This window comes from Nerophis lumbriciformis, linkage group LG04 (genome assembly GCF_033978685.3).
Source record: "Nerophis lumbriciformis linkage group LG04, RoL_Nlum_v2.1, whole genome shotgun sequence".
Taxonomy (NCBI): Eukaryota; Metazoa; Chordata; class Actinopteri; order Syngnathiformes; family Syngnathidae; genus Nerophis; species Nerophis lumbriciformis.
In genome coordinates this window covers 22,736,743-22,880,921 of record NC_084551.2, presented here as the reverse complement: position 1 = coordinate 22,880,921, position 144,179 = coordinate 22,736,743, and the positions used below count along the sequence as shown (strand labels likewise).

Genomic DNA, 144,179 nt, shown 5'->3' with positions numbered 1-144,179 from the left:
TCTTGTCACGGCCAGGGTGCATTGGAATGCGCCCTCATCATTGCGCTCTGCGCTTCACACCGCGGGACACGCCCACGACTGTGGCACACATCCAGGGACGCGCCGCGCGCGTTTCCGCCCTGCAGCTGCCGCCAGCTGCAATCACTTGCCGGCAATCATCACACCTGCCTGGAATGAAGGAGCTGCCTTCATAAACCTGGACATCTTGGCATGCCGGCGCCGGAATATAATCATCTGTTGGCGTATAGTAAGCTATCATCCTGCTTGATGCAATACTGTTCTCTCTGTCTGTTTTCCCTTCCGTGTTTCATTGTTATATCATCCTACTGCAGACCTCCGTTCCTGTGTTTTGATGTTGCTGTGTGTCTCGTCATTTCTCGTCGTCGTTCCCCTGCTTCTCGGACTGCTCCTTGGATCTCGACCTCCCGCTTGGACACGGATTCCCCTCTTCCCCTGGACTTCCTCATCTCTCGTTCAACACTTGGTAACGCACACCTCAGTTAAATACTACACATAGTCGTACACCATACACACTCTTGGATTTTGCCACACTCCATTTCCTTAGTTCATATATTTAGTGTTGTTTATTATATATATTACTATATATAATAAATCATTGAACATTACTGCCATCTAGTGTCTGTTGCCGTCACCTCCCGTGCAAACCTTAACAGTATATTCCGGCCAATTGATTAGGGACCTGACGGCACAGTTGCTTAGCCCCGCCCCCAGTGACTTTAGCCGTGCCCCCAGTGGAAATTTTTTTTTCACTTCCTTTTTTTTTTTTTTTTTTCTTTTTGCCCCTCTCAGGATGTCTTTTTCTTTTACCTCAACCCTGGACAAATTTTCTAGCCCTCAACAATCCTTCAAGGGACTGTTTAACTCCAATATGGGGATGAAGGAATTTACCCGTCGCCTGGATACCCTCCTCCCACCCTTAGTGACAGTCCCTCAGTCAGCTGGTAGCGTCTGGCATCCGCGTTCGGAGGGGGGGGATAGTGCTAGTCTCTTCCATTTTAGCACTGGTGGCTGTTCTGATGTGGTAGCACAGCTGAACCCAGACAGGCTACCACCTGCCAGTACTAGTCTCTTCCATTTTAGCACTGGTGGCTGTTCTGATGTGGTAGCACAGCTGAACCCAGACAGGCTACCACCTGCCAGACAAATACCCCCTGTCTTCTGTTTTTCCCAGCCGCAGCCACCAGTCCCCCGGCTAGCCTCCGAGCTAGCACCAGTCCCCCGGCTAGCCTCCGAGCCAGCACCAGTCCCCCGGCTAGCCTCCGAGCTAGCACCAGTCCCCCGGCTAGCCTCCGAGCTAGCACCAGTCCCCCGGCTAGCCTCCGAGCTAGCACCAGACCCCCGGCTAGCCTCCGAGCTAGCACCAGACCCCCGGCTAGCCTCCGAGCTAGCACCAGTCACCAAGCTAGCCTCCGAGCTAGCACCAGTCACCAAGCTAGCCTCCGAGCTAGCACCAGTCACCAAGCTAGCCTCCGAGCTAGCACCAGTCACCAAGCTAGCCTCCGAGCTAGCACCAGCCATCAAGCTGGCCTCCGAGCTAGCACCAGTCACCAAGCTGGCCCCCGCGTCTCCACCAGCTCCCAGGCTGGCCCCCGCATCTCCACCAGCTCCCAGGCTGGCCTCGACCTCTGCGCCTCGGCCAGCAGCGCCGACCTCTGCTCCGCCAACCTCTGCGCCTCGGCCAGCAGCATTGGCTTCAGCACCTCGGCCAGCTCCTCAGCTGCCCTCCTCGTCTCCGGCTCCGATGACGTCTGCTGCTTCCACGCCTCCGACGACATTGTCCTCCTTGACTCTGGCTCCGACGACATCGTCCTCCTCGACTCTGGCTCCAAGGTCTTCATCCTACTCGTCTTTGGCGGGCCTTTCCACGGCGCCGCCTGATCCCTTGTCTCCTGCATCGTCGCTACCGCGACCTCCGGCTGGCCGGCCGCAAAGGCAGCCAACAGGCGCCCGCACACGGCGCCCTCTGTGGCCAGGGCAGGGACACTTTCTGCGCCAACAGCAACGCCCAAAACATGGTTATGTTTCCCGTAGGCTGCTGTGGTTCTGGCTCCACTCGCGTCCGCCCTCCGGACGTCCAAGAAGGTGGCCGTTCCTTGGTCGTCCACCTCGCAGGCTGCTGCGGCGTTCTACTCTCCGCCGCCACCAGACTCGTCCCCGCTGGATTCGGGGACACTTGGGACGGCGACCCACCTCCAGTTCACCCCTCCACCCTCCCTTGACTTTTGACCTCTGTGTTCTCGTGATTCCTGCTAGAGGACATCTGGGAGCTGTCCATAAGGAGGGGGATACTGTCACGGCCAGGGTGCATTGGAATGCGCCCTCATCATTGCGCTCTGCGCTTCACACCGCGGGACACGCCCATGACTGTGGCACACATCCAGGGACGCGCCGCGCGCGTTTCCGCCCTGCAGCTGCCGCCAGCTGCAATCACTTGCCGGCAATCATCACACCTGCCTGGAATGAAGGAGCTGCCTTCATAAACCTGGACATCTTGGCATGCCGGCGCCGGAATATAATCATCTGTTGGCGTATAGTAAGCTATCATCCTGCTTGATGCAATACTGTTCTCTCTGTCTGTTTTCCCTTCTGTGTTTCATTGTTATATCATCCTACTGCAGACCTCCGTTCCTGTGTTTTGACGTTGCTGTGTGTCTCGTCATTTCTCGTCGTCGTTCCCCTGCTTCTCGGACTGCTCCTTGGATCTCGACCTCCCGCTTGGACACGGATTCCCCTCTTCCCCTGGACTTCCTCATCTCTAGTTCAACACTTGGTAACGCACACCTCAGTTAAATACTACACATAGTCGTACACCATACACACTCTTGGATTTTGCCACACTCCATTTCCTTAGTTCATATATTTAGTGTTGTTTATTATATATATTACTATATATAATAAATCATTGAACATTACTGCCATCTAGTGTCTGTTGCCGTCACCTCCCGTGCAAACCTTAACACTTCTCCCTCGATCTGCCAGTGTAGATGGCTGGCTAGCTCTCGGCAGAGTCCTGGCGGTTCCAAACATCTTCCATTTATGGACGATGAAGGCCACTGTGTTCATTGGGACCTCCAAGGCAGCAGATATTTTTCTGTACCCTTCCTCAGATTTGTGACTCGAGACAATTCTCTCTTGGAGGTCTAAAGAACATTACTTCGACTTCATTATTGGTTTGTGCTCTGCCATGCACTGTCAAGTGTGGGACCTTATATATGGACAAGGGAGTGCCTTTCCAAATTATGTCCAACCACCTGAATTTACCACAGGTGGACACCAATTCAGCTGTAGGAACATATCAAGGATGATCAGTTGAAACAGGATGCACTTAAGCTCACTTTTGAACTTTATGACAAAGGCTGTGAATACTTATGTACATGTGATTTCTTAGTTTGATGTATTTAATAAATTAGCAAAAATTTCAAAAAATACTTTTTCAAATTGTCAATATAGGGCAGATCTGGGCAAATTAAGGCCCGGGGGCCGCATGCGGCCCGTTAAGCTTTTCAATCTGGCCCGCCGGACATTCCCAAATTATTTTTTTAGATCTTTAAGATCGAAACTATAACTGCCATTATGAAGTGCAGTGATGTTTTTAAATGACCGTAAGTCTTGAATTATACAAAGTATTTCAATGGTTGGAGTCTGCGCTTTCGGAAGGAGATTTTTACAACAAAGTTCTAAAGTTTATTGATGTATCAGATATACCAGATTGTAAGTGGGGCTGTTTTTACCCTCCGCGTTTGTATTTCGCTGTGTTTGTTGCATTTTTGTTGAGTTTTGCTTGATTGTAAAATATGTCGATCGAGAGGGGGTGTGACGTTCATATGTTGTCAATATTCAGTGTTTTATTGTTCATAGTTAATATTGTAAATCCCACATTCTTTGTTTTCATGTACATTCTGGGTGTCTCATTCAATCAAAAATATTTAAATTCCATTCCGTTTATATATATATATATATATATATATATATATATATATATATATATATATATATATATGAATATACATAGATAGATTTACCGGCTCCCAGACACATTTTTTTTTCTAAATTTGGCCCCCCGAGTCAAAATAACTGCCCAGGCCTGATATAGGGTATTGTGTAAAGAATTTTGAGGCCAAAAATGATTTAATTCCATTTTGGAGGGAGGCTGTAACGTAACAAAATCTGGAAAAAGTGAAGCGCTGTGAATATTTTCCGGATACACTGGAGATGTTTATCATTTTGGTTGTAGTTTGCAGTGTATAACGGCATACTGAGAGTCTTTTACCGTCCTTTATGGATAAAAAGTGAGTATCCCTGTGGCTAAATTGGGGCTATGAGCAGATTTAACTTTTTTTTTTCTTTAAAGTTTAATTTATATTATGCTTTTTTATACTTTTTAATCAAACTCGAATTTAATTTGATGCATATTTTGAACTAAAATTAATTAATGTGAAAATATTTATTGTAAAAAATAATAAATTTAACATAATTAATACATTAAGCTGCACATGTTCCTGGTACATCTTCGGCCGGGATTGGATTCCAGTTTGTCTGTTCAACAGATTAGCACTAACACGTTGCGCAATAACATGAATGTCTGGGTACATTTGCCATTATATTCTTATTAAGGACTAAGCAGGACGGAGCAAGGAATTTGTTCAAAGCTTGATCCCCAAAACATTATAATTTTAAAATGTAACATGCCTTTTAAAAAGACAACGTTTTATATATGAAATATTGTATAAAAACAATACACATGATGCAGTACTAACAACTACAGTAGCTTTATGAAGTAATGTAATAATAATGTATAGAATTTACCTTAGCGAGTGGACTTTTATGGTATCAACTTCCAACTGCTTTTACATCAAAGACACCATCTGCAGCTCTTCCTTATTTTCATGGATAAATGTCCGCTGTTTAGATAATATTTTAACATTCTCTGGCTGTTGTTAGACTCATTCTGGTGCAGACTCGTATTGCTTCGCCAAGTTGGCTACACTCTCGGTCATGTTTTTGATGATTTATTTTTTTAATTTGATGAGTATTATCCTTTTCTCAGAACTGCCCTTCACACTTGATTTCTTCCTTCTTATGGTTGGCAAACAAAGTTGAGTCAATTTCAAGCTATAAACTAATGCTAGCGAGTAAGACCAGATGTTTTTGGGCGGATCTTACGGGGTTCACTGTGACATTTGCTATGCCAACTAATGGCAGGGATGCTTGTAACTCGAAACATTCCTAGTTGGGGAACTCTTAAGTTGAGGTACCAATGCAATCTTATTGTTGTGCATGCACAAATGGACAGTTGATGAGGTAGAGCAGTCGACCGACTGTAGTATTACGCTCGCACTGTGGGAAGGCTTTTTTTTCACCAAAACACTTACCAAATTTTTGGTTAACGTAAAATGGATAACAAAGGTGTTTAGGTGTGTAGGTATACTTTCATTATTTAATCTCTTTGCTCAATCAAAGTGAAAAATGAATAATTTATATTACAAATGAAATATATTTAATCGCGATAAAATCAGAATTAATTCACAGCAACCCTGTGAATAACCTGATTAAAAACATGTGATTTTTTTGACAGCACTAATAAATATCCAGAGCAGCATATACAACTTTTTTTTTAAAGAAGAGCTTTCTTATCTTATTTTTTGAGATGCTGTTAACAAGTTAAATACAAAACACCTAAAATATGTATTGTGACAATAAGGTATTCTACTTCAGTAATACTTTAAAGCACTTATTCATTCAGATGGGCAAAACCAAACTTCTAAACAAAGCAGATTAATTAACTCCAAGGCTTATACAGTACCTCTGAACCATAAACAGCTTACAAATTACCTCTGGGGAAGTGATTACAACCATGAAAAACAATAAATCTATCAATGCATCTAATGAAGCCTGCACGCCATCACTGGCGTTTCGCTCTTATTTCATCTGTGGAATAACAATGCAAAAGAAGAGGGATCATTGTTAAATTGTTAATCATAATGCGATACCACAGTCAGCAGATTTCCCTTTAAGGGGTCGGGGGAAAGGGGGAGAAAGGTCCTGTAATATTGTTTCTGGAGAAAATAACTATAAGCAAAACAAATCATGTAGCCTGCTTTGTATTGGCTGATTTTGGTGATGATAGGATAACCATTTCTTACCTGAATTACATTATCAGATCGATATTCATTTGGAAGCGTTACCATCATGTTTATTATGAAAAATGTTTGCAAAAGTGTAGAAATTTGTAAATGTCTGACGTGACCTTTGTGAACGGATCAAGTATTTTAAACGGCTCTTTTAAGTGAAAGAGTTAGGACGGAGTCAGTCGTTAATTTGCGAGTAATTTTTATTAATATGCTGCCGGCACTTTTACTGCTGTACCAGGAAGGAGGAGATAGTAGCTAAGGTAGCACAGTTTTTAATTCACATTTTTATCATGCGCACATTTGCACATTATTGTAAATATATTTATATACATATACATTATCATTTACATACAGTATATAGTTTTTATTGGGCAACATTGCTTTAGGTAAGGGAAAATACTAAATAGTGATCTCATTGTCAAAGCACCACCTAATTAAATGTATACAATATCAACCAAATTAAATGAGAGAGTCATTCCTCATTTATGGCTTTTAAGGTACCAGTAGAGTGGAAAAACAAATTCACTTTATATGTTTATTTGTGTTTCATTGTATTCATTAAACCATACTCAGTGGCCTAGTGGTTAGAGTGTCCGCCCTGAGATCGGTAGGTTGTGAGTTCAAACCCCGGCCGAGTCATACCAAAGACTATAAAAATGGGACCCATTACCTCCCTGCTTGGCACTCAGCATCAAGGGTTGGAATTGGGGGTTAAATCACCAAAATGATTCCCGGGCGCGGCCACCGCTGCTGCCCACTGCTTCCCTCACCTCCCAGGGGGTGATCAAGGGTGATGGGTCAAATGCAGAGAATAATCTCGCCACACCTAGTGTGTGTGTGACAATCATTGGTACTTTAACTTTAACTTTAACTTTATATCCAATTGTACAAACCCCAAAACCCATGAAGTTGCTACGTTGTGTAAATGGTAAATAAAAACAGAATACAATGATTTGCAAATCCTTTTCAACTTATATTCAATTGAATAGACTGCAAAGACAAGATACTTAACGTTTGAACCGGAAAACTTTGTTATTTTTTGCAAATATTAGCTAATTTGGAATTTGATGCCTGTAACATGTTTCAAAAAAGCAAGCACAAGTGGCAAAAAAGACTGAGAAAGTTGAGGAATGCTCATCAAACACTTATTTGGAAAATCCCACAGGTGAACAGACCTAATTGGGAACAGGTGGGTGCCATGATTGGGTATAAAAGCATCTTCCATGAAATTCTCAGTCATTCACAAACAAGGATGGGGCGAGGGCCACCACTTTGTGAACAAATGCGTGAGCAAATTGTTGAACAGTTTAAGAACAACATTTCTCAACCAGCTATTGCAAGGAATTTAGGGATTTCACCATCTACGGTCTGCAATATCATCAAAAAGTTCAGAGAAACTGGAGAAATCACTGCACGTAAGCGATGATATTACGGACCTTCGATCCCTCAGGCAGTACTGCATCAAAAAGCGACATCAGTGTGTAAAGGATATCACCACAGGGACTCAGGAACACTTCAGAAAACCACTGTCAGTAACTACAGTTTGTCGCTACTTCTGTAAGTGCAAGTTAAAACTCTGCTATGCAAAGCGAAAGCCATTTATCAACAACACCCAGGAACGCTGCCGGCTTCGCTTGGCCCAAGCTCATCTAAGATGGACTGATGCAAAGTGGAAAAGTGTTCTGTGGTCTGATGAGTCCACATTTCAAATTGTTTTTGGAAACTGTGGACGTTGTGTCCTCAAGACCAAAGAGGAAAAGAACCATTCGGACTGTTAAAGGCGCAAAGCTTAAAAGCCAGCATCTGTGATGGTATGGGGGTGTATTAGTGCCCAAGGTATGGTAACTTACTTCTGTGAAGGCGCCATTAATGCTGAAAAGTGCATACAGGTTTTGGAGCAACGGTATCATGGATGCCCCTGCTTATTTGATCCAGGCAATGCCATCATAGTAAAAGGGTGTGGGTACTAGACTGGCCTGTCTGTAGTCCAGACCTGTCTCCCATTGAAAATGTGTGGCGCAATGTGAAGCCTAAAATACGGCAACGGAGACCCCGGACTGTTGAAAAACTTAAGCTGTACATCAAGCAAGAATGGGAAAGAATTCCACCTGAAAAGCTTAAAAAATTGGACTCCTCAGTTCCCCAACTTTTACTGAGTGTTGTTAAAAGGAAAGGCCATGTAACACAGTGGTAAAAATGTCCCTGTGCCAACTTTTTTGCTGCCGATAAATTCTAAGTTAATGATAATTTGCCCAAAGAAATTTTGTTTCTCTGTTTGTGTGGTAATCTGAAATTTCCCTGTTCATTTCTGTTGTTGTTTGCACACAATGTTCACTCTCTCTCTCATCCTCAGTATGGAGTGCAGCTGGTGCGAGGCAGCAGCACACACCTGACATTGATTAGGGGCAGCCTATTTAACCTGGCTGCTGACGGCCTGTGAGCGCCGGAACTTTGTCGACTGCTTCCTTCAGGCACATTTGTATTTTGACTCGCCAGCGGACTCACTAGTTCGTCTTGTGAAACATCTCAGGTTTGCTTGTATTTTTCCTAGCCTTGTCTAGCGCTTTTATTTTGTACTTTGTTTTTTCAGTATTACTTCTTTCATGAAGTATATCTCCTAGCCTTGTCTAGCGCTTTTATTTTGTACTTTGTTTTTTTCAGTATTACTTCTTTCATGAAGTATATCTCCTAGCCTTGTCTAGCGCTTTTGGTTTTTTTGTAGGTAATTTATATTGGTAGTTTTTACATGGTGTGTTTTTGTGTGTTTGCCACCATCGCCTTTGTTTTTGCTATTGTGTGCTACCTCTTGAATAAAGAGAAAGACTATTGACAGCACACTAAAACGTCTCTGCATCCTTGGGATCCACCACACCAGATCGTTACAGTTTGAACATTAAATATCTTGTCTTTGCAGTTTATTCAATTGAATATAAGTTGAAAAGGATTTGCAAATCATTGTATTCTATTTTTATTTATGAATTACACAACGTGCCAACTTCACTGGTTTTGGGTTTTGTATTTTCAATCCACAAAGTATATGAAAACACAGTTTAAACATCACAAAATGCCACAAATTCAGTCAGCCATTTTGAATATTGCGCTCTGAATACCTTCGGCTATTTTCAGAGATTGACATCACGGTACTAACGCTTCTGCACTCTGACCATGTTATCAGATCAGTCATACTGGAAATACGCAAACATTGGAAAGAGATGTGATGTTTATCATTCACTATCCTTATGTAAGACAAGAACACATGCTTGGCTTTTTTTATGCATTTGAAATAGTAAATAAATAGAAAACAATTGATTCAACAATCGAGGACGCTCATACTCTCACTAAAAACATCCAGAAACTGCCAACATTATTCCAACATCTGCGGTCTCCTCTGAGGTCCCCTCCAAGGTTTCTCATTGGCATCCCATTGGGTTGAGTTTTTTCTTGCCCTGATGTGGGCTCTGAGCCAAGGATGTCGCTGTGGCTTGTGCAGCCCTTTGAGACACTCATGATTTAGGGCTGTATAAGTAAATTTGTGAGATATTTACATTATAGATCCATCAATTTTCTATTGTTTGTCTCTTTACAATAGTTAAAATGTGAGTTAACTGATATAAAAAAATGTTGGAGGACACTGCTTCTCAGAAAATAAAAGCTGAGAGACGCAGTGAATGTTCCCGTCCAATTTTGTGCACCTTAAAATACTAGTTCCGTAGTACTAAATAGGATTAGAACATTTTAGCATTATGTTTGTGTGTACATTCCTGACACTTCAGTTTACACACTATGGCCTTTGCCCTGCGATGAGGTGGCGAATTGTCCAGGGTGTACCCCGCCTTCCGCCCGATTGTAGCTGAGATAGGCTCCAGCGCCCCCCGCGACCCCAAAGGGAATAAGCAGTGTGGATGGATGGATGGATGGCATTTTAAAGTACTTTTTTTTGGGACATATACCACAATAATATTGTACCATGGCCTTAATAATGTAGTAATATCGTACAATGATATATATATATATATATATATATATATATATATATATATATATATATATATATAAATGATAAATGATAAATGGGTTGTACTTGTATAGCGCTTTTCTACCTTCAAGGTACTCAAAGCGCTTTGACACTACTTCCACATTTACCCATTCACACACACATTCACACACTGATGGAGGGAGCTGCCATGCAAGGCGCTAACCAGCACCCATCAGGAGCAAGGGTGAAGTGTCTTGCTCAGGACACAACGGACATGACGAGGTTGGTACTAGGTGGGGATTGAACCAGTGACCCTCGGGTTGCGCACGGCCACTCTCCCACTGCGCCACGCCGTCCCCATATATATATATAGTATATAGTATAAGTTATTATATTTATGTATATATATATATATATATATATATATATATATATATATATATATATATATATATATATTTTATATCATATTTGATAACGCAATAATTTATTTTTATTAATCACATGCGTTGACACATTAAGGTTGACATCCCTAATTTATAATCTTTTATTACCACTGTGGTAATAAAAGATGCAACCTATGCTTGAAAGAGAAACTGTTTATTATTTACCGTCCAGACCTGTCATCCCTCAACAAGCGCAACGAAATTGTAACAGCATGCCGCCACAGACGGAAACACCTCCTAGGTAACACATGAGCCAATCACCACGCCCCTACGCCAGCCTGTACCCACCCACTCTGTGCCCTATATAAACCATGGTATGTGAATGCTCCCATTAAAATCTCCTGATGATTGAGGGAAACCCCCCCTCATGAAACAGGCCTGTAGAGATGAAATAGTCTTGTGATTTTTTTCCCCACACATACATATATATATATATATATATATATATATATATTAGGACACATTAAGGTTGACAGCCCTAATATATATATGTATATATATTAGGGCTATATATATATATATATATTAGGGCTAACGCATTAATACAAATAAATTATCGCGTTATCGAATATGATAACATCCGGGTTATGACTTAAGCTGGAAGACGCTCGTGTCTGTGATCACGATGAGAGTCACCAATTTTGCTTCAAAACAGAACTTTGGATAAAATTAATTTAACTTGTTGATAACCGATAGTGTCCACCTTGAGATCGGTAGATCGTGAGTTCAAACCCCGGCCGTAGTCATACCAAAGACTATAAAATTACCTCCCTGCTTGGCACTTAGTATCAAGGGTTGGAATTGGGGGTTAAATCACCAAAATGATTCCTGTGTTCATTCATAGTTTTGATGCCTAGTCATCAAAATAAAGAAAATGCATTGAATGAGGAGAAGGTGTGTCCAAACTTTTGACCTGTACTATATATATATATATATATATATATATATATATATATATATATATATATATATATATATATATATATATATATATATATATATATACATATATCTACCGATCTCAAGGTGGACACTATCGGTTATATATATATATATATATATATATATGTATATATATATATATATATATATATATATATATACACACACATATATATGTGTGAGTATATAAGTTTCTTTAACATTTGAGTTACCTAAAAATATAACAACGAGCCAGTCTTCTGAACGGTTACTCTGTGGCCCTGTCTATATTAATCCTTGAACGAATAACTATTTAGCCTAAACCCCGTGTCAGCCACACTAACCCATCGTTTAAGGTTCCCTTCCTTGGATATTTATTTTCTTGAATCTCCAGCTCTTAGCTCTGTATGTACTCATTGACCGTTTATAAACGGAGTTCGGAGAGGAAGTGACGTCAGAAAGGACGCGCCACAGCCAGCTTCATAACAAGCGGTTTCCACTCTGAGGTAAACACTAGAAAGATGGAAACGAATCATCCAGACATGCCTGTGTTTCTCCTTCTTTTATATGTACAGGCGCTTGTAGAAATCCCACATGTATACCTTAAGAGAAGGAAACGGACGATTGCAGATATTTCGGATACAGCACATCTCAGAAGGCCACATAGCAGTGTTGAACGACGGTTTTGGATAAGGCCTGGAAGATTGTCAGCCTGGTGGAATATGTTTGTCAGCGAGTGTGTTGTGCCACAGGAACGGCAAGAGAACTTTCGAATGTCCAGGTCAGCTGTGATTCTACTCAGTCAAAAACTTTGTTCATTTGTCGAAGGGGAGACAACGAGAATGCGGGCTCCCGTGGATGTGATAAAAAAGGTAGCGTACACTTTGTATTACTTGGCCGACGTGGGAAGACGACGGAAAATAGCGAATGCATTTGGACTGGCAAAGCAGACTGTATCAGTTATTGCCCACCATCTCTGCATACTTGCCAACGCTCCCGGATTTTCCGGGAGACTCCCGAAATTCAGCGCCTCTCCCGAAAACCTCCGGGGACAAATTTTTTCCCAAAAATCTCCCGAAATTCAGGCGGAGCTGGAGGCCACGCCCCCTCCAGCTCCATGCGGACCTGAGTCCGCTTTCCCACAATATAAAGAACGTCTACAGTAAAGCAGTCCGTCTGCCGTAAACAGCAATGTTGTGACACTCTTAAACAGGACAATACTGCCATCTAGTGCATTTAATGAAAGCACTTTTGTGCGTGCCACACATCAATGCATAATCAGAGAGGGTGTTCAGCATGGTTAGAAAGATAGTGACAGAGAATAGAACAAGGATGGACAATTCAACCCTTAACTCAACAATGAGTAGATGAGTGTTATGTGTGTGTATATGTGTAAATAAATGAACACTGAAATTCAAGTATTTCTTTTATTTATTTATATATATATATATATATATATATATATATATATATATATATATATATATAGCTAGAATTCACTGAAGGTCAATTATTTCTTATATATATAGCTAGAATTCACTGAAAGTCAATTATTTCCTATATATATATATATATATATATATATATATATATATATATATATATATATATCCATCCATCCATCCATCCATCCATCCATTTTCTACCGCTTATTCCCTTCGGGGTCGCGGGGATATATATATATATATATATATGAAATACTTGACTTGGTGAATTCTAGCTGTAAATATACTCCTCCCCTCTTAACCACGCCCCCCGCACCCACCCCCTACCCCCCCACCTCCCGAAATTGGAGGTCTCAAGGTTGGCAAGTATGCATCTCTGTCGAGCGATTACTCAAAGTCTAGTTTTGTACTCCATAACTACTGTGAAGCCATGAAGGAGTCGCTAAACGAACGGTCAGTGGTTGCGGCCGTCGAGAACGACCGCCAATTTCAGCCTCCAATTACAGGCAGAATTGCAAGAATGGACAATGAAGGTGAAGGCGAAAGAGTGAGGAGTGTCCTGACCAGATATCAAGATCCCGAGATTGATTGTTGTAAAATGCTCTTCATCACATTGTTTACTTTCACAAGGTCCATTAAAGATTTGATTAATTTTTGATGGCTCAGGTGTTATTCACTACAATAGGGCGAGTCTAACAGCTGCTGATGGTGAGGCAAGCAAGGTTTACTGTTAAAAGAATTGTGGCAATAGGCTGCATTGAAATACTTAACATACCAGGCTGCTGGATAAGGATACACTTCCAGGTCAGAGGTGACTAAGACGTAATATATGCGCGTCCGCCATTTTTCGCGCATGCGTACTAGGTCGTGTTGCGCTTTGAGGAACGCCTCAGTTCTGTAAATCACAAGTTTGAGGGGGTAGGGGGTCTTAAACCAAAGCTTAAACGATGGCATTGTGTGTGTGTGTGGACAGGGATAAAGTTAGGTAGGTTATACCCTGTATAACCATAGCTGTCTTAGTGTAGAGGCACCCTGACAGGAATGGCTCCTCAAGATCCGGCTCCCTTGAAAGAGCCATGAATCTCATCTCCTGCTGTTGTCATGATTGCCAAACTAATGTGCTATGTCCTCTTTCGCAAGCAGTTTGTGGACAGAAAAAAGCAGCTCCTTGACATGTTTCCTATACAAATACAAATGCTCTTATGTATTTCACAATCACTCAGCAAACACACACAAAAAAGTATGACTGCCTCTGGGGTTCACTTCCATTGGGACCATGTTAACTGTCACCTAAGACCAGTTTGTCGGTGACTGTTCAAACAGATTGGCGGGCAGGAGGTCTTAGCAGTACAGACTGGGTGATAATGAGGAAGTGTGCTAACTAGACCTCATTTGGCATGTAGTGGAGTCCTCCACAACTTGGTGTCAGATTAGTAGCTATGGGAGTCATGGGTCTTGGCTCAGGAAAGAGGAGCGGATGAATGTGAAGAAGTCATCAGGGTGGAAGGATAAGGGGATTGGTAATAGGGTTTGAAAGTGTTATGGAGTAAACGCAATGCATTGTGTTTCGTGCAGGCCGCTAAATAGCCTACTTACACGACTGAATACGTTTTGTTCTTTTCTTCAAAACAAGGCACAACCACGCGGCATCATTAACTGTCACAATGGTTGTCATAATAGCTTTAAGAAAAAAACCGATTTGTTAAGATTTTTCTCATTACCAGCATAAAAGAAAAGCCAAGGATGTCGGGTTAGTGAGCTAACAAAGAGACGGCGATTTAATAATGATAATAATAACTGGGATTTATATAGCGCTTTTCTAAGTACCCAAAGTCGCTTTACATGTAGAACCCATCAATCATTCACACCTGGTGGTGGTAAGCTACATTTGTAGCCACAGCTGCCCTGGGGTAGACTGACGGAAGTGTGGCTGCAATTTGCGCTAACGGCCCCTCCGACCACCACCTATCATTCAATTCACCGGTGTGAGTGGGCAAAGGGTGAAGTGCCCCGCCCAAGGACACAACGGCAGCAATTTTTGGATGGTAAGAGGCGGGAAGCGAACCTGCAACCCTCAGGTTTCTGGCACGGTTGCTCTACACGCTACGCCATGCCGCCCCACAAATTGCAATTGATTTGTCTAGATCCCATCCGTGGGTGATCAAACATCACTTTTTAGTCCAACGCCTGGTACATGTTGGTGTGTCACTGCATTTCATACTGTTACGTTTGAATCAAAGCATGTTTTATTCTGTTACACACATAGCATTTAGTAGGCTGTTAGCATTAGCCAAGCTAACTGCGGGCTACAAACAACATACGGTATTTTGTAAAAAAAAGCATGTTGTTTGTTTACTTTTAGTCATAGGTAAACAAAAAAATGTATGAGTATTTTTTTTCAGAGAAGTTGTCAAATTATTTAAAAGTAATAAGGGGCTTGTTTTTTTTTTCAGGGAAACCTGCTTACGAAATTAAGGTCTGCACCCTCACTCCCATCTCGACTCAGACTCATAAGAGATAAAAGCTGCAGTTAAAGCGCAATTTGAATAAAAGGACAATGAGTCTTAACAGACTTTGCATTTTGAAATTCTTCACTAATATATAAACTGACTCTGTTGACGATATATAGACAAGTTTGGCTTTGACAATGTTGGCAGCTTACTTAAATTTATTGTCCGTTGGACATGCTCATATAAATCAATTCCACAAATTGTACTTGTTTTTTCGAGGTCGCAAGCCTTTAAATAGTGTAAAGTTTGTCTCGGTATGGTCCCTTGATGTTTTATTTTGTTCGATCCAATGTAATCCAGTTTGTTTCTCTCTCACACATTACCGCGAGTAAAGTAAACCCATGTAAACAAAAGCTTTGGCCAGCAAAAATGGCTACCGCGGCCCCACAATGCATTGCAAATCATATCATACAAACTGTAGATCAGGGATTTTCAATAAATTGTTTTGAGGAGTCATATTTCCAGGGGGGGGCGACTTCTACCTTCCCTATAAGTCTTATTTAGTATATTCCTGAGCACCAGCATCCGCCACAGTAGACATTTGATTTTGCATAGCACTATAGTGTTTTTAAGAATCATCTTCAATAATGTGGGTCTCTCACAAGTACTTTGAACTAAACTCGCGGGCAAATAGTTTAATAGCCCAAATAATGAAAAAGAGAGGTACCTAAAGTGGAACCTTGATGAACACTACTAGTATAACTAAATAAGTTGAACAAATGACTACTGACTACATCTCAAGTAAACAAGCTACAGTAAGATCTTGGTTGCATAAATCACATTACAGAAAAAAATTGTGACTGCCAAAAAGGAGAGGACCAAACAGGGTGCTATGAGGAACGCCTCAGTTATGTAAATCACAAGTTTGCTAGCAAGATTAAAATGTCAATGCAAGGATCTGCCAATGTGTTTACAGTGATCCAAGTTCCTCTATATAACAGTGGTACTCTAGTGTTTGTAGGAATTTGCTTCCAAGATTTTAATGGAATTCTGGGGCCGGTATTGTGTCATTCCTGGGCTGGATTTGGACCCCAGGCCACCAGTCAGATAGCCCTGCTGTTAGGGCTAGGAAGTGTAAATGACTGCTTACTTTTGTCTGACAAATATGTCTGTATATTTTGCGTCTAGATTACATTTACGTGACAACAGCCAAGTAACATCAACAATCCGAATGATTCTTGGACATCCACCTCTAAAAATTTTGAAATCTACAGGCAGTAGTGTACATGTTCCTACATGGCTATTGACTCACAGTATTTGATCAATGCAGGACACTCTTGTGCATGTCCTCATGATCATTTTGGAAAAACTCCACTAAAAAACTCTACTTAAACATGCAGTTTTGTTCCATAACCAAAAAAAAATTCTGATTTTTCAGCAGGATTTCATATATCTGTTACCTTTATCTGAAACAACATCCTGAAACCTATCAGTACTAATTAATTAATCAAGGTTAACCAGATAACACTTAATTTGTCTGCTGTATTTGTATAGGGATAGTCTGAGAAATAATCTTCCAGTATAAAGTCATGCAAACAGGATCTCATTAGCGAATGCAAATGAGAAAACACCAAGTCTTTGCGGAGAGGCAGAAGTGTATCTCCATGGGATAGCTGGAACATGTCAACTCACCAAGTGCCCCCACGCTGAGCACCAAATGTGACGGTCCCGCTCCTGCTGTTGCCCTTAACAGGATGTGGGACCCAACAATAAATGGAAGACATCAGAATCAAAAATATTTTTATTGCCATCGTCTGTGAAACAAGGATTTTTGTTTGGTGCAAATGTGCAACATGAAACATAAAGTAGCAACGTTCTTTAAATGGAACAACATAGAATACAAATATTATAGAAATCTGGAAAGGTTTTTGATGGTAGGCCTTTGCCATTTGACATACAAGCTATCCCTCAGATTTAACCTACATAGAACAGCCTCTGACAGTTTCTTGTAAAAAGATCTGACGATATTTAACGATTTACAATAGGAACTTTATTAATTTGGGCTACAATAGAGATTTTAATTATACTGCCCTACGCAATATAATATATATTTATATATATTTATTTATTTTATATATATATTTATATATTATTTATATATATTTATTTATTTATATATGCACCGTATTGCTTTTTTATCCTGCACTGCCATGAGCTTATGTAACAAAATTCCATTCTTATCTGTGCTGTAAAGTTCAAATTTGAATGACAATAAAAAGGAAGTCTAAGTCTAATAGTACCTCAACTTACAAGCACAATGTGTTCCACGACCAAGCTCATAACTCAGAACACTCGTACATCAAAGCCCTCCCAAAACAGCACTATTTTGACATACAACATGCCTTTTAAAACTAAAACAAACTTTTAGACAACAAATATTGTTTAAAAAACATTTCAATAGCATGTACTACAAACAACTACAGTATTTGTATGTAATAATGTCATGGTTGTAAGTTGAGGTACTATTGCGTAGGGCAGTATAATTAAAATCTCTATTGTAGCCCAAATTAATAAAGTTCGTATTGTAAATCGTTAAATATCGTCAGATCTTTCCACAAGAAACCAGCATTTACTTTGAGAATCAGACTACTGTGGTGTCTCTGCTTATTATACGCAACGTGTTTTCAAAGAGCTGGTTGCTTGTTTTTCTCGTGACATCTGGCAACAATGTCTCTGTCGTGTAACAATGGGAACTAGAAAATTGTTGTTTATGTTGCAAACAGAAATATTTGAGTGACGGACCGGAGAGGTCAGAGTTAATAACATGTAATAAGTACATTACGTTTGTGTGTGTATTAAAGGTAATGCTCGGCCGTCCAGTTTATTGAATCAGGACAAACAATTTGAAACATGGCAAATACAGCATCTGCATCTTCTCAATGTTTTTATGGATAAATGTCGGTCATTTGGATGTTTCTGGCTGCATGCCTCGCAGGATGGCTGCAGCTTGTGCGATGCGGACTGACGCTACCACAGGGCTGACTCGTCAGGTAGGCTACTAAGAGGTAGGACATATTTTTTATGTTCTTTTTTTCTCTGAGTTGGTCTTCCGTTTCTTCTCCTTCGCACTAACTTTTTCAGTTGTTGTATGGAGGGCAGGCTTGCGTCGATCTCTGAACTGTCTGATCAAATCAAAATTTGTATATTTTGTGTCACGGGGGGAGTTGTTTTTCCGAAATACATACGGACCACTCCGGACATGGTGTGCAGGTAAAAACATGATTTATTCTTGAAAAGTCAAAACAGCACCAAAAACAGAAAACTACTCGAAGGAAAACACGTGCCGATCGCACTTGAAGCTAACCCTTAGCATAGGCTCAAGACAAGGCGTACTCACGTAACAGGAGCATGAAGCAAACAATGACGCCAGGCCGACTGACTGGCAAAGGCAACTTAAATAATGCCTCTGATTAGTGCTCGGGAAGCAGGTGAGCGGGCGAGCACTAATCAGAGACAGGTGAACACAATGAGTGACCATGGCAACTAAAACAAACTCACAGGTGCACAACCAAGAACTAAAGCAGTCCAAAACTAACAGAAAATAACTAAACAAACATCATCCGGACCACGGATCATGACATTTTGTAAACAAAGCAGGGACAACAACCTGTAACAATATATTAACTCTTTATTGCTCAAATGACACTACTCTGTTACAAATGTTACTTCAACCCGGGGTGAAAATGCTTAGAACTCAAATTATTTTGCCAACCCTCCCGATTTTCCTGGGACACTCCCGAATGTCAGTGCCCCTGCCGAAAATCTCCCGGGGCAACCTTTCTCCCGAATTTCTCCCGATTTCCACCCGGACAACAATATTGGGGGCGTGCCCTAAAGGCACTGCCTTTAGCGTCCTTTCTCACCTGAAAAGGAGACTATTATATACAATATGTCTCCAGTATCCATAGGTTTATCTATAACCCATAAAGTAGGCAGGCACGGAGCTATTTCTCAGCGTGTGTTTATTCCAGCCGGCACGTTAATACACTGACACACAACATCTGGATTCCCATCATGCATTGCTTCAAAACTACGGCAAGTAGTAATGTCCAAAAACATAACAGAGACGATGCAGAAGAACGAAGAAGAGACATGGCGACGACGAGTAAGAAGAAGAAGTACGCTTGCAAGTTCCAAAACGATTCAGTTCATCCAGGAAAGGGGTATGCTGCCTGCAAATTTTGTAGATCAGACTTCTCCATTGAACACGGTGGCCGAACGGATATACTCATTCATGAACGGATTATTTATATATATATATATATATATATATATATATATATATATATATATATATATATATATATATATATATATATATAAGAAATACTTGAAAATATATACACCCTCCATCTCCCGAATTCGGAGGTCTCAAGGTTGGCAAGTATGCAAAATATGCTTGAAATTTAAAGCATAACAAAAAGCTGAGCGACAGATTGTATCTCAAATTGCTCGTTCTGTAAGTAGGTACCACGTTGATGACACATTCTAGCCATGTCCCCCAACGATAAACTAGAGCAGGCTCTAACAAACGTATCATTACAGCAGGGTAGCATTCTGAGAGAGGTGGCACGGCTAAAGAATGTTCATTTTCAGTGCCAAGTCACTACTCTAAACTACTAATCCTCACTTCCATGGCGGTGAATAAACTACATTTCTTACAAGTTTATTTATCACTGGGAGATGAGGAATAGCTTAGCAGGCAACACATCGAGCAAGAGAGGACGTGGGAGTGATGCTAACCGCTAATATAGCTTGAATATAAAGTAGCGAAACAACACAAGTGCTAAGTAAACTATGTTAGAAGTCTATCTGGAACCATGTTACATCGGACAGTAACTAGCTATGAACAGAAAATTAGCAAGTAGATTAATAATTTCAAAATGATACAACAACTACACAGAGCGTACACGTCGGAAAACCAGTAATGACGTTAGCGTTTACAACAGCAACCAAAGGAGAAGACTTTTTAACCCGTAACCTCCGTCAGCTTTTCTGCTGTACAATATTTTCACATTTGAATCGTAGTAAGGGACGGACTGACCTTTGTTGGCTCGGTGAGTCGATAACTATGTCTTAGCGGGTTCAGTGATTTGTCTGTGGAAAATAAGAGCGCTTTTCCCTTGACAGCACGCAAACTTTGTTTTGGTTTAGAGCAGGGGTGTCAAACTAATTTTAGATCGGGGGCCACACGGAGAAAAATCTACTCCCTAGTGGGCCAAACTGGTAAAATCACGGCACAATAACTTAAAAATAAAGACAACTTCAGATTGTTTTCTTTGTTTAAAAATAGAACATGCACATTCTGAAAATGTACAAATCATAATGTTGTTGGGGGTTTTTTACACTTACATGTTGCGGTTAATAATTTATTTGTCGTTATTTATATTTTCTGAATAAAGTATGTGATAATGTTCATCAGTCAACTCATTGGTGTTAATTTTCAATGAAAATAACAAAATGAATTCAAAATCAAATTACTCGATATATTTATGTAGTTTGATTATTTTCCTCGACTGATGTACTAACATCATGCGGTTTATTTTGTCCATATGTAGCATCATCTACAAAGATACAAATCATTTCTATTACGACATCTAGTGGACACATTAGGAACAGCTGTTTCTTTCATTAAAAATGTTCAGGTTAATTTTTATACTTAGCAAACTCATCCCGCGGGCCGGATAAAACCTGTTTGTGGGCCTGATCTGGCCCTCAGGCCGTACGTTTGACACCTCTGGTTTAGAGAAACATGGTGGTTTCAGGCACAGAAACTTTTAAAGCAACAATCGTTTTGCAGCTTAGTACACACTTCTCTAATGCCTCCCTTTCTCCCACCCTGAGTCAGTTCAGAGTTCACACAGGACCCACAAAAATAGCTGTCCCAGGTTATACCTATAACACCAGTTTTGAAATGGTTGCTAAAGAATATATATTTCAGGCTATATGTTTTTTTTATTTTGAATACACAATAATACAATACACACACAATAATGCAGGGCATATTTACAGTGTCACATAAAGTTCAACATGTCCAAAAAGGAGTAGGAAGAAGCAGATCTTATATAATCCTAGCCCTTTTCCATTTCACAGCTATTACTAATACTTTTTTTGTCAATCTGGAACATAAATATCAATCAATAAAACATTATTGGTGTAAGACTTTATATGTGCAGACAATAACTATTGACAATAACAAGCCATGGCATGGCATTGAGGATTTAGGAAAGTTAAAGTTAAAGTGCCACTGGTAGTCACACACACACTAGGTGTGGTGTAATTACTCTCTGCATTTGACCCATCCCCTTGTTCCACCCCCTGGGATGTGAGGGGAGCAGTGAGCAGCGACGGTGGCCGCGCTCGGGAATCATTTTGGTGATTTAACCCCCGATTCCAACCCTTGATGCTGAGTGCAAAGCAGGGAGGTAATGGGTCCCATTTTTATAGTCTTTGGTATGACTTAGCCGGGGGAAATCTGCGTCTTTGCGTTGTCCTTACTGGAGAACAACAAAAAATGTTGGTTATCTATAAAAACTTTATATAAAATATATCTTTAAATATATATATAAAAATCGTATGTAAATAATAAATTGATTGATAAATAAAAACATTTAATAGTGAGAATAATAGTAGTGATTACAGCAATAAATAAAATGTAAAATAACATAATAAAAATTAAAAACCTAAGAATACAAAAGTCATACATACATAGTAAATAAATAAATACATTCACATAAATAGAGGGACAAGCGGTGGAAAATGGATGGATGGAAAAGTTATCAATTAGTAATTGTCCACATAAACACATAGTTGATGGTTAGTTATCAAGGAGTTATTGTCCACATATGCCTGATTTATTATTAAGGTTCAAGATGCTCCCTTGTATTTTGTAAACACTATACATTTAAACTGTTTCTTAAACTGGATTAGGTTATTTTCCTAAACCATTCCATGATTTAATCCCAGATATTTTTATACTGAAAGTTATATGTTTTGTACGTACCGACAAATATTTTATCGGCCATTCCTAATTTGTATCTTTTTTCTTTTTTTTTTAAAGGAAGGAAACAGTCATTTATGTCTTAGGCTAAAAGAAAAAACATGTGTAAATCATGTGTAAATATTATTAAAATAGAAGACAACTTGGTTTTGTCAGCAGTTTAACATGTGAAATACTACTACTTTCATATGTCAAAATTACATAAAAATGCACTATTATGTTTGGTTTCCTGAATGTTCTGGCAGTCGACGAGGCAGGATGGACATTAAATGAAATCACATGCATATGAAGGGATAATCAATTACGTTTTTTATGTTTCTTACATTGTGGTACGGGCATTTCCCTCAAAACATCAGAACCAATAAGATCTCCTCTCTGAGGGCCACACTGCTGACATCACAAGCTGAGTTCCTACTATGGCTTTAGCCCAACAGACCTTCTGCTGCCAGCAGGGTGGCGGTGGCCCATGGCAGCGTGCTGATAGCCAGGTCACCCTCCTCTTCACCCTGCCTGGCAAGAACACGGCGGGTGGGGGAGGCCGGCAGGATGGCTCAGTGTCAGAAAGAAGCCTTTAAACGTGTCAAAAAGCAAGCACGGCGAGGGCAAGATGCTTGGAGAGTGTGACGAAGAGAGCCCACTGAAACCTTTCAACACGCACAACTTAGTTTCATTTATCAAAAATCATGACATGATTCATGATTGTATTGGGTGTGTGCGACCAATGCAAAGAAGCTATGCTCATCTTTTGCTGCAGAGCATTTTTGAATAGGATTAAACACATCAGTTAAATGTTCTCCTTTCGGGAAATCTAAATCGTGTATTCATACAGGACACATGCAATGGTGTTATGTTTTCAATGTTTTTAGTGGTAATTTACTTATAATAAAAAGGACTTTAAATTGACTTTTTGGAAACATGGCAAAATAATTCACACTCATAGTAGAAATAGTGGTCATAATGTTTTTAATGCTTATTTAAATTTTTTATATGAAGAATTCATTTGCAAAAACAGATAATTAATACAGGCATCTGATTACAGTCTGATTATCTTGAATGTACAACTAAAAAAGGTCTTATAAAACAGGGGTGTGAAACTCATTTTTATCGAGGGCCACATCACAATTACGGCTGCGAGGGCCACTTGTAACTGAAAACATATGTGAAAACAATTTGTATAATAGCCTCGTTATACAGTTTGCATAAACAATTGTGTTAGCTTATATATTTGTATGAACATTTAAATCGTAAGTCAACGTATTAAGGAAATATCTAAACAACGCTTGGAATAGCTTGTTGATTGATCCGATTATATTCAAGTTTACATACAGTACATTTTTATATCAAAATGACTGAAATAAAAAAATACATGTATTTTGAATAGTGTTATTGTTAATAATGTTTATTTACATTTTATTGACATACATTATTTTCCAGGCCTTTAGCAGGACCACTTAAATTATGTGGCGGACCGGACTTTATCCCAACAATATTTTTAGTGTACTACTAAGTTTTTTAACGGAATCAATTTAGTTAAAATTCACACTATAGTTGTGTCCTTGGATTTACTCATTCCTGTTACCTTAATATACCCCGTCTGAAAAATGTGAAACGCAATTCACATAGTACACAGGAAGTTGCATCATTCCCCTGCAGCCCATGGAAAGGCGGTAAATAAGTACACTCGTTTATTTTTCTGCGTATTAAAATGTATTTCAACTTTGACTGGGAGGAGTTTAACTCTCAGCAATCATGTTGCCTATTTATTTATTTATTTATTTATTTATTTTGTAAAATATATGTTGAATCACAGTAGTGTGCTTTGTGTCATGCTGCTATTAGTATAAATGCCATGTGGATATATTTAATTGTATTCTATGCTAAATATTTGCTCCTGTAACTTGCAGTCCTGTTACTCAAATGACACATCTTCACCTTAGAGACCGACAAAAGAAATTGCCTGGGATACCATACCACTGGGCCAATAAATATTATGCGTAGTTGACTTAATACAAAAAGTACATTTTTGAGAGCGTGACAACTATAGTAGAGGTTGGTACCGAATTTTGTATTTTAAATTGATTGATTGAATTATTTATTTCAAACCTGCACAGTACAACACACACTTTTTTTTTAAAACATTTTGGCAGGGACATTTATGCAAGGCTTGAAAAGGGGTTGGATGAAGCAAATGCTTATAATATCCCAACCCCTCTCACTCATTCCACATTTAACATAAACAATATAATACAAGAACAACACTATACAAACAAAAACAAGAAAAGCTCCTGTACACTAACAATACAATAGTACCACTGTTACTATAAAACAAGACAAGACGAGACAAAACACACACACACACACACACACACACACACACACACACACACACACACACACACACACACACACACGCACACACACACACACACACACACACACACACAGGCCCAAACACTCTCTGACCATACACCTCTCTCCCATCGCTCTGTGCTTAGGGCATCACTCTCTTTCCTCCTCGTACTTCTTCAGTACTTCTTTTTTAAACAGTCTTTTAAATGTAATCATGTTAGAACAGGTTTTTAACTCGTCCCCTAAGTTGTTCCACAGACTGACTCCACGCACTGAAATGCACATTGATTTTAAAGTTGTTCTAAATTTAGGCAAATATAATTTGTTGTTTCCTCTTAGACTGTAACCATGATGAGCATCTCTATCCTGGAATAGGTTTTGTATATTGGATGGTAGAGAGTTTTGGGATGCCCTAAACATAATTTGAGCAGTTTTAAAATTGATCACATCGTGCAGTTTAAGTTGCTTTAACTCCATGAATAGTGGATTTGAATGATGTAAGTAGTGAACATTGGACACAATCCTAATGGCCTTTTTCTGCAGAGTGACTAAAGGCTGTAGATGGGATTTATAACAATTTCCCCAGACTTCAACACAATAGTTTAAATATGACATAATAAATGAATGATACAATAAAAGCAGAGCATTATCCCTCGGGTCACGTAAAATCAAACGGTACCATATGTTGGTACTTTTTCACATGCCCTGTTGCAGACTCTACACCAAAGCATTTAAGCATCTAGAGAGTGTACTAAGTCGGACTGCCTCGAGGTAATATTGCAATTGTATTATTACTTCTTTTTTTTATCAGCATATATATATATATATATATACATATATATATATATATATATATTATATATATATATATATATATATATATATATATATATATATATATATATATATATATATATATATATATATATATATATATATATATATATATATATATATATATATATATATAGATACTGTAGTTATTTTTATAAACACAAAAAATGCAGCAGAAGTATTCCATACTTATTTTGTTAAAAAAATATTTAAAAAAAACAGATACTGGCATCTAGATCCACATAACAATTTGCCCATGTGGCTGGACAGGACAAGTTTTAAAAAAAATGTTTTAATTTTTTATAAATATGAAAAATGTAATTAAAATGTATTATTGAATTAAAAAGTTGCAATTTTAAAGCGCTGAAACAGACAGTAAGGTCTTACTTTTTAAAATGCGGTAGCTTGATGGTAATTTACCTTACATTGGATATGCCATTGTGATTTGGCGATTTTACACAGCCAAATGTGGTTATCAAACAGCTGGTGTGTGATAAATACAATATTTACAATATAAAAGGGCTCCACAAAAGACAAGACTGGCATATTCAGCTTTATGGCAAAGACTACTCCTTGACTAGGCAACACAGTGTAGTTAATGTAATGTTACATTTTTTAATTTTTTATTATTTAACAAATAACATTTAATAACTAATGAACAGACAAAAAAGTACAAAAAAATTGTCACTGTTGAGTACCATTTTTGGCGGTGTGGCTCAGATGGTTCGAACCCAGCTTCCACCCTGTTGGTCACTGCTGTTGTGTCCTTAATATCATGTATCAGTTGCTATAATCACTAATTTGGTGGAAAGACCTATATCAAGTTAATGCAGTGATGTTGATGTTGACATTGATGAAAACTGGTCATAGTTTGCATGCAATATTTTACAAAATGTTGAACATAAATGTCATGTGACCGTGGGGCACATAGACTGGTCAAAACAAAATTTAATAACAATCAACTGATGCTTGTTGTGATATACGTCCTCATATACAGTATATATATATATATATATGTATATATATATATATATATATATATATATATATATATGCAAATAATTTGAAGTTATAGTGCAAACTAATTAGTGATATATCGTATACATGTGATGGTAAATGTGTTTTTTAATCAGTGAAACTGCATGTTGACACCAAGGTCTGTAACTTTTAAACCCCACATTCATGACTTCCTGCAATAATCAACAACCACCGTCATGTATCAATGCAATCAGTCCATCGCTTGTTTGTTGTTCTAATAGTTTACCCAAATAGTTGTTTTGCCGTGTTTGATGTGCAGTGTGTTTATTTCAGAGGTGGCCACCTACTTCTTCTAATCCTCTCACTGCCTTTCTCATGCAAACGCCTTTAAACAAGCGACATCAGCCGAGCATCGTCTAGCCCTCCAGTCGTGAGTTGAGTGCACGACTCAAAGGTGTCCCATTATCACACTAATGCAGTATGATTTGAAGTCTCAATCTGGTTGCCTTTGAACTGGGGGAAGTGGAGGAACTAGAGACTTGAGGAGGTGCCAGTGGAAGAACACTTGCAAGATGATCCTTGAATTCTTTTGTACTTTGCTACAAACAACACTTCTACTGTGTAATGTTAGGACAAAAAAGACTTCACTTCCTGTGATATTTGATTGCTTTTTTGGAATGCACACAACAAGTTAGGATGCTAAAGAGTTTAAAAGTGAGCTTCAACGTCATTCACAATATTTACAGCTCTTGGACTCGGCAACTGGGCCATTAATGCCTTAACAGCAGCAATGACACCAAACGTCACTGGCTAATAACTGCATTACTTTCACAGTAACATTTACAGTAATTTACTAGGAAATATCTTTACAGCAATTTACTGTGAAGGCAGAGCTGTGATTTTTAAAGTGAATTACAACAAAGATACAACTGAATGCTATAACTTCAGTGTCGTAATTGTATTGTTAATTGCAACAAGATTACAACTACCGTATTTTTCGGACTATAAGTCGCAGTTTTTTTCATAGTTTGGCCGGGGGTGCGACTTATACTCGGGAGCGACTTATGTGTGAAATTATTAACACATTACCGTAAAATATCAAATAATATTATTTCGCTCATTCACGTAAGAGACTAGACGTATAAGATTTCATGGGATTTAGCGATTAGGAGTGACAGATTGTTTGGTAAACGTATAGCATGTTCTATATGTTATAGTTATTTGAATGACTCTTACCATAATATGTTACGTTAACATACCAGGCACGTTCTCAGTTGGTTATTTGTGCCTTTCAAATGTCTATTCTTGGTGTTGGATTTTATCAAATACATTTCCCCAAAAAATGCGACTTATATGTTTTTTTCCTTCTTTATTATGCATTTTCGGCAGGTGCGACTTATACTCCGATGCGACTTATACTTCGAAAAATACGGTATATGCTGTGACTTTGCAATTGTAAGTCACAGCTGCACAACTGCATACCGCCACCCACTGTATAAGAACCCCTTAAGGGACAAATCCATTGGAATTTACAGTAATTTGTTGTGAGGACTGTGATTACAGTATATTACTGTAATATAACAGTAAATTGTTGTGAAATACAAGGCTATCGTAATTTTTTACAGTCATTTGTTGTAATGTTACAGTCAATTTTAATTACAGTATTTTACTGTGGAAAACATTCTGTTAAACGCTTCAAAGGTTGTTTTTTATTTTTACAGTGCAGGTGTACCATGTCAACAATTACAAACAATATTGCACATATCCTATAACATTGCACGCCACAAATCCGTACACCACTGGAAAGACATATATTAAAAGAAGTGCTGTCAAATTATTACAATTTTTTTTTAAATCAGATTAATCACACTTTTAAGTTTGGAATAATCATGTTAGGTTACTGTGTGGTGGCGTAACTTAAATTCACTTTACAGCAATTTACTGTAAAGGAGGAGCTGTGATTTTACAGTGAATTACAATAAAGATACAACAGAATGCTATAACTTCAGTGTCATAATTTTATTGTTAATTGCAAGAAGATTACAACTACATGCTGTGACTTTACAATTCTAAGTTTATTATTAATTACGCACTTGTTTTAACTGCATACCGCCAACCACTGCACAAGAGTGTGCAACATAGTCTACAGAACCCCTTAAGGGACAAATCCAATTGAATTTACAGTAATTTGTTGTGAGGACTGTACCTACAGTATATTAAAGTAATATAACAGTACATTGCTGTGACATACAAGGATATTCTAATTTTTTACAGTCATTTGTTGTAATGTTACAGTCAATTTTAATTACAGTTGGGAAGACTATGTCTCCCGGCTGGCCTGGGAACACCTCGGGATCCCCCGGGAGGACGAAGTGGCTGGGGACAGGGAAGTCTTGGCTTCTCTGCTTAGGCTGCTGCCCCCGCGGCCCGACCTCGGATGAGCGGAAGAAAATGGATGGATATTTTACTGTGGAAAATATACTGGTAAACGCTTTAAAGGTTTTTTTTTTTTGGTTTTTTTTACAGTGCAGGTGTACCATGTCAACAATTACAAACTATATTCCACATATCCTATAACATGGCACGCCACATATTCATACACCACTGGAAAGACATATATTAAGAGAAGTGCTGCTAATCAGATTAATCACACTTTTAAGTTTGGATTAATCATGATTAATCAGGTTACTATGTGGTGGCGTAACTTAAATTCTCTTTACAAAAAGACCCCAATATTACATTCAGTCATACAAGAACATATTTTACATGTTTTACTTTAATGTACGTTATTTATTTGCTCAAAAAGTTTTATCTGAACTCCAATCAGGGTTTATTTGGAAATGACTCATCTTTGCACTGACGTATGCATTGACCTGATCACTGGTCGTATAACAACGCACACCTTTCAGGTAATCATCTACAGTTAAGGTAAAGGAGAATCTGCAGTCAAAATAAATTGTCTGATTAATCTGCATCTATAGATGATTAATGCAATTTTTTTTTGTGATTAACCACATGAGTAATAGCGTTGTTTTTGACAGCCTTAATTAGAAAACTAAAAGATCACCATTGTACAAAAACCCAAACTAAAATATCACCATTGTACAAAAACCCAAACTAAAATATCACCATTGTACAAAAACCCTATACAAAATAGTGTTCAATATACAGCCCTCAAGCAGCATTGTTTAGTATGGAGGTTGTTACATATGAATTCTTAAAACGGTCGAGGATTCTATAGTCTGCCCGACTTGATAGCTTTCTTATGACCTGTTTTGTCTTTCAATGGAAAGCCTTTCCACTTAGGAGTCATCTTGAGCACCCACTACTTTGAAACAGAAACTCAGTCGGGGATAGCTGACTTTTTTCTCTGTACACTGTAAATATTTACCAGGACTTCACAGCATTTAACGGTATTTCTTCACCGTAAAACACTGTAGTCAAAATGTACTTTAACATCACAACAAATTACTGTAAAATATGGTACCTTTTATATTTCACAGCAAGTAACTGTATTTCACAGTAAAATACTGTAATAATAGCCCTCTGTATCATCACAACATTTTATTGTAAATTCCAACTGATTTGTCTTTTGTACAGAAGGTGAAAGTATACTGTTAAACCGAGAAAGTAATTAACATAAAAATGCAATTGCGAAGTTATGGCATATAGTTGTCGTTTTATTGTACTTAACTGTAAAATTACAACTGTAAAGTTATATCAGTTAGTTGTAACTTTATTGTGATTAACCTTAAAATCACAGCTAGTTACAGAGATAATTTTATTGTACTTAACTGTAAAATTACAACTGTAAAGTTATATCATTTAGTTGTAACTTTATTGTGATTAACCTTAAAATCACAGCTACAGTTACAGAGAAAAAGAATAAACATAAAATTGCAATTGCGAAGTTACAGCATATAGTTATAATGTTATTGTACTTAACTGTAAAATTACAACTGTAAAGTTATATCATTTAGTTGTAACTTTGTTGTGAATAATCTTAAAATCACAGCTAGTTACAGAGATAATTTTATTGTACTTAACTGTAAAATTACAACTGTAAAGTTATATCATTTAGTTGTAACTTTGTTGTGATTAATCTTAAAATCACAGCTACAGTTACAGAGAAAAAAATAAACATAAAATTGCAATTGCGAAGTTACAGCATATAGTTATAATGTTATTGTACTTAACTGTACAATTACAACTGTAAAGTTATATCATTTAGTTGTAACTTTGTTGTGAATAATCTTAAAATCATAGCTACAGTTACAGAGATAATTTTATTGTACTTAACTATAAAATTGCAACTGTAAAGTTATACCACTAAGTTGTAACTTTGTTGTGAATAACCTTAAAATCACAGTACAGTTACAGAGATAATTGTATTGTACTTAACTGTAAAATTACAACTGTAAAGTTATATCATTTAGTTGTAACTTTGTTGTGATTAATCTTAAAATCACAGTTACAGTTACAGAGAAAAAAATAAACATAAAATTGCAATTGCGAAGTTACAGCATATAGTTATAATGTTATTGTACTTAACTGTACAATTACAACTGTAAAGTTATATCATTTAGTTGTAACATTGTTGTGAATAATCTTAAAATCATAGCTACAGTTACAGAGATAATTTTATTGTACTTAACTATAAAATTGCAACTGTAAAGTTATATCACTAAGTTGTAACTTTGTTGTGAATAACCTTAAAATCACAGTACAGTTACAGAGATAATTGTATTGTACTTAACTGTAAAATTACAACTGTAAAGTTATATCATTTAGTTATAACTTTATTGTGATTAACCTTAAAATCACAGGTACAGTTACAGAGAAAAAAATAAACATAAAATTGCAATTGCAAAGTTACAGCATATAGTTACAATTTTATTATTCTTAACTGTAAAATTACAACTGTAAAGTTATATCATTTAGTCGTAACTTTGTTGTGAATAATCTTAAAATCACACTACAGTAACAGAGATAATTTTATTGTATTTAACTGTAAAATTACAACTGTAAAGTTATATCATTTAGTTGTAACTTTATTGTGATTAACCTTAAAATCACAGCTACAGTTACAGAGAAAAAAATAAACATAACATTGCAATTGCGAAGTTACAGCATATAGTTATAATGTTATTGTACTTAACTGTACAATTACAACTGTAGAGTTATATCATTTAGTTGTAACTTTGTTGTGAATACTCTTGAAATCACAGCTACAGTTAAAAAGATAATTTTATTGTACTCAACTGTAAAATTACAACTGTAAAGTTATTTCATTTAGTTGTAACTTTATTGTGATTCATCTTTAAATCACAGCTACAGTTACAGAGAACTAAAAATATTTCACAGTAAATTACTGTGAAAATAATGCACTTACTAGCCAGTAATTGGCTGTAAATTTACACTCACAATATTTACAATCTTGCAGCTTTGCTTATTTATATACAATTTTTTTTTTTTTTTAAATGTTTGCCATACGACCAACATTTTATTTGCACAATTTGCACGATGTGGGATTAGTGTTCCACCCACATTGGATCGGGTAACAAAAATAAGATTTTCTTTGCAGCCAGAGCCAACATTGTAGGTCCGATAACTTTCAGATGCATGGAATTTTTTATTTTTTTTGAGTGAGTATGTAATAGCATATGTAAACACACAATGAAAGTCTCTGTGATAAGTGAGTATGGATGAGGGGCAGCTTTGCTCAATGTGATGCTGAGAATCTCCTGCCCCTCCCCACGGAGATAGAAGGAGAATCTGATAACAGGCTGCTTATCTGGGAGTTGTGGCCACAAGGAAAGAGAAGCTGATGGGTCCAACACATCTTCATGTTACGTAGACTGAACTCTATTTAATTTTTATTTTTTTTTTTGGTTTCTTCATCTGCTATATTTGGACCAGAGGCAATATAACTAGGTGAGTAAATGATATTTTATCTTCATATTATATATTATTTTATTTTTTATTTTATTTTTATTTTTAGCTAAGTAGTGTGACTTGTTGAAGGGTGGACTAGCAAAGTAAGATTTTCATTGTACGGCAAACTGTCTGTTTAACTGTGCATATGAAAATAAACACTCTTGAATCTTGAATATTATTGTATAGTCCAACAATAATATAGGCTTAGTTTCCCTAAAGACTTAAAAGGTATGATATTAATTCCCAATTTTAAAGTTAGATTGATTATTTACCCCTTAAACTCCAATACTACTTTTTATATATAACTATATATATATATATATATATTGTTTTTTTTTTCAAAGGACAAATATGCAGTGTTCACATCACATGTAGCCTGTCTGATCCAAGGAACATCACAGGTTTCTTCAAATGGAAAAATAATTGCCTATTTCCCGTTTTCACGTCAGGAATCCCGTGGGGACCCTGCAGAATCGCATCAGAAATGGAACGAATCCAAAATCATTAAGTGAATGAATAATAAAGGATCAACTGCGGCATAAAATTACAGAGAAAATTAAGAATTGGGTTTATTTATTCGCTCACAGAACCATGTAGAGCAAGTAGACATTTTAATTATATGAGCGTTGAACAAAATTGCGCTTATTTGTTCATTCATTCACAAACTTATGTTAGACCAAGTGAACATTTTAATTGTATGAATATTGAAATAAATGTTTGTCACGAACATATGTGGGCGAGCTTTTCAATTCCACGCTAATGGCTGCAAAATTGGTCACGTGACTTACAAGAAGTCAACTTTTCATTTTAAACCGAAACTTCCATGAAAATAACTTTTTTTTGTTTCATTCAGTTTGTATTGTGCATCTATTTATAGCATGTTATGAATATATTTTTCGACTTTCACAATTAACATTTGGAGATGATGAACGGGTTTACGTCGGTATCAGTCGAGGATTGGTATCAGTCAGAGCCACACCCACGCGTGTTGTAGTGTGTGTGAGTGTGTGTTTTTTTTTTTTTACATTGATGTTGTCATTATGTCTTTAGGGTGGGGGAAAAATACCCCCACAAAAGTTCCATCATCGGCCAAAAGATGCTCGGTGCTGAGGGGGAGACAGACTCGGTGGAAGAAAGGCGCAAGTCCCCGCTCGCAGGGGCCGAGGATCCGGCCTTGAGGAGCCGGTACTCGGAGCACGAACTTGGGCCGGAGCGTTACTTCCTCCCGCCGACGACGCCTAAACCCGGCACGGACACAACCACGCCCTGCTCCTTCCTCCCCTACACCCCCAGCGGGGCCGTCTACGCCCCGTCCAGCACGGCCAGGTACTCGGCGTCTCTTCACCTAGGCTCGGTGGGATTCCCTCCTCCCACGGGCCCGCGGAATCACTTCAGCCCAGCCTACCAGATCGGGCAGAGTCCCGGCTGCCTCTACCCGCCTTACAGCGGCTCGGGCCCGGCTCTCGGCAACATCGCCATCCCGGCTAATGGGCCGAGCATGAGGGCCCAGGTCTACCTGTGCAACCGGCCTCTCTGGCTCAAGTTCCACAGGCACCAGACCGAGATGATCATCACCAAGCAGGGCAGGTAAGCTAACATTTTATTCAAAAAAACAAAAAACAATAATGTGTAGTGAATTATATTTATATAGCGCTTTTCTCTAGTGACTCAAAGCACTTTTACATAGTGAAACCCAATATCTAAGTTACATTTAAACCAGTGTGGGTGGCACTGAGAGCAGGTAGGTAAAGTGTCTTGCCCAAGGACTCAACAGCAGTGACTATAGGTGGGAACGGGGATCGAACCTGGAACCCTCATGTTGCTGGCTTGGCCACTCTACCAACCGAGCTATACCGCCCCAATGTATTTAATTTAGAAACACTATTTGCATGTTTAAATATTATTTTTTTATTTTATTTTTTTGCAGGCGAATGTTCCCCTTCCTGAGTTTTAATATAGCAGGTCTCAGCCTGACTGCCCACTACAATGTATTTGTGGAGGTGGCCCTGGCAGACCCGAATCACTGGAGGTTCCAAGGGGGAAAATGGGTCACCTGTGGGAAGGCAGACAACAGCAGTCAAGGTACTTTTTTTTTTTATTGGAGGAGTGAGAAGGGACCTTTGTGTTTTATTATATACACTCTCAAAAAAGAGGTATGAGACAACATTTCTGTCCCGGCATTTTTTAAGAATGTGAAGAGAGGCCAGAAGTATATCTTTATACTAGGAAAAAGGGTACAAACTACAAATTGATACAAACTGTACAAGTTTATAAGGGTACGTGCTGCATTTAAAAAGTTTTTAGCGGATAGATAATATAGTAGTATTTTAAATAGGGTACAGTAGTGTAATTAAAATTAAGGAATTTTCAAACAATTATTATTAGTGACAATATTTTTGTATGTTTATCTATATTCTATTAACTTTTATTCATCATAATTTAATATGATCGTCACTGTAAAAATGTTAATTTTTCAATATATTGGCTAATAATTGCATTATTTTCACAGTAACATTTACGGTATTTTAATTTAGTAATTTATTGTAACTTGCAGAGCGGTGATTTCACAGTTAATTAAAATAACGTTGCAAATATGTGCTGTAACTTTACAGTTGTAATTTTATGGTTTAATTACAATAAAGTTACAATCTGAATGCTTCTGTATATATGTATATAGTATAATATTTATTTCCTGTAAGCAACACATTAACATAAATCGTTCTCAGGACTGGACTGTGCACCTTACCTCCTTGTGCACTATTTTTCTTTTTCTTTTCTTCCTATGTTTTGCATATTTTGTAGACTGTCGCACTGATACCGAACTTGTTTTTAATCTCATTGTACCTGTGTATAGTGACAATAAAAGGCATTCTATTATATTCTACTATATGCTGTGGTTTTACAGGTAATTCCAGTGTTGAAATGCAGAATTGCAGTGCCTTGTTGTATATAAGTCACAATAAATTGCCTGTAGGTTTACATATATGCTGTGAAAGTAATGCGATACTGTCAAATAACAGTTAAATGCGTTGAATAAGTGTTGTTTTTTTGTGAATTGTATCTTTCATCTATTGTTGTCTATTGAGCTTGTATTCTCTTTGTTTGTGGGTTAAATTACATGTTTACATTTATAACATTTTTTTGGATCACTTTTATATATTGAATATTAAAATGGCTGTTCATTTTTATGTCCCACAGGGAACAAAGTATACATCCATCCAGAATCTCCAAACACAGGAGCCCATTGGATGCGACAAGAAATCTCATTCAGCAAACTAAAACTCACCAACAACAAAGGGACTAATCACAATATTTCACAGGTAAAAAAACAATGAAGTAGACCACAATCTAATAGAATAGATGTTGCAATATCAAAATGATCTTTTTCTTTTTTTAACATTTGTGTATTTAATTTTTTGACACACAGTGAACAGAAATACAATACAATACAAATCAAATGTTATTTTTTCCTCGACCCAAAGAAAAAAATCAGTCAAAGGCAAATATTGATATAAAGCCACAGGCAACTGCACTTACGTGGTGCAGCAATGCACAAAAGCAAACTAAAGGCAAAAAAATAATGAATCTTCTTATCAAATATTTTCTAAATGTTATCCACCTTTGCTTTAGACTGGCATTTTAGAAAATAAAAAATACGCAAATAAATGTGTAGACTTTACAATTAACATGTTTACATACTATATGTATTTATAAACTTTTTTCACATCAACTATGAAACAATTTGACCATTTATGAAACAATTAATTGTATCATATTTCTGTACTGAATCATAATTATTTTTACAGTCCTGATGCAGATATGTCCAATATATAGATATTAAGACCTTTTTTTAATGCATACCGTAATCACCAATTCCACATTTCCCCAACACATTCATGTTGCAAAATCAGCTTAAAAACTTTAGTTAGCATATTTATCAAAGTTGTTCTAATGTACTTGCAAAAAGGACATGTGTATTAAAGTTGTTCTAATGTACTTGCAGATGATCGTGCTGCAGTCACTCCACAAGTATCAGCCCAGGCTGCATATTGTGGAGGTGACAGAGGACAGTGTGGAAGACGTCAACACTGATCCAAAAACTCAGAGCTTCACCTTTCCAGAAACCCAGTTTATAGCAGTCACTGCCTACCAGAACACGGATGTAAGATAAATTAATAAAAAGTAAAATATAGCTCACTATTGTTTGCATGTATATGTAAAATTACTTATTTAAGCATATTGCACAAGTATTGGTTCTCTTGTGAATGATGCTCACACATTGTATTTTGATTTTTAGATAACACAGCTGAAAATTGACCACAACCCCTTTGCCAAAGGATTCAGAGATAATTATGATTCGTGAGTATTCCTTTACATGTTTTGCTGCCACGTATGAATATTTTACAATACAAATTAAAGGTGCAGTTTGCAGCAGACAAAATATAAGAACACTGCTTACATTCTTATTTTTTATTTCATTTACTCAATAACAAATAAAAACTTATCGATGGAACATTAAAATTCATCATGAATGAAAAGAAGCAGAAATAACAACCATAAACTTATAATATCCGCCCCCATTCACACAAATACCACTCAGAAGACTATTAAGCTATATTTTGTATTTCATAACATACCACAACTAGTAAATAAAAACATCAGCTTACTTAAAGTCATATATTTTCAACATCTTGATTTGTAAAGTTTTTTTTTTTTAAATACAGAAAGGAATTTCAATTGCTTTGTTCCCTTGTCAAGTTTGTTCCAGAAACTAACAATAGTGGTTTAAGACACTATTGGAAACTTTTTCCATCAAGGGTCGCACACTGAAAAGTCAAACCATGCGGGAGCCATTTTGGCATTTTATTTTGAAAAAAAAAAACAAACAAACAAAACCATACACATTTTATATAATGTATTTAAAAAAAAATGCTGTGTCAGCTTCATGTTATAGCTGACAGTGTGTTATTATCAGTTATTAGTATTACAATTTCAGCTAATTCCTATTACTTAACATCTTTTTGTTCTTTTTTTTCTTAAATTTTTACTGTTGTTTAATTTTAATTCAACGGAGCCAACAAAACTTTAGCTGTGGGCCGCAAATAGACCCGGGCCACACTTTGGACACCAACGACAAGTTTACCAAATACATTAGGGATGTGCCAATTGATCTTCCACCGATTAGAATCGGCCGATTTCTGTGGAAAAGCCTTTGCCGATCAATGCCTTTCGAAGTCGATCATCTCTGACTCAAACCATATTTATTTTTGGTCACTCAACTGACAAAGTTAATTAGTTAATATAATCACCTCCCTTGTGGCGGATAAACTGCATTTATTAGTATCTCAAGTATCATTATTATGTGTCATTATCACTGGGGGGCAAGGTCAAAAATGTTTCACACAGTAAGAGCTTGCTCGGAGCAGACATGCTAATCTCTAAGATAGCTTGAAACAACACAAGAAAGAAGTGCTTCAAGAAGAATATATTTGTATTAATTAAACGTTTACAAATTCAGGGAATGATTCCCTAGAATTAATTGGGTTAATTCACCAAAATGATTTCCGAGCGCGGCCACCGCTGCTGCTCACTGTTCTCCTCACCTCCCAGGGGTTGGAACAAGGGGATGGGTCAAATACAGAGGTTAATTTCATAGAGTCATACCAAAGACTATAAAAATGGGACTCACTACCCATTCATTACCTCCCTGCTTGGCACTCAGCATCAAGGGTTAGAATTGGGGGTTAAATAAATCACCAAAATGATTCCGGGGCGCGGCTACCGCTGCTGCCCACTGCTCCCCTCACCTCCCAGGGGGTGGAATAAGGGGATGGGTCAAATGCAGAGGTTAATTTCACCACACCAAGTGCTTGTGTGACTATCAGGGGTACTTTTAGACACAGGAGAACTTTCAGGGCAAACGGGAAAGTATTTGAATGATTACTTAATAGTAGTTTTTGCTTTTGTTTAGTTAGTGTGTACAATTAACGTTATTGTGATAAAACAATTGTATGTATTTAAAGAGAATAAGGAACTAGTTTGAATATTGGGTTGTTTTTATTAAAAGTTTTACTCGCACTCACCATGAATAAATACAAACAATTACAGTTAGTACATGTGAGTGGTATTGGTATCGGACAATTTCACTCACAAATGATTGGTATCAGACTCGGCAGCATAAAACCCTGATCGCAACATCCCTAAAACACACATCAATATGTGTCACAATTAGAAGTTGAACGTTGTAAAGAAAAAATTAGAGAATTAAAAAATGGGTAAGGGTTGCGCAATACAGACTATATACCATACAAGTGATATCAATTTGGCCAACGATAGAGCTTTTAATAGTATTGTTATATTGTGATAATGCAAGTTGATGGCACTTTCTAGCTGTGTCCCACAAATTTGACAGCAACAACGAACGTGCACTCAATGCAATGTAGCATTCTTGCTATCAGCTAACTTCCCTTCACAGTGCATAGCCATTTCTAAATCCGCAATTTTCACCTCCATGCTGGCAATTAAACTACGTTTGCTACAAGTATCATAATCACTGGAGGACGAAGACTAGCTAAACATGTTACACTCCACAATGTGGGAGGATATGCTGATTGCTAACAGCAAGCTAGAGCTCTTGAATGTAAACAAAACTTGATATTTGAGATGGATATTTTTTACGAGCACATCGTTTGTCTTTTTTTGTGTGTATAAACTTAAGAAATAAGTCTGTGGACACAGGATCTTGAAAATGTTGACCTATCTGTATCATGGTATGAGCAATACTTCCCCTGTAATTACTTTGTATTGGATTGATACCCAAATTTGTAGTATCGCCCCAAACTTATGTAAAGCATCCAAACAACAGAAGAATAATAGCTAATTACATTTCAACAGAAGTGTAGATAGAAACATGTTACCACAGAAAGTAACCAAATATTAACAGTAAATAACAAGTAGATTAATAATTGTTTTGACAAAACTGGAAAAGACGCAATATGTTACTGCATACATTAGCAAGCAAATTAGGAAACTTTGTTACCCATTTTGAAATGGTTCTTTTATCATATACATACCAATTAATATATTGTGATATCTACAAAACCCAAAACCACTGAAGTTGGCACGTTGTGTAATTCGTAAATAAAACAGAATGTAATGATTTGCAAATCCTTTTCAACCTATAGTCAATTGAATATACTGCAAAGACAAGATATCTAATGTTCAAACTGAGAAATCATTAACTTAGAATTTAATGGCAGCAGGATTTTCCAAATAAGTGTTTGATGAGCATTTCTCAAATTTCTCAGTCTTTTTTGCCACTTGTGCCAGCTTTTTAAAAACATGTTGCAGGCATCAAATTCCAAATGAGCTAATATTTGCAAAAAAATAACAAAGTTTTCCAGTTCGAACGTTAAGTATCTTGTCTTTGCAGTCTATTAAATTGAATATAGGTTGAAAAGGATTTGCAAATCATTGTATTCGGTTTTTATTTACAATTTACACAACGTGCCAACTTCACTGGTTTTGGGTTTTGTATATAGTTACTGCAGGAGCCTGCAATATATTTTGCAATATACTGTAGATTTTAGGCCATATCACCCATTCTACCGGTATATGGTTGTTATATTACAGTTGAAGCAGTAAGTGAAGTCATAGGTGTTTTCAAACACTGTTTTTGTAACATTGTTATTCTACAATAGGGGTGTCAAACTCATTTTAGATCGGGGGCCACATGGAGAAAAATCTACTCCCAAGTGGGTCGGACTGGTAAAATCACGGCACGATAACTTCAAAATAAAGACAACTTCAGATTGTTTTCTTTGTTTAAAAATAGATCAAGCACATTCTGAAAATGTACAAATCATAATGTTGTTGGGTGTTTTTTACACTCACATGTTGCGTTTCATAGTATTCTATCTTTATTTGTCATTATTTATACTTTCTGAATAAAGTATGTGATAATGTTCATCAGTCAAATCATTGGTGTTAATTTTCAATATATAAAGATAAAAAAATAATACCAAAATCAAATTATAGGATGTTATTTTTGTAGTTTGCTCATTTTGCTCAACTGGTGCACTAACATCATGTGGTTTATTTTATTTTTTTACATATCTATATCATCTACAAAGATACAAATAATTGCTATTGCGACATCTAGTGGACACATTTAGAACAGCAGTTTCTTTCATTCAAAACATTTCGGCTCATTTTCATACTTAGCAAACTCATCCCGTGGGCCGGATAAAACTTGTTTGAGCCGTACGTTTGACACCCTTGTTCTACACTTAACGTGTGTATTAGTGGGGCGTGGAAGAGGGCGGAATATAATGCTTGCAACTTGTTGAAACGCGAGCCACTTATTGCGAACAGCACCTGTAACTAGAAAATGTATGTTTTCATTAGTTTACAATGCTTTTATGACCGTATGTGTTTTACAGGATGTACACAGCTCCAGACCACGACCGCCTCACCCCTTCTCCCACCGACTCCCCCCGTGCCCACCAGATCGTCCCGGGTGCTCGCTACGCCGTGCAGCCTCTCTTCCAGGACCAGTTTGTCAACAACTTTCCTCAGAACCGTTTCTACAACAGCGAAAGAACAGTGCCTCAGACCAGCGGCCTTCTCTCCCCTCAGTCGGAAGACGGCGCCTCCCAGAGGTGGTTCGTCACCTCCATGCAACAGGGGACCGTCAGCGGCACCGGTCACAAGCTGGACCTGACACCGTACGAGGGGGAGTACTCCAGCTCTCTGCTACCTTACGGTATCAAATCCCTGTCCATGCAAACATCCCATGCTCTCGGCTACTACCCGGATTCGCCTTTCAACAACATGTCAGCCGGGTGGGGTTCCAGGGCGGCGTACCAGAGAAAGGTGACTCCCGGCCTGCCCTGGTCTCCAAGGCCCAGTCCCACAGCTAGTTTCCCAGAAGACTTGGACAAAGTGAAACCGCAGTTAGACGATGACGTGAATGGCGGAGGCCTAATATCTTCCTGGATGGAGGCGCAGCCATCTTCTCTTTCTCTAGACAAGGTTGATTCCTATACATCAGTCTGCAAGCGAAGGCGTGTGTCTCCCAGCACTGAGGACTCAACCGCCGACATTAAATGTGAGGATATGGTCTCGGTTGCCAGTGGCTCCTATAGCAAAGAGGTCCCTTCAACGAAAGCCATGGCTGCTTACTATTCTTTTTACCCAAATCATTGAGCATATTGTCTCACACGTACAGTATACGCTTTTATGTTTTATGCACACACTCAATTTGTCCAGGTTGTGTTACATGGTTTCTATGTTTATAGTGGCAAACAAAATATCAAGAACACATTATTTATTAATGCAGACATAAAAAGTCTGAAAACTGCACAGCTATGACTTTGGACTCATGTATTTAACAATGTTCTGTTAAGTTTCATTCTGTGTGTGTTACATAATCTGCCTTTGCACTGAAGTTTCCTGTTTACAAATTATTTATTGTGAAACTTGTGCACTGTGAAATGTGAGGAAAGTATGAAGCATATGCCTTGGTTGCAATGTTCACATGTTTGATATTAAAAAAAAGCACATGTGCTGTTTGGAATATATGTGTGTTTATTTGAAGATCATATTTTCACACACTTCATAAAACATGATGCCAACTCGTGTAATACATCCATCCATCCATTTCCTACCCCTTATTCCCTTTGGGGTCGCGGGGGGCGCTGGAGCCTATCTCAGCTACAATCGGGCGGAAGGCGGGGTACACCCTGGACAAGTCGCCACCTCATGGCAGGGCTAACACATATAGACAGACAACATACATTGTGTTTTAGATTTATTTTTACCACACTTTGCTAGAAACCAAATTTAATAAGGTTTTGTGGACTCTGGCGCACTCTATTGGTAGATTCTTGTGACTACAACTACACGTCTTTTGCTACTGATGTGTCGCCTAACATACTGTTTCGATATTAGGCAACATTTATTTAAACAAATCAAACACAACCTGTTGATTTTTAAATTAAATGTAATGATTTTTGTTTAAAATAGAGACAACACATATTAATGAACATATGTACATTTGTCAGGTTTTAGCCAAAAGTTATAATTTCCGCCTGTCTTGGGGACAAGTGTTGTAAAATAGTTTTGGCTACAAACACTATAATGCATACATTGGATAACTGTTTCAGATGTCAATGTTTTTGTATCTGTCCCTATTTCAAATAAACCTCTGAGATTATACTCAGGGTGGTCTAACTCGTTTTCATTGAGGGCCACATAGCAGTTATGGCTGCCCTCAGAGGGCAAATAATAAATGCATTTGATTAATAAATACATATTTTACCTACACTGTCAAACAACTGTAGATTTTACAGTTAAAAAACTGGCAACTCAGTCACAATAATTTTAGTTTACAGTGTTTTTTTCTGACATATTACAGTAAACAGAAATAAATTGGCAGCTTAGTCTGCATTTTTCTGTACAATTTACGGTCGTTTTTACATATTACAGTAAATGGAAAAACTGCAAAACTTTTTTTTCTAAATTCTATCGACTGAGCTGCCAAATTTCTACCGTGAAAAAAAACAGTGGTATTTTTTCAATTTACAGTAATATGCAATAAAAAAACACAGCAAATGCTTTCGTAAAATATTTTTTTATTTTTAGCTTTTAAATATGAAAGTCTTTTTTCAAATATTGACAATAAAAATGTTTTGCAAAGTATGATAATATATTTGTTGCAATATTGGATAATAATAAAGTTTAAAATGTATGCAAATTTCATGCAGTACACATATTTTATTATGTCCAAATGAAAAGAACGAATACATTTACAGTAGTAAGAACAGACAAAGTAATTTATTGACACATAGTATTTCCAAGCGTTCACAGGCCACATAAAAGGAAGTAGCGGGCCAGATGTGGCCCTCGGGCCTTGAGTTTGACACCTGTGGTGTAATGTATACATCAGGGGTGTCAAACTCATTTTAGATCGGAGGCCACATGGAGAAAAATCTACTCCCAAATGGGCCGGACTGGTAAAATCACAGCACGATAACTTAAAACTAAAGACAACTTCAGATTGTTTGCCTTGTTGTTTTTTTACACTTACATGTTGCGGTTAATAGTATTCTATCTTTATTTGTGGTTATTTATACTTTCTGAATAAATTATGTGATAATGTTCATCAGTCAACTCATTGGTGTTCATTTTCAATCTATCAAGATTAAAAAAATAATATCAAAATAAAATTACAGGATGTTATTTATGTAAATTGCTAATTTTCCACGACTGGTGCACTAAAATCATGTGGGGTTTTTTTTGTTTTTTTTTTACATATCTACATAGATACAAAGAATTGCTATTGCGACATCTAGTGGACACATTTAGAACAGCAGTTTCTTTCATTCAAACATTTTGGCTCATTTTTATACTTAGCAAACTCATCCCGCTGGCCGGATAAAACCTGTTCGCAGGTCTGATCCGTACGTTTGACATCCCTGGTATACATATACCATCAAATAACAATAAACCCATCCATTCATCCATCCATTTTCTACCATTAACAATAAACACAGAAATAGGTCAGGTTCACCACCACATACTTACTAACATTCTGGTTATTAAGGGGGAGCTCAAATGCCAGACAACTTGCCTTAAAATCAAATGTAATAAAAAGAAAATAAAGAAGAGAAAAATAATTTAGATATAAATTAATATGATTTTTTCTCAGGCATCCCACAGTCTGCCCTGGTTATGGTCCTGATAAGAGATGTAAACGTTCCAGTTGTTCTGTATTTAATGTAGTCATTTTGGGGGCGGAGCTAATCCATTGTAGACAGTTATTTATCAGACAGGCATTTTTACATTTATAAAAGTGATCAAAGCTCAGCACATTGTTTTTTGGAAATATTATTACAGTGATGGTGAGTAAACTTTTGTCTTGTAAGATTTTTTTGGAGAGTGATTCTATTGGTTTCAGGTGTGTTACACCAATTAAGACCAGCTAGTTATACAATAAAGTGGGAAACACATCACGGCAGTTAAATACCTTCTTATTTGATTAAAGGGACAAGCGGTAAAAAATGGATGGATGGATAGTAGCAATATGTTGCGCTATTCCACGTTCGACCTGTAGAGTTGATTTAACAGAACAAGTTAGGTCTTCCACGTTGCCATGTGATAACAGAAATCGGTTTTCCGCGATACTGAAACTAACCCATTCGATAATCGACATTAAAGGGGAATAATATTTTCTACATTGCGTCTGTCGAACTTTTGTCTACACTCAACATCCGCCGTCACGCTGCCTGCTTCTAACGTCGAGTATAAGACGAAAGCAAAGGTAAAAGCGTCCCGGTCTCGTACGGGGGGAATTCCACCGAAACTGGCAACTCGGTGGCAGCCAGCAGAGTTGCCAGGCTCAGAGAACAACATTCACATTACTCATTACACCTACCAGCGCCGTTTTCGTCAACGTTCATTGTCACAGCCGGTGACAGTTGATTTCACGAGACCAGAGCGTGAAGCAGCGGAATGTGCCACGCGTGTAAGTAAAACAATGATAGTTGGCCATTGTTTACAGCGACTTTGTTAACTGTGCACGCTAAGTTGGCTAGCACGGCGGCTAGCTTGCTAGCTATCGTGTTCGCTGACGTCAGCCAACGCAGATGTTAGCGTCATGTTTTTGTTTGTTTAAAAACACACAATAAGCAGTCAACGTTATGTGCAGGGAGTTAATCTAGGACAAACATGTCAACTAACCAAATGGTTGTTTCTTTTTTTTTTTTAGCTAACGTTGTCTGAGGTCAGTTGACCGTTCCACGGCAATGCTGAGCAGAAATGTAATTACGTGTTAACTAAGTGTCACCGTGGACCACACTTTGGACACAACGCCGTGCAGTAGTCGGATTAAGGTAGCGAAAATGTCCATAATCGGAGATCAGGCCTGCGCACAGAAAAGCGAGAAGAAGCAAACCATACAGAGCAATAATTTTATTTATAACTGTTGCTGTTCGGAGCAGCGACTTTTTAAAGCTTGGTTAATCAGTCATTATATGTGGGTAGCAACCGTATTGAGTATTATATAACTGAGCAAAGATCAGATGTTTAAACTCGCTCAATAGAGGAACATCTTGTTTGTTTTGTTAGTGCCAGTCTTTAATGTGGGACAGTTAGGCTTTGTGTTTTGAATCCTGTATACTTTGAAACTTGCTTTTATATGTTAACTAAGGCAAAATATGATTAAAGGTCACTAGGGGGGGAAAACACTTTGTCCGGAGTGATGATCATTTATGTCGCCTGTGGTTGATAAGTCCCTCTATGAACATCCATTTTCTACCGTTTGTACCTTTCGGGGTCGCTGGGGATGCTGGAGCCTATCTCAGCGGCATTCAGGCGGTAGGCTTGGTACAACCTGGACAAGTCGCCACCTCATCGCAGGGCCAACACAGATAGACAGACAACATTCACACTCACATTCACACACTAAGGCCAATTTAGTGTTGCCAATCAACCTATCCCCAGGTGCATGACTTTGGAGGTGGGAGGAAGCCGGAGTACCCGGAGGGAACCCATGCAGTCACGGGGAGAACATGCAAACTCCACACAGAAAGATCCCGACCTTTGTATTGTGAGGCACATGCAGTAACATAAACTGTTGTATTTACCATGTTGTAAGTCGTTTGCAAACATAGTCAGGTCGGGCTCCTGCCGCCACGGGTAAAGAAGTACCCCCGTGCTACCTGTCGCATTCGGGCAGACGGGGCTCGTAAACCTGATAAGGCAGCCCATCGAGGAGAAGGAAATCGCCAATCTCAAAACCCACCGCTGCCTTGCGGTCAACCCACTCGAGGGTAAGGCTAAGGGAGTAAACCCCCGACAGAAAATCATGAGCTGTCATTTCGGCAACTCCTGCGGCGTCGCTGGTGCCAAGCTGTTCCGACACTCGTCGCTCCCTTGGATCCACCAGCCACGCGGAGAGGGGGGGCTTTCTGCCTGGACAACCCTCTATAGTTCCAAGCCCAGGCCATGTAGATCCATCCCCCCCTTCCCCCACCCCTTTTTAGATTTACCCCATCGTCTCCTGAGACGTTTGCAGTGTTAGATCATCTCTTACCAGACAGTTGCGAAATATTAGGCAAACCTGTACATTGTAATGAGATCAATATAAAACCAATCTGACTTTATCAAAGTCAACAGTTTTTAATTACTGCTGAGCGTTATTCTCGCTAAAACAATGTTCAACGTTCGTAGTAGGGATGTTCCGATCAGGGTTTTATGTTGCTGATACCGATACCAATCACATGTACTAACTGTACATTTTTTCCAATTGGAGCGGCGTTACTCAGATGGTAGAGCGACCATGCAGCACCTTTAGGGTTCCTAGTTCGATTCCATCTTCCGCCCTCCTAGTCACCGCCGTTGTGTTCTTTGGCATACACTTCACCCACCCTTCTCCTAGTGCCGCTCACACTGGTGTATGAATCTGAATGACTTTTTGGTGGTGGTCAGAGGCAGCTATTTGTCCATAAATCTATCCCACAAATGTAGCTTACCACCATCCTGTGTGAATGTGGAGTGAATGAATGATGGATTCTCAGTTCTTCAGAGCGCTTTAAATGTCTAGAAAAGTACTATATAAATCTAATCCATTATTATTTATTTATGCTGAGTGCTATTGACAGTTTAACAATAACAACACAGTATTTAAAGTAGTTGCTTATTTTCAATCGTGTTGTGTATCATGTTCAGCCTCGTCCTCAGGAATAAGGAAACTGTAGATACAAAGAAATGCAATTTATTGCTGTAATTAAGGTTATTAATAACTTAGAGGAGCGGCTCCACACTGTGCATGTAGACACATAATTAGCTGCTAGGCAGCCGGGGGACTGCAAAGAAATGAATGATGAATGGGCTGCATATATATATATATATATATATACATACATACAGGTAAAAGCCAGTAAATTAGAATATTTTGAAAAACTTGATTTATTTCAGTAATTGCATTCAAAAGGTGTAACTTGTACATTATATTTATTCATTGCACACAGACTGATGCATTCAAATGTTTATTTCATTTAATTTTGATGATTTGAAGTGGCAACAAATGAAAATCGAACATTTCGTGTGTCACAAAATTAGAATATTACTTAAGGCTAATACAAAAAAGGGATTTTTAGAAATGTTGGCCAACTGAAAAGTATGAAAATGAAAAATATGAGCATGTACAATACTCAATACTTGGTTGGAGCTCCTTTTGCCTCAATTACTGCGTTAATGCGGCGTGGCATGGAGTCGATGAGTTTCTGGCACTGCTCAGGTGTTATGAGAGCCCAGGTTGCTCTGATAGTGGCCTTCAACTCTTCTGCGTTTTTGGGTCTGGCATTCTGCATCTTCCTTTTCACAATACCCCACAGATTTTCTATGGGGCTAAGGTCAGGGGAGTTGGCGGGCCAATTTATAACAGAAATACCATGGTCCGTAAACCAGGCACGGGTAGATTTTGCGCTGTGTGCAGGCGCCAAGTCCTGTTGGAACTTGAAATCTCCATCTCCATAGAGCAGGTCAGCAGCAGGAAGCATGAAGTGCTCTAAAACTTGCTGGTAGACGGCTGCGTTGACCCTGGATCTCAGGAAACAGAGTGGACCGACACCAGCAGATGACATGGCACCCCAAACCATCACTGATGGTGGAAACTTTACACTAGACTTCAGGCAACGTGGATCCTGTGCCTCTCCTGTCTTCCTCCAGACTCTGGGACCTCGATTTCCAAAGGAAATGCAAAATTTGCTTTCGTCAGAAAACATGACTTTGGACCACTCAGCAGCAGTCCAGCTGGTGTCGGTCCACTCTGTTTCCTGAGATCCAGGGTCAACGCAGCCGTCTACCAGCAAGTTTTAGAGCACTTCATGCTTCCTGCTGCTGACCTGCTCTATGGAGATGGAGATTTCAAGTTCCAACAGGACTTGGCGCCTGCACACAGCGCAAAATCTACCCGTGCCTGGTTTACGGACCATGATATTTCTGTTCTAAATTGGCCCGCCAACTCCCCTGACCTTAGCCCCATAGAAAATCTGTGGGGTATTGTGAAAAGGAAGATGCAGAATGCCAGACCCAAAAACGCAGAAGAGTTGAAGGCCACTATCAGAGCAACCTGGGCTCTCATAACACCTGAGCAGTGCCAGAAACTCATCGACTCCATGCCACGCCGCATTAACGCAGTAATTGAGGCAAAAGGAGCTCCAACCAAGTATTGAGTATTGTACATGCTCATATTTTTCATTTTCATACTTTTCAGTTGGCCAACATTTCTAAAAATCCCTTTTTTGTATTAGCCTTAAGTAATATTCTAATTTTGTGACACACGGAATTTTGGATTTTCATTTGTTGCCACTTCAAATCATCAAAATTAAATGAAATAAACATTTGAATGCATCAGTCTGTGTGCAATGAATAAATATAATGTACAAGTTACACCTTTTGAATGTAATTACTGAAATAAATCAAGTTTTTCAAAATATTCTAATTTACTGGCTTTTACCTGTGTATAATATAGCACTTTACTATACCTGGAACAATACTCAATGCCATTTTCATTATACGTGTCTGTCAGAGGAGATCAGCGTTTGTGATCGGCATTAAAAAAGTGAAATAATCGGCAATGGAGATCATATACTTTTTCACAAAAACGTCTGATACTGATCAGTTGGCTGATCAATCGGCACATCCCCATTGTGTAGCCCTTGATCTGAGCAGAATGCTCGTGTGCAAAAGGAAGACGCTGGAATCATAACAGAAAATACAATTTTGCATTTTGGAGATAAGTATTATTTGTCTTGCCATATGGCACTCTGATGGATGTGAAGTGCTGACTGTGCATGTTGTTTGAGGATATCTTGTCACACGCTGATTCACCTCAGTGGGATGGGCAGCTTTGGTGGGGGAAGGCGGAAGCTTCCGATGATGCCAGCGGAAGTGGTGTTCTTCTCTCAGTGTGAGCTTTGTTGGCACAATCATGAGCTATTCAAACAAAACAAAAAATGAAAAGAGAAGCACAGGCAAGCGGTTAGGCAGAGTTTGTGATCCTGACACGGCTTGTGTGCAGAGCAGCCTTGTCGACCTTGGAGATTAAGCGCTTTTCCTTGTGAGTCATAGGGTAGGAAAACTGTTCATTCTTGGAGGACCTTTGAATTAGTGGTCTAAATAGATTTAGCTTCAAAGGCATTTTGGATTGAATTATTTCATGACTGGACAATTAAATTGCATGAAGCTCAGTTAGCAGTTGTTTATTAGTTTTGCTGCTAACAAGAACCTTTGGAATTTGGAATCTGGGAATTTAAAGCCTATTTTGTGTTTTCAGGACTTTCAGTATGTCTGCGCATTGGACTTGAGTAAATCAAAGAGGACCCAAGAGGTTGCAGTGTCAGATCCTGAACCATCCACAGGGAAGGAGATGGGGAACACGGCGACCAAGTTTCGTAAGGCTCTCATCAACGGGGATGAGATGCTGGCCTGCCACTTGTATGAGAGCAACCTGCAGTTCAAGGAAGCGTTGGATCCCAACTCTACTTATGGAGAATCTTACCAGCACAACACTCCGCTCCATTATGCTGCCCGACACGCCATGACACGACTACTCAGGTCAGGATCTCACCAAAACAATATATGTACACAATATAAACATTTCAAAATAGATTTTAACTAGTTTTTAGGGATTAATTAAAAAGGGAGGGCATTTCCGTACTGCCCCCTTTTTTTTTTAGACAGACCACTGCGCTGGTTACAGAATATGAGCGTGTCATTTGAGCCTATTTAATTGTGCCCTCTTCTGGTAGCTTGCAAGTAGTGAAAGCCACTTGCCATCCACTTTTATGGTGCAAAAATGTGATCATTTAACTTCCATCCATCCATTTTCGACTGTTCTTCCCTCTCGGGTTCGGGGGCTAGGGGCCAACGGAGCCTATCTCAGCTGCACTTTGGCGGAAGGCAGGGTCACCTTGGAAAAGTCGCCTCTTCATCGCAGGGCCAACACAGATAGACAAACAATATTTAGCTTCCAACCTAGTTAGAAAATACTGAAAAATATGGTTTGATTGTTTTTCAATTGAGTCATACATTCATCGTTACTGTTTTTTCTTGGGAATGTTTAATGTTAAAGTCCATCGCAGGGCCAACACAGATAGACAAATAATATCAACCTTCCAACCTATTTAGAAAATACAAAAAATGATTGATTATTTTTCAGTTGAATCATCCATTCGTCATTAATGTTTTTTTTTGGGAATATTTAATGTTAAAGTCTGGCATTATATCAAAGTTTTTCATATCCTGCCTCTATACGTGTGTGTCCCATCTGTTTTTCCACGTAGCCATCTGTTATCAACTCGTAGGAATGTTGCATGCTGGGAGGGATTTAGGCGAGCCTGAAAGCGCTTCCTACCTCACAAGCTAATGACTCTATATTAGCTTTTTTTCCGGATATTTCCTCTCAAAGGGGAGTCATATATAATCCATCCATCCATCCATTTTCTACCGCTTATTCCCGGGGGGTGCTGGAGCCTATCTCAGCTACAATCGGGCAGAAGGCGGGGTACACCCTGGACAAGTCGCCACCTCATCACAGGGCCAACACAGATAGACAACATTCACACACTAGGGCCAATTTAGTGTTGCCAATCAACCTATCCCCAGGTGCATGTCTTTGGAAGTGGGAGGAAGACTATAATTTTAATAGAAATATAATTGTATTCAACATAAATACAAGAGGCATTGAATTAGAGGCAGTAAGTACAGTCAAGAAAACGGCCAATATAGTTACTACTCTTTTAACATTAAAATAAATAAAAAAAACATGATTGTTAGCTGCACCTTGATAAAGACACTGACTGGCGCCAGCTCGCAAGCTTAAACATGAAAACAAGAGAAATGAATGTCTTTACCCATTAGGAAATAACATACCACAATCTAAACTTACACACCCCGTTTCCATATGAGTTGGGAAATTGTGTTAGATGTAAATATAAACGGAATTGTCACAAGTTGTTGGTGACGAACCCCAAGATGCAGAGAAGGCGGAAGGCATTGTGCGGGAACACATGATTTAATGTCCATGAAATAAAGGCAAAAAACACAAACCAGGAACTAGGAGGACAAACTGGAAACAGGGAACAGGGATCCAGAAAACAGGGACTAGGAACAAAAAGACAGTAAGCTACAAACCGCTATAGAAAATAGCTTACCGCATACAGCTACACTGACATCGACACAACAGGTAGGAACGACAATAATCCAGCACTGACTGGAGGAGAAGGCAGGTTTAAATAGCAGCTGGCTGATTGACACCAGGTGTGGCCAGGTGCCAATCAGCCACAGCTGAGGGGACACAGCACTCAGGGAGACAAGTAGGAAATAACCAAAATAAGAGCGCCGACAAGAAATAAAGACAAACAGGAAAAACTCAAAACATAACTAAACTGTCAGTGACAAACCTGACAGGAATACAATGATTTGCAAATCCTTTTCAACCCATATTCAATTGAATGCACTACAAAGACAAGACATTTGATGTTCAAACTCATAAACTTTATTTTTTTTTGCATATAATGATTAACTTAGAATTTCAGGCTGCAACACGTGCCAAAGTAGTTGGGAAAGGGCATGTTCACCACTGTGTTACATCACCTTTTCTTTTAACAAACCTCAATAAATGATTGGGAACTGAGGAAACTAATTTTTGAAGCTTTGAAAGTGGAATTCTTTCCCATTCTTGTTTTATGTAGAGCTTCAGTCGTTCAACAGTCCGTGGTCTCCGCTGTAGTATTTTACGCTTCATAATGCGCCACACATTTTCGATGGGAGACAGGTCTGTACTGCAGGCGGGCCAGGAAAGTACTCACACTCTTTATTTTTACGAAGCCACGCTGTTGTAACACGTGCTGAATGTGGCTTGGCATTGTCTTGCTGAAATAAGCAGGTGCGTCCATGAAAAAGAGGGCACTTAGATGGCAGCATATGTTGTTCCAAAACCTGTATGTACCTTTCAGCATTAATGGTGCCTTCACAGATGTGTACCGGTAAGTTACCCATGCCTTGGGCACTAAGGCACCCCCATACCATCACAGATGCTGGCTTTTGAACTTTGCGTCGACAACAGTCTGGATGGTTCGTTTCCCCTTTGGTCCGGATGACACGAGGTCGAATATTTCCAAAAACAATTTGAAATGTGGACTCGTCAGACCACAGAACACTTTTCCACTTTGCATGAGTCCATCTTAGATGATCTCGGGCCCAGAGAAGCCGGCGGCGTTTCTGGATGTTGTTGATAAATGGCTTTTGCTTTGCATAGTAGAGTTTTAACTTGCACTTACAGATGTAGCGACAAACTGTATTTAGTGACAGTGGTTTTCTGAAGTGTTCCTGAGCCCATGTGGTGATATCCTTTAGAGATTGATGTCGGTTTTTGATACAGTGCCGTCTGAGGGATCGAAGGTCACGGTCATTCAATGTTGGTTTCCGGCCATGCCGCTTATGTGGAGTGATTTCTCCAGATTCTCTGAACCTTTTGATGATATTGACTGTAGATGTTGAAATCCCTAAATTCCTGGCAATTGCACTTTGAGAAACGTTGTTCTTAAACTGTTTGACTATTTGCTCACGCAGTTGTGGACAAAGTGGTGTACCTCGCGCCATCCTTTCTTGTGAAAGACTGAGCATTTTTTGGGAAGTTGTTTTTATACCCAATCATGGCACCCGCCTGTTCCCAATAAGCCTGCACACCTGTGGGATGTTCCAAATAAGTGTTTGATGAGCATTCCTCAACTATATCAGTATTTATTGCCACCTTTCCCAACTTCTTTGTCACGTGTTGCTGGAATCAAATTCTAAAGATAATGATTATTTGCAAAAAAAAAAATGTTTATCAGTTTGAACATCAAATATGTTGTCTTTGTAGCATATTCAACTGAATATGGGTTGAAAATGATTTGCAAATCATTGTATTCCGTTTATATTCTAACATCTAACACAATTTCCCAACTCATATGGAAACGGGGTTTCCATATGAGTTGCTGTGTGAGCAACTATAAGCTATTCAATTGTGAATATTAAACCTACAAACTGCTCTTTTATAACAGAGTGATCGTTCCATAGTGAAAGGAATACAAGACGGAAGGAAGTGTTTTTACGTTCAAGCGCCGCTGAACAAAGTAGGACACCACAATGCCCGTTACAAATAGTAACATCTTTTATTTGTTTCATTTAAATAAATCTTAAAAGTGCTATAGTTAAAAACAATATTTTTTTAAAACAATAAAAGCTTATCTATCAAAACTGATAAAATACTAAGTTTTAAACACTATCGAAGAAGCATAAGAAACACAAAACATGCAAAATAGTGGGTTTTCTAACAGCATATCTATTTTAGGTATATCAAAAAAAAACTTGGTCAAAATATTTCAATGTGAAGCTGTGAGCACATTCAACAATACCGCGATAATAATTATAATTTTGGTCACAATAACAGTGATTTGAAATGTAATGTTTAAATTTTATTGTGTGAATGCCACAATTTGTGTTTAATGTTTCTTCCAAGGTGATGTGGTTAATCAATAAACATAGCGAAAAAATGGAGTGATGAGAGATTTCACTCTTTTTAAATGGGATACCTCTGTTTTACTTTTTAGGTCTTTTGTCCTAAGCAAAGATGGAAATCCTAACAAACGCAATGTGCAGAATGAGACCTCTTTGCATCTTCTCTGCATGGGGCCCCTGATCATGACCTCAGCGGGGGCGCTGTTACCCCGCATCTCACGGCCATATGAAGATGAGCAGCGACGTGGAGCGTGTCTGCAAATCATCCTGGCCTGGACCGGAGCAAAGCTGGACCATGGAGAATATGAGAGGGCCGATATCAATGCCACAGACAATAGGAAAAATACATGTCTGCACTATGCTGCTGCCTCGGGAATGAAGACCTGTGTGGAGGTAACACAGCACCGTGTTTTGAATTGTCATTTTGCGTAGTGTAAAATATTCTCAAACATGACCTGTGTATAGATCAAACCACCCGGGGATGGAAAGCAAGAGGCACCCTTGTTTGAAGTAAAGGAAGATAAAAGCAACAGTTTATAGATAATGACTCTAGAATCAAGACAAGTGGCGGATGTTCTTTCGTGTGTCAAGGCCATTTGTGTGTCAAAGAAAAGTAACAATATTTGTCATCCTTATCACAACCATTTATTACAGGCCAGAAATCCTTGCAGTAAGGTTAGGTGCTAAAAGACTGACAACTCAATTTTATTGCAATTTTCTGTAAAGGAAATAACTGAAAGTTGTATGGTTTGGTACAAGAAAATTGAGTAGTCAGTTGGGTTCAACGTTGTATCTGTAAGTATGTAATACACTTGTAATTGTCTCTAAAAAGGAACACTCAGACACACATGCAAAACCAAGCTTAACCTAAATAAAACCATGACCTCAGTACCAGGTTGTTTCATCAAGCGGGAAACACATTTGTGAAAAGAAAGAATTGTGTACAGTATCTCATAAAAGTGAGTAGACACTCCACGTTGCAGCGACGTTTTTTCTGATTTCTTCTTGGCACAATACTAGATAAACGAAACTTGGACAACTTTTAGTGTAGTCAGTGTACAGCTTCTATTGCAGTATAGATTTACTATCCATTGAAAATGACTCAATCCTAGGGTTGTGCGATATATACAATATACAATTGGCCGACGATAGAGCTTTCAATCGTATTGTCATATCGTGGTCATGCAAGTTGATGACAAATTCTAGCTGTGTCTCGCAGATTAGAGAGCGACAAGAGAACAAACGCGTCCTCAACACAATATAGCATTCTCGCTAGCGGCTAACGTCCCTCCACAGTGAAAATCCACTTGTAAGTCAGTAATCCTCGCCTCCATGGCGGCAAATTAACTGCTTTTCTTACACGTGTCATTCTCATTGGAGGAAGAGGAATAGCTGACATTCTACACTGCATAATGTAGGAGGATATGCTAACTTCTAACTGCAAGCTTGAGCTCTTGAATATAAACAGGGGTTGGTGAATCAATACAAATGTTGAGAAACATGATACCACGTATAGTATCAGTATGACGTCGATACTGCAGTGGATGGATTGATAATTTTTTATCATCTAAAATCTTTTGTTGTTTTTTTATTTTTTATAAATTTAAGAAATAAGTCCCTGGACACAGTAGGGCTTGAATGGCAAAAAAAATGTATTTAAATCAGAGCCAATAGTAGACTTAAACTTCCTTTTTATTGTCATTCAAATTTGAACTTTACAGTACAGATAAGAGGACATCATTTAAATATTTAATTGATATTGTCCCACCACTCATGTCTGAATATAATTGTGTTTAAAAATTGAATCATCGGGGGGTGTATATTGTAGCGTCCCGGAAGAGTTAGTGCTGCAAGGGGTTCTGGGTATTTGTTCTGTTGTGTTTATATTGTGTTACGTTGCGGATGTTCTCCCGAAATTTGTTTGTCATTCTTGTTTGGTGTGTGTTCACAGTGTGGCGCATATTTGTAACAGTGTTAAAAGTTAAGTTGTTTATACGGCCACCTTCAGTGTGACCTGTATGGCTATTGACCAAGTATGCTTTGCATTCACTTGTGTGTGTGTGTGAAAAGCCGTAGATATTATGTGACTCGGCCGACACGCAGAGGCAGTGCTTTTAAGGTTTATTAGCGCTCTGTACTTCTCCCTACGTCACAGCGGCGTTTTAAAAAGTCATAAATGTTACTTTTTGAAACCGATACCGATAATTTTGAAACCGATACCGATAATTTCCGATATTACATTTTAAAGCATTTATCGGCTGATAATATCGGCAGTCCGATATTATCGGACATCCCTACTTATTACATTTTAACAGAAGTGTAGAAAGAACCATGTTACAACAGAAAGTAACCACATATTAACAGTAAATTAGCAAGTAGGTTAATAATAGTTTTGACACAATAATACAACTGGAAATGACGCCGTATGTTACCATAGCAGCCAAATCAGGAGCCTTTGTAACCCGTTTTGAAATTGTTTTACAATCATACATACAATAATATATGTTATATATCGTATTCGTCAGAGGCTGCAATATATATCGCCCATCCCTACATGTACACTTGACAGTTAACATGTCTAAATTGTGCCCAAATTGTCAATATTTGGTGAGGAGCATCATTATCTCGCCCTGCCTTAATCCTCTTAAGATCTGCACTGGTTGTCACTGGAGTTTTCTTTTAACCCTGAGTCCTGAGACCTCTGTGACATTGCATCTTGAGAATGGCCCAAATGTCTTATGCTCAGTTGGGTTTAAGTCTGGACAGGTTGGCCACTCTCAATACTTTCAGCTTCTACAGCAGTTGGAGTTGTGTGTTTGGGGACGCCATTGTGTTTCCGAAGGAAGGAGATCGTGTTCCACTTCAGAATGTCACAGTGAATGATGGAATTCATGTTTCCTTGCTGCACCCCAATGCTGACAGCAGTCATGACACTACAGTACCACACAATGTTTGACAGCAGGCACAACACCATTACTGTATCTTGGTACTGACTTGTGTTGCTAGCTATTTAGACAAAACAGGCGGTGTGTAGTCATTTTCATTGGGTTATTAAATCTTTATAAAATTACAAGCTTTATTCCTCTTAGATATATCCATGTTTCATTTGTATAACATTGTCCTTTCAGCAGGTATACAGTAATACAAATGGTTAATGAAGTGTGAAGGGTGTAGTCACTTTTGTGAGATACTATATTTCTGTGAAAGTCATTGACTTTGTTAGGCAAGGTTTATATTAACAAGAAACACTGCAGTCAAACCTAATAAAAGCCTGTGTCACTCTTCCTGGCACAGCTGTGATTAGCATGTTTGCTTACATAAATTTTCCTGCAGCTAATCTAATCAGAAAGTAAATTCTGGACAAGACACACCAACTCCAATAAAGTATGGTGAATTGGAGTTGCCTCTGGGTGGCAGACCTGACTGTAATGTTAGATAACATTAAAGTGCAGGTGTAATTTGTGCAGTAATAATAATAAACAAAATTAAACAGTATTTCTTAATACCAAATCTTCCAAAAATTCTAAAAATATATTGCGCTCGAGTAAGTGCCTGCCTTAACAAATTATGTCCCTCTAAAACATCATAAATGTGCTCTTCTTTTCAGTTTTTAGTGCAGAGATGCGCGGACCTTTTTGCAGAGAATGAAAACCGCGAGACTCCGTGTGACTGTGCTGAGAAGCAGCACCACAAGGAGTTGGCCTTGTGCCTGGAGTCACAGATGGTCTTCTCACTAGCCCCTGAGGCTGAGGGTATTGAAGCCGAGTACGCAGCTCTTGACAGAAGAGAGGTACACAATGTCATATCAAGAGGTGGTAAAATCTACACAGACTTTATCATGGGGGGATTTATCTGGTGTGATTTTTTTCTGTAGTGCTTAATTGTATCGTCAGGTTGCTCTTGAAAAATAGATTTTTATCTCAATGAGTCTTTACCTGGTTAAATAAAGGAAATTTAATTGAATTGAATTGTCTTTCCAAGTTGATAATTTCATAGATCTGGTATTTAATGCAAAATGGTCATCTTCTAACAGTATTTTCTTATTAGTTACACTTAATACTTGTGACTCATATTTCTGTGAATGCACTACAATTGATTTAGATGGTCTCTGTTTATTTCAGTGGTTGTCAAACTTTTTCCACCAAGTACCACCACCTCAGAAAACACACCAATAATGAACAACATTAAAATAAAGTAGCGCAGTAGGCATAACTATTCATTAAAACAAGGCTGAGGTTTTATTTACCAGTATATTTAATATTTTTTTCCACTGTAACATTACACACAGTTTGAACGGTAACACTGTGTTTGAATATTTAAGTGACTCTTGTACCACAGTTTGAGAATCACTGGTTTGTATGCTTACTCTCATTCCTGTAAATCCATGTTTTTTGTTGTTGCTTTCCTTCAATAATATTGCCCCCCCCCATGTAATTTCTACCCTTTCTGCCTGTTTCATCCCATCCAGCTGTATGAGGGCCTGCAACCTCAGGATCTACGGAGGTTAAAAGACATGCTCATAGTGGAGACGGCAGACATGCTGCAAGCTCCGCTCTTCACGGCAGAGGCACTGCTACGCGCCCACGGTACTTTGGACAATCAATTACACTGCAATAATGCTACAATTTTAACTTGTCATCAGTAAAGAAAACTTTCAAAATTTGTATTCCAATAACAGAGGCCTTATAACTTGAGATCATCATGCAATAGACAGTCATTGCGGGATAAGATGGAGCAGTTGTGGAACATTCCACCCCTGCAAAAAAATACTATTCTGTTGCAAGCATTCCTCTGGGTCTTTATTAGCTCCACTAAGAATACTTTGTTTTCACAAGTGTTGACCTTTTTGTCAGTGTATTTAAGCAGAAGGAATGCCATTTGGGGGATTAACATAAAGTTAAAAAAAAGTTGTTGTGCATTGAATGTGGTAGAAATGTGCCTGGCTAGTTGTCCCTCTCGTAGCCCGTTTATACATAAATTAGCCGAGTGAAACTTTTTTCTAAGGCCCAGTAGTAATGCTATCATGGGACTGGGCAGACTAAGGTTATATGAGTGTAGGCCTTTGCGCTGTCAGAGAGTCACAGGTTTGTTTTTCTATCTTAAGTTTCCGGCCCAAGCCCCCATTGACTCGTTAATCAGAGTGACTAAACATTACTTCTACTACAAAACTCTACCTTCTGTTGTGTTGGATCAAGAGTCTGATGCAGTGTGGGGTGTGTGCTACACACGAAACATACTTTCAGGGTGTAGATGGGAAAGTACCCCACAAATGTGCTATATTTATTTGCTATATTTATTTGCCTTGATCACAGGAATAGGACTACCACAGGAATGTGATATGTTGTCCTCTCAACCCAATTAAAAAAAAAAATTAACTTAATTTCCATAATAGTCTAGTTATTGTTGCTTGCTTCCTAGCTGTCTCTTTTTGTCCAATCCTTCTGGCAAGTTTTAATTTACGACCAAATGTGAAAAACTTAATTTCAACCTAATTTGAATGCCTGAAAGCATGAAGATACTGTAGGGTCATCCCGAGTGAAGACTTTTAATTGAATGGAGATTGGAGAAATTGTTGCAATATTCATTATCTAAACGAGGCCATTTAGAGTATGGGGCCTTTGATTGGTGGCGAAACATGTCTGGTGGCTGATAATGACCTAATTGCACAGTTGACCGGGTTGTGCTTATTTTAAACAGACATTTCCATGTGAAATTTTGAAATCAAGTACTGTTCACAATTTCAATATTCATCCCTAGGGGCTCTCAAGTGTGTTTGTGTGCCAGTGTAAAATAGAAAAGCTATTCTGAAAGAGGAAACCAGGTGGCAGTAGTTCTATGCTGTTGGCTGTTTGAGAGGCTTCAGTGGTTGCCACTGAAGTGAGGTGTCTATCAGCTGCAGTAGATTCACTTGGACAATAGAAAGGAATAAGGCCTAATAAGGTCATAGTCATAACCTGTTTAATTTTTTACCATTGACTATAATCAAAGGTTAGGTTATCGTCATTGCTGAATTCTGTTAAAATGTTTTGGCGACAGACTGGGACAGAGAAAAACTCTTAGAGGCTTGGATGACCAATGCAGAGGAATGCTGCCAACGCTCTGGTGTACAGATGCCCAACCCGCCTCCCAGTGGCTGTAACGCCTGGGACACCTTGCCATCGCCTCGAACGCCACGTACCACTCGCTCCTCTGTCACCTCACCAGACCATATCAGTCTCAACACTGCTGATGAAGATTCTTCTTTGGTGAGATAAGCTCACAATCTACTCTAAATTATCATTTTTTTGCTTGCTTAAATGATTATTTCCTGCTTATTTGAATGAAAACTAATCCGTAAGATCACATTAAGGAATATGATTATTTTTTGCTTACTTGAATGAAAATGAATCTGTAAGATCACATAGGGATAAATTGATGCATATATTGTGTATTAAAACTAAGTTACTCAATTGTTTACTTGTGGCCTGCATATATAATATATACCTTATAGTTAGGGATGTTCCGATCAGGATTGTATGCTGCCTGGTCCAATACTGATCATCCGGGGGTGAGATCGGCCCATACCAATACCAATTACATGTATTAACTTAAAAATTTTGAATGTTTTTATGATAAGTGTTATTGACAGTTTAACAATATTAGCACAATATTTAAACTGCTTCCTTAGTCTTTTTTATTTCATACATTTGTTTGAGCAAAACAATGTCAAAAACTATTATCTATTACTTATTTAAATAATTTTTGTCCTCAGTCATTTTGTGTCCTGTGAATTTTTCTATGAATTTATGAAAATTAACAAAAACAATAAAACAACATATTTTGAGAAAATAAAAATAACAATCTAATCATTCTAACAATGATCCGCCGTCCTCTAAGTGACTGTGAAAAATCAGACACACCATCTCTCTATTATTAATCTATGTGTTAATTGCATGCTTATAACTGCTAACTTACTGCTGTATTGTGGTTCCATCTATTCCATTTAGCACTTATTTTTTCGGTTGTTTTTGCTAGCGTAGCAACTAGTTTTAGCTATTAGCAAACCTGCTCGTGCTTGCTCTCAGGGTGTAACATGTTTAGCCTCGTCCTAATACTTGATAATAATACGTGATAATGATATTTAAAATATTAAGAAATGCAGTTTATTTACTGTAATAGAGGGGATTATTGTTAATTTAGGGGAGCTTCTCCACACTACATGGACATAAGCAAAGCTGCTAGCTTGTCAGCCAAGGGGACTGAAAATAAATACAAAATTAGACAGAGGGTACCGGCTTTGAAGGGCATTTAATCGCCAAAGACGATCACATAGTTTTGTAAGAAAATAGTCCCAATACTGATTTGTGCCCGATCGATTGGCACATCCCTAATTATAACATATCACCAAAACTCTAAATTAGCCGTCTTCCATGACGTTAACACCTCACATGTGAGAAAACGTAAGCTCTTGAAAGCATTTAATCAATAAAGCAATTCAGTATGTGAACTAAACCGGCATTGAATCGTCTCTTGAGCTAACAGACCTAATTTCACTAGTTTTTTTTACCAGAAGTTGCAGGTTATGTTTGTGAGACATATCGTTTGCCAACAGTGCCAATCGAACACTGGCTACTCCAACAGCCCATTTAAAGGTTACAGTTGATTAGATCACATTCTGCTCTTTCACAAATCAATGCTGAAATTGTTAAAGTACACTGTCTGTTTTATATGTCTTACATAAGTTATTGCTGTGTCTGTGTGTTTGTGTCTCATTGTATTGGAGGCGTGAGGAAATAACTTTGATAACAAAATAGTTGCCACTCCTCGTTCTGAAATGATATATTCAAGATGGCTTTTTAATTAATGTCTACTTTTCTGATTTAGCCACTCAGTGGTCCTTTGGAGGAATAATGTTATTTATCTTCCCTCACAGTGTGGAATCTGCATGTCTTCCATCTCAGTCTTTGAAGAACCCGTTGACATGTCCTGCGGCCATGATTTCTGCAGAGCGTGCTGGGAAGGGTATGTTGTTTACATATTTTTTTTTGCATTGACCTGATATTACATTTTGTCCATATTTATTGTGTGCAACAGGTTTCTGAATCTAAAGATCCAAGAGGGGGAGGCTCACAACATCCTCTGTCCAGCCTTTGACTGCCTTCAGCTGGTTCCTGTGGAAGTCATCGAGAGTGTGGTGTCCAGAGAAATGGACAAACGCTACCTCCAGTTTGACATCAAGGTGTACAGATGCACCAAAGTTGAAACTTCCTCTAAAGAGCCTCAATTACTAAATAGATAAATCATTTTCACAGAGACAGAACTGTTTTTCTACAGTTTAGCTTCAAACAGAATGTATATTAAGTTCAGTGGGATTTAAAATAAACATTAAAGATAAAAAAAATTTCCGCAATTTATATTGTTTAGTAGAACACCATTTATGTGTTGGCTGTATCACAAGACCTAATGCAATTATTATATTGTATATACGACAATGTTTGGAGTAATGACAGTTTATGACTCAGATCACAATGTAATCACATTCTATTATTCTATTAAGTGTTTACTAGGACTGGTATTTGTTCATGATGCTTATAAAACTGTGTTCAAAGTGTGATAACAGTCGTTTGTCTTAACTACATATATTTTATCAATACATTTATTAATTTCAATAATGTTCTGACTCTTGTTTTTCTATTGCCAGGCGTTTGTGGAAAACAATCCAGCAATACGGTGGTGTCCAGAGGCTGGCTGTGAAAGGGCAGTGCGGCTGAAGACTTACGGCCCCGGAGCATCCACTTCAGACTCTCTCAGCTTTCCATTGCTCCGGGCTCCTGCTGTAGACTGTGGCAAGGGACACCTCTTTTGCTGGTCTGTAATCACTGTGCAACCACATATGATATGATGCGATTTAGTTAATCACAGGATTATAAACTAATTATATAATTACCTCCTGATTAATTGCAAATTAATAGTCCATCTGGGCTGTTAGAGTAAAAAAGCTGGAAATCATTTTATACCGAGTGCAGCAGCATGAAAGACAATTCAGACACACACGTGTAGGTCATTATGTCTACACACTGTCTAGTAGGGTTTCTGTATTTCTTGTCTTGATGGCCTACAAAACCAAACATTTTGAAGCAATTGAATATACATGTGCACAACAGGCAATTACAAATGTGTTTTAAATGTTGCTCTGTCATTGTGGAAAAAACTCTTATTCTAACCTGGCAAACATTTTCAATATTGATTTTTGAGGAAAAAGCATGTGATCGGCCATTGTCGATTAAAGCCTTTTAATGCCGATCACAAACGCCGATACACTCTGTCTGAAGAGCGGCTAGAAACTAATATGTCTCCATACACAATGTAGAAACACTCCCCTAAACTAATAATACGTTCCAATACATCAAATAAAATGCATTTCTTAATATCATAAGTATCATTATCAAGTATAATTGTCACCGGGAACCAGGCTAACTAAACATGTTACACACTGAGAGATAACCAGGAGCAGGCATGCTAATAGCTAAGCTAACGAACCCAGGGAATAATTCCCGAGACATACATTAATGGCTAAAGCTAAAGGATTAAAGAGTACTAGATAGTAGTTTTTGCTTTTCTTTATTGTCTATTATTGACTTTGCTTCACTCAAACAATTGTATGTAACACAATAAAAAGGAACTAGGTTAAATATGATGTTGATATTGTTAAACTGTCAATAGCACTCACCATAAATATATTGAAAAATATACAGGTAATACATGTGATCGGTATTGGCATTGGCCGATCTCATTAATGGATAATTGGTATCAGAATCAAGAGCAGATCGAAACATCCCTAATTTTCCAGAAGACATACTAGAATTGATCCTTAAAAAGATAGTTTCTTTATGTTAAGCATGATACTAGTTTGTATTCCAGGGAGTGTCAAGGTGAAGCCCATGAGCCCTGTGACTGTGACATCTGGAAGTTGTGGCTACAAAAAGTCAGTGAGATGAAACCTGAAGAACGTGAGTATTGCTGGTATTTAAAGGAGCCATATGTAGTAATGTGGCCAGAAAAAGTACTGCAATCACGGTCAAAATTCTGTAGTCCCCTCCCACTCTCCATGACCGAGGTTGCCAGATACGCAGCCGAATCCGAATCCTACCCCAAGGAACTTCAAAGGGCAATCGACGAGTCCTACACTGTAGGTTTCTCTTGTTTATGCTTCTTGCAAGATGGTTTACTAAGTAATTATGCCACATTTTACTGATGTTGATTAGCCAATTGTATTTGTAAAGTTACGCAGCAATATTTTCGTTGGGACAGATTGTTGGTATTACCCTGTTAAAATGTCTAGTTTGACCGCACGGACCACCATCAAAATAATTATATTTAATTATATAGTATATATCGCATAGGCCTACTTTGATGGCAAGCCAAGGCCAACAGTAAAATTACCGCCACATTTTGTTCAGCATAACTCCGTATTGCATCCAACCTAACTCACTGCGTTCTCTTCCATTTACGCACATCACCATCTTTCAGTGCAGAGTGCGATTCTATGAGCCAACCGACGTTACGCAAAAACCACGTTATGCATAAATCATATAGCCTCATACCATGTCAATACACAAAAGTAGAAAATCATTACATGTAATGCATTATATTGTGCCATTCAAATACCACTCCATATGTGCCTGATGCATATGCAGTATCAGAAACCGCAATTAGCCGTGCTTATGTTGGAACCCATTTCCTCTGCGTATCAGCATATTGAGAACAAAATAACACTGATGCTACCTATATCCACGTAGGTTTTATTTGTAGAAAATATATGTTGCCCTGTCAGTTGGATGACACATCGACATACAGGCTAACGGGCATATATTTCCCCCGTTAGCCTATATGTCGATGTGTCATCGACCGGGCTGGCATGCTAAGCATTCATTGCACGAACATACTCTCTTTGTTAGATAAAATCATAGACTTGGACAATATAGTTTACACACAAAATGTAAATTTCCAATTATTACAAGTACCGCATTTTTCGGAGTATAAGTCGCTCCGGAGTATAAGTCGCACTGGCCGAAAATGCATAAAAAGAAGGAAAAAACATATGTAAGTCGCACTGGAGTATAAGTCGCATTTTTTTGGGAAATTTATTCGATAAAACCCAACACCAAGAATAGACATTTGAAAGGCAATTAAAAATAAATAAAGAATAGTGAACAACCGGCTGAATATGTGTACGTTATATGACGCATAAATAACCAACTGAGAACGTGCCTGGTATGTTAACGTAACATATTATGGTAAGAGTCATTCAAATAACTATAACATAGAACATGCTATACGTTTACCAAACAATCTGTCACTCCTAATTGCTAAATCCGATGAAATCTTATACGTCTAGTCTCTTACGTGAATGAGATAAATAATATTATTTTATATTTTATACAGTAATGTGATAATAATTTCACACATAAGTCGCTCCTGAGTATAAGTCGCACCCCCGGCCAAACTATGAAAAAAACTGCGTCTATAGTCCGAAAAATACGGTAATAAGAAAACTCAAAGGCCTTACTTACCTATCAAGGAGGAAACTAGCAAGTTTGGCGTCAGATGAAAAAGTATTTTCCGCCTTGAATCGTCTCCATCTTACAAAAGCATCCCCGATACAAATCCTTGTTTTTTTCCTGGCTTTGTCATGAATAAGTTAAGAATCGTAATGACGCTGTTTAGATTTACTAAGGTCTGACATGTTTAGTAACTTTACCAGTGGCAGTAGCGAGACAAAGACGAAGGTGGCGGTGCGTAACTGGCAACCTAGATGTGACACACTCACGGACTTTCTAATTGGTCAAACGGTGGAGGGCGGGAAATTGAAATGAAAACGATAACAAGATTTCGGGGCTTTAAATCTAGTTTTGAAATTAGCTTTATCCCGGCTGAACTACCGTTATCAGTTATAAAGGTTTTCGAAAAGAACATGATTTATTAATGCCTTTTGACACATCAGGGCCATTTAATGATGACTTGACAGGAAATTATTACATATGACACCTTTAATTTTTTTGTAGAAGATGGTTTCGACATGTGGGGTTTGTGGATATTGTATTGACTCAAAAGTGGTGTATGCCGTTTTAACTAACAGATAAACTACTTAAAGTACCAGTACAATGGAAAAAACATGTTGACCTAATAAGCTGAATTGTGTTTCATTGTATCCATGCTCAATTGTATTTACAATCCGCAAAGTATGTGAACATACCATCTAAACATCCACAAAATGCCCCAATTTCAGACAGCTATTTTGAATATTCCACTTTCAATGTGTTTGGCAATTTCCGTAGATTCGGGGTTGGATGACATCACAAGGGAAAGTCCTCTGCACTTTGACCACATCAGCAGATCAGTGATACTAGAAATATGCAAAAATTGGAAATAGATGTGCTTTTTTTATCATTCACAATCCCTATGTAAGACAAGAACACATGTTTTTCTTTTTTTATTGCATTAAAAATCGTAAATAAATAAGTCCGTTAACAATTGAGTCAACAGGGACTCCTTTATTTCTCCTACAAAGCCCTCTAAATAACCACCCAAAACCCGCCAACAATATTCAATTTATATGTCGTGACTTGAATGTTAACCAAATATGATCTGTATTGTTATTATAAGCGCTAACGCAGACACACTTTTTAGGGGCGCATTGATAAGAGCTATCGAGCCTATACTTCTGTTAAGCCGGCCGGGGTACTGCTGCAGTGCAGATCTTGTCTCAGCTGGTGAAAGTTAATTTTAGATTATAAACATTACCTCTCACCTGGGCAACAGGAAGATTTAGCCATTAACCGAGAATTTGAATTTGCTTATCTGTGACTCTCCACTTTTATCCGGAGATGGAGAGCAAGACTACAAAACAGAAGGCGAGAGTCTGCTGCAACTTTTTTTTTTAACCCTTAGTGTGGATTATAATTAATTCTTCATCTGAACGGGAAGATAAAAACATCCCAGTGAGAGAAAACATGATACAGTAGGTGATCATTTTATTATGTTGATCGCTTGTTTTTTGTGTTTAGCACTTAGCAATACTGCTGCATGATGCTTTTTCTTTCTCTAAAGCTGGATCTGTTTAGCACACAGCTTCTAAAACTTGTAGATCATCCTCTTTATATTAAGGCTAAAAAATATAAGGTTCTGGATTATCATTTGTCCCAAAGTAGTCTTTGTTGTCTCTCATGAAGTCTGCATGATTACCGTAGTAGTGTTGTTGTCGGCGGCGAAGGAAACTGTGGTCCTCCTGGTGACGTTACGGATCACGTGACTGGCCTGCTCATTATTTCTCAAAATGACTTGTGAATCTCAGTGAAATTCATACTATTTTGATCATATACAGTATAGTTACTTGCAAACTTTGTAAGTCTTTTGGTGTTATGAATCAGATATACGTACATGATAATTGCTTAAATATAGAGGCAACTTGTTTTTCCATTATACCAGGGTTGTACGGTATACCAGTACTAAAAGTGCCGCGGTCGGTACTAATGAATTAAAAACAGCAGCGACGTACAGAGCAGAGGAGCATGTTAAGTGTGTCAGCGCGAACACACTTACAGAGCACACAAGGACAAACGGTGTGAAGAAGGAGAAGAAAAATGGCAAATAAAGGCAATTCTACTGGTTAATGAAGAGGGTGCGTAAAGCGCAATATGAAGGTATTTGGGCCTCAAAACTACTGATAAAGATTATGCATTAAACAAGGAATTGCCTCACTGCAAGCGTTGCTTTAAAACATGCCTCGCCAAAGGGGGCATGATTAAAGTATTACAATCTTTGCTAATTAATTAAATAACAAGCAATCAGATAGACAGGTAATATTGTTAACTAGCTCCTCAGTTGTGCAAATACAGTTACGTAGACATGCATACAGCTGCTTGGCCTGATGCCAAATATTAGTTAAAACCGCCCACATAGGGTAAACTAATGTTTGTGAAATGACTGAGTTTTGTAACAAATTGCTACAATTTGTGTATTATCTTTAAAAATGTGTGTTTTACCTGCTACATGTCTTATCTGTAGTTTCAGCCATAGTATTGTCAAGTTTTTACGAATGATTATATTTGTCTTAAAGCACAAACCAAGAGTGGCAACCATTAATCATAAAGCATAATGTCAATAAAGCGTTCTATTCTATTCTAACCTAATCCTAGATTATGGCATTTTTTGTTAAAACGAAGCCAAAAATGATTTTTTTTTGTGATCCTCTTTACTGTGAAAAGTATTACCGTAGTTAATATTTTGATACCTGTACCGGTACCAACATATTTGTATCGGGACAACCCTACATTGTACTGGTATTTTAAATCTATCGTGATTATAGACTACTCCAAGGTAGGAGAGGAAAACTCTGCCATTGTTGTGGGTACAATAAACTGTAAATGAAAAAAAAGGCTTTCTGTGAAAACAAACAAGTGCTTTTGAGAATGATGTCTAAGATTATTTAAAATACTGTCGAAACACAACCTACATTCAGTTTTTGATCCAATTTCCATTTTGTGTCTTGTTTATCTTTTCATTGTGGCTTTCAACGCATCAGAGATGTATCTATTCTAGCTGTGCAATGTGCAATTTATGTGTAATAACTGTTAAGCTATCGTCAAATACTGTAGACTGGATGTCTTGGAATTCATTGCAGCAATTTTCATTGACTCGTGTTTCTATTTGTTCTTCCGTTGTTCAAGTGGCTGGTGTGGGTGAAGCGTATGAGGATGCAGCCAACTGTTTGTGGTTGCTCACAAACTCCAAACCCTGTGCCAATTGCAAATCTCCAATTCAGAAAAATGAGGGTTGCAACCACATGCAGTGTGCAAAGGTAAGTTGAACTGAGACCCCACACACATCTTCAGACACCTTTTTTGTCTTGGTTCCGAGTATTATGCTTATGTTTAGTTATTTATGACATGCTCTACAAACAGCATTGCCACTTTAACCATCTCTTACTACCAGCTGCAAAATGTGTTATTTAGATAAGTGCTCAGCAATACGGCTTAAATCAGATAGGTGTTAATGTTCATATTAATGTGAGGACCTAAAATCATACACAGCAGTGTATTTACTACATTTCTAACATTCTAGCTTTTATTTCACATTTTTAATTTAAATATTAAATAAATGAAAAATGGCAGGCAGAGAACCATGACACAGACCAGCATCTCTACAAGCTTCGTCCAATTAACTATGGTATTTAAGTACATACTGTATACATCTCGTGGAAGATGTTAATGGCATCCACTGGACATCTGTCAGTCTGCCTCATTATTAGTGTAGCCTACTGACCGAGATTCAGAGTCAATTTAAAGCCTCAGGAAACATTTGCAGGTGTTCTGAGTTAATTTGTTTTCTGAGACACTGAATTTTGTAAATTTGAATCTCTCAATCATCAAACTATGAGAAGTAAAGAGTTAAAATTGTTCACTCTGTGTAATAAATCTACTAGTGACGCAGTGAAATTTTGGCCACAGAAAAAAGGTATCGGAAAGACTTTCATCACCGAAACGGCACTGCCAAAAGAATGTTGTGATGACATAAGGAAGAAGTATGTGATTGTCTGGAGCAGAGGAAACGATATATCCGTGATAGACCCCAGACATAGGTCAGCAAAGCAGGCAATGTGGAAATATCAAGAGCGCATTGGCGGTTGCTGGTCTTTCAGTGAGCGAAAGCGCCATCTGGGGCTGCTGCGTGAGGCTAGTTAAGTTAAAGTACCAATGATTGTCACACACACACTACGTGTGGCGAAATGATTCTCTGCGTTTGACCCATCACCTTTGATCACCCCCTGGGAGGTGAGGGGAGCAGTGGGCAGCAGCGGTGGCCGTGCCCGAGAATAATTTTTGGTGATTTAATCCCCAATTCCAACCCTTGATGCTGAGTGCCAACCAGGGAGGTAATGGGTCCCATTTTTATAGTCTTTGGTATGACTCAGCCAGGGTTTGAACTCACAACCTACCGGGTGACCGCCTGTCAGTGCTTTGGGACGGTGGTGGCTCGCAGCACCACTCGGTGCTCATTGCGTACACTAGTCTCCAGACACAAGTACAGTCTCCAAAACACCAGAAAAAGTTGCTAGATTTTGTTGTGAGTCATTTTTAAATGAAAAATAAGTCTCTAAAAAGATTAGAAAAGTGTTCAGATCAACTCGGAACAAGGGATTGAATCTTGAAATTTTTTCCTGCAGTGGTATATGTTTCAAAATTGCTGATTCCCTCATTTAGCTGTCAATCAATAAGGGATTCAGACGGATCAACCAATCATGCGGAAGCCCAGTGTCCAGGCCATCCCACTGTCCATAGACTCCCGGAGACGCTGAGCGTCCAATGGGCGAGCATTTAAATGACTGTCTTGTGTTGCTGCCGTAGATAGAACAACCTATTCTACGCTTTCCTGTTGACTTTTTCATTCAGCATTTGGCCAAAGCATTATTATTTTATTATTATTATAAGATATATTGTGTTGTTTATATTTTATTTTATTTGAATACCATTAGTAAATAAATATTTTCATACTTGTATGATTTTTTTTATTCTTTGAAGGATGAATATTAGTTTGTGCAGTTGCAACGCCTTGATTTTAATGAAGTTAGTACACAGACATAGCCATAAATGCAATGGTAATACAAAATTAGCGCAACAATTTATTTCGGTTTTCATTTTAATTTCAATGCATCCTTAGTCTATATCATATATTTATAGTTTCCTAATTAAGCCTTACCTTGACGCTCCTCCACTTTCTCCTGCTCCCGCTTGCTGCAGCAACAACAAAAGAAAATCTCCAGACGCTCCTCTTCGTTTGCGTATCGTTTACTTGTGAACTTAATCATTCAAAAATGTCAAACTATAACGATGTGGACAAAAAATGTATAGCGAAAATAAAGCGAGTGTGTTATAATAAGAGTAAAGTCAAAAAACTGTGGCTGCATTCCACCATACCTGACTGCCATTACCCATAATACACTGGGTCCAAATCTTCTTACCACATGGACATTACAGCTCAAAATGTGTGAAAAGTGTTGAGCAAGTGAGACAGAGCAGGGTGTCATACAAAGGATACAAGTTGGAGCTTGTTGTCTTAACACAATTAAGGCCTGCTATATCCCACATTTTGGTCCACTAAGAATTTCACTGCTGTTGTTCTATTTTTAATAGTTGTACGATGATATGAATTGTTACTTTAAAGGATCTAACATTGTGTTTTCTTTTGGTGTTAGGCCATTTTTAGTACTCATTGCATAATATTTGTTTACGCAGTTTTTAAAATAAAAAATATACAATTAATTATATGAATGACAAGTTGTGCTTGTAATTATACGTCATAATTGGCAGTTTTCTTTTCCCCATTATTTTTAATTCAGCCCTGTAATTGACAGGTGTGCTTTCAATCCTTGCCTTTCTCTACAGGTCAACTGGAATAGGCTTGCATAACCTTAAATATAATAGGCTGTGTTGATACTTGATGGGTTGCTTTTCATATACTTTACTTTAGATATGTTTTTTATTATAATTGCATTTAAGCCTACCCAATGCCTTTTATTAACAAATGGTCCTTTCATTATCTCGTACTAAAAGTCAAAAAGCAGGGACGCCATTACTTTTATGTTATTCAAAGGCTTTGTGTCTTCCTGAGATGGATATAAGAAGTAATACAGAAGTAACTGAGAGAAAATACACTGTAGTCAGTAGTAGAGGAAATGTGAGACCAGCGAACACCCAGAATCCTATTGGCACAGTGATATATGTTTCTATCTTTGTTGCTGGAAGCCAAGCCATGAATGAACCTCAGTGCAGTCATGCAGCCAGGCCACTTTTGTCTCTTGTCTCTTGTCATTGTCTCCATCCTGGTTCAAGATGACTGACCGAGATTGAGATTAATTCAGTAGAAATAGTGCCGCCGTCCAGAGCTCAGAGGCCAATGGACAGCTCAGTCTCTTCACCTGTTATTACCGAGTAAGAAATAGCTTCTCATGTGTTGCTTGGAAACAAGGAATTGTGTTGCTAAGGAAGATTACTTTCTCTTTCACTGACGTCTCCTCTCCTCAAATGGTGTCTCTTGCTTGTTTTAATTGTGTCACTCCTTTCCATGCCACCTTTGTCTTACTCATAAACCCCCCCAACCTTGTATTTTTTATTTTCTTCCATTAAGTGTCATTTACGAAGAGTATCTTGATGCACTGGCTAAATTTTCATTCTAACAAGTGCTTGTAGTGTTAGAACATCGATCCCTTACCTTCAAATAGGCTCTGCATTGAAGTGGTTGTAATGTTTTGTTGTTCTACAATGCCAGATGGAGTTTCTGATTTCCAATGTAGCCTTGAGTGCCAGTAGTGGCAGAATGCTTTAAGGAATTCATTTTGAAGTTGAGACAATTGTCCAGAGGGAATGGCTTCTGACAGCACAGGAAAATACACTTTCACAAAGTTCAAGCTTAATTTTGATTGTTTTCCAAAAATGTAGAATTAATCTTTAAATTGTTCTTAGCTTTCCAAGTGCATGCTTACACAATATCGACGCCGTCTTTTGGCGTTAATGTAATTAAAACACAGGGACAGGCTCACAAGAAACTCAATTTGTTTTCAGCAGATCTTTCAATAAACTGGTAGTTTAAATGTCAGAGATACAGATAAGTCGACATATCTTAAATTTTAACATTTCCATATTTTCCCCGTAGTGTAAGTATGACTTCTGTTGGATCTGTCTGGAAGAGTGGAAAAAGCACAGCTCGTCCACAGGAGGTTACTATCGCTGCACCCGCTATGAAGTAATTCATCAGGTGGAGGAGCAGTCAAAGGAGATGACTGAAGAAGTATGTACACAAAATATTCAGTTAAAAATGAACTATTCCTAATGTGGGTACAAATTAAAAAATCCTATTTAACTAATAAATCCATCAAATGTTTAAATCCTATATAATTTTAATTTGCAGGCAGAGAAGAAACACAAGAGCTTTCAGGAACTGGACCGCTTCATGCACTACTACACACGCTTCAAGAACCATGAACACAGCTATCAGGTACAATCCGTTCTAGCAGAGACCGGAACATTGTATGCTGTGCATACAGTACAATATTCTGATACATGAACATGTGTGATGCTAGCTTACAGTATGCTCCTGCTTTGTCTCATGTATAGTACATTGCTGACTTATTCGCTCAGATAATACAACAACTACTGTCTTCTTCAACATAGCTGGAGCAGCGTCTGTTAAAAACAGCCAAAGAGAAAATGGAGCAACTCAGTCGGGCCTTGCGTGGAAGTAAGTTTGAACAGTCTTGATCTTAATTAAGTTGCCTCATCTTGAGCTTTTAGAAGTACAAAACGATATGAGTGGTTATAGTTATCGTGTAGCAGACATTTTGACATTTGCAACTGTTTTTTTTGACTGGCAGTAATTCAAGTGTCCTGACAACTGTACATATAGGTGATACCAATCAGTTGGTCTAAAATTAAGTAGACTTTGTTTCTTTGTTATAAAAGTAATATACAATTTACATTTTGTTTTACCCAGACTAACGTCTCCATGATTCACATTTGCTGCAAAGATTGTATTTCATTGTAATTATTATGTATTAGTCACTGATGTGTGATTATTATTTTTTTGTGCAGATAAAGTTCTTACTTTCCAGGCCTTTAAACTAACTTGGTGTGACAGGACACCGTATGGATATATTGCAAAAAAATAGCAAAGGTGATATTTGTTGTCTAACTCTTTCTCAGGGGAAGGAGGCCCACCTGACACTACATTTATTGAAGATGCGGTCCTGGAACTACTAAAGACTCGCCGCATCCTCAAGTGCTCTTATCCTTATGGATTCTTCTTGGAGCCCAAAAGCACAAAGAAGGAGATCTATGAGCTCATGCAGGTTTTAGTCGCACTTACTAAAAAAAAGACTACCGGTAATGTTCAAAGCTTTTTATATAAGTCATTAGAGGTGTGAGCTTTCCAAACTAACAAAGTGCCTGAGATAGACATGCACCTTCCATGTACCGGTAGTTAAAAATCTGATTATATAATTCATGATACATTTTAAGCACAGCATGTATTTACTGTACAATTTGGACACATCTTAATCAATACTGTAAAATGAATGGGTAAAAAAAATTGGCCGTCTTTTTTCTCTAATAATTTTCAAATCAATAAATGGTGAATAGAGTTTTTCCTCTGATAAACTTAAATCAATTCACATTGTTTTCTTCTAAATGTATTTTTACTCTTAACAATTATTTTATAGCTACAATTGAATTTGTAAAATCAAACCAGTTGCTGTGTTTTTCAGAAAATGTCCCAGCCTTTGTTTGTTGTTCCCCCAGACGGACCTAGAGATGGTAACTGAAGACCTTGCACAAAAGGTCAACCGGCCTTACTTGCGGACTCCGCGTCATAAGATGATTCGTGCAGCCTGTTTGGTACAGCAAAAGAGACAAGAGTTCCTGGCCTCAGTAGCAAGAGGAGTGGCCCCCAATGACTCACCTGAAGCCCCAAGACGAAGGTAACTTAAAGCATCAAAGCTCTCACAGTGAGACGCTGGATCTAATGTTGCCACAGTACTTACTCAAACATATAATTCTTACTCAATTGCAGTTTTGCTGGAGGAACGTGGGACTGGGAGTATTTGGGCTTTGCGTCACCTGAGGTAATCAATATTCTTTTGTTTGCATCTGGAGCCTGGAAAAAAATATCAAATGTTAGGATGAGAAACCGAAAACAATGTGTGAACATACGTGTTAAAACGAATGTGGTGTTTGAAGCCATCTGCTATTTGTTTTAGCACTTTGGATGTATCATTAGGAACATTGCACAAAACTTGACTTAAACATAACAACGCCATCAGAATAATAATAATAATAATGGATTAGATTCATATAGCGCTTTTCTAGACACTCAAAGCGCTTCACAGAGAAGTGAGAACCCATCATTCATTCACACCAGGTGGTGGTAAGCTACTTTCGTAGCCACAGCAGAGAATGGGTTGCGAAATGGACAAAATTACCCCTACTGCACAATAAAAGCCATGTAATGTATTGCAGTGACTGAACATTTAAAAGGAAACTGCACTTTTTGGGGAATTGTACTTATTATTCACAATCCTTTTTGTAGACAAAAACAGACGTTTTTTCTTTTTTTACGCATTCTAACTTGTAAATAAATGCAAACAATAGTCAGCTAACGATGGAGCTGATGGGATTCGCTCTATTCTGTCTAAAGCGTTCTGAAAACATCCAAAAACCTCTTATCAACGATTTATAAACACGCTTTAAGTATATATTTAATGTAGTAACAGGCATATTCATAATGTAATATTTACGTGTTGTGCTCATTTTAAGCATACGGCAGCGTATCACAATGTTTGCTACTTTGTTCAGCAACAACAACAACGCCTACTAATTATGAGAGCCTTCATTAAAGCCACAATACTACTATGGGACAAATGATGAGCCTAAAAATAAAGAGGATGAGTTACAAGTTTTAGAAGCTTAAGTGATTAGCAGATCCAGCAAGTAGCACTATTGGTAAGTGCTTAACAAGAAATAATAACTACAAACAAAATAAAACAATCACTTACTGTATAATGTCTGCTCTCAGTGGGATGCCGACTGATGGGATGTGCATATCTTCCGTTTAGATGAACACTTCATCATAGTCCTTAGACAGGTACCGGTATTAAAAAAAACATGGCGCAAATGAGCCTCCTTTTATGTCTTTCTCGCCATCTCTGGGTCTAAGTTGGATATTAGAGTTGACCAACTTCTCAGTTTATGGCCACAACCTTCTACTACACAAGTGAGAGGCATTATTTATAATCTAGAATTAACTTTTACAAAGTCAGAGGCGATGCAGCAGCTCAGTATGTCAACAGCAGCATAAGCTAGTTACCTATGAAATGCAAATAATTATTTCCTGATATGCTATTACAATATACAGATTTGTGTCAGTAAAATACGTAAATATTTAATGTTATTATTAATGCGCCTGTTACTACTTTACATATGTACGTACAGTGTGTATATAGAACGTTGATGGTTTTTGGATGTTGTATCCTTGAGCAAGACACTTCACCCACCTTGCTCCCAGTACTACCCACACTGGTATAAAAGTAGCTTATCACCACCAAAGAGGGGTTCGGATTTTGTACATTTCCCACAATGCATTGCCGTTGGCCATATTAAAAGGCTTTGTTTGTACCACACTCATTGCTGCTGACCATTCATCCAGTGATACTAATAATGCCGATGACGTGTGCGATTGTCAACTACCACAAACAAGGTGGGAGAGATATTACTAGCTTTTATCGCATTCATAAGCGTATTTCTGGACATTGGAAGCAGATAAAAAGAAGAGTTAACGGCTAAGGCGAGCATGGATTGCTGATATCAACCGAGATGTGACGTGCTCTGATGACTTTGTATTTGTTCGGATCATTTCATTTCAGGTATTTAAAAACATGTTGTAAGTAGAAATTAATCTAAAATAAATAACAGCCTCACTCTGCATTAACTTGATGTGCTTGGTCGAATAACTTAGTAGACGATTGATAAAACTTATCTCATCTGGACTAAAGCCTCCACAAAGTGAAGCGCCATGAGAACATAATTCTCCCAATCTTGCCTTCCTTTAACACTGTGCTGAGATGACATTAGATTGGTTATCCTCGATCATCCAGTGTTTCAAACTTGGGTTAGATCCTTTCTGAGAGTGCATGACTCGAGCCTGGCTTGACCACACGAAGTCCACGGGGTTTGTACAGATAAACCCTTAACGTCACGAACCCATCCACAAACAAACTGGTCATAGCTTTCTAGACTGTTATAATTTTTAAAGTCCTTCAAGGTATTAAATGGGCGGGTTTGAAAAATTAAGTTGTTTACAAAGTCTGGGTATGAGACATCGGGGAATATGTCGCGCATGGTCTCTGCTCCACTCAGACTTGTCGATCTTGTATGGATCCTTGCATCCAATTATGGCTGTTTTCTCCTTATAATAACGAAGCGACTTCTTATCTAATGACTCACGGTATGTTTCTATCATATCACAGCCGATGCCATGTTATTTTTCATGGAATAGTTCGGAAATATCCTGTGTAGTGCTATCGTGAATGATGGCACTAGCCTTTCAATATGACTGCTGTGGGATACTTTAGCCAAAAATCAAAGCCCTCTATTTTGAATGTATGGGTTTTCTAATGTAAAGCGCTTTGAAACAATTGTATCTCCATTGTTAGCTGACTCTTGCTAGGGTTTATTTACAAACATGTTTTCTTGTGTTACATAGGGATTGTGAATGGTAGGCACAATTTCAAACAAAGTGTAGTTTCCCTTTAATCACTTGGAGTGACTCTTTCTTAATTTCACTTGCCAATATGCACACAAACTAGAATGACTCATGGTCAAGTGTTCCCATGTGCACACCAAGGAAAACACCTCAGAGGTTGCTTTGTGTCAATTTAACAAGCCTTTGCAATTAATATTTTTGGCAAGATTTACTAAAGGTTAGCGTGTACTCAAATGTGCAAACGTGATAGCATTCGCAAAGCTGATCTACTAAATCTGTGCAAAGTGGATTGCATCTGTTAAGTGAGCAGAATAGGGCGTGTAATCCATTTTGTATCTCTGTCTTCATTAATATGCAGAATATATGCTGATCATCAGAGCGCCCACAATACTGAGAGGAGAAAATGCAAATATTAAACAGCACGCGCAATGTGATTTATCTCATCACCGTTTTGCGAACACTATTTTGCAATTTATTTGTCAGAAAGACGTGCTATCTGACACAGTTACGCACACGGCTGTGAGAAAAGAGGTGCTCGTGCTGTACAGACAGACAATGGACGTAGAATCCTCCGTCTTATGTGTGTGTGTGTCAACATATTTGGACCAACAAAAAAAATAAAAAATTCGACAAATCGTTTATTCAAAACTTTATTTTTGGAATTTTATAGCTGGTGGATGACTTAAAGGGGCTGATTAAAATCAATTAAATGAATGCGTTATGGTGTCTGGTTTTTTTTTCTGTTATTTTTTTAAATTTAGGAAATATATTACTACCGTATATCTCCTCAAGAAAAGACTTATTCCATCATGCATTTTCTTGCGTTTGAGTCATCCCAAATTAACACATTTTCTTCTGATGTGATCCACAGCCTCGCTCACAGAATTATCAGTGTGCATATGTTTCTGTTGTGTTGCGGTTTAGAAAAAATGTTACAGATTATAGATGTGTGCTGCTGGTTCAAACATCATACACAGGCATGATAACATAAATGTGTAAATGGTAAATGGGTTGTACTTGTATAACGCTTTTCTACCTTTTTAAGGAACTCAAAGCGCTTTGACACTATTTCCACATTCACCCATACACACACACATTCACACACTGATGGCGGGAGCTGCCATGCAAGGCGCTAACCAGGACCCATCAGGAGCAAGGGTGAAGTGTCTTGCTCAAGGACACAACGGACGTGACTAGGATGGTAGAAGGTGGGGATTGAACCAGTAACCCTCAGATTGCTGGCACGGCCACTCTTCCAACTTCGCCACGCCGTGTAGAAAAAATTACGATCAAGTGTCTCCGTGGCAAAAGCCCCGTATGCATGCAAAATTCTCATTTAAACAACGCGGTCTGCACCACTTTTAATTGCACACGCAGTCTTATTAGCTCACACACAACACACTTACTAATACTACCGGTACATGCTATTTGTTTGAGTACGCTGTATAGCGTGTGTGGTATTTGGATTTTAATAAATCAGGCTCTTAGTTAGCAACGGTTAAACACATAATTACTGCTCGGCCCGACAAATGTATTCACATTTAAAAAATAACACATTTCATTAGCCTAATGCACCACTGCTAGATTTTCTGTCATTTCCTTTTCATTCTTTATTAATTATGAAAATCATAACGTGTGCAAATCTCACCTCAAACCCCCTGGAATATTATGTTTTTTTTTTAACAGAATACAGTTTTACGGAGTACATAGAAACTGCTTAATTTCATTTCAAATCTATTGACACTGATGTGCTTTAAAAATATATGTGTACTGTAAACTGTACTATGACACATTGATGACTGCAGCTGATACCAGTATTATAAATGATTATATAGCATACATTTAAAACTCTGCAATCTGAGTGAATTCCCAACCTTAATACAATGTGTGCACCTTGGGCTATGAGCCAGTTCACGGTAAGTATCAACACACCCATGCTGAACTTTCAAAATAGTTTCTATTTTAGTACCCGAATACTCATAATTGACTTCACTGCAGTAATTAATAGAAATATTTAAATAATAAAAGCTCGAAAACACTGCTTTGCAGTTTCAGACACAGTTCCACTTCATGGTTCTTATAATTATAATATACAGTATATAGTAACTATAATAATATAAATGCATTTAAATACAGGCTGAGAGGATTTTGATCTCATGAGGGTAACCATTTTAGTGTATGGTTAAATTATTTTGTAATACTGATGCAAGATACAGATTTGCTGATTGAGAATTGCTAACCTGTTTGTGTTGCTCACAACCACATATTAGTTCTGCAGCTATTTTTATCCCATTTGTAATGTTATTAAGTCATTGTCTGTGCTGTCAATACAGGAACTCTGAGCATGTTGTTTGAATGATAAATTGTGTTGTATCCTTGGTTTGATAAAGTTATGGTTAGTTAGGGTCAATTCCACACACAGTAGTTTCTAATGTATTTTATTTGTGCTTCTCTATGGAAAAAGAATATGTAATAATTCACGATGTTCTGTTGAAATAAATCTGAACTATTAGCAGTCACCTTTTTATGATTAAATGTTTGTTTTTGTTTTGAAGGATTATGCTGAGTTCCAGTACAGACGGAGACATAGACAGGGGAGGCGAGGCGACATGTCCAGTCTCCGTAGCAACACACCTGACCCAGACGATCCCAGTGACAGCACTTTAGGTATCACAATTGACTAATGTCTTCATCATTTTATGGGTTGTGGGTTACTTCACACATTCATTCTTCCCAATCACACTGTTGACTGATGTTATCTTATTGGCCCAAATGTTGGACAAACTGTTTATTAACCTTATGTATTGAATGATTTTCTATATTCTACAAAGACAATGAGGAAATGGACGGTGGACATAGACATGGTCGTCTGATGGTGAGTGACACGTTTCCTCTCAAGTCTTTTCAGACATTGACAAAAATACATCCTCTCCAAGTTTGTTGGTAGACTTGTATTATCTGTTTCTTTGCTGTTTGTTTTCATACAGACCAACCAATGTCACTGTAAGAAAATATATATTTGTATGTTAGAAGTGGGTCAATTTAACCCAATATGGTTGCACAATATGGACAATATACAATATAAATTATATACATTTGTCCGCCGATAGAGCTTTTAATTATTCTTGGGGCGGTATAGCTCGGTTGGTAGAGTAGCCGTGCCAGCAACTGGAGGGTTCCATGTTCGTTCCCCGCTTCCTCCATCCTAGTCACTGCTGTTGTGTCCTTGGGAAAGACACTTTATCCACCTGCTCCCAGTGCCACCCACACTGGTTTAAATGTAACTTAGATATTGGGTTTCACTTTGTAAAGCGCTTTGAGTCACTAGAGAAAAAGCGCTATATAAATATAATTCACTTCACTTCACACTTTATATTGTAATAATGCATGTTGAGGACATATTCTAGCTGTGTCCCGCAAATTTGACATGATCAAGTGAACAAACGCGTCCTCAATGCAATGTAGCATTATTGCTCGCGACTAGCCTCCCTCCACAGGGCAAAGCCACTTTTGTCTGAGTCAGCAATTCTCACCTCCAAAAAAAACCAACTAAGTTTCTTACAAGTATCATCTCTGGAGGACGAAAAATAGCTAAACATGCTACACTACCATTGTTCTGAATAACGGCGTTATATGATAACGGGGTTAAAGCTGTTTCTAGTAATGAGTAATCTAATTACGGTAATTCATTTTATGTATGTAACATAACTGTTTGCGAGATGTTTGATGTAATGTGGCACACTACTTTTGATGTGGTTGTTTGTCAACAAGACAGGGTCAGAAGCACATCAAGTTCAATGCAGAAAATATCGTTTAACTCATGGGTTCTCGCTTCTCATTATTATTATTATTACTAATGAAGCAACAACCAGCACCACACTAAAATGAACTTGATATCAAAAAGGAGCAACATCGCACAGCAAACAATGCAGAACATATAAGTACAGGAACACACACACACTATTAGTTTTAGGGAATAATGAACAACAAATAAATAATTCAAGTGACAAGCTTGCAATCCTACATGACCCCGTTTGTGGACACGGACAGAGACTACATCCAACACATTCAATCTCTTTATATTAACTCGCGCTAACACAGTCCAGTGAACATATTCAACAGAGCTGCCATCATCGGCCGCAAACTGCGAGTCTGAGCTAAAAAACACAGCTGAGTTAATGCTGCTCTGTCTTTGCAAGAGGTACAGACACTCTGGTGTTATGAATCAGAATCTGTTTTATTGGCCAAGTACTGTATGTAACAGACAAGAAATTAGACTTGGTGCTTTGCACTCTTTGCTTAATGCAAGAAACGAAGAAAAACATAACAACTACTAGTGAGCACAATACCATGCAGGCCATCTGCGGCGCCATCTTGATATGAAACGAGGGAAACATTAATTAACATTATGACATTAAAGGTATGAGTGCAGAGCTGATACAGCGAGCTGCCACTTGAACGGCGCTATTTCTACATACAGCTACAAAAGTAAATCAATGAAAAACAAAAAGAGCAATAAATAATACATGTTGCGCACATGTGATTGAACCATGCATAGACAAACAACAAAACAAAAACTCTATTTCACTTCCAATATACTGTATGCCACGTTGGCCTCTGCAGTGCTCCCTGCCATCGTCTGCTGGAGTCAAGGGCAGCATGGCCAGAGACAGAAACAGAGCAACCAGTCCTAGTTTGCCCATTATATTAACTGCATATGCCATATATTTATTTATATTTTTTTAAATAAAGTAACGCGTTCATTTATTGCCCTTGTAGTTAATTACCTTATTTTTCGGACTATAAGTCACAGTTTTTTTCATAGTTTGGCCGGGGGTGCGACTTATACTCAGGAGCGACTTATGTGTGAAATTATTAACACATTACCGTAAAATATCAAATAATATTATTTAGCTCATTCACGTAAGAGACTAGACGTATAAGATTTCATGGGATTTAGCGATTAGGAGTGACAGATTGTTTGGTAAACGTATAGCATGTTCTATATGTTATAGTTATTTGAATGACTCTTACCATAATATGTTACGTTAACATACCAGGCACGTTCTCAGTTGGTTATTTATGCGTCATATAACGTACACTTATTCAGCCTGTTGTTCACTATTCTTTATTTATTTTAAATTGCCTTTCAAATGTCTAATCTTGGTGTTGGATTTTATCAAATACATTTCTCCCAAAAATGCGACTTATACTTCAGTGCGACGTATATAGGTTTTTTTCCTTCTTTATTGTGCATTTTCGGCCGGTGCGACTTATACTCCGGAGCGACTTATAGCCCGAAAAATACGGTAATGATTTTTACTTTCCGGTGTAGTGTTTTTTTTTTGTGACTATTGTAGTGAGCAACAAAAATGCAGTGCTTTCACCAAACTTGACATGTTTTTTGTTGGTTAATACCTTAAAATAAGCATGAACATTGTGCTGCTGTGTTGCTATCATTCCTTGCAGGGCCTCGGTTCTTTGGATGATGATGACCCTAACATTCTACTGGCCATTCAGCTGTCGCTCCAGGAGTCAGGGATGGCAGGGGAACAGTCTATTCATGACGTCCTTGCAAATGAAGCATCGCTCGGAGCAATTGGCACATCTTTGCCTTGCAGGCTTGAACAGAGTGGTCCCGGTGTAGAGGTTCTTCCCAGAGTGTCTTTCAGCAGCTCAGAACTACTCGAGTTGGGAGACAACTTGGCTAGACTTGGCAACATCAATATCAGCAGCCATTACTCTGCTACCTCTGGTCTTCCCACCTCTGGTCAGCTCTGTGACAGCCACAACCGAGCCAACGGCTGCTCTCTGCCAATACCAGTTGCCTCAAGCAGCAGTTTCTCATCAACGGGTGTGTTTTCATCCGACACGACAGACTCGACCACATGCAGCAGCAACGACCCGTCCTCCTCTTCTGCGTTAGCAGCAAATGCTAATTTGCTGGGCAACATCATGGCGTGGTTCCACGACATGAACCCACAAGGTATCACCTTGGTGCCCTCAGCGTCTTCCGACACAGATGTCGACACGCTCCATGCAGGCGGACACGAGTGCCTGCGGGATGAAGAACAAGCTGGGGTCATCCACTTCCATGAGAACAGGAAGTCTCAGGAAGGAACGGAAGAAGTTGCCTTTGGTTCCTCAAGAATTTGTGACATGGAGACAAAGGAATGTCCTGTTGTAGAGAGGCCGACACAGCTCCATCTAGTGGGGCTGGACGCCATGCCGTTACCTTACATTCACACCCATGGTACAACTGGGGACCATGAGGAGCAGGTAGACACAAAGGTCTGTCATGTTGACACACCACAATGTGCATCTGACCACTTAGCCAGCAGCAGCTCCTCAGACTGGGAGGAGCAGGTGCACTTAGTATGATCCTTTTGCTTTGAGATTATTTGGCTGGTCAAAGATGTGCATATTCTAGTTGCTACATTCACTTGGAATGTATACATAATTGTGTTTTTTCAACTTCAGATGGCAGATAGAAGAGCATCGCTTTCAGAAATGTGTTTACTAAGAGCTCCTCATCAAAGGCAGCTCCAACCAATGAGAAGATTGCACCTGATAAAGATTAAAACACATTTCTTCAATGAATCTTAGTATACTGTAGAATTTAATGTGGACTGAATGGAGGGCTTTGACAAACAGTGTAACTAACTGTAGTCCCTGCAATGTGACTTTCAGTCACATAATTCACTTAGCAGAAATTGGTTTGAAATTACATTCACTTTGTTTTTTATCATCTGGGTATGTTATTTTGAAAGAATAAGGCCACCAGAGTTCTGCAGCACTGCGAGCCGGTTCCTGGCCTCAAAAAGATTGGGAACCACTGACATAGTTGCTTATTTACAACAAAATTACGTCTCCTTATTAAAAGCACTGACAGATTTGAACAGACATCTAAGTATCTATTCCAAGATGCTACAGGTAGTTAGAGTCAAATGTTTTTTTTTGGTTTGCAGAGCCAACACACTTCTCTGCTGCAGCCACTTCTATTTGTTTTACATCTTTAATCTGTAGCTTACAAATGAATAACTGTCATTGCTGCACATGTTGTAATGGCTAAACACTGACCTTTTAAAAGCACAGTTTACAGTCACAAAGTGGATTTTTTTTTTTGTTCAAAGTGTGCCTGTGTGGAAAAATAACTATGCCATCCCAACAGTTACATTTACATGAAAGTGTCCAGCCTGGATTTTTTTTACTTGATATTTGCAGCTGCAAGGGAAAGGTTTAGTTGGATTCACATAAATAGTTTAATATGTCAGACATTCACACACAAACGGTCAATTTTTTTTTCACCAGTGAAAATCAGGTAGAAAACTCTTAATAGGCCTGAGTGGTGAGTCAATGTTGACCTGAACTTCTTCAGCCATTTTTTTTAAACAAGTCTTTAGAATTCTCTAGAAACTGGGCTTAATTTGAACATCCAAATACTGCAGCTGAGCAGTTCAGTGTTATGAAGAGACTAATAGTAAGCGGTCTTGTTTGGACTGCAGAAAAAGGCCAGCGAAAGAAGTCACATTAAAACGTGTCGATTTGTGACTCAAATCGAGTCCGCTGTAATTGATCTCCAGCTCATATTGATGTGTAATGAAAGCCTTCACAGGGCTGTGCACATGTCCTCGGGTAAACAGATTGTTGATGTGTGTCGCATCGCAAACAATGGTGAGTTTACCGTTTTGAAAAGGTTCTCCACAAGACACAGTGCCTTTATTTCAATGACGGTTGTTGAATTACTATCTTGATTTGTACGCAGTGTAAGCAAATACATAGTACTTTGAAGTTATTTATTTTGCATTATGCTTAAAATGCACAAACCAAACAGGTTTGGCTGGTTTTGAGGTGACACTTGAGGTTTGACAGTGTTTGAGTTGTAATGGTTGTCATACTTCACACAACAATTCTATATAAGGTTTGTGTTACTCATATTTTTTGCTAGCGGGGCTTCTCGATCACGCTTTTTCTTTACTACCGTTTGGTTTTCCTGTGGTTTAAGAATTCATGTCACGATTGACTTTGAGTTGACCTACTGTATCCCAGAAGACACTAAAATGGAGGAAAGTTGCAATATAATTTGATATTTATTTGAAATGAAACGTAAATCCACTGAAGGAAATGGAGTGTGAATAACCATTATAAACTGATACACATGATTGATCAATGTTTTACCTTTTGAGACTTTTGTTCTGCCTCACTGGTCTGAAGTCAATTTGTTTTCTAATAACCAAGTACAGAAACATGAAGATTGCTTTGGCAGATTTCTTGAAGTTTTTCAAATGTGAGTGCCATGTGGTCTGTGGAGCAAGGTTCCTTAAGACTTGGGTTTGTGTGTAGTAGTTAAACACAGGCTATGATGTATACTATATACCCTGTTGTACACCCTACAATATGCTGTGCATTACACATCTTACTGTCCAGGTGATTTCTTTTAAAATACCATTTTGTAACTCATTGAGATTTTCTATTGTAAAGCGACTAATCCTTGAAATGCTATTTGCACTTTCATAGTCTATACTTGATACATTCCCTCTTTATATGAATCGTGTGGTGTATTATGCCAATAAACTGTGTGTTGAGTTTTAATTTGTGTTTTTTTTTGTTATCAATACTACTAAGGACCTAAATGATCACTGGGAATGTAACAATATGAAAATTGCATTTTAAATTACAATGGTTATTATTGCGGTGCTCAACAAGTACTTATACACACTGAAATATTTTAGATTTTTTCCAATAACAAATACACACTGCTCGAAAGCCCACTATTTTGCATGTTCTGTGTTCCATATGCTTCACTCAGAAGAATGTTCAGGCGGGCTTTACGGTGTCCTACTCAAAGCAGCGCGCCTTGAACGTACTGTAAAAACACCTCCGTTTCCTATTCTTCAGAGTATCAATTACCATGGTGCCTACACATGGAGTTTGTAAGTTCAATGTACACAATTGAAAATCTTAGTTGCTGAGACAGCAATGTGTTTATATATTTCTTAATGTTCATACGATTTAATGATAATTCTAAACGGTACTACCAACCGCCTTGAGTATCACAGCGGTTATCATTACCTACTGTTCACCTGTACCTTATGGAGTATTCCCCCCGGAAAGTAACAATTTTTGCCTTTTTCCTGTCGCGCCACTGTTTAATTAGTGCCCAGACTTTCCCTTACTATTTTCGGGAAATGTTCTTTAATTTCAAAAATCTAATGTTGATAGGTCTCAAAAACTCTGCCAACTAAGTGGCAAGATTGTGTTGTAGAAAAATATATTTTGATTGTTAATCTTGATTTTTACAAACAAATTAGAGGAAGCCGCCAAAATGTTACTTGTTGGTCACAAAAAACATTCATGAAGTTTGGTTCTTTTATAAATTTATTATAAATTTATTATGGGTCTACTAAAAATGTGACCAAATCTGCTGGGTCAAAAGTATACGTACAGCAATGTTAACATTTGGTTGCATGTCCCTTGGCATGTCTCACTGCAATAAGGCGCCTTTGGTAGCCATCCACAAGTTTCTGGCAAGCTTTTGGTTGAATTTTTGACCACTCCTCCTGACAAAATTGGTGCAATTCAGCTAAATTTGTTGGTTTTCTGACATGGACTTGTTTCTCCAGCATTGTCCACATGTTTAAGTCAGGACTTTGGGAAGGCCATTCTAAAACCTTAATTCTAACCTGATTTAGCCATTCCTTTACCACTTTTGACATGTGTTTTTGGGTCATTGTTCTGTTGGAACATCCAACCTCCAGGCTGATGATTTTAGGTTGCCCTGAAGAATTTGGAGGTAATCCTCCTTTTTCATTGTCCCATTTACTCTCTGTAAAGCACCAGTTCCATTGGCAGCAAAACAGGCCCAGAGCATAATACAACCACCACCATGCTTGACGGTAGGTGTGGTGTTCCTGGGATTAAAGGCCTCACATTTTCTCTTCCAAACATATTACTGGGTATTTTTATTTTGCTGATTTTTTGTTGTGTGTGTGTGTGTGTGTATATATGTATATATACATATACATATATATATATATATATATATAATATACATACAATATACTTACCTATATACAACCTCAATGGAGGTGTTTGTATGGTTTTTTAAGGGCTTTGTAGGCAGAATTGCGCGGCTTCCATTGGCTCCATTGTAAGCAGACTTTTGTTCGCATTTATTTAATATTTAGAATGCAAAAAATAAATAACATCTGTTGTCATATCTTTCATAATGATTGTGAACGATAGGCAAAATTCCCCCCAAAAAGTGCAGTTCTCCTTTAACATTTAGCGCTCACATTTAGATTGAAGATTTCTATTTAACATTCAGGTTTAGATTTAGATTTAACATTTAGGCTTACCGGTAGATTTAACATTAGGTTTAGATTTCAGATTTAGCGCTCACATTTAATTTTGTCTATTGTTCACAATCATTATGAAAGACATGACGATGGATGGATGGAATTTCTTTTTAATGCATTCTAACTATTAAATACATGTAAATAAAAGTCTGCTTACAGTGGAGCCAATGGGAGGTCCTCTATTTAGCCCCATTAAAATCCAAGAAATAACCATTCAAAAAGCGCTAACAATACTCCATTTACATTTCCTGACTTGACATTTACATTTCCTGACTTGACTATGAACCGCAAGTATTAGTGGTATTGTTGTTATAAGCGCTAACGCAGACAAACTATTTATAGCGGGCCCGCGATCACTTGCTTGCGTCCCTATGTTTACATCATCGAGTGGTCTGCTGCTTCCTTTCCTCGTTTATTGTAAATCATAAATCATGATTCTGACATGCACTGAAGAAGTCTGAGTAGGTATTACGACAAGTTGGTACACTTTGACAGCCACTTAGGACCCAAAACTGGCGAGGACGACACGAAAAGACACTTGGTGCCCCCACGCCCCACCCATTTTCTCTGTGAGGATTATGAGACATTCTTCATCGAAATAGGAATACCGGTATATGAACAGTCGGCATCCTAATGACAGCGGACCTTGCACAGTAAGTGATGTTTTATTATGTTTGTTGGCTCTCGTGAAGTCTGCAGTGCGCAATAATCAGTGATGAAGAAAAAAAAAAAAGCAAACCTTGATGCATTTTTTAAATTAAATGTGCGGCGTATGCTTAAAATGATCAAAATAGATAAAAAAATTAAATGTTATTATAAATGTGCCCGTTACTACATTACATAACAGTCGTGGTCAAAAGTTGTAAAGAACATAATGTCATGGCTGTCTTGAGTTTCCAATAATTACTAAAACTCTTGTTTTTTTGTGATAGAGTGATCATCCTTGATTTTTACGAACAAATTAGAGGAAAACGCCAAAATTGTATGAACTATAGGGCTGTTACTCATTTGCAGCATATTCTAGAGGGGGTTCTGACCAAGTGGGGACCACAAATGTAAATCAAACATTTAAACTAATGTTCAATAAGTAAACATTTCTGACAGTATTTTTTATTTTGCAGATTTTTTGTTGTGTGTATATATACAGTATATATATCTACATACAGTATATACTTACATCATGTATATACAATCTCAATGGAGGTGTTTGTATGTTTTTTAAGTGCTTTGTAGGCGGAATTGCGCGGCTTCCATTGGCTCCATTGTAAGCAGACTTTTGATCGCGTTTATTTAGCTGGGATAGGCTCCAGCATCCCCCGCGACCCCGACAGGGACAAGCGGTAGAAAATAGATGGATGAATGGATTTAATATTTAGAATAAATAAAACAAATACAATTAAAAAACATTCGTTGTCATACCTTTCATAATGATTGTGAACGATAGGCAAAATTCCCCCAAAAAGTGCAGTTCCCCTTTAACATTTAGCGCTCGCATTTAGATGTAACATTTAAGTTTAGATTCAACATTAAGGTTTAGATTTAACATTTAGTTTTAACATATATGTTTGGATTTTAGATAATATATTCATATGAGATATAAAGAGTCAACATTTAATTAACTTAAATGTGATGAAAATGAGCAAAATTTTAGAAATACATTCGCGATCAAAAGTTTACATACACTTGTAAAGAACATAATATCATGGCTGTCTTGAGTTTCCAATAATGTCTACAACTCTTATTTTTTTGTGATAGAGCGATTGGAGCACATACTTGTTGGTCACAAAAAACATTCATGAAGTTTGGTTCTTTTATGAATGTATTATGGGTCTACTGAAAATGTGAGCAAATCTGCTGAGTCTAAAGTATACATACAGCAATGTTAATATTTGGTTACATGTCCCTTAGCAAGTTTCACTGCAATAAGGCACTTTTGGTAGCCATCCACAAGCTTCTGGCAAGCTTCTGGTTGAATTTTTGACCACTCCTCTTGACAAAATTGGTGCAGAACTTTCCTCCAGAAGGTCATATCTTTGTCCATGTGATGTCAGATGAAACAAAAATTGAGCTGTTTGGCCACAATACCCAGCAATATGTTTGGAGGAGGCAGCACGGTGGAAGAAGGGTTAGTGCGTCTGCCTCACAATACGAAGGTCCTGAGTAGTCGTGAGTTCAATCCTGGCCTCGGGATCTTTCTGTGTGGAGTTTGCATGTTCTCCCCGGGTACTCCGGCTTCCTCCCACCTCCAAAGACATGCACCTGGCCCTAGTATGTGAGTGTGAATGTTGTCTGTCTATCTGTGTTGGCCCTGCGATGAGGTGGCGACTTGTCCAGGGTGTACCCCGCCTTCCGCCCGATTGTAGCTGAGATAGGCTCCAGCGCCCCCCCCCCCCCCCCCCCCCCCGCGACCCCGAAGCGAATAAGCGGTAGAAAATGGATGGATGGATAGATTTTTGGAGGAGAAAAGGTGAGGCCTTTAATCCCAGGAACACCACTCCTACCGTCAAGCATGGTGGTGGTAGTATTATGCTCTGGGCCTGTTTTGCTGCCAATGGAACTGGCGCTTTACAGAGAGTAAATGGGACAATGAAAAAGGAGGATTAGCTCCAAATTCTTCAGGACAACCTAAAATCATCAGCCCGGAGGTTGGGTCTTGGGCGCAGTTGGGGGTTACAACAGGACAATGACCCCAAACACACGTCAAAAGTGATCAAGGAATGGCTAAATCAGGCTAGAATTAAGGTTTTAGAATGGCCTTCCCAAAGTCCTGACTTAAATGTGTGGACAATGCTGAAGAAACAAGTCCATGTCAGAAAACCAACACATTTAGCTGAACTTCACCAATTTTGTCAAGAGGAGGGATCGAAAATTCAACCAGAAGCTTGTGGATGGCTACCAAAAGCGCCTTATTGCAGTGAAACTTGCCAAGGGACAAGCAACCAAATATTAACATTGCTGTATGTATACTTTTGACCCAGCAGATTTGGTCACATTTTCAGTAGACCCATAATAAATTCATAAAAGTACCAAACTTCATGAATGTTTTTTGTGACCAACAAGTATGTGCTCCAATCACTCTATCACACAAAAATAAGAGTTGTAGAAATGATTGGAAACTCAAGACAGCCATGACATTATGTTCTTTACAAGTGTATGTCAACTTTTGATCGCGAATGTATATCTGCTAGAAAAGTGTGACTGAACTTTTACATTCGGCACCCCATCATCTTGCACGCTGCGTTAGAATTCAGAGAATGATTCCTGCAAGACACGGCGTTTCAGCCTGTGGTGGAGGCTGAGGGTCAGCGACAGAGGTTGATGAGTTGTAGCAAGAGGAGGAACAAGGTAACAATGTCCAAGTAGAGGCTGAGGGCGGCATAAATGTACTCCTCGGGAGAGACCTCGTATTTCCTGTGCTTGCCGCCCACGATGCGCTGGGTATCAAACACCAGGTACTGCAGAGATAGTGAGAGAGGAGATGCTTCAACGTGATGACAGCTTGTTTGTGTGATTAAAGAGACTTTGTCCCAGCAAGGGGAGACACATGGAAAGAAACTTAACAAGGCGGTCGTTGTCTGCTGCTCATAAATTATTCTGTAGACCCCAAATAAGCTGTGACTTGCTCCTGACGGCTTGTTTGGGCCCCGTGAGCGGTCCGACTGCTCCCATCTGTGACGGCGGGGGTCACCAACATTTGTGGTTGGCGCCAAGGGCATGTAGGGAGGATGGTTGTGAAATTGAAGCCCCCCCGTTAAGAAGGCGTATGAGTGAAATAAAAGGGCACAAGGACATCAGAGTCTGTCTATTTGCGCTAACGACTCAGACGCTGGCGGTTTGCAGCTTAGCCCTGGGATCAAATCTTGCATCTCATTCACACCGGTGACATTAAGCCCCCTTTGATGGTGATTTATTTCACTTGGAAAGGTCAGCGTTGGAGAGCTTATTTCATTCCTGACAGGTGTGGAGTGTACTCACCAGGGAAAACAACAAGGTGCCCAGGCAGGCGTAAGCAATGTACGCAAACTGTTGAAAGACAAAACATGGTAGAAATAAGTTTAGAAAGGTGTGAAATTACACAATTTTGCACTTGATTCAAAGGATTGATGTACGCCTCTCCATGTGTGCGCAGTTTAGGCTACATTCACACTGCAGGGTATGATGTTCGATTTTTTGGTTAAATCCGATCTTTTTATGTAGTCCTTTACATTATCCCCCCCAAAAAATGCCCACCAAATATGACGTCAAACACACAGCCCTTTGTTTAGGAGTTAGACACAGTCCCGGTATGTGCTAGTGTCAGTCCCGGTGTTCTGGAAAAATTGTGTACCGTATTTTTCGGAGTATAAGTCGCACCGGAGTATAAGTCGCACCTGCCGAAAATGCATAATAAAGAAAGGAAAAAACATATAAGTCGCATTTTTGGGGGAAATTTATTTGATAAAACCCAACGCCAAGAATAGACATTTGAAAGGCAATTTAAAATAAATAAAGAATAGTGAACAACAGGCTGAATAAGTGTACGTTATATGAGGCATAAATAACCAACTGAGAACGTGCCTGGTATGTTAACGTAACATATTATGGTAAGAGTCATTCAAATAACTATAACATATAGAACATGCTATACGTTTACCAAACAATCTGTCACTCCTAATCGCTAAATCCCATGAAATCTTATACGTCTAAATAATATTATTTGATATTTTACGGTAATGTGTTAATAATTTCACACATAAGTCGCTCCTGAGTATAAGTCGCACTATGCCAAACTATGAAAAAAACTGCGACTTGTAGTCCGAAAAATACAGTATATAAAACCTTATTGGAGGTGTTTGGATGTTTTTTTTAAGGGCTTTATAGGCATAATTGAACGACTCCCATACGCTCCATTGAAAACTGACTTTTGATCGAATTTATTTAATATTTAGAATGCATTAAAAAAAAAAAAATCTGTCGTAATATCTTTAAAAAAGTGCAGTTTCCCTTTAAGTTGTTAACTATAAGAATATGCAACTGGTTTCATTTTTGAAGCAACACATTTTTTCAGAAAACCGTCTCATTTATGGTCATTTCAAATAACAACCCGAAAAATTGTTTCTGAAAAAAAAAAAAGCTAAAAACTAGGGATGTCCGATAATGACTTTTTGCCGATATCCGATATTGTCCAACTCTTTAATTACCGATACCGATATCAACCGATACCGATATCAACCGATGTATACAGTCGTGGAATTAACACATTATTATGCCTAATTTGAACAACCAGGTATGGTGATGATAAGGTACTTTAAAAAAAATAAATAATAAGATAAATAAATTTAAAACATGTTCTTGAATAAAAAAGAAAGTAAAACAATATAAAAAGTTACATTGAAACTAGTAATTAATTAAAATTAGTAAAATTAACTGTAAGGTTAGTACTATTAGTGGACCAGCAGCACGCACAATCATGTGTGCTTACGGACTGTATCCCTTGCAGACTGTATTTATATATATTGATATATAATGTAGGAACCAGAATATTAATAACAGAAAGAAACAACCCTTTTGTGTGAATAAGTGTGAATGAGGGTAAATGGGGGAGGGAGGTTTTTTGGGTTGGTGCACTAATTGTAAGTGTATCTTGTGTTTTTTATGTTGATTTAATTAAAAAAACAAAAACAAAAAACAAAATAACAAAAAAAACGATACCGATAATAAAAAACCAATACCGATAATTTCTGATATTACATTTTAACGCATTTATCGGCCGATAAAATCGGCATGCCGATATTATCGGACCTCTCTACTAAAAACATGTTTTTGTTAAGACTAAAACATGTTTTAATCAATTCTCGAAAATTATGAATCTATTTAGAATCAGAATAAGTAGAAATCACAGGTTTGATTGTGAATTGATTTAAAATCCTTTCATGTGGAAAGACGCCAGCGTTGGATTTCAAAATATCGAAATTGTAATGTTCACATTGAAATGGAAAAAAATAATAATTGAGCTGCAGTGTGAACAGAGCTTTATGAGTACTTGTCTATAATGTGTTATGAATCAATATATATTGTCTTCCTCTGACCCAGGGATTTTCAAACTGTGGTACGTGTACCACTAGTGGCATGCGGGCTCCATCTTGTGGTACCCCAAAGATTTGATTCATTATTTAAGTACTGTTTTATTTTCCCATAGACAATCACTGTTCAAACTGTGTGTAATATTACAGTGTAAACCAGGGGTGTCAAACGTACGGCCCGAGGGCCGCATCAGGCCCGCGAACAGGTTTTATCCGGGCCGTGGGATGAGTTTGCTAAGCGTAAAAATGTACCTGAAATTTTTGAATGAAAGAAACGGCTGTAATAAATGTGTCCTCTAGATGTCGCAATAGCAATTTTTTGTATCTTTGTAGATGATGCTACATATGTACAAAATAAACCACATGATGTTACTACATCAGTCAAGGGAAATTATCAAACTATATAAATAACATTCTGTAATTTGATTTTGATATAATCTTTTTATTTAATTTTTTTCCTAATTTAATTGCATTTTTTATCTTGATAGATGGAAAATTAACACTGATGAGTTGACTGATGAACATTATTGCATAATTTATTCACAAAATATAAATAACGACAAATAAATGATTAACCGCAACATGTAAGTGTAAAAAAAAACCCAACAACATTATGATTTGTACATTTGTGCTTGTTCCATTTTCAAACAAAGAAAACAATCTGAAGTTGTCTTTACTTTTAAGTTATCGTGCCGGAATTTCACTAGTCTGGCACAATTGGGAGTATATTTTTCTCTATGAGTTTGACACCCCTGGTGTAAACAAATATTCAGTATTCTTGTTTCTGCCTTTATGAATACGTAGGCCTACTACGCTGCTGTATTTTGATGTGGGTCATTATGGTGGTACTTGTTTTTTGAAGTGGTACTTGGTGAACAAAGTTTGAGAGCCATCTTGGGTGAAAGACCCGCCCGTCTTCTTGTTTACCTGCGATCGGAGGATGGCACAGAGCAGTGCAAACGAAAGCAGAGTCCATGCAAACACCCACAGGCTCCCACTCGCCATGGTGAAGTCCCACTGGTGTCAAAGAGGAGAGAGACCGAGAGGATGTGAGCAGCCTGGAAAAGGCTGTAGCCGGAACATCTTTCATTTATGCTCATCATCGCTATAAAGGCCACTCAAGGTCTTCCAACGTTGCAGCTGGGCTGTGAGGCGTCCCAGATTACTGAGTGATGAAGACACATTGCAGTTCAACACGTGAATATACTAACGATTATGGCTGTAATGATCCTGGATAATTAATCAACCAGATGCACGGCTGGCATGGAAGGAGGGTAGGCGGTGTTTTGGCCTGCATGCCCTTTTCAGGCAGACATAAAGCGATGGCTGTTACCAAATAAAAAATCACTATCATGATTACCTGGCCTGCAAAGCGCAAGATTGATATAAAGTCGACAACTTACAAAAAAAAACCATGAATCACTCTAATAAAGTTATTCTTTATTGTTGAGTTGTGTGATTTATTGGCTCTATAAACCTTGGATGAACAGTAAGGAGTATTCACGAGACATACAATATAATAGATATACTCCTTCAGATGTAATAAGTGACAAGGCATCCTTAAAAACTACAAACCGCGACTAAAAGTAAATGAACAATCACTTCCAGACTTCGTTTCCATTTTGCCCACATCTGTTTCACTGTTTGACGGCCGCACGCACCCCGGCTATACGAGCGGCTCATTGAAGGAACATTCATTGTCATCGGGAGACACTTTCTCAATAGGACGTTTGCTCGTAAAATATCGCACATTGTAATGAGACTTTTTAAAATGTCACTCAAACCTGCGTTGGCGTGAAATTGAAAATGATTAATACAAAGTCAAACATTCATTCGTTTCAGCTTCTGAATGGAGTCCACTGCTTTACATACTGCGGTAGCGGTAACTACTTACCCTTACACTGAAGATCTGATCTTATTTTTATTCTCAGTATATGACACTTTTAAGGCAAATTTTATGGACTAGAATATAGACATCGCCATTTAGTCACCTGGGGGCCCAAAGCAAACCTAGTCGTTGGGGTCTTCCACCTATTAAAAACGTGCACCATGCAAGCTGCACGTTAAAGCTTGCTGATGGATCCCAATGCTTTTAAAGTTAAAGTCAAAGTACCACTGATAGTCTCACACACACTAGGTGTGGTGAAACGACCCTCTGCATTTGACCCATCCCATTGTTCCACCCCCTGGGTGGTGAGGGGAGCAGTGAGCAGCACCGGTGGCCGCGCTCGGGAATCATTTTGGTGATTTAACCCCCAATTCCAACCCTTGATGCTGAGTGCCAAGTAGAGAGGTAATTTACTGTAATTAATAAGAAGTTAGGAGCACAACTTGAGTAAAGTGTACAACTCGGGATGGGAATCAAAAACCGTTTGTTGTTTGGAATCGCTTGTCATTTTGTTAACCGATTCCGTAAACGGTTCTTCCGGGCGACGATGATGTCATCACGCAACGTCAGACAGCAACATGGCTGCACCCGGGCGGAAGAAGGACTCTGCCCGATGACATCACATGGACAAAAATAAGACCTTCTGGAGGAAAGTTCTGTGGTCAGATGAAACAAAAATTGAGCTGTTTGGCCACGGACATAGAGCAGGCAAGTCATTGTTTTGACTGCTCGAAGAAAACAACATCCTAATCTACGATTTGACTCCCTCGAATGGCCTTGACGCTATCAGGAACAGGCTGTTCTGAAAAACTCCCCCGAGGACACCTCAATGATGGACGCTTTTGACCTTCCTTTTTTTCAATAACACCTGGTGTCGAACTTTGAGATTGGCCCCAGTCCACAAAAACATTTCAACATCTCACCCAAGTTAATTGGGTATACATGCACGCACCCGCCCCTTCCCCAACCAACCCCTTCACCACTGCTTAATTCCTCTACGGGGTTATGGAGGGCTGGTAGCGCTTAGCAGCAGGCCGGCCTCCAGGGCCCCAAATCCCCCCCCCTCTGTTGCGAGTTGTTGTGATTATATGTATCATGTGTATGTGTGCGATGCTATGTAAGGTTTTTTCCTTGGACTCAGTCTGGACCCCTCCCGATGGTCCAGCCTTAGACTGATATTTTTTTTACTCATCCCCCCTTTCCCTATGTCACCTTTTTCCCACCTTTTTTAAGGAGCGCTGTAAGTGGCTGATCCGTTGGCGGTCCCGTCTTGTCCCGCTGTAACGTATGTCTGCTCTTAGTGGGATTGTGCCGAAAATGAAATTTCAGTTTTCATATGTCTTGTACATGTTAAAGAATGGACAATAATAAAGCATCTTGAATTGAATCTTGAATACCCAGCAATATGTTTGGAGGAGAAAAGGTTGAGGCCTTTAATCCCAGGAACACCAATACTACCGTCAAGCATGGTGGTGGCAGTATTATGCTCTGGGCATGTTTTGCTGCCAATGGAACTGGTGCTTTACAGAGAGTAAACGTCCAAATTCTTCAGGACAACCTAAAATCATCAGCCCGGAGGTTGGGTCTGGGCGCAGTTGGTGACCCCAAACACACAACAAAAGTGGTGAATGAATGGCTAAATCAGGCTAGAATTAAGGTTTTAGAATGGCCTTCCCAAAGTCCTGACTTAAACGTGTGGACAATGCTGAAGAAACAAGTCCATGTCAGAAAAGAGGAGTGGTCAACAATTCAACCAGAAGCTTGTGGATGGCTACCAAAAGCGCCTTATTGTAGTGAAACTTGCCAAGGGACATGTAACCAAATATTAACATTGCTGTATGTATACTTTTGACCCAGCAGATTTGGTCACATTTTCAGTAGACCCATAATAAATTCATAAAAGAACCAAAGTTCGTGAATGTTTTTTGTGACCAACAAGTATGTGCTCCAATCACTCTATCACACAAAAATAAGAGTTGTAGAAATTATTGGAAACTCAAGACAGCCATGACATTATGTTCTTTACAAGTGTACGTCAACTTTTGACCACGACTGTATTACATCAAGAGGAGGACATGCGAGCAATATGCTGAAGCATTTCAACACACAGCATGCAATAACTGCAAACCCCGTTTCCATATGAGTTTGGAAATTGTGTTAGATGTAAATATAAACGGAATACAATGATTTGCAAATCCTTTTCAACCCATATTCAATTGAATGCACTACAAAGACAAGATATTTGATGTTCAAACTCATAAACTTTTTTTTTTTTTTTGCAAATAATAATTAACTTAGAATTTCATGGCTGCAACACGTGCCAAAGTAGTTGGGAAAGGGCATGTTCACCACTGTGTTACATGGCCTTTCCTTTTAACAACACTCATTAAACGTTTGGGAACCGAGGAGACACATTTTTTAAGCTTCTCAGGTGGAATTCTTTCCCATTCTTGCTTGATGTACAGCTTAAGTTGTTCAACAGTCCGGGGTCTCCGTTGTGGTATTTTAGGCTTCATAATGCGCCACACATTTTCAATGGGAGACAGGTCTGGACTAAAGGCAGGCCAGTCTAGTACCCGCACTCTTTTACTATGAAGTCACGTTGATGTAACACGTGGCTTGGCATTGTCTTGCTGAAATAAGCAGGGGCGTCCATGGTAACGTTGCTTGGATGGCAACATAAGTTGCTCCAAAACCTGTATGTACCTTTCAGCATTAATGGCGCCTTCACAGATGTGTAAGTTACCCATGTCTTGGGCACTAATACACCTCCATACCATCACAGATGCTGGCTTTTCAACTTTGCGCCTATACCAATCCAGATGGTTATTTTCCTCTTTGGTCCGGAGGACACGACCTCCACAGTTTCCAAAAACAATTTGAAATGTGGACTCGTCAGACCACAGAACACTTTTCCACTTTGTATCAGTCCATCTTAGATGAGCTCAGGCCCAGTAAAGCCGACGGCGTTTCTGGGTGTTGTTGATAAACAGTTTTCGCCTTGCATAGGAGAGTTTTAACTTGCACTTACAGATGTAGCGACCAACTGTAGTTACTGACAGTGGGTTTCTGAAGTGTTCCTGACCCCATGTGGTGATATCCTTTACACACTGATGTCGCTTGTTGATGCAGTACAGCCTGAGGGATCGAAGGTCACGGGCTTAGCTGCTTACGTGCAGTGATTTCTCCAGATTCTCTGAACCCTTTGATGATATTACGGACCGTAGATGGTGAAATCCCTAAATTCCTTGCAATAGCTGGTTGAGAAAGGTTTTTCTCAAACTGTTCAACAATTTGTTCACGCATTTGTTGACAAAGTGGTGACCCTCGCCCCATCCTTGTTTGTGAATGACTGAGCATTTCATGGAATCTACTTTTATACCCAATCATGGCACCCACCTGTTCCCAATTTGCCTGTTCACCTGTGGGATGTTCCAAATAAGTGTTTGATGAGCATTCCTCAACTTTCTCAGTATTTATTGCCACCTTTCCCAACTTCTTTGTCATGTGTTGCTGGCATCAAATTCTAAAGTTAATGATTATTTGCACAAAAAAAAAAGTTTATCAGTTTGAGCATCAAATATGTTGTCTCTGTAGCATATTCAACTGAATATGGGTTGAAAAGGATTTGCAAATCATTGTATTCCGTTTATATTTACATCTAACACAATTTCCCAACTCATATGGAAACAGGGTTTGTATATGAATGTCACGTTTTTGGACCATGCTGACCTCATCCCAGGCAACCACAGTCATCTGACGTAAATACAACAGGTACTACTAATACTGCCTCTAATGATAGCGCTATTACCTGTTAAACTGAAATGAATGCCTTATTATTTAGATGAGCACAAGGAGACATATTCTGACTGGTTTCGAGGCGGGCAGTAACAGCTCCAGTTCACGTCTGCCACTAGCTGTCACCGCGGCAGGGAAGAGTACGACAACGAATGGCACAGAGCAGTGACTAAGTTTGTGGTCAAAAGCTTGCAACAATTTGCCACAAAAATGCTCCTTTGGTATGAATGTTCAATTGGAGTCAGAGAAAAGTGGCATGTTTTCCTCCAACCCCATTTTCACTCAGTCATTATATTATACAGGTGGAACTTATAATATTAGAATATTGTGTAAAAGTCAATTTATGTCAGCAATTCAACTAATTTGTAATATAGTCATTACATGCAAAGTGAAATATGTCAAGCCTTTATTTAATATCATTTTGATTGATGATCATGGCTTACAGGTTTTGAAAACCCCACATTTTCTGAGTTTTCATTAACTGTTATTAATCATCAAAATTATATATAAAAAAAAAAAGGCTAGAAATATCTTAATTGGCATGTTATGAGCCTATGTCATTATATTAGTTTTGCCTTGTAAATCTAAACAAACATTTGCACAGTATATTGCACGGTATATTCTCTAGGCAGATTACAGAGATTCTTAAAAGTTATAAAAAAGATTACGAAATGTTACATTCTCGTGTTAAATTCTACAGAATTTTGTATTTATTTATTTTTGGAATAGTTTTTTATGCTTTGTGCCTTTTAACACCTCACCGGTGACTTTGTAAGGTCATACCAGTAAACTAAAACCCAATTTGTTATGATCCATTGCCCGGATCATGTGTTGTTTTAGTTTGACTCCCTTAGTTCTGTTTTCAGCACGCCTGGGTGTGTGTTTTAGTTGCCATGACTGCAGATTAGTTTCACCTGCCTCTGATTAGAGTTTGGGATGCTCGCCTGCTCCTGGGCACTAATCAGAGAGCTACTTACTCCTGTTTTTTGCCACAATCAGTCTGGCTTCCTTGTTTGCACTACACAACATTGACGACATCTGCTATTTGCTTCCATGCAACCGTTACGTTAAGTATTTCTACGATATTTATTTACTTCGCCATAGCTCCCACGCTATCGGCACGCTTTTCTGCCTTTTTGTATTTTTTCATGATTTCATGGACGATATATCAATGTCTCACCTGCACCTTGCCTCCGGAGTTCCTGCTGCATCTTAAGAGAACGATCCATCTTTTTGTTATCTTTTTTTCCAAATAAGAATTGATAAGAGACCCGATAACGAACTTTATAGTTAAGCAAAATGGAAAGTGGAATCGGAACCGGAAAAGTCTTATCAATTCCTATCCCTGTGTACAGCACAGGCATCAAACTCAAGATCGGGGGCCAGAGGCCTCATATAACTAGAGTTGCATGGCGTTCTTACTAAAAACAGACGTACGTTCAAATCCAGAGAACTAAAATGATGTATTAAAGTGTGCGCACGCACAGTGCCAAGCACATTTCTTTTATACATCGCAATCAACTTGAAATTGGTCACAGATGTTGGCTACGCCTCCCTATAAATATGCAAATCATATTGAAAGTAGCCATTTGCTTGAGCTTGGCACGGTCTGACCAATCACAAGTCAGTAGGAGGTGATTCTTTCTCATGTTTCGATTGCACCGCATAGCGAAAACAAAAACAAAATGGTTGTGTCAGGAAGAAAGTGAAGAAGAAGATGGATGTGTGTGGCCAAAACTGACTGGGGAAAATGAGTACTGCACTTTCTTTGACAAGATAGTCGCTGCAATTAAACGTAAACTTCAGAAGAGCTGGATGACTCTGATTTCCCCCAATATAAATGTATTTGATAGAAATTATAGTATGTGTTTATACAGTAGCCTGCTGCCATCAGCCAGATTAGAGTTTCATGTGAAAATGATGTTATATTGATGGGCTCTAGCTAGGGCTGCGAATCTTTGGGTGTCCCACGATTCGATTCAATATCGATTCTTGGGGTCACGATTCGATTATAAATCGATTTTTTTTTCCCATTCAAAGCGGTTCTCGATTCAAAAACGATATTTTTCCGATTCAAAACTATTCTCTATTCATTCAATACATAGGATTTCAGCAGGATCTACCCCAGTCTGCTGACATGCAAGCAGAGTAGTAGATTTTTGTCAAAAGCTTTTATAATTGTAAAGGACAATGTTTTATCAACTGATTGCAATAATGTAAATTTGTTTTAACTATTGAATGAACCAAAATATGACTTATTTTATCTTTGTGAAAATATTGGACACAGTGTGTTGTCAAGCTTATGAGATGCGATGCAAGTGTAAGCCACTGTGACACTATTGTTCTTTTTTTAATTTTTTTTTATAAATGTCTAATGATAATGTCAATGAGGGATTTTTAATCACTGCTATGCTGAAATTGTAACTAATATTGATACTGTTGTTGATAATATTCATTTTTGTTTCACTACTTTTGGATTGTTCTGTGTCATGTTTGTGTCTCCCCTCAATTTCTCTGTTTATTGCAGTTCTGAGTGTTGCTGGGTCGGGTTTGGTTTTGGAATTGGATTGCATTGTTATGGTGTTGCTGTGTATTGTTTTGTTGGATTGATTGATAAAAAAAAAATAAAAAAAAATAGATTTTTGAAAAATGAGAATCAATACTAAATCGTACAACGTGAGAATCGCGATTTGAATTCGAATCAATTTTTTCCCACACCCCTAGCTCTAGCCCACTTCACCTCCAACCCCAAAATACCCCCTCTTCCCTGCCCTACTCACCCCTGCGATCCCGAGAGGGACAATTGCGGTATAGAATGGATGGATGGAGTTGTACACATGTCTCTGATGGGCACATCAATCAGTCTGAGTAAAAAATGGCACTTTTTAATGTGAACTTTTACCCAGCATCGCCTGTGTGTGTAGCTAAAGTATTCACACCCTGTATAAAATGTGCGTACGGCAGCTATGGAGATGACGTGAGGCAGCACACATTTCCACGTCAATGTCACTTTTGATACATCTCATCTTTTGCCGTGAAAGACGGCGTACGGCAGGTTTTTGCACATACGCAATCTTTGTAAATGACGCCCCAGGTCTGGCCCGTCACACCATTTTACTAGATGGCAATAAAATCACATATTCAGAGCTCAATTTTGAAATGTTAATATTTCAATTAATTATACCTAATAATAGTAATTAATTCATTTGTGATACAAGAAAAAAGCATCACCAAAATCTTTTCCTTGCCCTTATGTGGGCTCTGTACCGAGGATGTCGTTGTGGCTTGTGCAGCCCTTTGAGACACTTGTGATTTAGGGCTATATAAATAAACATTGATTGATTGATTGAATATCTTACTTATTGTCCGGTGTCTGTCCTGTCTTTCAAACATTCTTCGTGCATGTTTTACACTTAAAAAGTTTTTGTTCGTCTTATACATTCATTTAAGTTTCAACACGTTTATCCCTGCAGATTAAGAGCATTTAATAGGAGAATGTTCATGTTTTTAAGAGCAGGCTTAAGACCCACCTTTTTGATTTGGCTTTTACCTGATATTAATTATTTTATTGAATCCATTTGTATTTTACTTTTTATCCTAATAGTTACGCAAGATTGTATTTATTTATTTTTATTTATTATTTATTTACTGTATATTCATTAAAAAAAAAATATATATATTAATCTTCATATGTCTTACTTGTATTTTATTCTATACTCACGGTTCTTACTATTTTACAAGTTTTATTATTTTTATTTTCCAATGTTCCTCATATGAGCCATCTGCCTCAGGGGTTATCGGCTGTACTTGTGGGGCCGCTTTTGTGTCAGCGTCCTGTTGGCCATGGTCTGATGACCTCCTGGTGCAGATGGTTCCTGTGATTGTGTTTACTCACATGTCTCCTCTGTATTCAGCCATGCAATCACTGTGTCCATATAGTTGCATATGTGTGTATGTTGTGTGTGTGTGTTTGTGTTTGGTATCTGTGTCCTTGAGTACGTATGTGATAAATCCTGGCTAAATAAATGTTGAATAAATACATACACACATGTAAACGAAGAGGTGAATGTTTGTATACATACTATATTACCAAGAAGGCTTAGCGCTGTAGACAGGAACATGAAGTCGGTCTTAGTGATGTGGGAGGACTGATTGTGCTGTTTGAGCAATAAATAGTTCTTATGTTGTTAAACATATTTGTTCCTGATTTGTCTACACAAGACACACAAATACATTTTGATTAGACAGGTGACGTGATCGTTTGAGCGCCGCTCAGAGACAAATTCTAGTAGCGAAAATGACGGCAATTGGTCAAAATGTTCGGGGTAGTTGTGGGCGTTTGACAAAGTTGCAAGACAAAGTATAATAGGATGAGATTGAATTGGAGTAAATTGGTGCGATTGTGACATCGCAAAATCCTGGAGAGACTGATATATTTCTGGAATCTACACAAAGGAATAATGTTCCTATAACATGTGATGTTTATAAAATACTATGGCCTGACCCTGACCTGAGACAAGATCATGCTGATGTTGATACCGATCCTGTTGCTGTCAATGCTGATGAACCTGCATATGTGCTGAATATAGAAATCCTATCCTAGACTTTTTGGTGGAAATGTGTTGACTAAATCCCTCCAATGTGTAACAAACACTCATGTAGTCTGTGTTTTGACAGCGTGTGTGTATTGTCTGAGGGTAAAAACTGATTGGCACCCAGAAATGAAATGTTTCTACTGTTGGGTGGGATTAATAGAAAATATTGTGTGAAGTTTTGAGAAAAGCTGTTGTTCTAGAAATTCAATTGAAAATCTGAAACTTCAACCAAAGGTACCTTATACATGGATAATTTCTGGAGTGGTACCAGTCTGGATGATACGCTAGCTGACCCGAGTTGAGATCGGGATGGATCACTCTTCCATGCACAGTTATGGACGTCTCTGTATAACTGACCAGGCTGTGGCCGGAAGAACCTAACCCCCTATGACTTGTTGGCTTCCAGATGGACTGGACTCCCCATTATCTATTACGGGTAATTTAACAATTCAATAATTATACCCACTCAACATCCATTGCAGTCAATCACCCTTCATCTGCAGTCCCTTTTCAAGGTTTCTCCTTTTTTCCCCAGCTGGGTTTTTTTTTAGTTTTTATTTGTCAGAATGTGATTTGTCATGGTGATGCTGTTGTGAGTTTGTAAAGCCCTTTGAGACACTTGTGATTAAGGGGTATATGAATACATTCTGATAATTTAATTGATTGATTATCCCTTGCCACCCAGATTAAGGTTTACCACTTTAACGGCTCAGAGATAAGAATGACCCAAAAAAAAGTACGGAAGCAGCAAATAGTCAAACCTCTAGGTGACCCTCAAACAGGTTAAACTGTGCCAACAATGAGAACAAGGACTTAACCTGATTGACTGATCTCAGCATTAATCATTCTTTTGCTCAAGCAGAGAGCCCATTTTTAAAGCTTTGCTGGCAACCGCAAGCTCATTTTTACACCTTTGACTCCAATATGGACATTTACCTCTGAGCTGGAGCCAAGTCATTGCGGTTTTATGACGACTCACCTTGCCAACCGAAACCGGAGTGTATGACAGGCCTCACCTTTGACTGCATTGCAAACACACTCAGGGAAAAGGACACCAGCGCAGTCGCCCCTACGGCCCACAGAACGGCTTCGGCTGAGTAGAACCTACACATGTACAAAATCAAACCGGTATGCCGTTAGACGGCACCTCCAGAGTTTCATGTCTTCAGTCATACATGATTTATCTCATATTATTTCCTTTGTGTCTCAGCTGCAGTGTTGGGACTAACGCGTTACAAAGTAACGCGTTACTGTAACGTCGTTAGTTTCGGCGGTAACTAGTAATCTAACGCGTTATTTTTTTTTATTCAGTAATTTAGTTACCGTTACTACATGATGCGTTACTGCGTTATTTTACGTTACTTTTGATGTAGTATCGGCTAGAAACAGAAGCGCTGCGGTGTCGTTCTTCTGAATCTTCCTCTGTCACAAGCCGGAGAGAAGAAAAGAGGCGCGGTCTATGTGTGTGTGTGTGTGTGTGTGTGTGGGTGTGGGGAGGGGAGGGGATGAGGCACACAACTGATCCGCGGTTTGATATATGAAACAAAAAAAAAAAGTTGTTGGCACGTTCAGTCCACACACAGCGTGGTCATGGCGAGCGGAGTAACGGAGGAGCTTGAACGCCCCCGCCATTGAATCGGTGTGTTTATAAGTGCAGACTCGGTTGTGCAAAACGAGGGTTTTAAACACATGCTGAACGTGCTTGAACCACGTTACGACATCCCGTCGCGCACCCACTTCAGCAATAAGATTGTGCCAGATCTTTATGAGCAGGAGAAGAAAAAAGTTGTGGATGAACTATCCCGAGCATCAGCTGTTGCGCTCATGACAGACGGGTGGACGTCCAGCGGAACTATAAGCGCTCACTTCATCACAGCTGACTGGGAGATGAGAAGACACGCCCCCTCTACGAGAGTCTCCTTGCGCAGGTACTGACACAAGCAGTGGAGGAATGGAAGATAAAGATATCCCAGTCACACGTGATCATGCCAAAAATCAAATAATTACAGAGAATGAGGCAGGACTGGGACCACAGATAGGTGCTTTGCACATGTAGTGAATTTGGCATCACAGAAGGGAATCTCAGTCAATAGGATGGAGCGCCTCTTTGGGAGGATCAGGAAGGTTTCTTACTTCCACCCAAGCACAACAGCTGCTCATGTGCTTAAGACAAAGCAAGAAATGCTAAAGCTGCCTGCTCATACATGATGTCCCAACGAGGTGGAACTCCACTTATGATATGTTGGAGCAGCAGGCAGCTATATACTCTGCATTGACCCACAACACCCTGAAGACAAATGTCAACCTGTCTGATGATGATGTGAGAGTGGCAGGTGAGGTCCTCCAGGTGCTTAAACCCCTCAAAAGTGTTCCATCTCTACTGAGCACTGAAACTTCACCATCTGTGTCAATGATCCTGCCACTGAAAACAAGTATTCTACAATCCATGGCTCCAAGTGTGGAAGACAGCAGCATCACTCCAGATGTCAGGCTTTATGTTTCAAGGAAGATGATGTGCCTTCTTATGTTGCACTTTAACTTGTTTTTTATTCATGGTCATTGGTCCAAGTTTAAAGAAAGGAGGAATGCCTTTTTATGTTGCACTGTTTTTCATTAATTATGTTAAAAGGAAAATAAAAATGTATGTCAAGTTGATCAACAGATTGTATTATTCTCCAGTGCAATAACAGTACTGAAATGAAGGCAAAAAGGGCATTAATGGGAGCTTTAAAAAAAAAAGAAGAAAAAAAGAAGTAACTAAATAGTTACTTTTCACAGTAACGCATTACTTTTTGGTGTAAGTAACTGAGTTAGTAACTGAGTTACTTTTGAAATAAAGTAACTAGTAACTGTAACTAGTTACTGGTTTTCAGTAACTAACCCAACACTGCTCAGCTGTAGAGACGCCCCCCACTAGACATGTGTTACATAATGTATCACTCATCTTCATTTTATATCACTTTCACTTACTCGGACTCCGATGAATATAATAATACCAGTGAAATATTCACAGAAAGGCTTCAACTGAAATTGCTGTTTACACTGTCATCTGTATACCAAAATGTATTTAGAAAAGCATACTGTTTGCATGATTTATGCATTGGGTAGAGGATGTTGGTTTGCAGGAACGTACGTAGATGGCTTGGTAGTTTCAGTGAGTTTTTGGCTTTAGATTGGTAGATGGATGTATGGACAGACAGGGAAGGTAGGTTTTCAAACAATCTTTTTTTTTAACCATGAGTTTCTTTTTATCAGAAGCCTGTGGATATGGTTGATAAGTTAGATAGATGAGTGAGTTAGATACGCTACCTAGATCATATTGTTATGGATGAACGGGGGGGGACCTTAGACTGATAACTAGTAATAAAATCTCAGAGTGCTACAATGGCAAGTTAAAAGCATACACAAAGAATACGGTATAAACTAACAGCCCTATTTGTAGCTTTTATTGAAAAGCTGTGTCTTCTACCTAGTGGTAGGTCAAACAGTACTGAAGCATCGACACATTATGAAACAAGTAAATACTGTGTCACTTCGTACCTCAATGTGTGCTGTGTCGTTTGACTGTGAAGCGCCAAACTGTGTTTTTCAGGAAGTGCTTCTTTCGGTTCATGAGTGACAGCTTGTAAATAAGACTAGGGAAAATGGAACATTCCGATCCTTTTGATCTTAAAGCGTCAAATAAGGTACCGTATTTTTCCTAATGGCCATAATGTTTTGTCTTCAACAAAGCGTGTTTATATTAAACCGACAGACACTGAAAAGGTGTTATTGTTTGTCCTATGGCACCATCTTTTCGACAAGTTTGTTCACTGCAAGTGCTGCGGGTTGAAAATGTACTTCCTGTTTCGTGCCTTGAACCGGAAGTATAACCGTCCATAGCGTTTCTGCTCGAAAGGAGTTTTGCAATTTAACTAAAAGAATTCATACGCACTAAACCATCCCATGTGTGATGTCTTTAAGAGTGTTTTCATGCATATTTGTACGTCGCGAGCATTAGCGAATATGCTAACATGTTTGCAAGTGTCAGTGTTAGTATTATTAACTTACAATGGTATTTTTTTTGTACTGTTTCAGTTTAGTGAATTCTCTAAAATGTCACCGACATCTGTTTCGTGTGATCAGCCTTTTTACTGCTGTGTTTGGAAACAATTAAGGTATGTTAGATAAACTTTTAAAAATGTCTCATTTCACAACGTATATATCTGTGGCTTATAGTTCGGTTTGGCCTCTACGTAGGGACCACAGGGGGCAGAGCCCCCTTAAATAAATGTCTTGCCCCCTCAAATCAAAATGTCTGAAGTTGAGAAAGTAAATTTTTTCAATATACCCACAAAACGTATATATGACAAGTTAACAAAATTATCCGCAGTAGCGGAGAAAAAAGGGACACGCTACAACACCCGTATGATGTCATTTTCCCTCTTTTCTGTCCGCCATCTGTCAGGTTCTGTTAGTCTGCGCGCACACAAACACACACAAACCCCTCCCCTCACAAAACCAGGCTACAGGCTGCAGGATCATGCTGCACAGATAGACGATGGACAGATGAAAATCCTACATCCTACTCTCACGTTTCACCATAATTGAATGGTCAGAAATAAAATTTTTAGACATATTGTCTATTCAGCAACATACTTTTATAGCTGCTGGAGAATTTTAAGGGGAACTGCCTTTTTTGGGGAATTTTGCCTATCAATTAGAATCCTTATGAAAGACATGACGACGGATGGATTTTTAAAATGCATTCTAAATATTAAATAAACGTAAATAAAAGTCCGCTCCTTGGAAGTTTATTTTAGATCATAAATCCTGCCTCTCACCTGGAAAGTGTCACGGCGTGGTTTATGGTGGAGTTTGTTTTCCCAAGATGCAAGAGAACTGGACCGGACATAGCGTGAAGGTAAATACATGTTTAATTCTTACTATAAAAAGGAACAAACAAAAGGCGCGCACAAGGCGGAGAACAAACCTGGCTATGAAACAAAAAACTAGCACAAAGGCAAAACTATGGACATGAAATAAATACACTTACTGTGGCATGGCATGAAGCATAAACTATAGTATCATAGGGTAACAAGGGTAGCATGAGTATCAGCAGATAGTAGAGGTAATGTCGACAGGACGACCAACACAAAATGACAGGCTTAAATAACAGTGACATGATTGGCAACAGGTGCGTGAGTCCAAACAAATGACAGGTGAAACTAATAAGTAACCATGGTGACCAAACAAGGGAGCGTAAACAGGAACTAAAAAGAGTCTTATACCAACAGGTCATAACTAAAGCAAAACATGATCACAAAGACATGACAGAAAGTAGATGGATGATGACGTATTACAAGTTGGTACACTTTGACAGCCATTTAGGACCTGGAACTGGCGAGAACGGCAAAAAAAAGACGCTTGGTTCCCCCCAACCCCCTCGTTTGTTTGTGACATCCTTCACCTAAATGGGAATATATGAACATCTCAGCAATCTTGCAGTCTGTATCCTAATGACAGCTGATCTTGTACAGTAAGTGATGTTTTATTATGTTTGTTGGCTCTCATAAAGTCTACAGTGAGTAATAATCAGTGATGAAGAAATAAAAAAAGCAAACATTGTGATGCGTTTTTGAAATTAATGCGCCACGTATGCTTAAAATGATCAAAATAGGGTACTTAAATGATAAATGTTATTATACATGTGCTCGTTAATACATTACATACTGTACATACTTACATCGTGTATATAAAACCTCACTGGAGGTGTTTGGATGTTTTTTAAGGGCTGTATGGGCAGAATTGAGCGGCTCCATTGTAAGCGGACTTTTGATTGCACTTATTTAATATTAAGAATGCATTTAAAAAAATAAAAATAAAACATTGTCATGTCCCTCATAGTGATTGTGAACGATGAGTAGTTTAGGTGTGGTTTTTTGGGTAGTCAGACCTCAGGGGAATCAGACATGTCAGCTATGTACTGTATGTAGGCAATTAATCAGTTTAGGTAGGTTTACAGATGGGTTGATGGATGAATAAAAGGCTGGGTAGGTAGGTAGGGGTGTTTTTATACTGAATATGTTTGAACCATATTTTTCTTTAAATACTGTAGACCAGTGGTCCCCAACCACCGGGCCGCGGTCCGGTACCGGTCCGTGGACCGATTGGTACCGGGCCGCACAAAGAAATTAAAAAAAATATATATATATGTTTTATTTTTTTTATTTTTTTATTAAATCAACATAAAAAACAAAAGATACACTTACAATTAGTGCACCAACCCAAAAAAACTCCCTCCGCCATTTACACTCATTCACACTCATTCGCACAAAAGGGTTGTTTCTTTCTGGTTCCTACATTATATATCAATATAGATCAATACAGTCTGCAGGGATACAGTCCGTAAGCACACATGTTTGTATTTTTTTATGACAAAAAACAAACAAAAAAAACAACAACCACACCCCGCCCCCCACACCTCTCCGGTCCGTGGGACAAATTTTCAAGCGTTGACCGGTCCGCAGTTACAAAAAGGTTGGGGACCACTGCTGTAGACAGTTCAGATGTGTCAGGTTGGGCCGGTAGAGCCCCTAATAAAGGTAATTGTAGGTTAGATAGGTAATTTATTTATCAATAAATCAGGTTAATCAGGTGTTTTACCCTGCTCACTGTCCGCCATGAGATTGGTAGGTTGTGAGTTCAAACCCCGGCCGAGTCATACCAACGACTATAAAAATGGGACCCGTTGCTTCCCTGCTTGGCACTCAGCATCAAGGGTTGGAATTTTGGGTTAAATCACCAAAATGATCGCGGCTGCTCACTGCTCCCCTCACCTCCCAGGGGGTGGAACAAGGGGATGGGTCAAATACAGAGAGGGATTTCACCACACCTAGTGTGTGTGTGTGACTATCAGTGGCACTTTAACTTTGCTTTAACTTTAACTAGGTTAGGTTGGCAAGCAAATTACAATAGGTGGCTTTTCAAACATTACAGTCAAATTTCTTCAAACAGCTAAGCCTTAGGTAGGTCACGCACACTATGTCAGGTACATGGATGAGTATGGTGGGTTGAATAAAAAATATGGTGAATATTGTGATTCTGCATCAGGTTGATACTCACACTGCTAAGGACCCCAGCATTAGACCCTCTGCAATAGTCTGCATGGAGATAGCAGGGGACAAAGAACAAGTCAACAGGACAGAAGAAACAACAATGGAAGTAAAAGAGAGCAGGTGAGATGAAGCATTCATTTGATGGCGCTGGTACTCTTCTTGTCACTCACAAACACTCCCAGGGTGATGAAATTGAGGGGGACGCGGCGGCGGATGTTGTCACAGCAGGACAACAGCACAAGGAGGACCATCACCATTGGCCTATTCCCCACAGAATACAGAGTCGCTTGTAAATAGCAAATAAACAACAAACACTTGTGTTCAGTATAGGAGAGTTCACTGAAGGTGTTTATTTATGCACAGTGGAGCCAGACATCTCATATACTGAGACTCACAGTGCGGTGACAGTCCTCATTTACATATACGCTTTTTGCAATAGGAGTTGTTGGAAGCGTCAAACATTTTAAACAGCATCCAGATCATCAAAATGAACGGTTTTGATAGCTTACATCATGGCGTAGGTGAACCAGCTGTTGGTCCTCGTCCATTCCTTCAGAGCATCCCTGTTGTTTGAAGAGAAAAACGGAGAGGAGAGCCGCTTTTAATAGAGTTGCTATTTCTTTGACGGCAGCAATAGAATCATTGCATTAAATATTAACGGAGGACGGAGCATCATGCACATGGGAGCTGAATGCAATTTATAAAAAGAAATTACTATTGCAGCGTTCCACTGTATCCATAATGCAAGACATAAAGCTCTATAACCACCGCAAGCAAACATATTGCAGAGTCGAAATTGTATTTTGTTCTTTACCATCTTGTCACACATATTTATTTTCGAAAGCAGTCTTACCAATAGTCTTTAAACGCTGTAGGGGGTGTGCATGAATCAAGCAGAAATCTACTTTTTCAAATTTCATCCACTATTATTTTTCAGACATAACTTAAAATTGTTTTCAATTTGAACAATAGTTTATCATTTAAAAAAAATAACTTGACCATCTTCTTGTTCCATTTTACTTACACATGTTAAGCTAAAAAGTCAGAGACATTGAAATAAGACTTAATAAGATAGCGGTCAATAAAATCCATCCGTTTTCAATACTGCTTGTGCTCATTCGGATCACAAGTGAGCGAGAGACCAAACAACCATTCACACTCACACCTTTCGACAATTTAGCATTTCCAATTAACATATAACGCATGTTTTCGGACTGTGAGAGGAAACCATAGAACCCGTAAAAAGAGATGTCAAACAAACGCTCGGAAAACCCCAAAACCTACTAGAAGAGGGGGTGTAGAGAGGACCGCGCTCAGATTCAAACCCAGAACCATCATCTTCAAGGTTTCGACAAGTTTATCCTTTTTCCTCATTAGCGTAACGATCACAGCAGGACAGCACTCGTTATGTCAATCAAATATGTTACTAAGGCTACAGCGGTATAGCTCGGTTGGTAGAGTGGCCGTGCCAGCAACTTGAGGGTTCCAGGTTCGATCCCCGCTTCCGCCATCCTAGTCACTGCCGTTGTGTCCTTGGGCAAGACACTTTACCCACCTGCTCCCAGTGCCACCCACACTGGTTTAAATGTACCTTCAATATTGGGTTTCATAATGTAAAAGCGCTTTGAGTCACTTGAGAAAAAGCGCTATATAAATGTAATTCACTTCACAATTCACTTCACTTGCTGATGCACAAAAGAAGTCCAAGTTTGGCTTTCACTGATTAATGTTTAATTGGTGGACCCCTCAGATGATGTGCCTCCAATCTTTTCTTCTCTAAATCTATATAAGTGTCGAAGAAAGGGAGGTCGAAGCGAGCAGTAAGGTACTGTGATGATGAATGGTTTAAATCTTTCAAAAATATTTTTACATCCACTCCATCCCATTTTATATATTTTTTCATGATCGCTTACATTTTTACCTCCAAACCTTTCAAAATACACCCAAATTTGCACTAATGCAGGTAAATAAACAGTAGCTTAATGGGACTCTTCAGACCATCACCTGAAACCCGGAAGATTGAACCCAGCTGGCTTCCTTACCTGTCCCTGATTGGCAATCAGAACACACCTGTTTCTGGTTGCCAATCAGAATGCTTTTTATAGGGATGGGGCTCGATCATTTTGCTTTGTACCTCCATGTTGCTCAGCTTTCCCCATGTTTCCTGTGAAGGTTTTTCCTTTTTGTGCACTTCCCTGCTACACTATTTTTCTTATTAAATACATTGTACCTGCACTTCACCTGCCGTTTCTGCATCCTGGGGTCCAGACCAACAACGCCAACATCGAAATGTAATATTATGTACTGTACATGTGGGATACGTTATGCTTTTCTATGGTTTTCCTTCAAGTTGCTGGCACAGTCGCTCTACCCACCACGCCACACCGTCTTGTAACATACATTTAAGAATAAAAACAAACTTTTAGATAAAAAATACTGTAGGAAAACACTACAATAAAAGTAAATATATATATATTTTTTAAACATGAAATAACATACTGCATGTACCTTGGAGAGTGGACTTCTACCGCATCTCCTTCCAGCTGTCAAACACACCATCAACAGCTTTTCCATATTTTCATGGATACATGTCTGCCGTTTAGATATTATTTTAACAAATTAAGCTGCCATTAGACTCATTCTGCTCCAGTATGGTGCAAATTAGCAGTGATTCGCTTAAATTTGATTTATTTTAATTTTTATCAACTTTTTCTTCTTACTTCACATTAACTTTATTCCTCTCATAGGTTGGAAAAAAAAGTTATGACAATCTAAAGCTATAAACTAATGCCAGCGAGTAAGGCCTGATGTTTTGGTTAAATCTCTTAGGTTTTATTGTTAAATGCCTCACAATACGAAGGTCCTGAGTAGTCTTGGGTTCAATCCCGGGCTCGGGATCTTTCTGTGTGGAGTTTGCATGTCCTCCCCGTGACTGCGTTGGTTCCCTCCGGGTACTCCGGCTTCCTCCCACCTCCAAAAGACATGCACCTGGGGATAAGTTGATTGGCAACACTAAATTGGCCCTAGTGTGTGGATGTGAGTGTGAATGTTGTCTGTCTATCTGTGTTGGCCCTGCGATGAGGTGGCGACTTGTCCAGGGTGTACCCCGCCTTCTGCCCGATTGTAGCTGAGATAGGCTCCAGCGCCCCCCGCGACCCCAAAGGGAATAAGCGGTAGAAAATGGATGGATGGATGTATGATACCAAATAATGGTTGGAAACACTTTTGACTCAAATGTTTGGCTTGCAACTAATAACATGACAATTAGAGAGATGTTTAATCCCTGGAACACCATGTCTACCGTCAAGCATGGTGGTGGTACTATTATGCTCTGGGCCTGTTTTGCTGCCAATGGAACTAGTGCTTTACAGAGCGTAAATGGGACAATGAAATAGGAGGATTACCTCCAAATTCTTCAGGACAACCTAAAATCATCAGCCCGGAGGTTGGGTCCTGGGCGCAGTTGGGTGTTCCAATTGGACAATGACCCCAAACACACGTCAAAAGTGGTAAAGGAATGGCTAAATCAGGCTAGAATTAATGTTTTAGAAAGGCCTTCCCAAAGTCCTGACTAAAACGTGTGGACAATGCTGAAGAAACAAGTCCATGTCAGAAAACCAACAAATTTAGCTGAACTGCACCAATTTTGTCAAGAGGAGGGATCAAAAATTCAACCAGAAGCTTGTGGATGGCTACCAAAAGCGCCTTATTGCCGTGAAACTTGCCAAGGGACATGTAACCAAATATTAACTGTATGTATACTTTTGACCCAGCAGATTTGGTCACATTTTCTGTAGACCCATAATAAATTCATAAAAGGACCAAACTTCATGAATGTTTTTTGTGACCAACAAGTATGTGTTCCAATCACTCTAGCACAAAAAAAATTAGAGTTGTAGAAATGATTGGAAACTCAAGACAGCCATGACATTATGTTCTTTACAAGTGTATGTAAACTTTTGACCAAGAATGTACATATCTGGCATAACTGACTGTTTCACATTGGCAGAAGTGCGCACTCTACTATAGCATTTCTGCTTTTATTGGGTTTTATTTACTCAAAGTTTGTGTATAGACCACTTTTGCCAGTAGTTGACGTTGCTGCTGTGACAGATTACACTCCAGTTTAATTGGCAGATAGCTGGCTGACAGAAATTCATCTCGCCTAGGGAGGTGTTCCCTGGTGTAACGGAGCCTCACCAGTAAAGAAATGCGGAGATGATCCCGACAGTCACCAGCAGCTGAATCATCAAGGTCAGGTAGACTTTCCTTATGAAACCTGTTGACAGAGAAATCCACAGTGGAAGCGTAAGGACAGGGAGAGAGGGAGATAACATGAGCCGGGCCGACAAGCTGTGAGAAGCAATAAGAAGGTAGGCATGTTTATGATGCACAACATTTCATTAATGCCCTGCATCCAAGCCCACTACTTTACTCTCATTTCAAAAGATTGGTATTGTGCGAGAGGTGATTGCAGCGGAGATCCGGGAAAACAATTTGCAGTTTTACATCAATTTTAACAAAACGCCACCAAGCAAACGAGGCAGTAAATATCGGTTATCCTTATTCAGCTCTGAAAGGTACAAACAAACTGTGTTTCTTTCTGTCTATAACCCTCCATTACTGTCGTCTCTTACGAGTTAGGAGGACTCACCTCTTCGAATGGCACCGTCTGCAAAAACACTGTCCTCCATGCCGGGAGAATAGTTGGGTGGAGCTGGACCAACTGCTGCTGCTTGTCCTTCTAAGTGGACCATGTTGTCATAGGAGCCAGGAGGGGTCACCACTGTGATGCCACCCTTGCCCACCTTGCTTGCACAAACAATAAAGGTCAGATAAAGTTGTCAACATTTGGGGAAAATTAGGTTATTTATCACACTGTTAGGCTAATACCATATTTTTCGGAGTATAAGTCGCACCGGAGTATAAGTCGCACCTGCCGAAAATGCATAATAAAGAAGGAAAAAAAACATATATAAATTACACTGGAGCCCGGCCAAACTATGAAAAAAACTGCAACTTATAGTCCGAAAAATACGGTAGTCATTTCTCTACCAATCACAATTTGTCAAAGGGCATATTTTATTTTCCTAACCTAAGTCACAACAAAAATACTGGTGATCTTAAAAATAAAAACGTAATGCTTGTGGTTGCTGAGGTCAAATTTCTGAGGAATATGTGCTGTGATTGCACCAAAGTAGAAGAGCTTGGGTGTGATTGGACAAACAGATGGTTTTATTGCATGCATACTGTGATCTGACAGACATAGTTAAAGTTAACGTCCCTGTGGTCGTCACACACACACTGGGTGTGGTGAAATTTGCCCTCTGCATTTGACCCATCCCCTTGTTCACCCCCTGTGAGGTGAGGGGAGCAGTGAGCAGCAGCAGTGGCCGCGCTCGGGGATCATTTTGGTGATTAGTTTTCATTGTGTGTACATGAATCTACAGGTTGTTTTCATGATATAGGTATGTGAATGTACATACAGATTGTTCAATGTGTTTATGTGAAAGGACAGCTAGTTTTCATTGTCTGCGCATGAATCTACTGGTTGTCTTCATAATACCTGTATGAATGTACAGACAGTTTTTACAATGTGTTTATGTGAAAGGACAGATAGTTTTCATTGTCTGCACATGGTTGTTTTCATGAAACGCGTATGTGAATGTACAGACAGTTTTTACAATGTGTTTATGTGAACGGACAGATAGTTTTCATTGTGTGTATGTGAATAAATATGCATTGTTCTAATAACTTGTGTATGCAAATGGACACCATGGTTTTTATTGTTTGTATGTGAATGGATGGACCGATATACCTTTATTCATTCCACATTGGGGAAATTCCTCCGTTGCAGTGGAACATGCACGGCACAAGCAGGTTTAAATAAACATGACTAAAAATAAACATAAGTCTTATTTTGTGCGTATATATAAATGTACACTAGGAAGGGGATTCGTTGCAGTTTACCTGACACATGAAACGTGACATATTGGGTGGGGTGTGCACTATCCACTTTTGCCACCAGACGGCAGTAGAGTGTGGAATATTTAAAAATGTGTTTTTTGGCAATTTCAAGTGCCAGTTGCTATGTAGAGTGGGGCTTTCCATCATTTTCAGCATACTGCATTGCAAAAGCATTAACCCCCCACCCTTCCTCTCAAACAAAATCCATCCAGGAATGGTGCCATAGGAATCCCTTCTCTAAAGACAGTTCTTACTAAGCATGTATGTGAATGTACAGACATGTTTTATCCTGTGTTATGTGAATAGACAGATAGTTTTCACTGGGTGTGAATGACTATGCATTTTTTATTCCTGTTAGTATGCAAACTTACGACCGGGAGAGTTTCAGTTCTCTGTGAATAGATGAACTGTTTTCATTATGTGACAATGGAAGGCACATATAACTTTATTTATCCCACATTGGGTAAATTCATATGTTGCAGTAGAAAATCTATAGTACAAACAAGAAAAAAAATAAACATAAACACACTTTTCATAATATGCAAATGTAGAGACCGTTTTTATTATGTGTTTCTGTGAATGGACAAACATAGTTTTCATTTCGTTAATGTCAACATACAGATCGTTTTTACAATGTGAGTATGTGAATGGACAAATAGCTATGTTCACTGTGTTTGTATGTGATTGAATAGACAATATGCACCTGATCAACTAAAGGTTTGCGTGTACTAAAACACGTGCAAACTTGATTGGGCACGCACAGTTCATCCACTAAACTCGTGCACAAAGGATTCCGTGTCTTAAATGAGCAAAATACAAAGCGCAATCCATTTAGCGTGTCTGTTTCCGTGTACACACAGAATATATGCTGATTATTAACGCCTACAGTACTGGGAGGAGGATAGCGCTCACAGGGTGATTTGTCAAGGCTAAAACTGTTTCGCGGCCGCTGTTTTGCATCTATATTTAGCATGTTTGAAAGATGTTTGCTAACTGGCACAGTTACACACAAATGGGTGTGCCACGGTCAGAAGGGGGCGATCGGCAGAGGTGGGACCAAGTCATTGTTTTGCAAGTCACAAGTAAGTCTCAAGTCTTTGCCCTCAAGTCCGAGTCAAGTCCCGAGTCAAGACAGGCAAGCCCCGAGTCAAGTCCAAAGTCAAGACTGGAAAGTCTCAAGTCAAGTCCTAAGTCCTGCATTTTGAGTTTCGAGTCCTTTCAAGTCCTTTTAACCACAGACTAATATATTAACACAGATTGTGTATGCTTTTCAAACGCTGTATTTATTTATTAAAACAAGTGCATTTTAAATTGCAGGAAAGAAAATTGTGCTGACATTGCACTTTATAATAGCACTATTAACCAGTCTTTTTAAACATTAACTCATTCTTTTACAGAACAAACACATTGAAAAATAAAGTGCAAATGTACTTATTTGTACAAAAGTGTTAACATTGAAAAAACATGACATATACGTGAACATAACAAAAAAGTTGTACTTTTTATATGTCAGGGCCCTATGCTGCATTGCATTTGCAAAAGACCAAATTAGCCAAGAGTCTGTCAGTCATTTGTGCACGATGGGGGCGTAGTATGATGCCACCATGGCTGAAAACTCGCTCCACTGGAGCACTGGAGGCAGGCACTGCCAAGACTCTCATGGCCACTCGGAACAGTGAAGGAAGAGTCTTCATGTTCAATGCCCACAACAAAAGGGGGGAGAGAGTTGTTTTGGGTTGGTGCACTACTTGTAAGTGTATCTTGTGTTTTTTATGTTGATTTAATTAAAAAAAGAGAAAAAAAAAATTATTTCTTGTGCGGCCCGATACCAATCGATCCACGGACCAGTACCGGGCCGCGGCCCGGTGGTTGGGGACCACTGAGGTAAACAACCAACAGTATGTCAGAAAGCTAGCTAAAACGGTACACATATTCATAATATAGTATACATTTTAACTGACCTTTATTTTACTATTTTTGTCTTTTTTTAGGTGGCTAAAATACGCGGTGCTGCTGACCGCCGTCTAACATTACGTGTGATATATTGACTAACGTAACCCTGCTTAAAAAAAATCACTGAACAAAAAGTATGAATAAGGTAGTGAACTGCAACAGATTCCCATGTTTGCAATAACGTTATAACGTTAGCAGTGAGTTTACAGCCTCACTGATTTAACTACACAGCAAATAAAAGTCACGTTACTTAGCCAATAAACGTTATCTTACATTCAAAACTTACCGTTCTTTGTGCAACTTCAAATGCCGGACGAAGTTGGAAGTTGTTGCCTCTCCATCAGTAATTTTCGAACCGCATGTGTTGCATACTGCAAACCGTTTTGTGTTGACCACCTCGTAATTTTTATACCCAAACGAAATTATTTTAGGTATCATTTTTTGTTCACTGGCTTGTGGTTTGGACATGTCTTCTTCGTTGGTTGTCCTGCAATTTGATTGGATGAATGCTGTGTGATGAAAACAAAGTAGATCTAATTTGATTGGCTGTTGTACTGAGACCACACCAGCTGACACACGCAACGCTGATAGACAAGTACACAATGAAAAATACGGAGCGCTCCCGAATAACTTTTTCATCTTTGGGTTTTGGGGAAAGTAGCAAGTCATGTCAAGTCATGTCAATTCAAAAGGCTCAAGTCCAAGTGAAGTCACAAGTCATTGATGTTAAAGTCTAAGTCGAGTTGCAAGTCTTTTTACATTTTGTCAAGTCGAGTCTAAAGTCATCAAATTCATGACTCGAGTCTGACTCGAGTCCAAGTCATGTGACTCGAGTCCACACCTCTGGCGATCGGTGCAAAGAGAGACGGGGGAGAAAGAATCATACGTGCGTGTCTGCACCACTTTTACACTCGTTATCAATTGTACACAGTCTTAGTAGATCACCTGCAACATGCCCAACTCATGTGTCTCATGTGAGTTGAGTTGAGTTTGAGTTTATTTGGAACATGCATGCATACAACATGATTAGGGATGATGTTTGATAAGAAATTATCGAGTTCGAGCCTATTATCGAATCCTCTTATCGAACCGATTCCTTATCGATTCTCTTATTGAGTCCAGATAGGTTGTTGTATATGGAAAAAAAACACACAATATTTGGTTTAACAAAAACTCACTTTTATTATATAAGAAAAAAATAAAATCTAATAAATAAATAAATATTGACTGTTACCCCCCTAAAACAATAAAATAAAATAAAATAAATAAATATTGACTGTTGTTACCCAAAGTATATTAAGTGGGATTTTTCAGAAAAACAAATATATACAGTAACACAAAAACAACCTGTCTCTGTGATCACTATAGGTGTATAAATAATAGTATAGTGTTAAATAAAATCAGTCCCTTGGGCACAAAACTTAAAATAATACAGCTCTCCAAAAAGTGCACTTCTGCTGCTATTTGACATAACTGTTTGTTATGATGCTTTGACATTTTTTCACTTTATTTCTTTATTGAAAGAAAATTCTATGAAGAGAAAAGTTGTTTGCAAATGTGGTTACAATGCTAAAAAATTAAAAGTTAAAGCTAAAAAAAGAAATACACTTTATTGAGTTGACATTATTTCTTTATAGGGAGAAAGATGTGATGTTATGAGCTTGGGAATATAACAACTACACTACCCAGCACGCAACGGGAGTGACAAGCATGCGTGGTAGCCCCGAAAAGTGTTGTTGCATGTCGCCAGTCGGCAGCTATGAATAAGGTTATGAGCACGCTGTGAAAGTAAACGTCAAGAACTCAGCCAACATTATTTATAATTAGACAGACAACACATATACAGTGTGATTTTGTTTTGTTTACAAGGAAAGAAAAACAAAAGTTAAAAAAGGGTTGCTTTAAGAACGTTGCGACAGCTGCCGTAAAGGAGGTGCGTTGCTAACCTGGTTGCTATGTTTCCGGTTGGTCGTAAAAGTGCTCGTCATGTGTTTGTAACCTGCTCAAATCTCTCAGTAAAGTTATTCATTGGATTATACCTTTTGTTTTGAACTTTATTACACCTTGGAGCGCTTTTTCCGGTCCATTGTTTTTCCTGCTTTCCCTATCTGCGCCTAATGACTGAGCCACGTGACGTCATTTCTTGTGATGTCTCACGGGGGATTTCTGGTCGGGACGGGGTTCGTTCCCAGGGATTCGAATAAAGAACCAACTCTTTTTCTTTACTATAGTGGTCTCGATAACGGGTACCGGTTCTCAAAAAGGGATTAGAGTCCGAGGACTCGGTTCTTTTCTTATCGAACAACCGGGAAAACCGGTTTCGAGTATCATCCCTAAACATGATAAATCACAATTTCCAGTTCCTCTATTCAACATGTTCGAAAAGGAGTAGGAAAAAGTAGAGTTTATTTAATCCTACCCCTTTTCCTTTACATAGTAGTTGCTAAAACCTTTGTTCACTTCCTGTTCTCAATTTATTCACAATATACTCCATAAGTAATAAAAATAAAAATACATAAATACATAAATAATTATTAGTGAAGTAAATTATATTTCATCTGGTGAGAATAAGTAAGATTATCTAAAAAATGAATGGATGGATGAACTAAATTCAGAATGTTTATCATGGTTCTTCTTCTTTGTACTTTGTAAACACTTTTAAGTTTGAAGAGTTTCTTGAAGTGGATTATATTAGTACATTGTTTGAGTTCTTTGCTTAATCCATTCCATAATTTAATTTCACATACAGATATTCTGAAGGTCTTGAGTGTTGTACGTGCGTACAAATGTTTTAAATTAGATTTTCCTCCAAGATTATATTTCTCCTCTTTTGTTGAGAAGAATTGTTGTATATTCTTGGGTAGCAGATTATAGTTTGCTTTGTACATAATTTCAGCTGTTTGCAAATTCACTATGTCGTTGAATTGCAGTATTTTCAATTCAATGAATAAAGGGTTTGTATGTTCTCTATATCCAACATTATGTATTATTCTAATTGATCTTTTTTGTAACACCGTTAATGAATGAAGTGTACTTTTGTAGTCATTTCCCCATATTTCTACACAATAACTCAGATATGGTGACACTAGCGAGCAGTAGAGAATATGGATTGGTTTTTGGTCTAGAAGATGTTTTGCTTTATTCATTATTTATGTGTTTCTTGCTACTTTATGTTGTATACTTTTTTACATGAGAATCCCAGTGGAGCTAGTATGTGCGTGCAATTTTTCTGTTTGCTCATGCTATTTAGCCCTTTTTTGGTCATCGAAGTAGACTCCTTATGTGTTTATGTGAATGGAGCAACATATATTTTAATTAATTCTTTCTTTGTTTATCTGTGAATGAACTGGCATACGCGTCGATAAGTGGAAATATGTTTAAAATCGTATCAAAAAAATCTAACTTATGCTAACATCAAGTGTTCTACCACTTGCACCACTCCACCATTCAAACCTTCAGCATTAATTTAATTTCTTAAAACAAGAACCTCTTTTATTGTACAAGGATATCCTACCAAATATTAAGTATTATTTAAGGACAGAGGTGAGACTAGCACATGATAGTTTTGGCTCATTCTAAACCAATCTACTTCAGGGTTTCACCTGTTAAATTGAATCTAACATTCTGTGAGAGGCTGCTGTCTTTTGCATACATATATATATATATATATATATATATTAGAGATGCGTTAAAATGTAATATCGGAAATTATCGGTATCGTTTTGTTTTTTTATCGGTATGTTTTTTTGTTTTTTTTTAATTAAATCAACATAAAAAACACAAGATACACTTACAATTAGTGCACCAACCCAAAAAACCTCCCTCCCCCATTCACACTCATTCACACAAAATAAATGCGTTAAAATGTAATATCGGAAATTATCGGTAGCGTTTTTTTATTATCGGTATGTTTTTTTTTTGTTGTTGTTTTTTTTTATTAAATCAACATAAAAAACACAAGATACACTTACAATTAGTGCACCAACCCAAAAAACCTCCTTCCCCCATTTACACTCATTCACACTCATTCGCACAAAAGGGTCGTTTCTTTCTGTTATTAATATTCTGGTTCCTACATTATATATCAATATATATCAATACAGTCTGCAAGGGATACAGTCCGTAAGCACACATGATTGTGCGTGCTGCTGGTCCACTAATAGTACTAACCTTTAACAGTTAATTTTACTCATTTTCATTAATTACTAGTTTCATTGTAACTTTTTTTATATTGTTTTACTTTCTTTTTTATTCAAGAAAATGTTTTTAATTTATTTATCTTATTTTTTTTTTTTTTTTTTTTTTTAAAGTACCTTATCTTCACCATACCTGGTTGTCCAAATTAGGCATAATAATGTGTTAATTCCACGACTGTATATATCGGTTGATATCGGTATCGGTTGATATCGGTATCGGTAATTAAAGAGTTGGACAATATCGGAATATCGGATATCGGCAAAAAGCCATTATCGGACATCCCTAATATATATATATATATATATATATATATATATATATATATATATATAAGCATCAAGGGTTGGAATTGGGGGTTAAATCACCACCGCTGCTGCGCACTGCTCCCCTCACCTCTCAGGGGGTGATCTAGGTTGATGGGACGAATACAGAGAATAATTTCGCCACACCTAGTGTGTGTGTGACAATCATTGGCACTCTAACTTTAACTTTAAATATATATATATATATATATATATATATATATATATATATATATATATATATATATATATATATATATAAAAAGTCAATAGATTCTTAAATGATATCCAAGACAAGGATGGCCAAGATCAAGGGCAACACACTCCAATCAAGTTTCTTCACTACCACTTAACAGTTACCTTGCGGGGACTAAACTGCACACATTTTATTTTCTCCACTATTCACCACAAGAGAAGAAATGAGTTTATAGATGAATGTGTAAAAACATGAGCAGCAAAAGCTTTTTTTTTTTTTATCAATTATAATTTAACATTGATTGATAACTTCAATGTTACTACTGTACCTGATAGGTCTTTCCGGTGTATGAAATCCGCCCATCATCATAAGGGTTGTAAGGTGGAGGCTGAGGTTCGTATCTATCACTTCTGCTTCCGTTAGCCTGATCCATTCTGCTGAAAAATGAAAAAGAAAAAAATAAGACGCCATGCAAGCAACACTGAGACTCTGCTTGCTTAATCGAGTCATACATGCATACTGAATAGCTACATTACCTGATATTTGCATGTGAAGGAGAACCAGACAAGTTTTCCTTTTATATGTATGCAAGTTCTATATATGCAAGGACAGTCATTCATCATGACACATATTCATTATGACTTCTCTTCTGCTATAAAAAAAAAAAGCCTGGATAACATGACCATGGCCACTTTATTAATTATCACCTGCATAACCAAATACTATTACTGATAGATTTGTAATCAATTAGGTGATTGACACTGTCAGAGAGGCCTTCAGTCAAAAACATGCTTATTATTGTCCACTATACAGAAACGTTTTTGATATACAGTAATACCTCAACTTATGGGCTTCAATTGGTTCTGTGACGCAGCTCTTAACTCCAAATCTCCAGCTCAGTGGCCTTGTGGTTAGAATGTCCACCCTGAGATCGGTAGGTTGTGAGTTCAAACCCCGGCCGAGTCATACCAAAGACTATAAAAATGGGACCCATTACCTCCCTGCTTGGCACTCAGCATCAAGGGTTGGAATTGGGGATTAAATCACCAAATGATTCCCGGGCGCGGCCACCGCTGCTGCTCACTGCTCCCCTCACCTCCCAGGGGGTGAACAGGGGGAAGGGTCAAATGCAGAGAATAATTTTACCGCAACTAGTGTGTGTGTGACAATCATTGGAACTTAAACTTTTTAAAACACTTGCATCTTAAATCAATGTTCTCCCATTAAAACGCACCATTTTAACGTATATCATGCTTTTTAATAAGAAAAACAAAATATTCTATAAAAAACAATACAAAATAATGTACTGGTAACAACTGCGATAGTTTTTGAAAGTAATGAACAGTGTTGGGTTAGTTACTGAAAAGCAGTAACTAGTTACAGTTAGTAGTTACTTCATTTCAAAAGTAACTCAGTTACTAACTCAGTTACTTACACCAAAAAGTAATGTGTTACTGTGAAAAGTAACTATTTAGTTACTTCTTTTTGTCTTTTTTTTTTTTTTTAGAGCTCCCATTAATGCCCTTTTAGCCTTCATTTCAGTACTGTTATTGCACTGGAGAATAATACAATGTGTTGATCAACTTGACATGCATTTGCATCACTCAAATCTGCTAAGCAATGTGGTCTACATACAACACACAAAGACAAAGATATGTTACAAAGACCAATTTGTTTCTGGCCAGAACAAATCGACAAAACTATTTTAAATAGCTGCAACATAACGTACATAAGTAACAAACAGCATAATAACAGCATAGATGTAAACCAAGAAAGGCACACACTACATACACAAAGCCTAACCAGGCATTTTCTTCCTCAAGTAATTCTGATACAAAATCATGTCTGAAGCCCAGAAGACTCTCCACATTTCCCCAGTTTTAGTTTAGAGATAAGGAAAAATTGGCCTGGCCCACTAGGATCCCTCTTTATGTTTGTGAACTTTATAGTCTATACATTTAGAGTGATGTGATAATCAAACACTCTAGAAGTCTAGAATGAAAGAGTATATAAGAGAATTGACAGCAACGTTCCCTCTCAGGAGCGCGCCTGTGCAATTGTGCACTGCTCAAGCGTCCTCTGCGCACGGCAAATCTATGCCACGCACAAAATCAAATAAAAAAATAAGCGCATAACAATTTTCGACACGACACGGACACGACAGAGAAAACCGTTTTCGTCATCATTGTTCAAATATTGTAACGTCTGTCGAGACGCTTTGAGGACATGAATTCCATCCATCACTTTACTGAGCAAAACTCTTTATTGTCGGCCATAAACACATCACCAAAACATTAGTAAAAAAAATGATATCTAGCAAAAGTGGTCATTTTCTGCAGTACAAACCAGACCAAAAGTAACTTTGTTTTATCAACAGCTGCCGCTCGCTCTTTCTCACGTGCGCCAACACTTGCACATAGGGCACTGAGCCAGTGATGCGTTTACAGCCACACAAAAAGTCGGACAACTCCAACACCACACATAAAGTGTAATTCCAGGTCGTTACACTATGATTTACCAATCAAATGTGTGCTTATTCTAGTGTCATTTATTAGGAATCTTAATTTATAAATATTAATCATTAAATGCTGTTAGTATATTAAATAAATACTAATAAAAATATATTTTTTACAAACAGGAAGTTGCAGGAATGTACACATGATCCCCTGCTTACATCTCATAGTGCAACATGTGAATGTTTTAATGGGAACTAAATGCAATGTCTGAAAGGGGTACCAATTATTTCCAAAGCAGGACCTCCACCCAGACAAACAATACAAGTACACGGTTCATGAAAAACAATATTTGTTGTTATTGTCATTGTAAGTGGGCCTAAACACTTATATTAGAAATGGAAATGACTGCTATCATTTGATTATAATAATAAGAGAATGTTGTCTGTCTATCTGTGTTGGGCCTGTGATGAGGTGGGGACTTGTCCAGGGTGTACGCTGCCTTCCGCCCGAATGCAGCTGAGATAGGCTCCAGCGACCCCGAAAGGGACAAGCGGTAGAAAATGGATGGATGGATGGAGATTGAACTTGTTATTTAGTCAGATTTGGGACAGGTGTGCTGCTGGTGTAGCCACAGTGTGCACGTCTAAAGTTGCTCACATGGGCTCCACTCAATGTTCAGGGAGTTTTTGCGTTTGCTCACACACATGAAAAATTAGAGGGAACATTGATTGACAGAGTGTGTGTACCTTCAGCGGTGAATGATGAAAAGAGGCAGAGTTAATCCTTAAGTGGTGGAGGTGAAGTGGCATCAGAATCTCTATCTCTCTTTACTAGCTTCGTCGAAGCATGTCGCTTATGTAGCTTGTTTCAGCAGATTTGAATTGCTGTTTTGGGCAGTAGATGGGATCTTTGATCCAAAGCACAATTTACATTTAACTAAAATGTTCTTTTCTTTGTGCTCGACAAAAGAAAAGTAGTGAAAATATCTCCATGTTAGCAAACTCGACTTCTGGCTCCGCCATGATCAGACACGCGCCCCCCCCCACCCCCCTCTCCACACTCACACGCACACACACTCACACAGAGCGCATGTCTCTCTCTCTTCTCCGGCTTGTGACACAAGAAGAATCAGAACGATGACACAGCAGCGCTCCGATAAAACACACTTTATACTACATAAAAAGTAACGTAAAATAACGCAGTAACGCATCATGTAGTAACGGTAACTGAGTTACTGAAAATAAAAAATAACGCGTTATATTACTAGTTACCGCCGAAACTAACGGCGTTACAGTAACGCGTTACTTTGTAACGCGTTAGTCCCAACACTGGTAATGAAATAATGTACAGCATTTACCTTGGAGAGTGGACTTCTATATTACTATTAGCTTTTATTTTTTTCATGGTTTAAACATTATTTTAACATTTCTTAGCAGGCCATAGACTCATTCTGCTTCAGTATGGTGCAGACTTGCACTCGAATTGTCATGCTTTGAATATATTCCAATTTTTCTTCTTCCTTCACACACACATTCTTCCTTCCAAAAGTTAGAAAAAAAGTTATGTCGATCTCCAGCTATAAGCAAATGCTAGCGAGTAATACCAGATATTTTAGGCGGATCTTACGTGGTTCACTGTGATTTGCTACGTCAACTAATGGCAGGGAACCGTCTAACTCAAATTTTTGCTTGCAACTTAAAGCATAGCAATTATCTGAGAGACAGCTCTATCTCAAGACACTCTTAAGTTGGAGTACTCTTAAGTTGAGGTAGCAATTAAAGTACAATTTATTTTGGCTCTCGGGCCATGCTGAAGAGGAGGGGAACATGGCTGCAATTCAATTGCTACTGATCAGCCACAAGCGAGCAGAAATGGACAAAGGAAAGTCCTCTACCTTATAGAAATATCAGGTTGAAAGCCATGGAAAGTTGTTCTCCCGACAAGAAAGGACGTTTTTTTTGCCGTGAGAAGAGATGACATTCCTGCAGCAAACGCCTGCTGCGCTCGTTCAGAGGTGGGTGGTGCTTCACTTCCGTGTTCAGATTACGGACAACATAACATTTAGATTTTATTGTGACTTATTTAGTTATAGGGATGACATAAAAGCTCAACAAAAATGAAAGACGGACGGCAGGTAGTCGAAAAGAGACATTTTTTTTACTGCAAACAGTTCAACATCAAAACTTGTCAAGACACATTTTACGGCTTCAAAATAAAAGCGCTACCCTGTACATCCGGTTTAACGACATTTACAAAATGCAAATTCTTACATTATGATCATGCTTGGTCAATGGGGATGGACACCGGATCTGGTACTTTTTTGGCACAGACCGAAACCGGTCAGTACTACCAGGCACCGATTCACGTAAGATCCAGCGGTGCCATGTCTCAAGGTCTGGGTTGAATTAGCACTTGTGAGTGGCGAGTACTTGCTAGCACTTGAGAGAAAAACAGGCAATTTCAAAGTGCACATGCTGTTGGTAATCTTGCAACCCATCAATGTTCATGACAAAAACCAAACCATGCCAAATAGAAAACACTGTAAAGTGTGGCTCGTCTTTTCCAAATGCGATGCCGATGCAAATTACGCTCGCCAAAATCAAGGCAAGTGGCGGGAATACTTCCAATCTGAGGAAGCAGCTGGTTAACACAGGGGTTTTCCTCATGGCTGAAGAGTGCAGCCAAGTTACATGTAAAACTTCAACGCTTGCATTTGCACCTTTAGCGACTTGGCTGCTGCCAACAACACGGGGAAGAAATGAGAAATGGTGTTAACATTTGGTGACGATAACAGCGACATCATCATCTTCTTTGGTAAAAAGCCTACAGCATAAGAATACGTTAGCTTTCCATTCTAACTTGCAATAGTTATCATAATCAGCTCGGTTCCTTGTACTGTACTTTGCAATGTTAATGTAAAGTTTTTGCTTCTCTTCCATTTATAGTTTAATAGTATTGAAAAATAATAAATTGTCTTTTTTACCCCCGTCCTCTTTTGCTCTTTTGTTTTTAACTTAATTGCTTCCAAGGACCCCAGCACATTTTTTCCAAATAGAAAAAGAAAGGAGTACATGGTTTTATTTTGTGCAATACTAAGAAAATAATACTGCATTGTTGTAGTTTAGTGAAGTTAAGTTTAGTTTAGTGTAGTTAAGTTTAGTGTAGTTAAGTTTTTATGTTGAAGAAATGAGCAAAACAATTGCAAACATGTTACTATACAAAATTTGGATATTGTTTTGATATATTTGATAATCGATCGATAAAGAAGAATAAACATATTAAGTATAAACATTTTAAGATTTCATTATAAACAAAACACATTTATCACATGAACACACACTCAAGTACCGAAATTTGGTACTGTTGAGTTCCGGTATTGATTCCCAGATACCGAGAATTGATTCAAATGTGAAAGGTACCCATCCCTATTTGTCAGAGATGTTTTGTAATGTTATTCTGTGATATTTGCACCTAAATAAATGCTAGTACATCAGTTGAGGAATATGGGGGTATATTTCTGGCTAGCTGAAATATTATGTAAATTATTTCATAACGTGTTCTGGTCGAGTCCTCAATTACACAATGATTAGCAGGCTGAATATTACATTTTATTAATTATTAGAGAATGTTCAAACATTATCAGGCAGCAATATGAAGACCACTAACTTGTACAACATGTAATGTACAGAATATCCAAATCATTTATTCAGGTAGGAATATCACAGATTACAGCTGACCCCAAAAGGGACAAGCGGGAGAACATGGATGGATGGAAATTACTAAACATATTTGACAATCAAAGCATGATCATAACGATCCACATTTTGTGTTATTTTTGTGTGAAACTGGTATCTAAATATGGAAGTGTAGGTCCTCCTCAGAACGCAAGTGCTCCTACAGCAGGAATACACATTCTGTATTTCTACAAAATACAAACATATTGTTCTTAAATCGTATGTGTCCTTTTTGTGTTGAGCTGTTTAAAAAAGCACATTTCATTAAAGTGTTAAAACTTGAAAATTATCTGTCTAATGATGAAAAATTATATGTATCTTCAAATATCGCGATTAATTTTGAGTTAACTATGAACAAAATGTGATTAATCGGGATTAGATATTCTAATCGTTTGACAGCCCTAATTAAAATTGTTGGTATACATATCATTGGTATACATATTGTGTATACCAATGAAGTGTTAAGAGCATGTCAAGGAGCCATTGCAATGGTATCATTGTGTGTACTTCCGATATCAAACTCCCTGTTATAGAATATGTTTCAATAGTTTCTATATATAATGGTAAACATAAGGGTCATAACATGGGTACAATGAGTACAAAGTCCACTTATACTGTATTTGAATCGTCCAGTATCTAGGCGCCACAAAGCGAACAAAAAGTTGAAAAGTTTCCAACACTCCAAAAAAAACAAAGCAGTTGGACTTTAGTCTTTTTCCCTCAAATCAATCACTTACAGCTATACCTTGTAAAAAATGTGTCTTACCTTAGTCCGTACAATCGGCAATTGAGTCTCTCTTCTGCTCTTCCTGTATTGTTGGTGTGCCTCAGGGCAAAGTCTAGCTCCTATCAGCAGGTTTCCACGGAGATAGAGCAGCTCTTTAGCTCTGAGGGGAAATGATGAATCCCTCATTAGGCTCAATGGGATATTCAGACAAAGTTCTTAAAATGCCATTAAAGCAACCCGACTGGTATTTTCACCTTTCCTAACTCGTCTCTGCAGCATTTCAGAATAAATTATAATTATGTCTATCAGAGGTCCATCCAAATTTCAGCTATAATGTTCAATCATTATTGTGTATTGAAAGCACCATCTTGATTCTTGGATGTCACATGACCTGACCGTGTCTCACTTTGGTTACCCATTCAGTCCTGCACCTCTCGATCCAAATCTTCACAAAAGGGATTATAGCAACCACGTTACAAGTGAGGTCTCCAAAGACGCAGTCGACGCGGGAAATAAATGAAGCAATGTAGGTCAACACAGTCTTAGTGCTTCTCCGTGGAGAATTGTCACTGAGGGGGATACAGCGACAACCCTAAATGAGAATCTAGTCCAGCATGAAGCTACTGTTTACGTAAAGAGCAGTGCAAGAAAATTAGACTTAGACTTAGACTTAGACAAACTTTAATGATCCACAAGGGAAATTGTTCAACACAGTAGCTCAGTTACAATGATGGAAAGTGTAAGGATGGAAAGGACAATGCAGGTATAAATAGACTAATATAGCGATAACAAAATCTAACATATGTACGAATATATACATAATATGTGTACAGAATAATTTATATACAGATATATTATATTATGTCTATAACAGTGGTTCTTAACCTTGTTGGAGGTACCGAACCCCACCAGTTTCATATGCGCATTCCCCGAACCCTTCTTTAGTGAAAAATAAAATGTTTTTTTTTTCACATTCAAGACAAAGTTATATGTTTTTGGTAACACTTTAGTATGGGGAACATATTCTAAGTAAAAAAGACTAAAATAAGAGTTATTTGGTTAGGGTTAGGGTTAGGGCCAGGGTTAGAGGGTTAGGGTTATAATAAGGCCATGCTAAATAAGGCATTAATAAGTACTTAATAATGACTAGTTAAGAGCCAATATGTTACTAATTTGCATGTTAATAAGCAACTAATTAATGGTGAATATATTCCCCATACTAAAGTGTTACCATGTTTTTTTACTGGTGCACAAAATGAACCGTGCACAAACATCACCTTGTTCAAAGAACAAAACCAACACAGTGCATAAACTCACAACAAATGACACACCTGCAAATCAGTGTGACTTCTGCTGTTGCCGTATCCGTAATACGCCGATAGGGAGAAGTTTGTATTTACACGATGGGTCGGGTGTGTTTTCACCTCCGCCGAACCCCTGAGCCCAACTCACCGAACCCCTAGGGTTGATTGAACCCAGGTTAAGAACCACTGGTCTATAACATATATAGAATATATACCAATGACCATGTACAATATTACAGTATATACAGTATATGTGACAACAGCAGCATAAAATAGAGAGTGGATCCAGCAGGAAATAGAAAATAGACATTAAAAACAAAGAGAAGTACCGTATTTTTCGGACTATAAGTCGCAGTTTTTTTCATAGTTTGGCCGGGCTCCAGTGCGACTTATATATGTTTTTTTCCTTCTTTATTATGCATTTTCGACAGGTGCGACTTATACTCCGGTGCGACTTATACTCCGAAAAATACGGTAGCTAACATGTCAGGTGTCAGGTAATAGGCAGATGTCATCTATTGCTGTATGGCGAGTGATTATACAGCTGGATGGAGTGTGGAATGAAGGAGTTCTTGAATCGCACAGTGCAGGAAGGAAGTTGAAGGAGCCTGTTGGAGTATGAACTCCGCTGTCCCTTAATTGTCAGGTGGAGTGGGTGGGCAGGATTGCCCATGATGGCCAGCAGTTTGTCCAGTGTCCTCCAAAATGGTAAGCAGAATGCATTTTATGGCAGATGGAATACAATACATGACAGGCATTCTATTCTAATATGACTTTATTGCAGTGCAGAGGGCAGAAATGACCGTGGTGTCATGGTATGTTGGTACTGATATTACATAAAAAATACTCATCATAATCTGCTGCCAGGACTAAAGGATTTATTTAATCTAGTTTGGGTCACGTTGTGAAAAAGGTGACAAGTAACACAATAATTGTGTTAGTTAGTAACTTTAGCAGATTCTACAAACCTGCAATAGATATGCAATAGATGCAATATTTTAACTTGCGATACAATATTGATATTGCAGCCTTGACTATTGGCCGATGTCGCTCCCGATGCAATATCAACACGAATAACACATGTTTTACTTACGTATTTCCTGTTTGGAATATAAGAAAAAGGCTTGTTTAAGTGATATGCTGTTGTGCACAGCATGCTGATAGAAGTGCTTGAGCAGAGTATGGAATAGACTGTATACTATTCAGTTGCTATATCTTGTAGAGATGGGATTATTTTTTTCATGGCTCTTTGAAGGAACCCGGAGTTTAAGGAACCGTCCCTTTCGCAAAGCTGTTCAAAATACTGGCTTGTTGTTTTATTTCTTACTTTCTTTAAAAGTAACTTTAGACATAACCAACAATCACTGGTAGTAGATATAAGGTAATATTTGGATCAGAATAATTCTAACCAATATACAGTCATCTCTCGCCACATCATGCTTCAAATATTGTGGCTTCACCTCATCGCAGATTTTTTGGGATATTAAAAAAAAATGTTTTAAGCATATTTTACAATTTCTGGGTCCTAAATTAAGCATTTTCAAGTGTAAAATGGCTAAATGAACTAAACATATCAATACTACAATAGTATTGGTCACAAGAAGAACTCAAACCAGTCAGAGCTCGATGTCCATTATTGTGGTCACTGATTGGCTCAGTCTCAAGGTAGCATTACGATATTGGATTAAGAGTGTAAAGGTGACTAAAAGGTGTTATTTCATGTCTATGTTGAAATTAGCATGTCTGTTTTCATGTACATACAGACTATATTCTGAGTATACACCCTCAATATTTAGAAGGTTGTACACATTTTTTTATGTTCAAGCTATGAAAATAGTTCATTTATAAACAATAATTCCTACTTCGAGGAAATTCATTTATTGCAGTCTTGTCTGAAACTAATTAACAGCAATAAACAAGGGACGACTGTACACAATTGGTGGGAAATTTTCTGAAACACTCATAATAATTTAATTGGGATAATGTTTTCATTGTAAACATTTTATAAAGTGGTGGTACATATTCCATATGCATTGGCAAGGAGATAACTATTTAAAATTTCCCCTTACCTAAAAAACTTACATGTACACAAAAATATACAAACAATAAATAGAAACAACATTTCTGTATGTATATAAAAAAACAATAAAACAGGAATACAAATTAGGACAAGCTGAACATGTGCATGCAAAATTGTACTGCTCTACTTTTCTACTTTACAGAAGCACAGCAGAACAATGAAAGAATGGAAAGAGAATCCAAATATTTTATAAAAATGGATTTGAAACGATTGGCTCAAAACTTCAAATCTGTTGACATTGTTCACTTCAAGTACCAGTACGGTGGAAAAACAAGTTGACTTTATATGCTTAATTGTGTTTCATTGTATCCATTCAACAATATCCAATCGTATTCACAATCCGCAGAGTATGTAAAAACACAGTTTAAACATCACAAAATACCACAAATTCAGTCAACCATTTTGAATATTCCATCCCGAACACCTTTGGCTAATTCCGGAGCTTGACATCACAATGGGAACGTTTCTGCACTCTGACCATAGTATCAGATCAGTCATACTGGAAATACGCAACAATTAGACAGAGATGTGCTGTCTATCATTCACAGTCTCTATATAAGAGATGAACACGAACATGTTTTTCTTTTTTTTATACATTTTAAGTCGTGAATAAATAAATACATAAAAGGTCCGCTAACAATGTAGTCAATGGGTGCTCTCTATTTTGCCCACAAAACCTTCTAAATATTCATCTAAAACCTGCAAACAATATTCTTCATACATATCGTGATCTGTATACAAACCAAATATTAGCAATGTTGTTATTATAAGCGCCAACACAAAAAACTATTTCTTACCGGCAAAATGATACAGACAGCTAAGTAGCCTGTGATGTGAGCTGGTAGCGATGTCCATCATGTCTCGGATCGTCAAAGTTATTCTAGGTTATAAACCATGCCTCTCATCTGGATAATAGGAGGATTTAGCCTTGAATCTAGAAGCTGTTCATCTGTGACATTCAATGAATACCTGGAGATGGAGACAAACACACACAAACGACGACAGTGTCTGCAGAGAGGCTTTTCCTTGTTAACCCTTCGTGTGCATCATAATTAATTATTAATTTAACAAGAAGATATGGACATCCTATCAGTCGTCATCGAAGTAAGAGCAGACATTGTACAGTAAGTTATCATTTTATTATGTTTGTAGTTTGTATTTCTTGTTTAGCACTTAACAATACTGCTACATGATGCTTGGTGATTCACTAAAGATGGATTTTTTTAGCAGAGCTTCTAAAGCTTGTAGCTCATCCTCCTTATAATTAGGATCAACAATATACGTTTCTGGATCATAATTATGCCTAAAATTATCATTGTTGGCTCTCACAAAATCTGTACGATTTGCATTGTTGTTGGTAGGGATGGGATCTGTGGTTCCTAGCTCTACACCACGGCTCATGGGACTGACTTCCTCATTATCTCTCCAAATGGCCCGGGAATCTCTCTGAGATTGATACTATTTTGATCATATCTATTTGTTTACGAACTTTGGAAGTCTTTAGGTGTCATAAATCAGATATATATGATAATATAGTGACAACTTGTTTTTCCACCCTACTGGTACTTTAAAAGAGCCGGTCAAAAGTCTCAACTCGTTCGCGATTGTCACAGCGCTAATATCTTACTTTCTTTCTGTGTCTCATTTGCAACTATTCATTAATTTCAGTTTGTCCTCTGTGAGTTGCCATAGTCAGGAAGGAGTCTTTGCCATTAAGTTGGATATGCCAGTCTTGTATTATGTTGAGCCCAATAAAGTCTTCATACTGTAAGTATTTAACGTACCTCTTAGTTGTAATTTTTATTACCACATTTTGGGGTTTTGAACTCACCATGTAAAATCCCTAATGCTAATCAGTAGCATGTATATGGCGAATCAAATGTAAATTAGCATCAAGCTAGCACATTTGTTCAATGCATTTATTTTAGGTTGGAATGTCACAGCAAACTTATTTTGAATTTTATCTAAACATTCTCTATTTGTGTGTGTTCAGTTTTACAGTGTTTTGAAGTAAATACTTTTAACCCTAGGGGTTGTCCTGACAGTAAATTTGTGTTGTATTTTTGGCCAAATGTTTATATATGCATATATAAATATATATATATACATTAAAGCATAAACACATTTTGGTATATATATATATATTTATATATATATATATATATATATATATATATATATATATATATATATATATATATATATATATATATATATATATATATATACATACACATATATATATATATATATATATATATTTATCTATATATATATATATATATAAATATATATATATATATATATATATATATATATATATATATATATATATATATATATATATATATATATATAAATCAAAGTTTACTTACATAGCCCTTAATCACAAATGTCTCAAAGGGCCGCACAAGCCACAACGACATCCACGGCTCAGATCCAATATCAAGGGCAAGAAAAATCTCAAACCAATGGAAACAAAGAGAAATCTTGGAAGCCCTCCATCCATCCATCCATCCATCTTCTTCCGCTTATCCAAGGTCGGGTCGCGGGGGCAGCAGCCTAAGCAGGGAAGCCCAGACTTCCCTCTCCCCAGCCACTTCGTCCAGCTCCTCCAGGGGGATCCCGAGGCGTTCCCAGGCCAGCCGGGAGACATAGTCTTCCCAACGTGTCCTGGGTCTTCCCCGTGGCCTCCTACCGGTCGGACATGCCCTAAACACCTCCCGAGGGAGGCGATCGGGTGGCATCCTGACCAGATGCCTGAACCACCTCATCTGGCTCCTCTCGATGTAGAGGAGCAGCGGCTTTACTTTGAGCTCCCCCCGGATGACAGAGCTTATCACCCTATCTCTAAGGGAGAGCCCTGCCACCCGGCGGAGGAAACTCATTTCGGCCGCTTGTACCCGTGATCTTGTCCTTTCGGTCATAACCCAAAGCTCATGACCATAGGTGAGGATGGGAACGTAGATCGACCGGTAAATTGAGAGCATTGCCTTCCGGCTCAGCTCCTTCTTCACCACAACGGATCGATACAGCGTCCGCATTACTGAAGATGCCGCACCAATCCGCCTGTCGATCTCACAGATCCACTCTTCCCTCACTCGTGAACAAGACTCCGAGGTACTTGAACTCCTCCACTTGGGGCAGGGTCTCCTCCCCAACCCAAAGATAGCATTCCACCCTTTTCCGGGCGAGAACCATGGACTCGGACTTGGAGGTGCTGATTCTCATCCCAGTCGCTTCACACTCGGCTGCGAACCGATCCAGCGAGAGCTGAAGATCCTGGCCAGATGAAGCCATCAGGACCACATCATCTGCAAAAAGCAGAGACCTAATCCTGCAGCCACCAAACCGGATCCCCTCAACGCCTTGACCGCGCCTATAAATTCTGTCCATAAAAGTTATGAACAGAATCGGTGACAAAGGGCAGCCTTGGCGAAGTCCAACCCTCACTGGAAACGTGTCGACTTACTGCCGGCAATGCGGACCAAGCTCTGACACTGATCATACAGGGAGCGGACCGCCAAAATCAGACAGTCCGATACCCCATACTCTCTGAGCACTCCCCACAGGACTTCCTGAGGGACACGGTCGAATGCCTTCTCCAAGTCCACAAAGCACATGTAGACTGGTTGGGCAAACTCCCATGCACCCTCAAGGACCCTGCCGAGAGTATAGAGCTGGTCCACAGTTCCACGACCAGGACGAAAACCACACTGTTCCTCCTGAATCCGAGGTTCGACTATCCGGCGTAGCCTCCTCTCCAGTACACCTGAATAGACCTTACCGGGAAGGCTGAGGAGTGTGATCCCACGATAGTTAGAACACACCCTCTGGTTCCCCTTCTTAAAGAGAGGAACCACCACCCCACCCCGGTCTGCTAATCCAGAGGTACCGCCCCCGATGTCCACGCGATGCTGCAGAGTCTTGTCAACCAAGACAGCCCCACAGCATCCAGAGCCTTAAGGAACTCCGGGCGGATCTCATCCACCCCTGGGGCCTTGCCACCGAGGAGCTTTTTAACTACCTCAGCAACCTCAGCCCCAGAAATAGAAGAGCCCACCACAGATTCCCCAGGCACTGCTTCCTCATAGGAAGACGTGTTGGTGGGATTGAGGAGGTCTTCGAAGTATTCCCTCCACCGATCCACAACATCCGCAGCCGAGGTCAGCAGAACACCATCCTCACCATACACGGTGTTGATAGTGCACTGCTTCCCCTTCCTGAGGCGGCGGATGGTGGTCCAGAATCGCTTCGAAACTGTCCGGAAGTCGTTTTCCATGGCTTCCCCGAACTCCTCCCATGTCCGAGTTTTTGCCTCCGCAACCGCTGAAGCCGCACACCGCTTGGCCTGTCGGTACCTGTCCGCTGCCTCAGGAGTCCTATGAGCCAAAAGAACCCGATAGGACTCCTTCTTCAGCTTGACGGCATCCCTCACCGCCGGTGTCCACCAACGGGTTCTAGGATTACCGCCACGACAGGCACCAATTACCTTGCGGCCACAGCTCCAATCAGCTGCCTCGACAATAGAGGCGCGGAACATGGTCCACTCGGACTCAATGTCCAGCACCTCCCTCGTAACATGTTCAAAGTTCTTCCGGAGGTGGGATTTGAAACTCTCTCTGACAGGAGACTCTGCCAGAGACGTTCCCAGCAAACCCTCACAATGCGTTTGGGCCTGCCAGGTCTGTCCGGCATCCTCCCCCACCATCGCAGCCAACTCACCACCAGGTGGTGATCGGTTGAAAGCTCCGCCCCTCTCTTCACCCGAGTGTCCAAAACATGAGGCCGCAAATCCGATGACACAACTACAAAGTCGATCATGGAACTGCGGCCTAGGGTGTCCTGGTGCCAAGTGCACATATGGACACCCTTATGTTCGAACATGGTGTTCATTATGGACAATCTGTGACGGGCACAAAAGTCCAATAACAGAACACCACTCGGGTTCAGATCCGGGCGGCCATTCTTCCCAATCACGCCTCTCCAGGTTTCACTGTCGCTGCCAACATGAGCATTGAAGTCCCCCAGTAGAACGAGGGAATCACCCGGGGGAGCACTCTCAAGTACTCCCTCGAGGGAATCCAAAAAGGGTGGGTACTCTGAGCTGCGGTTTGGCGTGTTTGGTTTGGAAGCCCTATCACCCCCAAACCTCCAATCCATAGTGGGGCCAGCAGGGGATCTTCCTGCATGTAGACAGATCGGGGCGCAGACACGTCACCGACTATATATATATATATATATATATTTATAATTTGCTTGAATCTGTCAATCAACTTCAGCCCTAAACCACAATTGAAAGCATTTATATATATATTTTTTTTATTTCAACCCCCACAGTTATCAAATGAGTCTACATTTGCATAACGTGGGTATTTTACCTATTTAAACTTGTGACATTATCTGATCAGAAGGTGTTTGATATTTTTGTGTCTAGGACTAAAGTGTATTGAAAAGTTTGGCCAAAAAACTGATTAAACAGCAAGAATAGACAATGAAACGACTGCTTGTTTTGTTTGTGGTTTTTCTTTTTGCTTGTATCGGAGCGATATCTAATATCAATATCGAATCCAGACAGCTATTGTATTGTATACATGCACCTAAAACTTCCATAGGACGGTGGCTCACACTTCTCTGGTGTATTTCCACCCGGTGTTTGATGAGTTTGATGTCAGGTTTTTGGAGGTCTTCCACATCAAACTCATCCAACCATGCTTCCAAGGACCTGTTGATTTAAGAGAGACACGGTCACAGTGGAAGACAAACTGTTTGAAACAAAGATGAATAATTTCATGGTTCCCTCCATCTATGCTCCAATAATTCATGAAGAGTGTCTCAATACTTCTGTCTGTAACAGGTCCAGGGTGATGGTCCACAATCTCCTCTTTGACATTAGTGGGGTTGAGGTTTGGTGACAGCTTATTTCACACCTCTTTCATTCTCATCAAAGCATCCAAGAAGCCTCTGTGTGGATGCATTTATATGCATTATGTTGCTGCTCTCAATTATTTAGGTCTTTCCTTTCATTTGTCACAGAGAGAGAAACCTACAGGCTGCCAACACCAGGGGGCAATATATCCCTGTGCTTCTTCTTCTAATTGAACTGATTTGCTTGTATGGTCCTCAGTTCCATCAACAGACTCAGCATGCAGCACCAACAGTCTGGAATGACAATTGTATTTTTTTCATCATTTTCCCATACATATTAATCAAGCACAGTTGATCATTGTAAAGGAATCATCGCCTTGTTTCCAGTTTAGACAGGCATAGTTAGTGAGGTGCAGGAGACGGTTAAACAGACACAGATTCCCTGCCCTGGTCCCTGCTGATTGCTGTGTCAGTCAACACAGGCTAGATTTGCACTGCCTGCTCAAATCTGATGAGCTTGCTCTCACCTATTCATGAGATCTCAGTCGGATTTGGAGCCTAACAAACAAGTCACATTTGAGCGGTCCGCGGAAAGCCAGCCTGTGTTGACACACTGGTTTGCATGGAGCCCACCCAGTTTGAGGCTGCATTGACCACCGAGCTGATGGTCTTGGTGCTGTCCAAACACCACGACACGTGACGCCCCGTGTGCAGACTGTGATACACAACCATGATACACTACTGTGATTCACGACCCAAGCTAGATATTGAGGGGACAGGCAGGCAGGTTGTATCATGTCCACAGAGCATACTTAAGCATCAACCAAAGGATCCTTTTGCATGTTTTTATTGGTGTATTTTATTTCACTGTTAATTGTTTCAATGAATATATTTCCGCAAAGCGAACAAATATTTTCATACCGAGAGCATATAATTCTAAATACGCTTCGACACATAATGAGGGCCCTCTAAACATGAAATAACACCCTTTAGTTACCTTTACACTCTTTTAATCCAATATAGCAGTGGTTTTCAAACTTTTTTCACCAAATACCCCCTCAGAAGAAACTCCCTCTCACTTTACAACAGGGTTGTCAATCTCGTTTTCATTGAGGGCCACATCGCAGTTATGGTTGCCCTCACAGGGCCAATTTAACAATGAATAATATATCATTATACATGTGTGTATATAATATATCAACAATTTATTTTTTTACATAAGCTGCAAAAAAAATATTTAACTTTTACTTTAAAAACTGGCAGGTCAGTCACCAGAATTTTACAGTAAAAGCAGTGTTTTTCTTTTTCAGCATATAAAAAAATGAATGAATGGAATGGAATGGAAAAACAATACCACTGTTTTTAGCTGTAAAATTCAAGCAAAAAAGCGGACAGTTTTTTTGTTGTTTTAATGTTTGTTTGTTTGTTTGTTTGTTTGTTTTTTAATGTTTTAGTGTCTTACTGTATATGGAATAAAAACACTACCGAAGTTGATTTTACAGTAAAAAACTAGAGATGTCCGATAACATTGGCCTGCCGATATAATCGGCCGATAAATGTGTTAAAATGTAATATCGGAAATTATTGGTATCTGTTTTTTTATTATCGGTATCGTTTTTTTTGTTGTTGTTTTTTGTTTTTAAATTAAATCAACATAAAAAAACACAAGATACACTTACAATCAGTGCACCAACCCAAAAAACCTCCCTCCCCCATTTACACTCATTCACACAAAAGGGTTGTTTCTTTCTGTTATTAATATTCTGGTTCCTACATTAAATATCAATATATATCAATACAGTCTGCAAGGGATACAGTCCGTAAGCACACATGATTGTGCGTGCTGCTGGTCCACTAATAGTACTAACCTTTAACAGTTAATTTTACTAATTTTCATTAATTACTAGTTTCTATGTAACTGTTTTTATATTGTTTTACTTTCTTTTTTATTCAAGAAAATGTTTTTAATTTATTTATCTTATTTTATTAATTAAAAAAAAAAAGTACCTTATCTTCACCATACCAAATTAGGAATAATAATGTGTTAATTCCACTCCTGCATATATCGGTTGATATCGGTATCGGTAATTAAAGAGTTGGACAATATCGGAATATCGGATATCGGCAAAAAGCCATTATCGGTTTGTTTTGAAATCATAAGTCAAGCAGATATTTAAGTACAGTATTTATCTTTATTTTAACAACAAATATTTTTGGAATACATGATAATATAATATTTTAATTTTGATAATATTTCATTTTAAAAGATGTGCATTTGTATGCATTACATGATTTTTATTGTCAAAAAGGAAATAACACATATATTTAGTAAGAAAAGATTAAGCATTTTATTAACGCATATTATTTCCAGGCTTTCGCGGGCCACAAAATAATGTGACGGGTCAGATTTGGCCCCCGGGCCTTGATTTTGACACACGTCCTCTACAAGTACCACCATAATGACCAGCATTAAACACAGTTGCGTAGTTGGCCTAAGTATTCATTAAAAACAAGGCAGAGGTTTTATTGAACAATTAAATGTCATATTTTTGATTAATGTAACATTACACACAGTTTGAACAGTAACACTGTGTTTGAATATAGGAATATAAAGTACTGTATTTCAATCAAGTGATTCTTTGGTGTACCATGGGACTAGACAGTTTGAGAATCACTGCAATAGTGGCCACGATACTGAACAACAAGCTCTAAATAGGTTTGGTTTGCTCTCATGGCCAATACTACTGTAGTATTGATATTTTTAGTTTACTTAGCCACTTTTATGCTTGTTTGATAAAAATATTATACAAACCCCGTTTCCATATGAGTTGGGAAATTGTGTTAGATGTAAATATAAACGGAATACAATGATTTGCAAATAATTTTCAACCCATATTCAGTTGAATATGCTACAAAGACAACATATTTGATGTTCAAACTGATAAACTTTTTTTTTTGCAAATAATCATTAACTTTAGAATTTGATGCCAGCAACACGTGACAAAGAAGTTGGGAAAGGTGGCAATAAACACTGATAAAGTTGAGGAATGCTCATCAAACACTTATTTGGAACATCCCACAGGTGTGCAGGCTAATTGGGAACAGGTGGGTGCCATGATTGGGTACAAAAACAGCTTCCCAAAAAATGCTCAGTCTTTCACAAGAAAGAATGGGGTGAGGTACACCCCTTTTTCCACAACTGCGTGAGCAAATAGTCGAACAGTTTAAGAACAACGTTTCTCAAAGTGCAATTGCAAGAAATTTAGGGATTTCAACATCTATGGTCCATAATATCATCTAAAGGTTCAGAGAATCTGGAGAAATCACTCTACGTAAGCGGCATGGCCGGAAACCAACATTGAATGACCGTGACCTTCGATCCCTCAGACGGCACTGTATCAAAAACCGACATCAATCTCTAAAGGATATCACCACATGGGCTCAGGAACACTTCAGAAAACCACGGTCACTAAATACAGTTGGTCGCTACATCTGTAAGTGCAAGTTAAAGCTCTACTATGCAAAGCGAAAGCCATTTATCAACAACATCCAGAAACGCCGCCGGCTTCTCTGGGCCCGAGATCATCTAAGATGGACTCATGCAAAGTGGAAAAGTGTTCTGTGGTCTGACGAGTGCACATTTCAAATTGTTTTTGGAAATATTCGACATCTAGCATCCGGACCAAAGGGGAAGCGAACCATCCAGACTGTTATCGACGCAAAGTTCAAAAGCCAGCATCTGTGATGGTATGGGGGTGCATTAGTGCCCAAAGTTTGGGTAACTTACACATCTGTGAAGGCACCATTAATGCTGAAAGGTACATACAGGTTTTGGAACAACATATGCTGCCATCTAAGCGGCGTCTTTTTCATGGACGCCCCTGCTTATTTCAGCAAGACAATGCCAAGCCACATTCAGCACGTGTTACAACAGCGTGGCTTCGTAAAAAAAGAATGCGGGTACTTTCCTGGCCCGCCTGCAGTCCAGACCTGTCTCCCATCGAAAATGTGTGGCACATTATGAAGCGTAAAATACGACAGCGGAGACCCCGGACTGTTGAACGACTGAAGCTCTACATAAAACAAGAATGGGAAAGAATTCCACTTTCAAAGCTTCAACAATTAGTTTCCTCAGTTCCCAATCGTTTATTGAGTGTTGTTAAAAGAAAAGGTGATGTAACCCAGTGGTG

At 38.6% G+C, this 144,179-nt stretch overlaps 3 protein-coding genes and 1 long non-coding RNA gene across 10 annotated transcripts; 3 read left to right on the top strand and 1 right to left on the bottom strand.

Annotated features, from left to right (window-relative positions):
- Positions 1 to 32,424: 32,424 nt before the first annotated feature.
- Positions 32,425 to 42,015, top strand: LOC133597835 (eomesodermin-like). Of its 2 annotated transcripts, XM_061950828.1 has the most exons (7): positions 32,425 to 32,545; positions 33,599 to 34,135; positions 34,476 to 34,630; positions 35,747 to 35,868; positions 36,552 to 36,710; positions 36,846 to 36,907; positions 40,990 to 42,015. In XM_061950828.1, exons 2-7 carry the CDS (start codon positions 33,645 to 33,647, stop codon positions 41,753 to 41,755), a joined length of 1,755 nt encoding a protein of 584 aa, XP_061806812.1. In that variant the 5' UTR covers positions 32,425 to 32,545; positions 33,599 to 33,644; the 3' UTR covers positions 41,756 to 42,015. The 2 variants fall into 2 exon arrangements, with proteins under 2 accessions (XP_061806812.1, XP_061806806.1); XM_061950822.1 differs by lacking the exon at positions 32,425 to 32,545 and having other exon boundaries at positions 33,547 to 34,135.
- A 2,299-nt stretch (positions 42,016 to 44,314) lies between these two features.
- On the top strand, positions 44,315 to 85,999 carry LOC133597799 (ankyrin repeat and IBR domain-containing protein 1-like). Of its 5 annotated transcripts, none has more exons than XM_061950782.1 (20): positions 44,315 to 44,451; positions 49,890 to 50,170; positions 54,211 to 54,511; positions 57,726 to 57,908; positions 58,587 to 58,704; positions 60,155 to 60,363; positions 62,031 to 62,119; positions 62,192 to 62,336; positions 62,799 to 62,965; positions 64,019 to 64,107; positions 68,827 to 68,957; positions 72,809 to 72,943; positions 73,064 to 73,150; positions 73,327 to 73,393; positions 73,855 to 74,000; positions 74,449 to 74,627; positions 74,720 to 74,771; positions 79,963 to 80,074; positions 80,239 to 80,282; positions 82,877 to 85,999. In XM_061950782.1, the coding sequence occupies exons 1-20, from the start codon at positions 44,449 to 44,451 to the stop codon at positions 83,786 to 83,788; spliced, it is 3,450 nt and encodes a 1,149-aa protein (XP_061806766.1). In that variant the 5' UTR covers positions 44,315 to 44,448; the 3' UTR covers positions 83,789 to 85,999. The 5 variants fall into 5 exon arrangements, with proteins under 5 accessions (XP_061806766.1, XP_061806773.1, XP_061806789.1 ...); XM_061950789.1 differs by lacking the exon at positions 44,315 to 44,451 and adding an exon at positions 44,849 to 45,074; XM_061950805.1 differs by lacking the exon at positions 44,315 to 44,451 and adding an exon at positions 45,278 to 45,441.
- A 4,937-nt stretch (positions 86,000 to 90,936) lies between these two features.
- LOC133592435 (protein lifeguard 1) lies at positions 90,937 to 130,824 on the bottom strand. 2 transcript variants are annotated; one of them, XM_061945025.1, is made up of 11 exons: positions 130,777 to 130,824; positions 124,149 to 124,257; positions 115,860 to 116,013; positions 115,406 to 115,484; positions 111,715 to 111,768; positions 111,376 to 111,466; positions 111,213 to 111,250; positions 105,125 to 105,212; positions 94,755 to 94,844; positions 91,741 to 91,788; positions 90,937 to 91,220 (listed from the first exon to the last, which is right to left on the bottom strand). In XM_061945025.1, exons 2-11 carry the CDS (start codon positions 124,251 to 124,253, stop codon positions 91,068 to 91,070), a joined length of 900 nt encoding a protein of 299 aa, XP_061801009.1. In that variant the 5' UTR covers positions 124,254 to 124,257; positions 130,777 to 130,824; the 3' UTR covers positions 90,937 to 91,067. The 2 variants fall into 2 exon arrangements, with proteins under 2 accessions (XP_061801009.1, XP_061801018.1); XM_061945034.1 differs by having other exon boundaries at positions 124,149 to 124,254; positions 130,777 to 130,816.
- Positions 108,665 to 115,945, top strand: LOC133592449 (uncharacterized). Its single transcript, XR_009814552.1, has 3 exons — positions 108,665 to 109,011; positions 111,201 to 111,325; positions 115,375 to 115,945. It is a non-coding gene; the product is annotated as an uncharacterized lncRNA (long non-coding RNA).
- Positions 130,825 to 144,179: the final 13,355 nt, after the last annotated feature.

What these genes read in the sequence shown, in the direction of transcription:
- LOC133597835 (XM_061950828.1), top strand. Translation starts at nt 33,645, where the DNA reads ATGCTCGGTGCTGAGGGGGAGACAGACTCGGTGGAAGAAAGGCGCAAG. An exon ending in ATCATCACCAAGCAGGGCAG is followed by an intron (nt 34,136 to 34,475) that starts GTAAGCTAACAT and finishes ATTTTTTTGCAG; the next exon opens with GCGAATGTTCCCCTTCCTGA. An exon ending in CTAATCACAATATTTCACAG is followed by an intron (nt 35,869 to 36,551) that starts GTAAAAAAACAA and finishes ATGTACTTGCAG; the next exon opens with ATGATCGTGCTGCAGTCACT.
- LOC133597799 (XM_061950782.1), top strand. An exon ending in TGAGATGAAACCTGAAGAAC is followed by an intron (nt 64,108 to 68,826) that starts GTGAGTATTGCT and finishes CCGTTGTTCAAG; the next exon opens with TGGCTGGTGTGGGTGAAGCG. An exon ending in TCCCAGTGACAGCACTTTAG is followed by an intron (nt 80,075 to 80,238) that starts GTATCACAATTG and finishes TATTCTACAAAG; the next exon opens with ACAATGAGGAAATGGACGGT.
- LOC133592435 (XM_061945025.1), bottom strand. Translation starts at nt 124,253, where the DNA reads ATGGATCAGGCTAACGGAAGCAGAAGTGATAGATACGAACCTCAGCCT. An exon ending in ATCTCCGCATTTCTTTACTG is followed by an intron (nt 111,769 to 115,405) that starts GTGAGGCTCCGT and finishes TTCAAACAACAG; the next exon opens with GGATGCTCTGAAGGAATGGA. An exon ending in ATGCTGGGGTCCTTAGCAGT is followed by an intron (nt 105,213 to 111,212) that starts GTGAGTATCAAC and finishes GTACATGTGTAG; the next exon opens with GTTCTACTCAGCCGAAGCCG.